At 35.8% G+C, this 121,896-nt stretch overlaps 1 long non-coding RNA gene across 1 annotated transcript; it reads right to left on the reverse strand.

Annotated features, from left to right (window-relative positions):
- Positions 1 to 65,740: 65,740 nt before the first annotated feature.
- On the reverse strand, positions 65,741 to 111,798 carry LOC116229436 (uncharacterized). The gene is made up of 3 exons (XR_004167022.2): positions 111,502 to 111,798; positions 74,157 to 74,242; positions 65,741 to 66,688 (listed from the first exon to the last, which is right to left on the reverse strand). It is a non-coding gene; the product is annotated as an uncharacterized LOC116229436 (long non-coding RNA).
- Between the last annotated feature and the right edge of the window lie 10,098 nt (positions 111,799 to 121,896).

The following is a 121,896-nucleotide window of genomic DNA, read 5'->3' on the forward strand; positions in this document are numbered from 1 at the left end:
AACATACTGAAATTCAAAGAAGCTAAAAAAATGTATTTCAATTGACAATATTTTTAAAGTAAGAATACTGGAACACAAACAGGACCACAAGATGATTCAAACTGGATGAGACCTCAGGAGTCATCTACACCAGGAATCATCTACTCCTACTCCATGCAATATTGACTCAAGGTCAGCTTAAGTTGCTCAGGGCTTTATATAGTCTGGTCTCAAGCCCTACAACAAAGACTGCATGAGTCTCTGGGCTACCTATTCCAGTGTCTGCCCTCATCATAATGTTTTTTTTTTCCTTAAGATCAATAAAGACTTATCAATGGACAAAATACAGAAACTTTTCCATTTACTTTTCAAATCATTTATAAACTTAATGGAAATATCACTGATCCTGTTTCTTTTTAATAGTAATCAGATTCAATAAGCACTTCACAAAGGTATTCAGCTGTTCTTTCTTATTTAAAATATGGTAATACAATACAATGCAAAAACATCAGAAGAAATACAAATATCCTTGCATCAAGTAAATTCAAAACTAACATCTTAATTCTATATAATGCTGAAGCAAACGTGGAGTTAACTTTGTAGTAAAAATTCTTTATGGAAAATATAAATCTCATGCACTGAAATAGAAGTGTGAGTTTTACAACTAAGCTGTATAAAATTAACTACAGTAGATGACAAAGGATATTAATAGTTCTAATGAACCACTAGCTGGACTTATGTTTGATGCATTAATGAAGAGATGAAAGTTACCCCAAACAATGATGAAAACAGTAGATAAGACACAAATGCCTAAGAGTAGTGATATGAGCTTATTTTGCAAAAGAAAAGCTGCACTGCACTACATACCATCATAGTCTTGGCACAAAATCAGTTATTTCTGTAGGTCCCCAATCTGAAAAACATAAATTCCTGAAAGCAGTGCAGGAATTGATATTTTTGCAATTCAAAAGTCAGATTGCTTTTTCTTGCTCCCATCTCATATAGAACTGTCTGTATGGTGATTTGTCTTTCCCATACACTTTTCCGACAACCACCCCATTTTATTTTTCCTTTTATCCTCTCTGTTCATTGAATGAACCATTTAAAATTGCTTTCTGGGAGCAAACTCTCCAGTTCCATTCCAGACTGGCTTCAGCTCTGCCTCTGCTCCCTGTACTGCACTGACACTTCTTTCAACAAAGTCTCTAATTACATTGCACTGGTTACAGCTCTGAATCAATACTTGTTTCATCCTAACTGACCTGTCAACCACTTCTGACATCCATCAGCCACTTTCTTTTTCATGATATCTTATCGCTATTAACTTTTTTGTTCCTACCCTCCACAGATATTCTTGAAGCATTCGTAAACCAGTTTCCTGAGGGTAATGAATACAAATCCATGCGACATCCCTACTTTTTCCTTGTACCCTGGCTCAAAGTAATCTCTCAAAAAAATTCTCTGCTTTACAAGACTCAAACACTCAAAATTCTCACTCCCATGTAGTAATGTCAGCTCAAATCATCTTTGATTTGCTTTACATTTTGTTGCATGCATTAGTCTGTTTATCTACTTAGAAAAATCTCAAGCTGCCTCTCTGATATAACTCTCTGGATGTCCACACAAAAGAACAACTTCTGATCTTCTTAAAGCAGAGTTATCATGCTTCCCAAAGCTTTAAATGCTTACTATTGGTCTGCAATTGTTATTACACTATTTCTGTTAAACTTCTGGTTAATAATGTTCTGTACCTCAGACCCATATCACAAACATATTATTTTTATAAAATCTGCTCTCTCCTGTTACAGGATTATACTGACTGTCTTTGATAACATTACAGAGAAACCAATCTTCACTAGAAGTCGTCCTGGGTAGGAATCACTCTCTATCAGTAGGCATGTCATTCTTCTATTAAAATGGGAAATATTGAGAAGGACAAAAGCATGCCTACACTCACTGCTCCACAGAGAGGCTACATTAAAGTCGAAATAAAACATCTAGCATACAGGGATCCATTGACTTTTCAAAAGGCACACGTTCCTTCATTTTTTCTTCCTCCCAATTAAATGGTAAGAAGATAAGGTGATATTTTTTTTGTTTTTTTTTTCTTTTTTTTCTTTTCTTTTTTTTTTCTTTTTTTTCTTTTTTTTTAATATGAACAAACACCATGCTAATGAACAAAAAAGGTTTTAAAAACACAGTACAAAGAGATGGCTTCCACTGTGATGCAGTTGTAATTAAAATAAAATAAAATGCCCACCACAAACTATATCAGATGATTGAATTCCCCCAGCAAATGTTTTTCCAAGCACTGTAGAAAGTTTTTTAACCAAACAAAGAAACAAACAATAAAGGACGGGAATTCAAATCTTCACCCTTATTTAGTATGATTTTGTGTTCCTCAAACCATGAACTTTCTTATGTGTGTTCACAGATGCATATGCAAAGAAATTATCTAGCTAATACTATAAATGACGTAATTGAAATAATCAAAAGTAATTATGAAACTCTTGCATTATTACTCCCATTTTCTTACAGCCTCCCTTTTTTTCCCCCTTTTATTTTAACCCGATTACACTGAAAACAAGTCAGTAAAATGTGATCAAAGAATGAAAATCTTCACGGTGATTAGACATTTTCCCTTAAAAAGGTAGTTTTGCTCAGTGATCAGTTTCCTTTAAAAAACTTCAGTGACAAATTTCAGACAAGTTACAATCTATATCAACAGAAATGAAACATCTTCACTAAAGTCTGATAAGTTGTTTTGGCTAAAACTTCCTAAAAAATACCATGTTGGTTCTTTCTGCATTAACACTAATGAGAAATTAGTTGTTCTATAAAAACAAAAAAGCAGTTCCAGTAAAATATTTTAATGAAGTAGTAATTACAGGCATTAACATTCCTTCACTGATGATCTTCTCATCTTGCATAGGTATCAAGCTAGTCACAATGGGTAGTATCATACCAGCAGCTAGAGATGTTTCACCTCAGATCATGAATCAAAGTGCTGGCACCCTATAATGAAAGATCAGTGTTGTTTTTGGAGAAAGACCCTATACAATTTTATAAATAATGAGAGTTTAGTGGAACATGCAGGCAACAAGAAGACAAATTACTTTTTTTCTCCAGAGGGGCTTTTACAACCACACCTCAAATGTGATAAATGTGGTGTAATGGGAAAAGCCTCTGATGTTAATCTGATGTGCAGCATAAAGTATTTAAAAATTAGAAGGCAGTGCATTTATTCTCTGTTGTATAATGGTTAAGCAATCATTTTATCAAGATATTTTCCCTTGTTACAGTAGCAGCAGGTCACATCTAGCATTTCTCTGAATTTTACAGACTACATGAAACCATGATCTTTTTTTTTATTAGTATAAGTGTTGATCAGAATATTTTAACATATCTGTAGCTCACAGAAGCACAATGAACCTATAATGTAAATATTATCACGAATTCATCATAATTTACTCTTAAGTAATGAGGCGATTTAGTCTTCAACAAGAGCACTACAATCAGGATGTCACAGAAACAAATCTTATTTCTGAACCTTACTTTCTGATCTCAGGTAGGAGGGTAGTCACAGGACGAGGTGCCTCGTGTCCATGCCCCAGCTGCAGGGGATCATGAACTGCTCCTAAAGGCCAAGGACATGGGGTGCAAAGATTGCCTTACTCCATAGCTCACTGTCATGGGAAGTGGGAAAGAAGCTGGGGAATGATGATGAAGACAGTGGGCCAGAAGCTCTTCCCTGCCTCTCTTGTACCTCACGTCCTTCCTCCCTCCCTCTTCCCTTGGTAGAAAACTCTAGTATTCTTGCACAGGAGAAGGGTACCGGAGAAAATAGAAAAGCAGAAACAGGGAGAGAAGCAACAGCTTAATTTCTTCTTTGTAAGTGGAGAGCTGAAGAAGTAGTTACTCTCTGACATTCTTGAAATGATCCCTTGTGCTAATAACACAGTCAGAAAACCTTGGCAATAAGATATTATGCAATCCAGGCTTACAAAACAAAGTCTGAACTTTAGCCTGGGCAACAACATCTGCCTTAATGGCATTCTGAAGGAGGTAGCTGCTCCCTTTGAGCACAATGTTACTGGGGAATGCCTTAGCAGGTCATGTGAAGCATGTCATCTTCCTAGTGAGCTTCCTTTCAGTGGCATGCTGCCAACACAGCCTGGAGTGCCTTGCTGCTTTAAAAACTGTCAAGGAAGTTCAGAGTAAATAATGGGTGCCTTTCTGTGTCGTCATAAATCAAAAGATGTAATGAATAAAAATAATTTTCCACTTCATGAAATTCTTTACACTCCTCTAATAAATTGTAAGTCAGAAAAATATGAGTGTGAAAACTAACTCCATGTCTACTGCATCCAAAATACTTATGTGTGGAAAAACAGTGGTAACAAGAATTACCTATTGCTGCATGACAGTGTTATTTAATGCACACCTGTGTTCACAAGCTTAGAAACAATAGAGAACACTGAATTCTTTTCTTGGCACTGTCAAGGTCGTGACAGCCTTTATGGTGTAGACAACAGTAGCCTAAAGTCATGCAGTTAGTTTCAAATTATTGCAAAACTCTGATGTTCAGAGTTCATCTAAAAGAATACCCATTCATTTTGATGCCTTTCTGGAATGGACCTAGCCTACTTGGAGGCTGCAATTAGTCAATAAATTTAATCAGTGTTTATAATCTCTTGGCAGAGACTGAAAGGAAAAGATGAACTGACAAAATAGAATCAGTAAAGTGAAAATGCTAAGCCAGCCTTACAAATGGATACACCTACCTGCCTCAGATAAAAAGAAGACACAGTGCTCACTTTAGCAGTTACAAATGGTGGTGTATCTATTTTGTTAGTCAGAGTAACTCATGAAACTTCCAGCTCATTCTAAATACCATAAAACATGGCAAGCCAGACATAAAATTCAGTAAGATAATGAATTTTAAAATCAACTGTCTTGACAATGAATGTTTTATAGCTGTATGTTTATCTCTCCCAAAGAGACATAGGTAGATGTGAGAATAAACACCCAGCACCTATATGAAGTCCCAAGGTTTCTTACTATTTTGGCCAAATGCAACATTTTTCTTTTCCCCTTTTCAGCTTCCTGCTCATAAGAATAGCTGTCTACCAGTCTCAAAAACCTCCAATCTGTGGAAACAGAGTCTCTTAATATGAGTGACAAACATCTCAACAACTTACAAGTGATAAAAGTTTATGAAGCTGGCAAAAGTGCTCAGTACTATTCTGTGACACCCAAGATTCTAAAACATCTATGATATTTTTCCGTTAAAGAGTAAATTGGCAGATATCTTCATTAGATAAATAAGAAACAAATGAACTAATGGTAGTAAGAATTGTAAAGAAGCTCAGTTTCAAATGAAATACAGACTAAAGGTCTCAAGAACTGGGATAACAGACAAGAACGATGCACCAACTTCTGCCATTCTTCCATTGCCTGAGCAAATTACACATATTTAAGCAACACCACATGCCAAATTGTAATGGAGAAATCCATATAAGATACTCGTTAGACAAAGATACCACTAGTGACTTCTAATTGCTACAGTATTATAATGTTAATCCATGCTCTGTGACAGAAAATTAACTTTATTGTCCATTAAGTACTGACATCTATTAATGCTTTTGATACTTAAAATACTAATCCTTAAATGGGCACAACATGGATATGTTAGAAAGCCTAGTGGAAATCAGGGGAAGCCTTTAAGAGATTGCCTGTATACTTTTGCTTTACAAATGCTATTCTTTAGAACTGTCATCTGCAGCTTAACAAAAAACGAGTACTGAAGGCACTAAGAAAGCAGTACAGGAGCATCTTTTTAATTCTGCTATTACTAGAACAGTACTAAAAGAATTTGGGGAATTTAATTATGTCCTGAATAATTCACTTGGAAGAACAGGCTCATCACAGACTCACACATGAAAAACATTTCATATTTTTAAACAAAAGTAACATGAACAAAACGATGCACAGGAAATTCTTCTCATTGTTATTGCATTGTTTTTGATTTATGTTATTTTATTATTCTGAAAAGCCCGCAGGATGAAACAAGGTAAGAAAGAGTAGAACGGAAATTAAACAGTTATCATGCTGGGCAATATAATTCCATGTGGGAGACTAAAATTCCATTATTTCACAGAACAAGAATGTTGTTTAACCTAAAAAGCAATAGCCCCTGCATATCTTCTCTCTTCACTCTCTTCCAGGCTAAAATACTTTTACATTATGTTATCCTTTGCAGACGTAGAGCACTTCAATAACAGTCATAATACCTTCATATTTCTGAACAACAGACAAACTGAAAAATCCTACTGACACAATTAACTACATCTACTGTTCCAAGTTACTATGGTTGAAAGCAATACCTGAAAATGGCAGTCTTGTTTGTTTGTTTTCCTTAAGATTAGAAGCTGTTGTACTTTGTAAACGTAAGCAAGTGCTGGAATCATCACTCTATACAGTGTTTTACCAGTGGAAAATACGTTTGGTAAATAAAAGACTGTATTAACAGTCCTTCTCTACTGACTCTCCCTTTCTTTCTTGTTGAAAGCAGCCCACTAACAAATGCATCATGGGAAAAGAAAAACTAGAAATTCATCTAAATTTTGTGGTAATGTGGTAATGTTCGGGCTCCATTCACTGAAAAAGTAGTCGTTCTGTTATTTCCAGAGAAAGTGTTCCATTGAAGAAGTGACAGTATTTTAGAAAGCTTTGCATGTAGACAGGGAAAGCCTTCCATTCCCAAACAAAAATATGGCTCACATTTCAATGCTGTATCTCTCCTTGAAGTGTTGAGTGCATCCATCACTCCTAAGAGAACAGTAAAATTCAACAAAATCTATGTGGTTTCATATTAATAATGGAAAAACAATAGATAATCTCTGATTAATTTACATGTTATAAATATGGTCCTATAGGAGATAGTTGTCACTTCAAGGTATGAGAAAAAAAAAAAAAGACATTTTAATATATGGGAGGAATGGACTTACAACATGTATGCGGCATGTAGAAGAGTTAATATATAGTAACTGTAATAGTCAGACACCAAAAATTATCTGCTTAGGACAGGTAACTAACTGAGTAATTATGCATACATACTTAGGTTGGACATTTAGCTTTCAAGTTAATTACCAGCAAAAAAATTAACCTGGAGTGTCAACAGGAAATTAAAAAAAACCTCTTGTTAGAAACATAAAGCAGAGCAGTCTGCTTCAAGGCTCAGATCAATTTAATTTTTTAATCACTCTCTCACACATTTATTCTATTATTCATACTCATAATTTATTCATCTCAAGATGCACCTGTGAAACTGCTAGATAGTAAAATTTTGGTATATTAGCCTTCGAAAATTTGGAATACATTTATCTCCAAAAGTATGTAGAAAATAACTAACAAGTGTACCTGCTCTGCTTTGAGCCCTACATGGCTCTCCATGACTACATAGTTTGGTTTTAGCTAGCTACAGTGATACTAGATGCTACACATTCCATTAAAAGAATTACGGAAGCTGTTTCTGAATACACACATACTCAAATTCACCAAGGTCCAGATTCACCTGGGTTTCCATCAGTTCCTGCTCTCCGTATCATCAACGTTTTATGCTAGTCTCTCTTTCTCCCTTTTAAATCTACACAGGCATTCTGTAGCTCAATCCTACTTACAACTGCTCAAGTTGAAACAGCTTAACATGATACAGCTACTTTTCACTTTCCAATGGGACAGATGATAAAATACATAGATTCTGAGAGCATGTACATGCAGATCTGCAGGTCTGCTCTAAATCCTTTGCTTTTGCTATCTATGTATTCTTCCAAATAGATGAGATATATTACATAGCTGTTATATAATGCATGTTCTAAATGCATTATAATCTAAGAACTATGACTTCAGATATGTCAATAAAGTCTAGACAGACTAATTGGGACTTTAAACCAAATCAATCTACTTCAAGTGACATTTATTTTTAATCCCAGGATATTCATTCAAGGTGTTTATGCAGTAATTCCCTTCTTTTCCCCTCCCTCTGCATTTCAAATCCTAGGCCACTGCAGTCTGAATTTGGGACTTCCAGAGGTGTTCCCAGAGCAGGCTTACACAAATAAAGCTAAGGAGCAGATGAATGCTGGGGAAGGAGAAGAATTTATTTTTTTGCAGATCATGTCTATGATTTTTTACTTGTTCCCCAGAATTGGCTTCTCCTTCATACACACAACTAGTTACACTGTCTACTAAATAATAATTAAAGAAAGAAAAAAATTCTTCATGGAATTCTTTCTCTAACTACAAAATTCTGAAGCAAAAATAGGGAATGCTTCTAGTTGACATGTAGTAACTTTCATACAGTTTGTAAATAAAAATTTTCAAATGACCCAATTTCACAGCAAAACTGTGCTCTGTTCAGCAAATGGAGATCCATCTGAGATTTGAATTAGGAATTCTTAAGTTTATGATCTTCTCATAAAATATTCTGCTCTTCAAAAGGGGAAATAAGTAAAAGCTTAGAGCAATTTGAAAATGAAGAGAGATTAAATGCAGCTAATGAAGTCTGGAAATAATTTCACTTAATTATAACTTATTTTGTCATTTATTAATCTTGTCAATTTATCCAAGTTGAATCAAATTATCATTTGCTCATTTTATATTTGATACTTAAGCATTTTGTTATGCACGTCAGTCTGCTGAAGCAGCTAGGTGGTATTTTAGCTTCAAAGTTATTTAAGCAACCAAATTTATTGAAAGTTTATTAAGCAACCCAGATGAAGACCACCTGGTAATATTAACAGCTTTATTATTTTGCCATTGCTTTGCAAAAAGCAGAAGAAGGTAATGTTTTTATCACACAGAATTGAGGAAGTAATGGAAGTAGAAAAGATGAACACAATTGCATTAATAGAAATAGGCAATGGAATGCCAACTTACCCAAGTGATGAATTGGGTGACTGCAGCCCTCACATATCAACTGCAACGGAGGAAGCGCTGTAGCAGTTCTTACTTAGGCCACAGGTCCTTTCACACTAGAACCCTGCACCGTCCCTCAAAATAGATTATCATCTCTATTGTAATTTGAACAGGTATCTGTTCACTTTCACCAGCACTGTACCACTAAATGTGTAGTCAGATTGCCTTTTCTTCTACACTTTCAAATTTTATGTAAGCAAAGATAGCTCTGACTATTCTGGTGGCCAGATCTTTAAATTCCTCTCCAGGAGTAAAAGAGAATAGGGGACTATAAACAGAAATACTATTTCACTAATATCATGGTAGGTTCTCTGGAGGAGAGCAAAGCACAGAATGTGAAAAACTGGCCAACAATATGCTTCCCTTTGTACAAGTTAGCATCTGTTCTTGTGACCAACTTGCAAAAATTTTTCTATCTCACTATTGAAGCAGAACACAGAAGTTATTATTTCCACTTTCAAGAAGTTCTTTATTTCAGTCACAATGTCAGTGACAGATCTGGATTTTGCATCTGTCCCTTCTTTTATTTGTTTTTTAAGAAGTGGTACATTGTATTTAAGATTACAATTCAGTGTTATTAGAATACTTTACCTAGAAACTGGGATTAGCACCCATGATGAAAAAGTACAAGTTCTGCTTCACAGTCACAACTAAAATGTTACACATGAACTGATAATTGCTAAGTATATATGGAAAATGGATTATTAAATATTCAAAATGAAATCTGTACTTCAAGTGCACTGAAAAAGGATGGAATACATTTTTCTCAAATAGTGATGTCTTTGTAAAGAAACTTCATATTATTTGGAAAAATAAAGTTAATTCAGTATAGCAAAGGTATAACTGTCTTTCACTTTGTTTACAAATATTATCCATCTTAATTGTAAAATTTATAAATGTGAGATGTGCTTTATAAAACTAATCCATTACTGCATTAATCCAACAGTCTATAATAATACAGTTAAAAACACAGTCACTGAGTTACTATTATCCAGAAATGCATATTAAAGGCTAAGTATATACATGATTTTAACAGATGTTTAACATACAGGTTCATCAATCACTGTACTGGGTTCAGGAGCAGTTCAGAAGATAAGTGCTTCTTCCACTTTCTTCACTGATTTGATTTTTGATGGCTTTTTAAAATCTCATCTTTGTTATTCTCTGGATTCTTTTTATTTCATAACAGTAAGGCTCTTTAGGAATCAAAGGTCTGAGTCATTTGCCATACAACACAGTCTGACATACAGCAAATTTTCTACCCATATAGCTCTGGATAGAAATAGGTCATACTGAGGTGAAAGCTCAATATTCCATTATAATAAAATAATGCCAATATATAATACGGCTTTCCATCACAGAGAATTTTCTTACTTTGCTATGAACCTGCACAGACTAAGTGAATAATTTCCATATTTCTTCCCTTTTGCATTCTCATGTCTTAAATTTAAAAATTGTATCCCTCTGTTGGAGAAGCAGACTGTGGACATTATATTTGGAGGTATTTGGTATTTGCAACACCACTGTAAGGCCAGAGAAATGAGAAGGTAGAAAGGCTGTCCTGTTCACCTGATTGTTATACAATCTTTACATTAAATGCTGAATTTTATGAAAATTAATAACTGAATAATGCCAGAACACAACATACTTTCATAACCCCATAAAAAAGTAAAAGTCCTACAAAATCACATTCTTACTGGCAAGTTTTAAAACAGATACCTTCTATTATTCAAGAACAAGGAGATTGTTAGGAATATCTTACAATAACAAAGTAACCAGAGCTGTATCTATGAGATTCCGAAGAAACTTTCCACATTTCAAAAATAATTAACTGAATTTTCTCCAAATGACAGAACAAGCAGCAATAGTTTAATTTCCCTGAACTGCAACAGGCACACACCCAGCACCTATAATATTTCAAAGAATTTTAATTAAATCTCTGTAACAAAAAAAAAGGAATGTTTCACATCTTAATTGAAAAATCGCCAGCTAGAAAACTGAGAGTCTGAAAAAGCACTGAGATATAATTGAAGAACAGGATAGATGAGAGTATTTCAAATGGTCTCACCAGTCAGCAACTAGTGTAAATACTGCAATTCAAGTAACAGCATTTTAGTGATTAAGAGAAGAACTAACTTCTATTCTATTGCTCCTTTGCTTTGAGAATTTTACCTCATCCTTTGATGAAGAATCCTTGGCTGAACAAAAAAAATCATCATTTACTCTAACAAATCCAAAGGCCTACTCTTGATACAAGCACTTCATATTAGACACCTGCCTATAAGCAATACAAGAGAAGTGGGTATTTATCATCTTTTCTACAGCTTTTGTGTGTGTCACAGAAATCTCCTTTTTGAACTTCCTTCTGAATGTATGTGGAAAGATAGGTATTAGTGGGCTTAGTAGCATGCCATACGATCTGTGCACTTAAATCATTTGAATGCTGTAGAGAATAAGGTAACAGTTGAGCTCTACTGTGTGATGAAGTGGTTAAGTTGTAAGATTTTGACATGGGAAACCTGCCAAGGCCAGATGGAAATCTCAGCTGTCATGAGCAAAGGTCATCCTGTCCTTCTCAGTACAAGGTGTTGCTAAAATCCTGACTGCTATTCACACAAGTTCATAATATCTATAACCTTTAATGAGGAGCTAAAATAACTTGTTTATATTGTTTATGGTTTTCTTGTTATACATATCTTGTCCGTATTTGGTTCTACTTTTTAATAATACAAGTTTGCCAGAGATGCCCTTGAGGTAGTGCTGATCATGTAGCTTAGTATTTCTAAATAATTCGTTTAAGGGAAGCTTGGATATGTCTTACAGGGAATCTTCGATAAGCCTTTGTTCTTTGAAATTATTTTATCATAATGCAGCATTTTCAGAAAGAGCTGAATAAATGAAATGTCTATTGATAACACTTGTATAGCAAAATTCTAATGAAACCACTTCTAAAATATTTTTAGAAGCCTTGCTTAGCCCTCTGAGACTATCTATAAACAGCTCTAATTACTAAACATGCTTAATGTTGATAATGCTGTCCATCAGAGAAACAAACAGAAATAGCTCGCAGAAAACAAATCATTAGAGAGTGATTTTACACCTTTACAACAACAAAAACCATAAAATCCAGTAGGAACAGTAGGAGAAATAGTCAATTTGAAGGTCAGTATATAATGCTAACTAAAACATCAGAAATTCTCTCTATCTTTACTAGAAACAACTACTGAATCTTCCTAAGGACTCATGAAAAGATTAAGCACATTCCTGAAGCACCTTAAAGTCCTGCTGTGTATAGCCATGTTCCTTCATCTTTCAATGGAGTCCTTCAGCAAAGGCTGTCAAGACAATTATGCAGATACAGAAGAAAGGTCCCTGCCTTTATTTATTTATTATGCCTAAAATGTTCTTTGAAGAATTCTTATCCAGATTATTCAGTTCTGCCAAAAATCTGATATTAAGTAAAGTTGATCTCCAGTGTCATTTAACTAAACCTGAAAAGTTCTAATACCTCATTGTAGAAGGCAGGAAAAAAAAAAAAAAAAGAAAAAAAAAATCCTGTGAATACATTAATTATCCTCTGGTCATTGATGGTGATATGTTTATATGATTTCTATATTGAAATCAGAGTGTAAAGTGCCAAAGGTTCAAGGGGTAAAGAACCACAAAAGCGAAGGCAAAGATTGTCATTAGGCCAAAGAAAATAAGGCAATTTAATTAGATTGACCTATCCTGTCTCTTCTATCACAAATTTTTCAGCTTAGAGACAATTTTAATGTGTGTGATGGCACATAAGATGGACAATGATTAAGAAAAAATAAGAAATTATGCCAATGAACATAATTATATATCACATAGTCATCGGGATCATGCCAGAATCAGAATAGGCTATTTTTAGTATAAGCTTAAAATATAGAGAAAACCGTGAAACTAATAATAGCTTTCTCTTTCTTATATAAGCTTTAAAAGAATGTATTGAGATGCTATTTTATAGTATTTGTATGCGCAAAAAGAAGTCAACTGTTCTTGCAAACTAACACAACATACCATTCTGCAGATGGGACATACCACCTTTTTCCACTGCATTTCAACTTCTTAATAACTTTAACTACATATCTCATTTAAATTGTAAATATATAAATAGAAAAATAGAAAGACTTTCTCTGATGGTAGTAGCATTATATTGTATCATGTAGTCCTGTGAAAGATACCTAAACAAAGTACAGCCACTTTTCTTTTCAAACACCAATGCTTTTAAGCTTAATGAATTATCTGCTGCCAAGAACTACATACTAATATTAGAGACGGTGTCTATCTGCTATTAGTATTTTTATTTCATTTTCTTCTGTATGATTCCTTTGAAGGCTTCAATCTGTTCAAAGACGCAAAAAGAAACTTCTCTCCTAAACTTCTGTCCTAAATGACAGAGGACTTCAAGCAAACATGGTTATATCAGCACATATCCTATATGACATAACATCAAGATTTTTAAAAATATTTTAATGAGTTCTCACAATTGTAAAAGCTCATTTAAAATGTTATCTATAAGTACATTCTCTTTGCACCATCTTACTGCTCAAACCATTCATATTCAATGCACTGTTTTTCCTGCTGACACACCTGCTTCTTTTCCAACACTACTGCTCATATAACCTTTCTTTTCTCCCCCCTTCAGAACCATAATTTCTGGGCAGTTTCACAGGAATTTTTATTGCTGTTTTAAAGTTTATATCATTGCCAACTGACAGCTGTTTGCTGGCCTTTGTGAAATGAGTTGATGGTCTCCGTTCATTTCCTAATAGGCAGGTGTTCACAACTTAAAAAAGAGAACAAAACCATCACCTCTGCTGGTACAAAGACTTCTGTCCAAGAAAAAATGTAAACATATGCTCATCAATGGGTTAAATACATGCTTAGAGTAGAAGACATTTTTAAGAGCCCTTTTGTGAGGGATGCTGGACTTGAAATACAGGCTAAAACACTAACAGTTCTCTCTGATAGATAACTCAATTGCACAACTCAATTGGTATGGGTGCATGACTCCTGTTAAATATTTCAGTCAAAGTTTGTGAGGTGACAGAACTGTGTTGTATCTACAGACAGCTGTATCTACAGACATGCAATAAGACTGCTTGTGAACTGGGAGAAAAACATACATAGAAGAAACCAAACTTAAAAACTCATCAATGCTAGAAACATATACTAACTTCTCTAAACTGGAACCCTCACTGTCAATTAAGAGATGTCCTACAACAAAGTAATCCATAAGGCTGTTATGTTTTCCCTATATGCATTTTCTTTACTAATTTGAAGGTTAGCCTCCCAGAGAAAATGGGAAAAAAAAATTGTTAGATTCCCTAAATTCATGGTGATAAAAAAAAATTCTTCATAGGCAGTTTACTGATGGGTGCAATATATTTTCATTTGTCACTGAGAAACTTGCTAGCCAATGAAAACCCTGTAGTAAGTATTAATTAATATATTTATGAAGAACGCTGTGACCTGAATCTTTGATCTCAGTTAAAACTTGACTTTAATTCAATAAATCATGAGTGGCAGAATATATTATCCCTCAAAAACTTGTAGGATATGTGAAGTCACGACTCACACACTTTCCTCACGAGATGCAACCAGTTAGTACAGTTATCTTTGTGATCTTAACATAAAACAAAAGACCAGAAGTACATTTTAAATGACCACTTCGAAAATAAGGATCAAAATATTTTTAAGCTTGTGTGGGTGTTTTGTCATCCAAAGATGGAGAAAACTTTTCAAAAGCAGACTCAGTATTTTATACTTCCTCATGGTAAAAATATTATCTTATTGCTGTAATTGGGAGCTTGCTTCTTCATGTATCTACTCACTTGCTCTTATCTTTAGGCTTTTTGACATCTCCCACAAGCAAACATATCTCATGTAGGACACTTTGCTTTAGCAGGTATTCATTTTACTGAGCTCCACTATAATTTGTTAGTCTTACATGATGCCTAAAGATGCTTCACAGATTCAGCAACTGGGAGCTAAAAGGAAATAATTTGCATATATTACTTAAGTTGTACATGCTGTAAATATTGATCTACTGATAGAGGAGCAAGGGAAAAAGTTGTTCAAAAGTTAGCACTTGTATGTATAGTTTCTAAGAATCACTTCCCAGGACTAATTTTTAAACTTGGTGTAGAGATTACAGCTTTGCTTATCAGCTAAGCTAAAGCCTGTTCAACAGTCCATGTCTAGTCTGTGACATTTAATTTATACTGAATATTATATATCTGCAGATCATGAAAGTTCTTACTTTTATTCTTTTACCATAAATGGTTAAAGTCTCAAATACTACTCATTGTTATGCAGACAGTGAAGATGCATTTCTCAGTTTTGACCTGCTATTTTAGCCAGCTCCCACTGACTCTCAAATATGATGCACAGATATTCTCATGCAATGTTTTAAATAACTTGAAGCCTTTTCTTGCTGCAGAAGTGAGAAGCTGTAATTTACCTAACACCTGAGAACAAAAAGAAACAATAGAAAAGCCTTTATCCCACCTTCGCGCCAACCTCCACAATAGCTATCCTTTTTGGAAATGCTCTGGCAAAGAATAATAAATCTCAGAATATATGAATAAACATAAACTCAAATTAGCTAGATAAAATGATTGCAGTATATATTAGCTCAAACTAAAATGTCTTTTCTTTAAAAAGTATTGCCAAGGCCAATGTACTGTTCTGATTAACAACAGACGTAATAGAAAGCATGCTAGATTAAAAGGGTACAAAATATTCCATAGACTGATCACACTACATCAGTCTCTTGGAGGGAGGTGAGAAAGTATCTTCAGGATACATAGCTCACACATGATAAATAATTCCTGAATAATTAGCCTCCGATCCAATCCCCTTCCACCACCCAACATCAGCACCACACACAATTTCTTTCTGGCCATTTCTTCCTCTTCCCCCCCCCCCCCCGTAAGTTTTCTACCTGTTAACTCACTTCCATATACAAGGTTTCTCACTTCCTTAAATGACTGCCTACACTGAGATTCCCTACTATCTTCCTAATTCTTCACAATGGCTAATCTTTTTTCCTCAGCATTTGGTAGGCTCTCTTTCCCAATTTTCTGTCTCCTGAAACATGCAACAGAAATGCCACCAGGAGAATGTGATTTAATTTTGAAATTAAGTTCAAAAATTAAAGTCCCACATATTATAACTTGACTCAACCTCTGGCAGGATAATGTCAAAAAGTACAAAAGAAAAAAATAATAAAGAACCTACAGACTACTGAGTGCTATTAAAATACATCAAAGAAAGTAAAAATGTTGGGAATCCAAGGGATTCAACTCAACCAATACCACAAATTTCACTCAGGTTCCCACAGAGAATCTCAGTCAACAGCCAGCTCTTCACCACATAGAAGGACTGAAATGAAGTGTGACATGTTATCACTCTTATCAAAGTGGACAGAGAACCTCTCTTGGAAAGCCCTAATACATTACCTCTCAAGAATCACCTGTATGCTGACAGTTACTAGACAGAAATCATACTACTTTCCTCTAAAAATAGTTGTTTGTCCAATTTTTGATGAAAATTTCAGCATTATAAGCAATAATGAAACAACCCTAAAAATAACAAAAAGCTATGAATTATTCATCTACAGGGTTGGATATCAGTTGCATACAACCATACTTTTGGTTTTCTAAGTTACATACAACCATACTTTTGGTTTTCTAAATCTAAAATGCAGTGTCTCTTTACTGAAGTTACTGATGTACTATTTCATGCTACAACAAAATATTTTTCATTGTTTGGATTTTTATTTTTAAGTATTTTCCGCCCAAGCACATTCTTTTGCACTAACAACATTTAATAACAAATTTGACCTTGGAGTGTCTAAGTTGAAATGGTTTCACAGAGTGCACTACAGCATGAAATCAGGGGCCAGAGATTCTCTTCCCTATTTGGCTTTATTTCAGGAGAAGGAGGAATTCCTTGTTTCACAGAAGAAATTACTTTTGAGCAAAAGTGCAAAGACTTTTTGCATGAGTGCATAAAGAGTCACATTTTTTCCTTACTGCAGTTGATATACAACTGTCACCTGCCCAAAGTAACCACATTACCTCTTCCTGGGAAAGCCCCTCCAAATATAAATCGAAAAGATGAAAAGAACTGGTTTGTACTTAGAACATGTTGAAGAAGGAATATTATCTGAACAGCTGGGTCAGCTTGAGCATTGCCCCTTCCTGATAATCCTGTGTTGATACAGCTTAAAGAAGCCACATTTATTGAGACTGCAACTCAACCCTTTATGGCTTTATGTTCAACATGACCTCTGTATCATCGCACAACTTGTCCTCACTATTAAACACCGTTCCTGAGAAATTAACAGACTGCAAACGGCTAGTTTGCTCTAACGTATATATAGAACAAGTATTATTCTCTATATGTGATGAGCCATACATGCAAGTAACTAATTTAGATGAGTAAATTTTCAGAACTGACCCTATTCACATACTCAGACTTTTTTCTATATTCCCATATATATACACAAAGTCAGTATATATATATATATATATATATATATATACACACACATATACATATATATATACAAAATCTTTGACACATACTAATGACATAGACACATACACAGAGTATTTTAATGCTCAGTGAAAATGAAAATTAACTTTTGTTGCTGAATATAAGTAAAGCTATTGTGGTGCAAAAGTATTTGCTATGTTTGGCTTAGTAATTACATAATTAAAAGAGGTATATTAAACTTTTTTTGTTTGAAATAATACCATCCCAAGTACAACAAAGTAAATACAACAGTGGGATATGCACCCTGACAGTCTAATGACTGGTTCATCTAATCACATACTCAGGGAGTCAAACTGCTGTTAAATCACTGCCCTTCCCTATTATAAAAAGCCATCAGGTGAGGTGTTCCAGTGATAACAACAGTGGAAAACAGTACAAAAGAACTTATTGTCAACAGCTCTGCAGAGAAAAACACTACTGCAGACAGAATATTGATTGCTGTAAGAAAAAAAAATATATATATTCTGCATTAGATGCATACAAATCCTTTTATGTAACATAGAATAGCAGTATATTCCATGGATACTCTTTTTTCATGAGAAAGTACCTCTAAGTACAGTGGTCATTTATGTTCTATACTGATCTAATGGAATCTGAATGCATTTAACATGTTCTCTATGGTAACTGTTATACTACAAAAAACATGTAGGCACCAATCTCTCTCCAAGATTCTCTTTTTTCACAAGTAGTCAAAAAATGCCCATAAAAATTCTGCAAAAATAAATAAATAAATAAATAAAAATAAAAAAAAAAATCTTGATGTATTACACAAATCAACAAATAGCACAATAAATAAAAAGTCAAAAAAAAAAAAAATCATAGGCAATTCAAGTAATCCAACCTTTGTGTTCTCTGTCCTAGACAGTAAAGATGCTGAAACAAATTACACTTCTTTACTTGTTCATAAATTATCTTCTATTTGAAAATGAAATTTCCCTTTCAAACCTCTCCATCTTTACTCCCCTCAGAGCCTTCTCTTTTTAATGCTATTCTATCCCAGCTGTCCCAGTATCTCCTCACCAGCTACATCTCATCAGTTCTGAAGGCCAAAGAGCCACCTACCTTAACCCAAAGGCAATGCCCCTCCTCACATAGCCAAGAATACTGGAGCTGCTTCAGGTTCAGGGGCAGACAGCTGGCCCATGGTCAACCAGAGCACCCCAGGTATCTCTCTGCAAAGCTGACTGACAGCCAAGCTTGGCTGGTGCATGGTGTTCTACTTCCCAAGCTACAGGATCATACATTCCCCTTTGCTGAACTTTGTAAGGGTCTTTAGCCTGTCCAGGTCACTCAGAATAGCACCTGGTATATCTTAATTTCAAGTACAACAGACCAGTCTACAACAGTAATAAATCTCAACTTTGTGAAAAAGCTTTTTATATAAATACTACTTTCTGCAGAAGAGATCATTTACTCTTTCTGTAGAATTGACTTATGTCTGTACTAAGGAATGTCTTTTCAAATCCATATTATAGCTAATACTGCCACACAGCAAAAAGCAAACTTTTAAGTTAAAGTTAATTATTTTCCATTATTCAACATTAGTAGACAAGGCAAGAACTTTAGCTTAGTGCCAGAACATACAAGAAGTTATTCTGAACTTATAATACATGGTTTTAACAGCTTAATGTCAAGAAGTGACACTGAAAATTAAAAACTAAGTAAAAGGATTATCGTATTTAGAATTTTGCATTACTACAGATGAAATATGTAGTGTAAGTGAAATGTTTTGTCATTTTCCTGAAAATCACAATTGTAAATAAAGTGTTTCCACTGCAGTAGCACAGTATTCTATAGTAACACTAGCCATACCATCGCTATAGCTTTTGAGATTCTTACTATAATACACTTCTGCCTTTTTCAAGGTTTTGCAGAAGGTATTTCTAATTCTTTCTTCCTTTTAACATTACATAAAAGCCCACTTCACCTGGCACCTCATAATCACAACTGGAATAGGTAAGTCACAGGTAGGGCAGAGAAAAGGAACCTCAATTCACTGAAGAGATGTGAAGGGGCTATATTTGAAGCCTCTTAAGAGACTGTTTCAGAAATAGAAATCATGCCTGCACCACAAGATCTTTTAGTGCTACTTTGAATTTGAAAAATAATCTTCATATGACATTTGAGTTAATGAGTGATGACTGTCCACAAATAACAAGTTTTCAAAATGAACATAACACCTGGAAACAATCAAAACAATCACCATCAAATTTTGAATGCATTTATCCTCCTAAGAAATATCATTCTGATTTGCCTAGAAAACAGTAACACTAAACATCAATGCTTAAGATAAACAACTGTGATCCTTTATGGAGGGTATGGAATAAATACAAACGATACTAACAACTTAGTTGTACGTATAGAAGACACTGCTCTTGAACTATTCCAGAGAGTAATAATAGGGAAGAGTTTGCAAGCTTGCAGAGGAGGGGTTTAGAACTGCGCATGAAACTGCTTACAGTCAAGTACACAGCAAGAGGCAAAGGCAGTAGAAAATCCTAGCAAAAGAGCTTGTGCTCTTTTGCCAATTTTTAATAACTCAATTTCAGGACAAAATTATTCGATTTGTTCTATTTAATTGGTGTTTGTAAGGACTGAGCACTTTAAGAAAAAAATACAAAAAATCACTGAGGCCACATCTGAGAAGCAGCCTAACTTATAAAGTTGGTTGTTTCACCACATGGATCTAGTGCATCAAGGCCACCTGCTGATTTATGTATTCCTGGAGCAGATTCCATTCTTGACCATTTCAATATTTAATATCTGTTGGGTAATTCTGCTAACAAAGAAATGTTTGCACTAGGGAAAAGTGGTAAATTAAAATGAGAACCTTTCAACTAAGATCAGCAAAGTATTAAAACTAAGTTAAAATTGTAGATCCCTAATGTTCTTGATTATCATTACATTTTTTCCACCTAAAAATCTAACTTCCCACACTGCTCTGTAACTCAAACCATGATGACACTAAAAAAAATGGATGCAGAATGTTTCAGATTAATATAAGAAATTTAAGTTTAGCTTGTAACAATTATTTCCAGCACAGTTTACACACAGTGTGAAGCTCTTTTTACAGTGTGAACTTTTTGACTACAGTGCTGCAAGCATTTATAGAGTAAATTTATATAATTTTTAAGAGTAAATTTATATTTTCATGGAATCAAACCAACACTTTTTCTCAATGTGTTTCTCATTTCTTTACATCAGCTGGGGAGAAGGAGCCTTTTATACTGTGTTTCTTTAGTCAGAAGTGAAGCAATATGAACACAGATGGCAGATACACTTTAAAAAGTGAAGCCTAAATATGTTTGAATATATCTGTAAAAAGTAAAGCTTTGTGGTATATAAAACCAGAGGGTTTTTTTTTTTAAATAAAAATTCACAACTATCACAATTTAAATCACATCTAAGGAAATTTAATATACTAAAATTATAAACAAATCTGTGTTCCTAAAATCCCAGAAACAACCCTTAAAAACAGTTCCTCCCTTCTGCATTACATTTTTTTTTGTCCTTGAATTAAATTTGGTAAGAGTCCTTTACACATTTATGTCTTCCTTCTCTCTATGCAAATTCACCTTGGAGAGCAGAAAGGAAAATAAACTTCATAATCAACTAGCTAACAGTCTCTTTCAGCTTTCAATTACAGGAGATGAGGGAGCAACAGGATTCCTAAGTTGCTTGAAAGCCAGCCTTTAATAGATTCAACATGAGATTTATTGGGGAATGATCTATTGTTGCATAACTAATCTCTCTTAATTCAAACAGTCTAAGAAAACATTCATTCATAAACTTACAAAACAGACTACACAGAGTACTATAACCTAAGCAAGGACACTTCAAAAAAACTCTATGTTTAAGTTATTCAGGAAATAAAGGAACAGACTTATTCCCAGACAAAATAGAAACCACATTTTCAGATTGAAAAAGCTACTCTTTGACAGTTTCCATCAGCGTAGATTGGATTTGCACTTACCCAGTTTCCCTTACAAGATTGGAAAGTATTGGTTGTTGCGACTAGTCTTTTCTGTGAAGTCTTTGGAATAGTCCAGAGGGCTTCAGCATTCCTCCAAAACTTGTTCTGTTCTCTCCTTGAACAGATCATTATCCAGACATTCTCTTAATGAAAAAAATAAAAATAAAAATAGGAAAACTGACTTACATATGTCCTTGCTAGAGTAAGATCTGTGTACAGCAATTAACCAGTCCCTTGTTGGCCTGTTTCACTGTGGAGCATCACTGGACTCTAAAGTCATTCTGAATAATGCAGACACACTTGACATGTGCCATTACATTTACCTCAGTGCTGGCTCAGGACCGAAGCAAGGCATGATGGCAGCGGCCTTCTTTGGCCTGAGTGACTCTGCAAGTCTCCCAGCTTTAAGTGACATTTAACGAAACCCACTCAAATTTACTTCTGCCAAACTGAAAGACCATAAGTCTACAAACTCCCTGACGTGAATGAATTATTACATTCATAGCATCAGGTTCCTTTTTGACAGAATATGTTCAGACCAATTCAGTCATGCAAAAAACTCTCCCTTTGCAGCATAGGGATGGTAATCATTTGATATCTGCACATTCTACAAACTGTTTGTTGAAACAATCAACTTCAAAAAACTTTCACCTTAAGAACATCAACAACAACTATTGTCGCATGCCTATGGAAATCACAACATCCCTGCACACATGCAACCAAGTCCCTTCTGCAGGCACAGGAAGCTTTCAGAATAATCTACCCTTTAGTCATTACAAGATTACTTCTATTTTAATGGATGCTGGTGTGTGAAGGAGAATATAGAACCAAATTTTATTTCTGAAACGTCTGCATCAATAAAGGTGCCTAATTAAGGTATTCATTAAAGTATACAAAGTTAACAGGAAAAATCCAGAGAGTACTATTACATTTCCCCATTAAACTAATTTAATTTGGTTATAACACAAATTCTAATAAGATGATATTATTAACTAGTTCAATTTCAAAATGTCTTATCTTGTTTATTTTTATTATGTTACTATCAATTGACTTAATTTATTTTATTAAAAAATATTTCTCAATCCATTTTAGAAGAGACAATGGCCTATTTTGATCCTTCAGCAGCTATTGTGCTGTCATTTCAAACAATACAACAGACTTAAGTTTTTCACCACTTTCAGAAAATACTATTCAAAGCTGTCCATTCTTTTTGCTCAGATCTGGCTTTTGGAATGTGGCTACATCATTTATGAGTGTTAATATTATTTCTGCTCATGAATAGGGAAAAGATCTCTGTTTCACTTAGTTACCTGTTCATTATTTCTTCCTTTCATCTTTTACAAATAGACAATAGAAAGTAATTTCCATTATCATTTAAAGGAATTATTAATGAAAACCAACAAAGCAATGCTTTATCGCTCTTCTAAATGGAAACAAAATAAATTTCTTCGGTAACATAAGTTACTTTCTGACTTTCTTCAGCGATGTCATATTCAACATATAGAACATAGAAAATGTCATGTGTAACGTTCCAGTGTCAAATTCAAAAGTTCCCTGTCTAAAGTCCAGACATAGCTGGCTAGCAACAAACCATTAAAATAAGGTTTGCACAGTTTGCTAATCCGAGGGCTTCAGGGCTGTTGCATTTCTCCTCAGGGGTTCTTAGCATGCACTGAGTACCAGCAACTGTGTACAAATCAGCATTCAGAACCATGACCCATGAAGACCCAGCAACTGGAAGGAGCTAGACATCACCACAAGCATTGCCATTTGCCTTATCTAGTAGAGGAGTCTTTAACCTTGGCTGAACGCCCTGAAGCAGGAACCTGGCAATACTGATATCACAAGAAACAAGAGGAAGAAAGCTGTAATGCCCACAAGCTGAACAAAACAAATTCTGCACACACCTCTGTACTTTGGCAGTGTTAATCATCACTTCCAATTTCTCCTTTCCTTCCCTCTATTGTTACTAGGCCATTCTATTCACTATCACCTCGCCTGCAGTTTACTCCTTCCCTATTGAATCTTTCAGACAGCCAGCTCCATATGTCGAAGTCTGATCATATTCTCCACATTTGTCCTCATCTGATCTGCTAAACTATTGATATTATTTAACATGGAATATGCATTAGAAAAAAATCAATAAAAACAAAGTTTTGAAGTCCAATATATTGATATGGTTAAAAACCCAGAAAATTAGAAAGAAGGTTATTTCGCTGTTAAACTAGAATGAACCCTCAGTGGAAAAAAAAAAAAAAAAAAAAAAAACAAGCCCCTCTGTCAGTAATGGATTAGTCATCTTCCCCTAAAGACTTTCATCAAACAAACACTTTTCTAATAAAGTTGAAAGGGTATAAAATAATTATAAAAATATAAGTATATAAAAAGAAACATTTGCAAAAGCCAGAGTTGTCCAGTATTTCTACATTTATTTATATCTCAGTACAGAATATTCCAAAACTAAACATTTTGGTCACAGAGGTCAGATCAGTTTAAAAGCTTTCATCTGCTCTGCCCCATTGATTTTCTAATGCACATAACATGTTAAAATGAATATAGTCAATAGTTCAGCAGAGCAGACAAATCAGAGTCCAGAAATGCACCAAAGCCCATCCTGATACTTTCCCAGTCATAAGCATGGCCTAATGACATGAGAATAAAGAGAGTTAATTTAACCCCAAGGGATTAAGTTTGATACTTTATTACACTTAAAGTTTAACATTTCATAGGTAATTGTAAGCACTATAACATATCAGAAAATACATTTTAAAAATGATTTTTTAAGCAAAATGATATTTTAAGTCAGTAAGTGTGAATCAACAATGAAAATCCTGAGAAATGTCACCAGCAACTCTCTCAAGTGTCAGACAATATGAGGAAAGGGTAACAACTTGAATGGTAAAACAGAGAACAGAGATCTCATCATGCTTGTAAAAAGCTTCTCAGAATTCTGTTCAACCAGTCAGCTATTGTATTTAGTGCTTGAAAATCATGCATGTCTGTTGCAACATGCCTTCTGTTTATTGTAGAACTGTAATTTCTACCAAAAAGTGTAAAAAAAAAAAAAAAAAGACAGTTTTGTTTTAGCATAAAATCTTAAGAAACATTTTTTTTATCTATTAAAAATTATTTGTAAATTTTAAATCTTATCACAAATGCTACTCTAATCAGATGTTAATTGCTGGTTTTGTTTATTTAAAAAACGGAAAAACGGCCTCTGAGCCAGTGTACATGGAAACTACAGCACAATGCTGCACACACATTCAGATACGAAACTTCACTGTATACCTGATTTCAGCAATCTCTACCAGCCTGACTTCACAAACAATTGTCATGGCATACTTGGACATGAATGTCAGAACAGGAAATTTCATGGTGGCTTGTGGTATCAATTTAGTCCTGTAGCTATGGGAAACATCCAAGATCTTTACATCCGATGCAAGTTATGCTAAAAAAAACTGTCCCCCTGAGGCTACAGAGCTAAGAAAAACATCATAATGTAAAACATAGTTTTCCCTAATAGTGGTTATCTGATTACACAAACTTCCTCTAATAATCTCCTTTAAGTAAATATTCCTAATTAGCAATGAAATTCCTTACCCAATAAAACAAATACTGAATTAAGGTTTTTGGAGACCACAAAATTATGCACTTCCGGAGTCTTTGCCCATTCATAACTGAACTCCTTTGAGCAAATGGTTCTAAGACCAAAGTTTGGAAGGAGTAATCTGGACTCCTTTTAGCTGAAAGATGCTTTAAAACATCAGTTAATGTGAATCTGTTTTTCCCTTTCATTAACTCTTATTGTATGAAGACTTTACCATTACATTTCTGTGTTTCTTGTCACGTATCAATGTATTACAGAGTAATGAGAGAAACTAGCTTGTAAAACCACTTATTGAGTAGTTCATTATCATCATCAGGGTCAAAATATTAATGACATTCATGTATTAAGAAAAGAACACTAGTAACACAAAGGAAGTGCTTGTAACTACTGAAACAAAGATGAAGTACATGGATATCCAGTGCAATGGCCCCTTGCTCCGCTGACATGCATATATATCATGAACTAGTACCCAGATACTGAATATAGAATACAGAAAAAAACTTCAGTTATATTAAGTTCAAAAGAAGAATGAAACTCGCTGACAGTGGTTATATATTGGATGGCTGCATTTTATCTGCAATGCAAGCACTTGTTTTACTCCTTCAACACTGCATTTCTTTAAGGCTGGTTCAGAGTTGAAAGACCGATGATAATTAATGATATGTAAAAGTAAAAACATAATTCTGAAATATTTAAATATATATAAAAATATTTATATATTTGCAATTTTGTAATAGTTTACCTATTTATTCAAAATTACTTCAATTTTATAGATAAAAAAAAAAACAAAGTAGTTGCAGTTAACTGAAAATAAGTAATTGTCAATATAATAAATACTGTCAGTCTAATCATAAAGAGAAATCTTTCATAGTCAGAATCATAGAATTACTCAGGTTGGAAGGCACCTCAAGGATCATCAAGTCCAACCACAGCCTAACCATAATACCCTAACTCGAACAACCCTCTGCTATATCATATCTCTGTGCACCACATCCAAACGACTCTTAAACACATCCAGGGATGGTGACTCAACCACCTTCCTGGGGAGCCTATTCCAACGTCTAACCACCCTTTCTGTAAAGAAGTGTTTCCTAATGTCCAACCTAAACTTACCTTGGTGCAACTTGAGGCCATTTCCTCTCGTCTTGTCACCTGTCACCAGTGAGAAGAGACCTACCCCTCTCTCTGTAAGCACCTTTCAGGTACTGGAATAGAGTAATAAGGTCTTCCCTCAGCCGCCTCTGAGTTCAAAATGTTTATGCCTCATCTTTTTCTTCCCCTTCTTCCATAAATAGAACTAATAATATTATTATTTGTTGGAGAGAAGAGTAGTTATCAAATAAATGTGGACAGAATTTCCAGAAATATTTGCTGCATCATTCCTAGCACAACTGAAAAAGCATTTATGTAGGACATTAATCACATGAGATTACCACACACTGAGGGAAGTATAACCCCAGCTTTGAGAAGAAAATGAATCTAAAAGCCTTGCCATCAGTCATGTCTGTAGTAGATTCTGAATGAGTTTCTAACTACGCACTGAACACCCAAAACTTTGAAAATTCAAAGCAAATTTGAGTCAATTCCTGTAACAGTTACATATGTGTAACACAGCTTTTTAACATCCACAATCCAACAAATATATGTGTTTGTACACCTACAAGACAATTATTTTGCCACATGCTATGACTATTAAGGCCTACTATTTATCATATGCTAATAACACTGTCACCATAAACAAAAAAAAGGTGGTTTTCCTGAAGATGATGGCACATAATCGCTACTGCAACTCAGAATGGATATCACAGAAACTGCAAACGTAATTTCTAAGAAACACATTTAGAGACAGACAGATGTACCCCAAATCTTTGCAAAAAATATCCCTACACAAATTACTCCTTATCACTACTGCCAACAGAATTAAAATATAACTACTTTGTAAAGCTCATGCAAGACATTTCAGATATAGGCTGAAGGTCTTAATGGATTGGTAGCCTACACTCTTAACTTAGGCTGAACATTATGGGTTGGCTGTTTTCTTTTTCTCTCCAATTTGGGACTCAGTATTTAGATCATCATCATGAGACTTTCATAACTCCAATGTCTTTTAATCAAAATGCAAATTGAGCATATTTTAATTCAGTATAATCTTAGTCTTAACAGAATCAGCCTTTCTCATGAGTACCAATGATTGTTTTGAGCCGTATCAGCCCATTTCTGCATAGCACAGCAGTAGATTTTCTTGGGCTAGTTCATCCTAGATGTTTGACCTGATTAATTCTCACAATCAAAGAAGAAACACTCCCTTTCAAATGCTTTAAAGGCGAATTTAACCTTCCTAGTATCTAAAACCTTCTGTGACTTCAACTGTTGCTGTGGGGGCTGGAGGATTGCTGTTTCTTTTACATCAGGATTAAGGACGATATCCTTTATTATCTTTTTTATTTTTTCCTTGCAGAATGACTTTACATTTATAGCTGACATGATCTCCCATGGTTTGTCATAAATACTCACCGTGCGTTCTCTGCAGATCCCATTTGTTTTGTTTTAGTTTGTTTCCTGAAGACAGGTGGATTAAGAATTTGAATTCACTTTAGAATCTTGTATTATGTATTAGAATACATGAAGTGAATGATTTGCTGGTTTACTCTGTTGTCATTGTGAAGCAAACACAAGAACCACTGTTCCCAGCTCCTCACAGCATGAGGAGGACTTGCTTTTAGCAATGTCTGGTGAGAAAAGATATTTTGCTATCATCTGTGATCAAGACTCCAACTACTTTTCACTGATTCAATCTACATGCTCATTTTCAAGATTGTTGCAGTGAAAAAAACTGTTTACAAAAATTAATTTGTGAGACCTAGTGAAGGACAACGTACATCCATCACAGCACTAGGTACTTAAATCCTTATAAACAAATGGTAGAGTACATAATGTAACAACAAAGTACTGATAAACTGTAATTCTAGAATGCTGCAAAGACTCTATTTCCAAAGAAGGCAGATTCAGTACAGAATATAATTTACAATATACAGCCTGGTGTATCTCACTCACAAGGTTAAAGAAGTGTCAGTTCTACATGGATCCCTGCTGACAGTAACACACTGGGCAGAGAACCCATGACCCGGGCCCATAGGCTTCCAAATACCTGGATCTGAGAAAGCCACTCCCACAACCCAGGCAAGAACAGGGCCAACAGATTGCCTGGAGGATAGGGATGAAAGACTGGCTAGTACATAATGAAATTATAGTAATAACAACAACAATAACAGCACTTGATCACTAAACTTCCTTAGAAATTTTGCTTAACTGAATACTGTAAATAATTTCTGATTCTAGAGATACTGTATTAATGCACACACAATTTAACTACAGAGACTGGCATAATACAAAGGCAGTTTTCATAAGAACAAGATTCAGCACATTTTCACAAGTTAACTGTTCCGCTACATAGGTGAGCTCCATTCTTCAAGGCCTGTAAGTGTCTTAGTGACTCAAGCTGATGGATCTTGCTTTAGAAAACCCAGTTTCTTCCTGAAGTACTTTGATTCATCAGATAAAGTGCATTCTACCATGCAGTTGTTGGGAATTTTTGCCCATTAAATGTCTACCATCTGAAGAGTTGGTTTTTATTTTTTTCTGTAAGCACATAATCCTGAAGAGAAAAACCCAAAGAAATGGCTCTGCTTGGAATTGAAAAGAAATGATCAAAACATCCAATCATCTTCTCAGCAGCTGCCCTACAATTTTGCTTAACCTTCACAAGTACTGGGAAAAAGAAGCATCTGAAACTAGTAAGAGCACAAAGATTTTTTTTCTCATTGACATAACTGTCAACATTTCTCAATATAAAAAATAAAAAATAATTTTATCAAAACAAGAAGTGCCTTTAATGAAGTCTATCTGCATTGGAAACTCACTATTCACCCTTTAGTGAACAATTTGTTACAGAGACTTCAGTGTTCCTGCCTTCTAATTGACACATTTTCATACCCAGAGTGTTTTTCTTCTCTTTGACTACACGCTGTCAGGCAGGACTTAGATACTAAAGAAAATTAATTTTGTTGAATATCTAATTTGAGTCTGTTGATAAAAAAATAAAAATCTGTCAAATGATTCAAACCATTCTGTCAACAAAACAACTCTGACTACATTCAGATCTTTTCTGCAGATGCAATTTGCAAAACAGTATTTTTTCTTGAAAATTTATTCATGGTTTTAAAATGTATAGTTCAAGAGCTGGGTGCCTTGGTTAACATCTTCAACTTTTCAAATATGAAAGAAGTTTTCTACTTCACAAATTCATATCCTAAGCCATCACATGTATTACAATTTACTGTTATAAACTATTTTTCAGTCTGTCTCTAGCATTTTCATTGCTATATATCCTACCAAAAAAAAAAAAAAAAAAAAAAGTTCATTAGACTAAATAGACTGTAGTTGTTTATTGAGGGCTTTAAATCCAGAAGCCACATTTCCAACTGTGATAAAATAAAATTCTCTTCCTGATTATTTGGGGCTTTTGGCAAAGCCGAAATAATTTGGTATATTACTATGATGAAAATAAATAATAATAATAATAATAATAATAATAATAATAATAATAATAATAATAATAATAATAATAATAATAATAATAATAAAAATAAAGAAGCGTCTGCAATTTATTTGAGGAAAAAAAACAATTTAGATGACTTCTTCCTTTGGCTTTCATTTTATTTCTACATATCTAGAAAATGATAGCTGAGCTCAGCATTACAGTCATTTTACAAAGCCAGAATGTACTGTTGGAAGTAGTAATTTTGCATCCAGCAGAGGAAGAATCTGGAGAATGGAGTCAACTGTGCTTATACACTTCTGTGATGTCTACTGTGATAGTCTAATTCAGTGACAGTTCTCAATTTTTACTTCCTTCCATGTTAAAGAGAATATATTCAAGGAAATTGAAACAGTGCACTGAAAACTATTCAACACAATATATATATATATATATTATATATATCATATATATATATATGAGCTATTTACTATGTTTGTGTCAAAATATATATATATATATATATATATATTTTTTTTTTTTTTTTTTGACACAAACATAGTAAATAGCTCATACATGTGTCTTATTTTTCAAAGCTATTGCTAGAGCTACATCTGAGTGCCCTGGTGGTTTCTCAGTGCTCCTTCTTTAGCTTAAAGAACAGCAGTTACACCTTAATTCTAGCACTGACAGGACAGTACAGTATCCTATAGCAGCATTAAATTCTTAAAGATGTGTAGTCACATGTTTTTCCTGTTTACGAATAAAAGCCTCTACACAGTAGAATGAAATCACAGTGCTGAATACACATCAGCACAGAGCCTAGATTGTCAAATTATTCTTAAACCCAAAAGCTATTCACATGGAATGAGAGATTGGCTTCAAAGGCATCGTAGATTCAAAACTTGTTTACAATATCGACTCTATACATCATATTACTGACCTCTTCCCTCCCTTATCCCCCTTCCCCATCTAATAAATAAATACATACATACATTTATATAGCTCGTTTTCCTGATTTTGAAAGAATTTGGGTTTGTTCTGGTTATTTTTTTATTGTGGTTCATAAAATATTAGGTACACAAGTGCCAGTGATTTCAAAGAGACGTGCATTCATAAGTCAACTAACTGCCTGTGCAAACTAGATACACTGGAAATTTCAAATTCCTATAAAACTGCTTTCTGTCAGCACAGTGAATACTTCAATGAAAAAAACTGCAAACAAGTCAAGAGAAAAAAAAAAAAAAGAGCTATTGAGATAACAGCTCTATGTAAATCAAAGAAGTTCTAATGAATTCAGTGGAGCAAAGCCAATTCAGGGAAGCTAAAGATCTGTCCAAATATATTGAACAATCACTCAAAATTGAGCATAGTTGTTTTCATAAACATAGTGGTATGATTTTAAAATCAGTTCACCTATTCAGTTAATTAAATTAGATTTATCTATGCATTGCACAAAACATGTTCTCACTAGAGTAAAAAGGATAACTCTATGGATCATGAGATGCTGAGATATTGCCAGTCTGACACTTCAGATAGAATTCAGAAGGGCAGCCTATATTCGCCTAGTTTCAAGAAATGAGAATAGGTTTCCCAGCAGCTTCCACATACCACCAGCAGAAGATACTGAGGCTTAGAAAAGACACAAATCCCACAGAAAGAACCCATTCACTTAAATCTTTTGTCTGTGAAACAAAATAGAGGAAAATACTTACTTTTTGGGAGACAGTTATGCTATATTCTTTACCACCATCATGACTCAGAAAGGAAAGAAAATGCAAGATCTGCAGGAATTATTTAAGGTAGGATTGTGGCAAAACAAAGTCTTACACAACTTAGCCATTCTCTGTTTCTTTTTTTTTTTTTTTTTTTTTTTTTTTTAATGCAGTGACTCCAGGTCACTGCAGGTTCAATGTAACAATATTGGAAACTCACTTTTTTAAATGCAACAAATCTGAAACTATTTGGTTGACAGCAACCGTTGCAGTTTTAACCTCTAGCCAGTTTTGCAAACTGTTCTCCAAGGCCTTATTGAAAATATTTATTATTTTAAGCAGGCTTAGAATTCTTTGCTTTGTCTTTTTTTTTTTTTTTTTTTTTCTATTTTAACTGTCACTATTGTTCACTACATTAATAATGTCTCATGTATGACACAATTTGCAATATTCAGTAAATTCAGTGCCATGCTGTAGCTATAGCTCTATCTTTAGTGCTATGCTGTAAGTCATTTCTTGCACAACAGTCACATTTCTAACTGTGGCACTTCATTCATAGAGCAAGAACTACACTCATGAGAATTTACACTCTCATACCTCCAAATGGCTTCAATTTAAAGATAAGAGATCAAAAGCAGAAAGAATTTCAATAAAAATCCACACAGTTCCAGACAGGATTCACCATATTTCTTGAATTTATTGCTTGAAGCTTATTTTTCTCACAATTCTGGGATCCAAAGAAGGGCAAGAAAAACTAACCTCTCTATTCTCTTCATGACCAGAGCACATTAACCTGATATACAGTAGATTACCTCACAGGTAAAGGAAGGAACCCATTTAGAAGGAGAAAAAGAAAAGAGAGAGGTATAATAAGAAAAAGATACACAGCTAATTGCTACGTAATGAGTTGGGTGAAAAAGCTATTTAAGTACACTGGTGAAGTCCGGCACAAGAGATTTGATGTTCCAAAATATCCAAACTGTGGGCATCACTTATTTTCGTTCAAACTAGTTGTGAAGCACCCATCATAAACTTCAACAGACCGCAGTACATGCAGGAAAAAAACTAAGGTTTCCCATGTATTTACAATAGAACAAATTGCATTGAGGTATCAAGTCTGTTTATTAGAAAAGCACACGCCAACAGAAAAGGAAAAACGAATGAGAAAGCAAAGAAACAAACAGAAAAAAAATCCACCCATCAATTTTACTTTACAATATACCAATTCTTTACTATAAAGATTAGCAGGATCTGTCACTGTTTAATCCAGAGTACCAGAATGGTACAATTTAATACAATTATAATCATACAGTGATTTTTGCATCACATAAAGAAAGACATTTCATGCTCTGTGGAGTAAAAAATGTAGGTCAGGACCCACAGGCTATAGTCTAGCTAAGCTGCTGTGAGTTTAAAGTATTATTCTTTGGGGAAAATAATAAAGCATTTTAATTTCACACAAGCCAATGATCTTCAAACATTCCTATTTTTTTTTACTCTTAAAAGGAGACTGACACCTAATGCCTGATTGGTGTGAAAGTCATCTCACCAGACACAAGAAGCTTTCAGTAGAAAAGCAAGTGGAAGATGTTAGTTTGCCTTGCTTATAAAGGAAAGACATTATGATGGATCAAGGCAACTGTAACCGATGTAGAAAACTGACAGTCAGTTAGTGTACATACGCATTTTAACATACACACATTTCCCCTCTGCTCCAACAGGTTTGCAATCAATTGGTTTAACTGATGCCTCTTAAAGAGTAACAAAGCTTATCACTGCTTCTTACTAAAACTAAATAATGTACAGTGTAAATCTGGAGTAAGGTACATACATTACAAACCTGAAAATGTGCCTATGATGACAGCAGCCTTTACAGAGCAGATTCTTGACACTGTTACTAAAAAATTACGTGTATGTGCCTTGGAGACAGAAAATACAACTCTACACAAATGGGTAAGATGAATATAAAGTGTACTGCTCAAACTTGCAGCCACAATATTTACAAGGTAAGTTTCCCCTTGGCCTAAAAAATAATATTTGTCAACCTCCTCTATCTTCTTTCATCCTAACACCCAAGAATTCTTCAAAATGAGTTATGGATTATGACAGCATTATGCATTTTTTGTGTAGGTCAGAAAAGCTGAGCCATACAACAGCAATCAGCTCAGGAAGAAGGAGCTTAAAGAAAATTTATGTTATAGAAGATCCATTTAGATCCTGATCTCTGTTCTTCACCCGAAACTAGCAGCTTGTACCACAGCATAGATGACACTTCTGTTGGTGAAGGCTAGCTTTAAAAATCAGGCTACATACTAGTGGGAAAGCCTTCCTCAAAAGATCAAATACTAACTTTGATTTCTAAAGGAAAAAATCAGGGAAGAAATTAAGTTCAGTGTGAACCTTACAAAAAAAAGTCAATCTGAACATATGGTTTATAAATTAGGTAGCTCTTTAGAGTTACTAAGTATTACAGAATTTAATAGGATGAAGAAACCAGCCTAAGTAACAAAACATTTGAGTCCAATATTCTTCCATTAATATCAAGAAAATATTTTGTAGATTTTTTGAATGATGATGTATGTAACAACATCTAGCTAACAAAGAACAATTTTCAATTTGAAAAATTATGACCTTACAGATGAAATAGGCCTTTATATATATATGTATATACTCTTCAATAAATCTACACGTGCCTATTCATAAACTCTTGTGACAGATCCTCTTTAAAACTCAGAATTTTGGGCCTCCTTTTCATCTTAGAACAGTAGTGCAGACTGTGACCAAAAACGTAAGCAAGAGTAAGAGCAAGAAAAGAGGCATTTAATAAGTTAGAAGAGAAAAATGAAACTTCGACATTAGGACTCACAATCCAACTAATTCCCTGTGTTTCTCACAGATCCAATAGGACAGAGAGAAGAAGAAAAAAGGATTATCTGAAAAACAGATGGGTTATGCCTGTCTCCTCTCCATTTTAGCTATTCGGATTACTTGTTTGTGATTGAAATCTTTCAGTCACATACATGCTAGGACCACCAGACAATATGGGCTGCCTACTTAGGAGACTGTCACACTACTGTAGAAGATTTTCCTTCACATCATTTAGTCAAATATTGAGGTATATTTTGAATGATGAAATTAAGCATACTGCTATTTGGCCATGAACAAGCTTCCCAATCTATCCACTCAGTAATTTAAAGCCACTCCATTATAGTGGTGCCTTTTATAAAGTAATAATATTATGAATGCTTCTAGTTAAATTATTAGGTTAGTCTTCCCGTTTTTTTAATTAAATTTAGTTACTCACTCATAAAAAAGGGACGAGCACATCTAAAACTGAAATCGTCCTCCTTCTAAGATTTTTTTTTTTTTTTCCCCAGAGAATATAGTGAATATATATGAACATGTGTAAGGTCACTCACTGTTCTGTACAATCCAATCTGAACGCAGCACCTTCCCTTTTTAACATGTACATCGCTGAGCTTGTAGTGACTGGATTCTTAACACTTCCAGGCACTACCAAATTTGATTTCCTGCTTTCCTGCTCAAGGAAACAAAATGCAGTTGCATCACTACCATTTATTCTTACATATTCCAGTTACATATCTTTTAGTCCACAAAATACACCAAATGTTTTTGGTCTTATTCTTGAAGTGCAAATTTTAAGAGTTTAGTGCTTCAAAACAAAGACTGAAAAAGAAAAGAAGGAATGCCTGAGGTGCTGCTTTAATTCTGAAAACAAACAGAAGAATGAAGCTTTCACAATGACAGGCTATGTAACTATGCTTTTACAAGTAACAGGTTGTACAGGTATCAAATACCCTTTAAATCTCCAATTCTTTTCCTCTTTTCTGTAGTAACAGATGCACCTTAAGAAATGCAGTAAATATAGCCAAGAAAAAGCTTTGCTTCTTGTAAGTCTGGCCTTCAGTCTTATTAAATTATGGTTGCCCTTACTGAACTGCTTTTTTACATCTAAGAATGCAACTTTCTCATGGTTCTTTTCCTAACATAGGTGTGCTTTTCACCGTATATATTGCATTCTACACATGAATATGAAGACATCTGCTGAAAATAGCATCAATTATGTATATGAATATATTTAATATGCCTAACAGAGCTAAAATAAATTCACAGAATAATTTACTAGAAAAAAGATAATGAGAGCTCCAAAAAATGAATGTGATGGTACAACAGCATAAGCAGCAAGAACTGCTTTCTGAACATACGTAGTTTTTAATGACAAGTTAGACTATGTGCTTTCTGTATAGGACAGAACTTCAAGGATTTTTCAAAGGATTATTTTCACCATGCAACAAAGGACTCATAAGTAAAGAAGGTTACATGACTCAGAAAATGTCACGTCGCTGCTCAGTAGCAAAGACAGAAGTAAAATCCAGCTCTTCAGAACTTCAAGCTCCCTGTCAAAATAATCATTTATCCCCCACTAAGTGGAAAAGAATAAGAATAGAAAAAAAAAAAAAAAAGAAGAAAAATAAACAAACAAAAAACCCAAGCATTAAAAATCTAGGCAATAACAAAAGGCTTGACTGAAGACGTGATTTCATTCAGCATTTTTGATTTACAATTTTTTTCCTATATCTGTAAATAAAACAATGGATTTGCAGCAATGTACAAAATTACAATTTGTCAAACATAATATATAATGCAGTCCCTTGCCTTTGGTCTTGAGCAATATACAAAACATGACCCTCATTTTTAGGGTTCTATATTCTGACATGTAGTACATAGTGTCATAAGGAATTAACAGCAAATTGGTTGCTGATGAATATTACATGTTGAAGTATTGGGGAAAATGGGAAATGAGTTATCTACAGAAAGTTTTACAATGGTACGTCCTGAAAGCTTACAACCAAGTTACCTGTTGATATAAATAGGAAATATCTGCTGACTTTAGCACGGTTGAGTATTCATAAATATTAAATTATATAAAGAGCTGTTTTTATAAGCAGAAACTGGGTTTTTTAGTCTCACAGCTCCTTCAATCTCTTGTTCATAGGATTTACTTACTTCAGATTGAAAAAGGACAAGCATTCAGACAACCTGTTTATTCTAAGCTGTTCCAATTATGCAGTCACTTGATTTCAAGCATGAATAGTCTGAATATGATATAAGAAAAGTGCTGGAATGAAAATACTTGCTGACAGGTTCACACCTATGGGAAACAGGAAACATTTCTACTGTTTGGGAGCATTGTCATGAAACAGCCACTCAGGTCTCCAGAGTCTCTTTCAGGATTCCAAGAAAATATTAGAAAGCTCGAAGTTTCTGTTCTCCAAGGTGCTTATCAGAAGAAATTCATTCAAACTCAAACACTGTGGTAAACAAGCAGGCAAGCAGAAACTCTTACATCTAAGAGATACAAGTCCTCAAGGTACTACAAACTGGGTGAGTGTGTTGTGTATCTCAAAACTATTAAATTTGGCATAGATGTATTCTCCATTGTGATAGAATGCTCAATTACAACCTTTTTACAATGCTATGAATATGTTCAAAGAACACATATCATGCATATTTATTGTACATAATAATCAATATCAAATATCTGTCATTTAAAAACCTGCTGCAGCTAACCAACCATAGAACTTAACTGCATTACTGTAAATTACTACTGCAGGTACTTATGACTAACAGTAATTCAGGCAGCTGTGTACTGAACAATATGTGCAATACATTCCCTTCAACTAAACCCTGGTAAACATAAGGTATATTTTGAAATCAGAACATCCATTTGGCTTCTAAGCACATATATTTTAAAAATATGTCCAACCAGCAAGTTCCTCCATGTTGGTATATTTGGCTGCATTGAAACACCAATGTTGTTACCTTTGACAATGACATTAATTCTTTTATTTCTCATAATTATTCCACATTACTAAGTGGAAAAAAAAATAGTGAATGAATTATTTGACTAGCACTTCAATTTCACTTTCACATTAGATGTGCAAACCTTATTAATAATAACTATTCATTTCCATATTATAAGTGTAGAGAAACATGGCATTTCAGTTTCCTTAAAACCAAAGACAACAGGGATAGCTAAAAGCACTCTGATTAGTGGTTAAAAATGTATTTTAGAAATGCCTTTTATGTACCTTCAGCATTTCTTAATAATAGACTACATCTGTGGATTGCTACAGAGCCACAAAATGCCTTGCAATAGAAACTTTAAAAGACAATAATCCTCCAGCCCATTGGACAACGAAACTTCTGCTGGAAGGTAACTGAGGAGCAATTACTGTGCTACTTATTTTTTAGATTCTTAAATCTCAATGATCTTAGCAACCAAGTAGCCAAGAAAAAGTATCTTAGCTAAACATTATGGTGCTTTTACTCACTGTAGTTTTAGTATCTTTAAAGAAGAGTGCTGGGCAGACAATGAGAGGTCTGCTTACAGGACTCTACGTGTTTCCATTCTGTCTACATCTTGTCGTTAAAGATTACTTCTTAATAGAGTTCAGTCCTTGAAAGTAAAAACACTTTGGTTTCTTTATGGAGTTGAATAAGAAAAGATGCATAGCAGACCACATACCCAAGCCTCTGAGTAACTCTTGGTCTAGAAACAATTTCTAACACACAACTGCTATGGCACTGGGAAAACTGCTACATCCTGTGAGTGTGAACATGCTTTTATTCTCTCATTTAAAATTACTCTAAAGGACAGAAGTTCACCTACAGCCACCACTTCTAACCCCAACAGGAGTGAAACAAAACAAAACTCTTGCAAGCAGAGCAACAAATGTGTCAAGAAAACATCCACAGATACTAAAAAGAGGAGCCACAAAACAAAAATGTGACCACCAACACTGCAGTCAGGTGTTTATAAAATCTTGCTGCTGCCACCAACACGTCTCACACATTTGAATTCCCGTGTTGTTCTATGGCCTTCTGAGGAAAGCAGGACAGCACCAGTATTCTCTGTATTTTAAAATTTTTAGATCCTCTCAATTCTGCAGTATAAGGCCAATACACTGGCCTTAAGCCTAGCCACACACTACATTCAGATCTCCAAAGGCCGCACAATAACAGTTTCTGTGTTTATAGACTGAGCAAAATATAAATATAGCAATTCTGGGAACACGCAGTTGTGTATTAACTCATGCATGGAAGAAAGGTCCAAGTGGAAGCTGGTGTACAACATGCTAAATAACCAATTAAATCACTTATCAGTGTAACATAGTAAGGGAGCAGCAGAATGAAGAAGTAATTTGTTCACACAGAAATGCTATTTAAGGTATCTTATTTTCTGCTGGTGGTTGCTTAAATGGTCTCATATTTAAAAAAAAAAAAAACAAAACAAAAACAAAACAACAACAACAACAAAAAAAACACCCTCTATTATCCTGCTCTTCTCCACTCCAGAGGCCCTCAGCCTGCCAGCCAAGTGACCTCAGCTCGAGCAGGAGCAGTCATTCCCCCTGTGGAGTTGCAGAAGCCAGCCCAGCAGTAACACACTGATGCTGGGGGCTGGCACTGTGACACAGCACAGTGGCTCTTCAACAGGGTCTTGGGAAAGGCCCTGCCAGCCAGAGCATCGAAGCTGAGATTTCACCCAGCTGCAGTAAAGACAGGGAAATGTTTTCAAGAAAAGGGAGCGTGAATTAATATGCAGAGACATAAAGCACTGAAACAGACATTAAGAAAGCTACTTCATAATCAGTAGGATATGTTCCTAATAAATAAATATGTTTACTATCCTACTGATTACAAAGCATCTCTGTGGTTGTTGCTTCTCAGTTGCATGCTTTTTATTCTACAATAGCACAACGTCTGGCACGATGGGATTCTGAACTCAGCTGGGGCCTCCTAGCACTGTCATCATAGCAATCTAAAAAAAAGGTGATAGAAACACTCTTAATATGAGTGGATATATATATTGTATTGTGATGAATCTTAGTCAGCCTCCCACCTTGACTTTCTGGAAGAAAAAAAAAACAACATTTTAAATGTGCATGTTTATGAACCAACAGACAGGGACTATTTACAGGCTTGTAATTAAGATTCCCAAGGTATCCATATAGCAAATGTTACTATCAGCCCCCAACAAAGCATCTCAGGGGCAATGATCTGACACGGAAGATCAGTTGATGGTACTTGGTTTTAAGACAAATCACAGCTAAAATTAGCAGTGTATTAGAGACAGATGAAATGACAGGACAGTCCCAAAACAATACTCATATATAGTGGCACAGAAATGTGCATTAACTCAGTGGTCACATCTGAATGAGGCTCATGATACACAGCAGTACCCAGTTTCTCACTCCTCATCTGATTCTTTCACTTGTTGCTTTCTGAAGCCTTAATTCTGTGATTTGGCTGGTCATCAAAGTCTTTATCTTGTTAAAATTTGATAACTTTCAGGCAGAGCCCAAAGCTAACTGAAGTCATTTGTTATCCACAAAGACTTTCTCAGGTCTTGAATAATCCCCTTTGTGGCCAGTTATTCATTTTGCATGATACTGTTCCGAAGCAGCACCAAATGAATGATATTACATCCTAATATATGCTGGACTGAAGAACACTGGCTGCTAGAATTAGAGAAGATAATGACATAAAGCAGAAACCTATGCGGGTGGAATAGAAGTCAGAAGCTCAGGAAAACTCCATCTGAATTCCAACACTAGAGTTAAGAAACTGAAACACAGAATATCAAACATACAGGGGATTTCTTCTGCCATTCCACATAAGTGCTTCTTATATTGCATACATTCATATCTCTTTTGTTCTGCCTTAAGTGAGGGATGAATGGTATAGCAGACTGCCTCACAAATTTAGTTTTTACACAGCCTGGAAAATAACAGATTCCTAAAGGACCACTTTCAAGTGAACTCACCCACTTTAGATTGCTTCTGTCCTAGCTGAGCCACAAAACGAGCACAGGCCATGGCTAACAGGACAGGCTGCTACTGTTAAACACGCAAGGTTTGACAGGTCATAACCCTCAGATGCATTAGTGCCCTCTGCTACTGGAAACTGCAAAAAGGAAATTCAATCTTCTATGAATGTTCTGTAAGTGATTAACTTTTTTTCATGCAATTAGATATTCTGCCCTGATATTTTAAGGTTAAGTAGGTGTAGCAGGCTATAGATCTGACCAAAAGTAGCCTTAACTGTGTTGGCATCAAATTGTGTTTTGCTTCAAAGTGAACTGCATTGGATAAAAATATATTAACTTTAGAATTCAACATGAAATTGAAAAAAGACATGCTAAAGTTGTGAAACATTCCACCAGTGACTCCACATGGAAATAATGCAAGCACTTTTTTTTCCTACTTACAGTAGGAACAAAAAATATAAGCCTTTTTTTCCTTCAAACTTCTTCCCCCATGGCTACAGAGATGTTCAGACTGCAAGTAACTGTATGACATCCTTCTCTTTGATTGTTCCTTGTTAGGCACTCCTGTAACTCTAATTCTCCCCCTGTTACAAGTAATCTTTACAGCCCTTTCTTTGGTTATACGGCACTTGTGTGTTTCAGAAGACAGTTGAGGTACATGAGGAGCCTCCTGGAACTGAGCAGAACTCACCAGAGCTTGTATAAATGCAAATATTGAATTGGAACATCTCAAAGATATGAATCGAAGCCCTTACAGTAAAACTAACTGAAAAATATCATTATATTTTCATATTTCATTAGGAATAGCTTATAAAATGATGTAACAAGAGAAATGATGATTCCCTAATCAGAATTGCTGTGTTCATCTATACATATCAGTTCCAATCACACATTGCAAAACTGCTGTCCACAACTGGCAGGTGGTACCTAGCAGGGTAAAGCGACAAACATAACTGTTATTTGGGTGGATTTCAACATATTGAAGAAGAGGCCACTGGGAAAAACTCACAAAATGTAACAGAGCTAAGTACAAAGTTTTGCATCTCAGATGGAACAACCCCATGCAGCAGTGCAGGCTGGGCAATGCTAGGCAAAGGTACAGCCATCATGGGGCACAATGACTTATTCGTTCAATCTTAATCAGTCTGCAGTGCCATGTAACATCTGAATTTTCTCTGCAGGATACTTTTTGCGATCGTTTGTTGCCTCTAAAACTGATATACTTTGGTTGTTAAATGAAGCAACTTGGAAAGCAGACATTGGCTTATAAACGTGAGTCACTTACAGCCCCAGGGCACCTGGTACCATCCTGTGCTCAGTAATGGTCAGCCCAGAGAGTTCTCTACTAAATGTCAAAGTATATGTGGCATCCATGTCCTTAGACAACCATAGAGCAGAAATAAACTTACCAACCTACAATTTCAAGTGCTTTCACCAATTTGAAATTACATGTACATCTCTTATCTCTGTCAAACTTCCAACAGTTTTGGTGAGTCTCTCCAATTAATAGGGAATTACAAACTTTCTCCTTGTGAATAAAAATGCTTTACTATTTTTTCTAGTAGATCTCTAACCTAATCATTTTAAATAAACAATTAAACTTACCAGCAAATTTCTTTCGACTTATCATTTTTCCATATTTCTCCCACAGCAACTCCAACAGTAAAGATGGAAATGCACCAGGCTCCTACTGCAAAACCTTGCAGCTTTCACTGCAGAATACTGCTTTTTGATGCTTGAATTAAAAATAGGCTTTTTTTCTTGACTGACAGCTTTCTCATTTTGTATTATGTTTGGACTGGCATATATAAGCTTCTTAAACTCGATCACAGAAGTATATATTCAGCAAGTGATCCCCTTCTGTGTTTTCTATATAAGGTGTACAAAAGAAAGAGGTGGTTGTTTTTTGTTTTTTTAAATACTTTTTTTTTTTTTGTGAAACCTCTTTACAATATCAAATCCATAGATTCCTATGAAATTTATAGCTAAAATTTATTAGCTAAAAAACATGACTGCAGTCTTCCTCTCATATTATTCCCTGCTCTTGTAAATATCAGCCTTAGAATGAGGAGGAAGAAGCCAAGGGATAGTCAGTTCTATCATTTCCAATATTGCCATAGCATATTTATATGAATGACTTTCAATCCATCCTCTCAGCTCAGCTTCCAGGAAAGGCTGGAAGCAATTTTTGGAGCATCTCCGAATTCAGGCTTGAGCAATGGAAGTACAGTCAGCCACTAACAAAAGTTTCTCAGCCCAGAAAAATCACATAATTTATCATATATGTGAGGTGAAACTATGATCATTCTTTTCCCCATATAATACGTGCCTGATTACAAAGGTCTGATTACAAGGATGAGGGAGAATTGAGGGTATTCCCCATATTCATGGGCCACAGCCAAAGAAGATCTCTTCTAAATATAAGTCTATCAAGGTGAATGATGTACAAAGAATGGGTGAAGCTGGCTCATGTATGTTAGATTGTGAGGATGCAGTTTGCCTTATTTTATTAAAAATATTTACAAGAACAAAAAGGAGTGAAATGCTTGTAAAAGTAATGAAATGTAGAAATGTTGCAAAAACAGTATCAAAATTAAATCACTGCTGTTAAAATTTTTGTTTTGTTTTGACTTTGTTTTCTCCAGTTTTATCCAGAACTGAGAATCCGAAGTGTACAAACTACTCCTACAGAAAACCTTCATCATAAATACAATATTTCATTGCAGGTGATGCTATCTGTAAGACTTTCCTCCAGCCAGACTTGGGTTTAAAATTTATATGAAAAAGAGATTTATGTACTGATCTGGGATCTTAATTCACTACAGTGTTTTTTGAAGCACTGCAAGTCTAAAGGAAAGGGTCAGGCTCTCCACGTGCTTGGATGAATTTCATACTGGCTTTATAATCTCTAGATTATAAGGTCTTTCTGTAATATAAGACAAGGTTTTTTTCAGTCTTCCTCTAACAAAATGTTGCTGGCATCACCAGTGTTATGTCTAGGGAAACGTGTGTACTGGCATATATGTGCACATGTATGTGAAGTACAGGTAAAGGCCTGATTGTCACAGTTCCAGAGTCATCAACAGTCATTGACTACAGAAGTTAACTGATGATTGTCTTGACTGAAGGGGGGAAATGCCAGCTCTGACCTCAAGCTTCTTTTGCAAGAGCTGTTTGCAATGAACAGTCATATAAACCATTAAACATTTGATCTTTTAAGCCTTATTATAAACAAGAACTTTATTTCACCAAATAACAACTAAATTCTTATATCTGAAACTCTAGAATAGAGTATTATGCTAAATAATCTGCTTTTTAGAAGTTTTTAGAAACACATAAAAACATTCTTTTTTGTCTACCAATACACAGTGACAAGACAGTTGGACACTCCACATTTATAGAGGGAAAAGTAGAGAAATCATTTTCACTGTCTAAATTACTGTTCCTTTTTAAAAGGACAAAGGATGTGTGTCTGTTTCAAAAACACACAGAATCCAGAATCCACAGAGTGAAGCCAAATGTAAGGCTTCTGTCAATGCCTACTGAACAGTTCTTTAATGCCTCATCAGTGCTAGGCATCTTCCCTACCCCAACAGCTTGTTAAACCCCCTTATACTGTACTGCATTATCATACAGAGCGCTACTTTTATAGCACGGTTAGCAGATAATAACTGCAGTTTGAGCAAGTTAAAATTCATTTCTCCCTTCATATGTCTATGAAGACTGGACGAACACTGGATGAAATTCCATAGCAAGAAACTATGCCATAAATAGCCTCCAAATCTCACCGTTTTTGTTCTTCAGCACACAGAGTTTCTCCCATAAATTCAGAACTTTCTCACAATTTGTGTCAAATGCAATATTTCAAAGACGCCCTTCTTTAGAGCAAAGCTCAAAATGGAAAGCACACTTCCCTGTGCAGAGGGAAAACCAGGCTGCCTTGCATAGATAGATCTTTACTTTGATGTCACTTTATGCACTCCTTTCCATTTCATTTATCTGAAGCTAACTAACTGATAAACAGAAAAACGTATCTTAGAAACCAAAGATTATTCACTGGGGAGAACAAATTACAAAACTGTTCTTCATGACCGGTAATCACTTAAATCGCAAACCATTAGGAGCAATCGCACTGACTGTATAAAACAACCAGCTAACTGTAATCCTTCAGAATACAGACTATTTTTGCAACCATATGATTTAGTATTGCTAATAGATAATGATTCAAAAAGGCTATTAAAGGACTATAAAACCTCTTCACTATGAAACTTTGACCTTTGAATACAGTAGTGTTTTAACCAAATCATTCCAGTGAAGTTTTTTTTCTTACATAACCACTGTTAAGAATTTAGTACAAAGATATAGTATGGAGTTTGGAAAAAAATATTGAGCAATGAAAACACTCAAATAACAATTTGTAAATGAAAAATTTCTACCAAACATTGTAAGATATTAGTGATCAAATCACTAATTAACTTACAAACTACATGAACTTATTATACACATGAAATTTCAAATTACTTTCAGAATCCCAGAAAGCCATGGGACTTATGCATTGCTATTCATTTCTGCTATAAAGAATTTTCTTGGGATTTTGAAGAGTATCCAATGAGAACATCCCTAAATATAATTGCAAAATTCAGTTTTATTGCATAACTGACATATCTTTCACATCCTTCAAGCTGCTTCAACACAGAATATATAAAAGATCCAAAAAGATATTAGAATTCTTAACATAAAAGCAAAGAGTACTTGTCTATTCCCTATTTCATTCCCTTATTCTGGGTGTTGATAGCATCCATCCCTGCAGTAGGTATCTGTTCAAGCACTCTAACTTAAAAGCAACACACTTGATCAAAAAGGATGGGAAGAAAACAGGCTCAGGATGAGCCACCATAAATAAATGTGACTAAAATTGAAAAATTGGGAAAAAAAATCCAAAAGAGAAAATAGCAATGACAAATACGCAACACAGAAACTGAAACCAGCTGGTACAACTGCATGAAATGTGGCAATTGCCATTATGCATCTTTGAATACTTTCAAGTATTTTAAATTAAGATCTAGCTTTCCTGCAACATGCCAGATAAAATAGACATCAATGATTTTATCATAAAATCATTTATTAATATGGTATTTCAGTACTACAGTCAGACTTATCTGGATGTGAAAAAAATCAAGATGATAACACACAAAGACAGAAAACCATAAATAATATGTGACTGCAAAACAAGTGCAAACGAGGTAGGTGTAGGAAATTCTACAAGTTCATATATAATAATCATAAGAGTTCAAGTTTAACTTAATATCTTTGATGTTTCTATTATCTGATCCCTGTCCTAGAGTGTTCTACACAAAATAATATTTAATATTAACAATAAAACTAATAGCCTCCTATTACCTAACTATATCAAGTCAAACTAAATTGATATTTATGTACTGCCTGGTATGAGGCCATTTGTAACCGTAAGCAATTATAAACTCACATGGCTGAACACAGTGCATCACTGGCCTTTGTAATGCATGGAGAACAAACTTACAACTGGCAGTACAGTCAGCCATTACAGATGAACTACTGTATATTTAGTTTATTAACTACCCTTATGATTCTGTAATCCTCAAATTTTCCACGTCTCAGTCCTTTACTCTCCTAACTGTCAGCCTTTTTAGCTTGTCCGTGTAAAGTAGCATTCTCCATCCTCTCGGTTATTTTATCTGTGGTCTTCTATATTCTACCTCTACTGGGTATTTTCAAGAATATTCAAAACACAGTGATTATTTTTAAAATAACATTAATCTTCTTAGTACTTTACCTGATAATGCCAAAGACATTCTTATCTTCCTTGAGAATAAGTATCACTGAATCAGTGGTTTCAAAATCTGTTAGAAATAACTCCAAGTTTTATTATCTGAAATCTGTCAGGTCTAGTTCACTTTTCTCTTGATTCTTCACTGTAGAAATTATCTACATTGAAATTCATACGGTACTTTTCTTCATTTATTACAGTTTGGGTAGTACATCTGGTACAGAGTGAAGGCTACCCAAAAGAGCTTGTTCATTTGCAACCTTGGAGAATTCAATGCATACAAAATCAAAACTCATCACAAATCACAGTCCATTTCTCTGCTAATTTTTATGAAAGGAACCCACTGAACAGTTGGCAACATTTTCAATAATTATGAGACTGGAAATGGCATTTGAGCCACTTACACATTTTATAGACTAGTAAAACTAGCTATAACTTGCTATTAGCTAACACCAAGCGCACTACAGATAACTAGGATATTTTAGAAGAAATCTCCCAGTTCCTAATTAAAACCTCAAACAAGGAAGAGTAATAAAGTGATGACACAAACCAATTCCCTGTGGCATTTTGTAGCTGAACTCCAGTGACAGTGAGGCCTCAGAAGTCTCTGAGGTTTGGTGAAGGCAGAATCTTATTATGGGAGTACACATACATGAGCACACAGGGAATGATAGAACAGACACTGAGCTTTCCAATAATTAATTACACAAATATTCAGATGATCAAAGTTTGATGACAATGTTAGGTGACTATTAACTTATTTATATTAATTCTTAATGAATAGATGCACAACAGGATGCATCTCTTAAAAGAGAACATGCATATTCTCTATCTTCTGTTGGCAAATTCACAACAAAGCTTGTTGTAAATCACAGGAAGACAGCAAGAAGACTTGTACACTAGGAACAATTCTCTTGATGAAATACAAAGTAGCAAAAAGTTCTTTACATTACAGCAAATCACATCTTCCCAGAAAGTATTTTTCATCTTTTAGATGCTGTAAGCTCTCCTGTGTAGAGCAATATGCCCTAAAGCCCCCAAACTCTAGCAGTGATTCATTCATGTGGTACAGCTTTGTTGTCTGTGACTGTAGAATCAACCAGTGATCACCACTGCAGACAGGAGTTCTTATTGTTATTTATTTCTTTTTACAGGAAAAGAGGCTTATCTGCTGTTAGAAAATGCTCATCTCTCAAGCTCCCTCAGTAAGAGATTACATTTTATGTTTGCACTCTGTTTTTCTAATAGAATGTAATCATCTCTCATTTCAGTAATTTAGCTGGGTTGCTACTGATGAAGCAAAATAAATACAAATATGTATGCATACATTAAAATAAAAACAATTTCTTAACAATGTAATGCACTATTATATATATCTGTATTTTGGCACATTTTTGTTTAACATTGCTGATCATCAAGTTCCTATAGGAGCAATTAGCAGACAATAGAAATTTATCACTCATATCTCTTCATAGTTGCATAGATTTGTACAACTTTACATTTCTTCTCTAGACAAGAAATACTGTTTCATGTGATGACACCATTCAGCAAGCCATCCCTCTCATTCAGTAGTGACCAAAGAGTAGGAGTGGGTCCCTTCCAAGCCTTGCTAAAGATTGGTGCAACAAGCAATAAAAAGTCTTACCAAATTAATTGGGCCATTTCTGCCCAGGTGCCAGACAGAAATGCTGCCTAAATCCTCAAAATCAGGATTAGCTTTCAAGATGTCATAGCAAACTACCACGTTCTGGTAAAATGGTTTTATCCACCTTCCCCAAACCTTTAAACAGTCTAACATTAGATTTAAATTTATAACAAGATAAAGTTAATATTTACCAAAAAAATAAAATCTGTCTATTAACCACATAAGCAAGGCGAGAATAATTACTCTTATATGAAAAATACATCAGAGAAGGCTGAGAGGAAATTAATTCCCCCAGAATCTAATGCACTAAATCACTGAATTGCATTTTAGCTCAGGGATAAATTGTAGTGTAGGTGGACACTGCAACACTAATTCTGTCTTGATTTTTTTTTTTTTTTTTCCTATTTAAAGACAACATAAAAACGTTAAGCAGAAGTTTTAGAAATCTGAGGAAAAATTAAGTAAATCTCACCTAACTTCAAACAAAGCTCAGAGACTCTCTACTGAAGGGAAAAACATGGTCTGTTGGAAGACTTCAGCGTATGTTCACCAGAACATTTCTAACTATAGTTGAGACAAATGGTAGAGAACGTTAGTTGAGATAAATGCCAGCAACTCAGAAGTCAGACTCATATTTATGGACATCCCTCAAGGACTGCTCATGGCATAACATCTTAACACACCATAAAAAGATGTCAGTGCTAGAAAGAATCACTTAAAGCTATGCAAGCAGTCAGCTCTAACTTCTGCTTCCTTTTGTATGTTCCACTTCTCAGTGAAGCCCTTCCTTACACAAAACAGAGCTAGTTGCAAAGGACACAGCTCAAGAGTTCCTCTGCTTCTGCACCACTGCTGCAGCCACAACTTAAAAGCAAAAAGCAGAGCACATGGAAAAAAAATAGCTATCAGTCAATATTTAACTCTGATCAACTACTTATATTACAAAAGTATCTTTCAGAACTGTTTTTGGACTACTGAAAGCTGGCAGTACCATTTCCTAGTGTCTCTCTAGATTACACATCCCGTACCACAAAAGCGTTAAGACTTAATCCAATTAGAGTTCAAACCTAAACAGGCTTCCATACACTTCAATGTGAAATGACTAAGACAATATATTTCAAATTGCTCCTATGCATACTTTCATTTCATTTTCAAAGATGAAATTCCAGACAGACATTTATAAAGAGCACTTTGGTGCAGAACCAGGGGAAAAAAAAAGCTTTAGAGAAAAGACCCTTCAGGCTTCGAAAAACTTGAGCTTAATGTCAAGCTGTTACTTTGGATGAATTGCAATGAATTTTTTCATTGGGCAAACCTTAAGTGATAAGAGAAACAGAACTTGCAGTACTAAGCCTTCAAACTGCAGACAACTGCTTTTCCACCTTCCCTTTCAGCTTCCCCCACCACTCCCCCCCAAAAAGAAGCTTTACAATCTTCTTTATGTTTTTTTTTAACTTGTGTAATTACTTCACATTCATGACAAGAAAATATCATTTATAAAGCTACAAGGGTCCATATAAGCCTACGGAAGGCAATTTTTCATCTTTAGGAAGTGTTAAAAGTATTGAACATTAATTGTTTCATAGATAGGATTTCACTGTCTGCTTCATAAGAAATGTAACTGAGCATCAGCGATGAGCTAACTGACATCATAAAAGAAAAAAAAAAAAAATCCCTGAAATCTCTGCAAGGGAAATAATTCACAAAAAAAAAGGTAATAGTTACGCATTTGGTGGTCTATAAAAACAAAGGAAAATAATAGTATTTTCTGTGTAATAAAATCGATATTTTCAAAACCATTCTATGATTCTAAGAACAGCAGCTAGCAGCATAGACAAGGAAAAATCATCCTTGGGCAGACAGACAGCCTAGTAGCCAACATGATGCAATGCAGCTGAAGAATTAGCACCTGGTCACGTGAAGGCAGTCCTTGATGCTCTCTCCTTTGCCTCCATGTTTGCATTTAACCTCCTCTATTGGAATTCTGCAGCACATTGCCCTGTACTGTACTGTAGCAGAAGTGGACTGATTTAGACTTCAAGATGCTAAAAAGGAGATGCAAAAAATGACTTTTGGAAAAATTCAAAATTTGAGTCATGCTTTACACGTGATGAATTATCAAATTCATGTCTCTTCAGAAGGTTTATATGTACCATACAAGCATGCAACATAGTTTTCAGGTTTTTATCAGTTTCGTTAGTGTTGGTAGAGTGAGGTTTATGGGCCTTGGATCACAAATGCCACGAGCAAATTCCATGTCCTACAGTCAAAGCTGGTTTAGAACCACCGTATCATTGAGTAGAAGTCAAAGAGTACCAACAGCAGCACAGACTAGATAGCCATGAGATAATTAACAAGGTCTAGGTAACTCTCCTGACCTTGGAAAGAGCTACTTGAAGACAGAAGCAAGATTAACATCCATCTTTGTTATTGCAAATCTTGCATCCTTTTAAATCTCATCATTAAAATTAGGCAAGGAACATGAAAAGGACTACTGCATAAAACCCAATCAGAGAAAGAAAAAAAAACACACTGCCTTTGTAAAGCACTCTGCTCTCCAGCTGTCTTCCCTTCTGTGGTGCTATAGTGTGACAGCACAAGACTCCCCAGGATGGGAAATTAAAAAAAGAAACGTGAAAGGCTCACTTCAGAAGATTGTAATGGTATTTTGGAGAAAGATATGCAAGGAGGAAGGTAAGGAGAAGACTTGATAATATTATTCAGAGGCTAATTTAATCCTCTCAGAATCAGTGCGTGGAAAAATCTCTTCACCATGAAGAAAGGAAAGCAGCTACTATGAAGATAGAGGGACATTTGATGAAAATTCTCTTTCCTCAAGACAAAAAACACAATCTCACCTTAAATTAAGAATTAGACCACTAACAAAAATCATGAACCAATCTACACACGTGTAAAAAGCATCACAAAGAGTAACACCATGTGTTACAAAGCAGAGACTGAACAAAGACTCTTGTAACCTTGACTTGAATGTTAATAGTAGCATAATGCTGAAGCTCTTCTTAAAAAAAAAAAAACAAACAAAAACAAAAAACAAAACAAAACAAAAAACAAAAACAAAAAAAAAAAAAAAAAAAAAAAAACAAGGCCCTACATAGATCATTTGTGTCACTCTTGCCTCCCATGCTGGGACCAAATGCTATACAGAATTAGTTTCACAACAATGCAATTCGTAAGGCAGACAGTCCAACTGTGATCCATCTCCTGCACAGTGATTATTTGAAAGTCAAAGCAGCTCTGCTGTGACGTAATGCAAGAACCAGACCTCCACCAAAATCATTCTAAAATTGGAAGTGAAGGATAAACAAACACTGAATTGTGGTCTGGGAAATATTATTATTTTTTAATTTGTGAGGTATGGAATAGTACAGGTTTGTACTGACTCCCATAAGTCACTCATAAAGACCAAACAATGAAAATAAAGCTAAACAGCCTCAGTGGGCTTTATGAATGCACACTCCTCTTCCCCTCTCCGAGCCCTGTTTAATGTGCAACTAGACTATAATGTTTCTTGTTAGGCAGACAACTTAAAATTAGAACTGTGGGAGAAGTGATTGATGACCTGTGCTCCCACAGCCCTTTCAATGATACATATTCCATTTCCAAATATGTTTATTATAAATTATTGGTTTGTCACTGGACTTGATGAAAGTAAATTTGCATGACTAACTCAGACCTCTGCAAGAGGAAGCACTTTAATCAGGTAACCTTCCCTCAGCCTTTTTCATGTATAGAAGCAGACACACTAGCTAGAATTTTATTCTTTGCATCCATAACCTGTTTATTGATTGAGCAATGTTCGTTAGTTTGGAAGGCACTTAATCAAAGTCAAAAAATGTTTTGACCTTTATTCCCAGAATAAATCATTAACATCACTGTCTCAGGCAAAGCTTCATACTGTTTGTGCAAAGCAATGAAAAAACATCTTAACAATGGATTAGAGAACAAACATCTTCTCTAAATGACTATATAATAACAAAACTGTCAAGAGGAACAGTCTTTGTAGTACAAGTTGAAGGAATTTGTTTTATTTTTGTTTATTTAGATGCCTCTACTAACTACACAATCATACTATAGGTTGCCTCTGCTTAAACAAGTAGCATTCCCTGGAATTTGAGGATTCTCATCACTCAAATTACAGTTGTTAAATTGGCTGTGTTAAGGAAATTGAAACCTAGTTGAATATGGATATTGGAATCACCTCTCAGTCACAAGAAGTAACATTTTGTCCACAAAAAGTGCTATGGGAATGCTTCTTCCCATCTTACACAGGAGTGATTATGAAGGTAGGACTTACCTTAATGAAGGAGCAATAGTTCTCACTGTCTTCCTGCAAAAGAAACCAATTCTCTGAGGACATTCAATGATGAAGCAGTAACACGTTCAGTACACAACAGCAACCATAGGCACTGCCTTCAAACTCCTCAAATTCCCTGGCATCAGCTGTTAAGTCAGCAGTCCAGCTGACCACAACTCTCATTTAAAGCAGATACCATTCATTTCCAGAGGCTGATGAAAAGTTTGCAAGGCCTGTAGCAAAGGATGAATTAGACTGCAATTATAAGCATATAGGAATCAGTAAAATGTACCCTATGGAGAAATTAAAGGAGTTTTAAAGTTTAAGGTCACTGCATAGTGTTTAATGTTGGTTGAAGATCCATGTCAGCACAAATGACATCCTCAATTTTCCTTTATTTTAACATACGTTTCTAGAACCTCCCAATTGACTTTTCACACTTATCAGAAGGAAGAATAAATTCCCAGGTTTGCAGTAGTTTTTCGGTGTTTTAGGTTTTGTTTGGTTTTTAAATAAAGCACTACATTATAATGCTCATCATGCTAAGCATTTCCTATAGTACCTCAACTGCAATGAAAACCACTTGCATTTGGAAGTTTAATTGTTGTGTCACTGACGCTTCCCACTCATAAGAAAAAAAGAACAGAAAAGCAAAAAAAAAAAAAAAAAAAAAAACAGAATTGGGATAAATTCCTCAGTATCTTTTACATCCAGGGAATATAATTTACATCTCTTTAACAGTATGTCAATATTTTCCTTGTAGGTTAGATTTCAAAGCCCAGTGGCAGAGCAGAAGGCAGCAGGACTGAGTTAGATCTGTTACAGATTAAAAAAAAACCTCAGTGCTGCAATTAATATATCTCATTGATAAATGCAAAGTTTTTCAATCTAGTCCACATACATTCAACTACATCTTCAAACACAGCAACAGCTTCAAACTTCCTCAAATTGGTCAATAAAAATATACTCCCTTCCACCCTAACAGTGAGTTCAATCTAACGTAAGTTGGATGTCTGCGTATTTTATTATTTTTAGTTATGCTGTACTGTTAAATTATAAGGTGATTTATAAAACTATGAATTACATATCTCAGCCTGGGTATTTCAACATGCTGAACTCCAGAGCAGTAAAAGTGATCTTAGACAAGCTGACTGTTTCTTTAATGTAAAACTGATAATGTAACAGATGTAACAATACTAGGGAAAAAAAAGGCATCAAACACCAGATATAAAACTCACCACTCTACTTTGTTGTTGTTGTTATGATTGCAATATCCAAATGTCCTACCTCATTTCCTGGTTTGTTTCTCTGAGCAAAAAGACAGTAACTATGGTGTACTTCACTGACATAGATCAGGTGTATACCAAAGCAATTTATTAACTGATTCCGAAAGCAATTTATTAACTCATTCCGAAAGGTGTTGCGCATGTGATATATAATCACACGCATTCTAACAAACGATGGATTAGCCTATGACTATTCAGAATTCCAGGAGAGGGGGAGGTAAATTAGGATAAGTAAGGGTAAATTAGTTTGGAGAAGATTACACAAATTCTAGGAAAGGCAAATTAGGGTAGGAAAGGTGAGATGACCTGTCTTGTCAGTGCATCCATTGTGTGCTGGGGTCTGAAGGGGAAGGGGGGATCATGCGTGCTGAGGAGGTCTCAGGCCAGCTGAGGGGGGCTCCAAAAGCTGTCTCCAGCATCCTGAGCTTATATCCCTTTTACATATCATTTGCCATGATAAGCAAGATGGGGCAAACTGTTACAAGCTATGCAAACTGAGATATAAACAGATATATGATATAAAGAGAGAGATGAAGAACACTGACTTTGCAAAAAAAAAAAAAAAAAAAAGAGAAACTTCCGTTCTTCAGCAGGCTATGTTTGGGCCATCTGCCACACCAAGGCAATTTAAAAACATGAACCAACATTTCTTGAACTGGAATTCTAGTTCTGAGTTCCATCCCTGTCTGCATTTGTTTTAATTTACACATAACCAGGACACCTTCCTGTTCAAAACCAACTCTATTTCTTTCATTTTATGTACTCTTAGTTAATCCCTAGATAAGAGCGTGTCTACAGAAATATATTGTTAAATATAATAAATTAAGTACAATTAGAGTAGGACAATACCAAGTGATCGTTTTCATCGATAAGAAATGCTCCAGAATAACGCTGCAGGAAAGAATACATCTATGATACAGAAATAGCAGCAATATCTGACTTCCTAACAATAGAGATTTTTCTAAGGAGTTAATTTGGATTTTGGTTTCATTAGGACTGCATATTACAGTTCCCGCTTACAGCTGATTTGCTTAAGCATACACCAGAGGATAGCCAAACCAAAGAATGTTATTGAGAGATGTGCTAAGCAGTTCAGCAACAGTCTGAATACTAGCAAAGTGGATGTGATGGATAGCAAATAGGAAAACACTTATTCCACAAACAGCATGACTTCAACTTTAAAAATTATAATCTAATATGAAAAGAATAAGCATCTTTATTCACTGGTGAACAGCTGCTCTCAATTAGCTCAACAAGTACATAGTATGCATGAGCTGTCCTCTCCTTCAATGAAGTATAAACATATAATCAGAATGATATTTCATGTAAATCTGCACCTTTCCTAAAAATACTGCATGTGGCTTCCCTTTTCCCACTTTATTGAAAGCAAACTTCATGGTGCTGAATTTTGTCCAGATGAAGCCACATTCAATCTGGGGTAGTGAGAAGAAAAAGAAATGGGAAACACTGGAAGGTTGCTCCAAAAGTAATGCCTTCTATTTATTTCCATGGAAACTATAGCAGATACAAAAAGCTCAATAATACTATTTGCCAAAGAAAATTCCCAGCTACAAAACACTGTTTTTCATCATAGTCACCACCACAAGCTATGCATTTTCACCAGCAATAAACAAGAACCTGCACGCTGTGCTTATAAAAGCCTGTATCAGTGGAGGTGAACCAGATTGCCATTGCCACTGCTGAAACACACCACCCATTACCTCACTGTGCTCACATCCACTGTTTGGTTTCCATGAATGTTCAGCAAGCATTGATGAATGTCACTGAATGTCATTTTTTTCTGCATGGAGGAATTCAATTCCACTCCTTTGCTCCATTCCTCCATGTTAGACACCATTCTGTCAGACTGCCCCTCTGCTGCCATCTGTCACAGGAACAACTGGTTCCTGAGAATACTGGTGGAAGATTCAACTTTTGTTGCCATACTACCAACATCCACCTATGATGCCATGGACCAGAATAATAAAATAGGAGGCATCACTTGCAGAGCAGCTCTTGTATAATAAGAGAGCTAGCCATATTTTGTTTCTGTAATTATTCATTTGCTTAAAAACTATATATATGTGGGTCATTTTGAGTAAGTATTCTTTCTATACTACAGGCAAAGTATAGAATTTAAGATTCCCTCTGGTTCTGAACTGCTATTTACCAGTAACATGTCTGATTTCAGTCTTACTCGCTCTCTTGGGTTTCCAGCCAGACAAAGCTTGTAATCTGATTCACTCCAGAAGGCAGTTTGTCGACAGCTAATTTTATTTTTTCATCTAAAAATTGCAGTTTGTAATTTTATCTTCTATATTGTATGCCAGTGGACGTACAACTGACATGATATTCCATACCTGTACGTAAGATCTGAAATTTTTTAATATATTACATGCACAAATAAATACTTGTTCATTAGAGTTCAAATGACCTTAGTTTTAAGGACAATCTTCTCATAATTTAACCATTAGAGAACCATGAACATTAAACTCAAATCATTAAATCTAAACCCAGTTCATTTTTTTTATATCTGTAAGCACATATTTAGGTGACTTCCAACATAAAATTCCAAAAGATTGGTTTGACTTTAGTTTCATTATTTGTTTCTAGCAAACATGTTTTTCTCCAGATACTTAGAAGACCAGGTGAGCTACAGTGCAGAATACAAGGGAGCTTTGACATTCATGAGAGCAGTACCAATAGAATAAGGAAGACACATTCTGCCTCCCTGTTTTTTCCCCTCTTCAGCACAGCAGTATGGCTATTAAACAGATTTATTGATGGTATGTGTGATTATTTCAGCAGAAATGGGAGGGAGCAATGGATCAGCATTCACACCTCATTTCCCATCTCATCCCACCAGAACTGATGACCTCTCGCAGTACACCCAGCTGATGGATAGTACCAGAGAATGTGAGAGAATAGATGTCCAAAACAGAGGTACTATTTGTCTGGCTTTGTCACAGGTAAGATCATAAATTATATCCCCTATGTGGAGATGTGTTTGTTTGCTTTGAATGTACAAAGCAGTGTTGCAACCTAATTGCCATCTGCCACTTCATCAAGGGAGAGAAACAGCTTTTAGTTTTTTTCCACTTTCTTCAGGTTTGCAGCCTTTTTTAATGGTTTTAACATAACCAAGACTTACACACTATGAACTAATACTGAGAGGTTTTGTAAGTAACACTGAGCAATACTTGTAAAGGTTGTTTGATACTAGCATTTATGCTCCAAATTCTGCAGAGCTAATCAGAAGAGTTGAAAAATACACAGTTGAAAAATGTCATTTCTGTTCAGCCAGGACGCATCACCAGTTGTTGCTGGGATCTAACAAGTTAAAGCATGCCAACAGCATGTTTTTAATACTTCATATCAATGTAGTCTCATCCTATATATTTTATACTTCCCTTGTAGCATGACAATTCTGCAAGTAAAGGTTTTTTTCACTTTGTTCATTCCTTCCTCCCTTCCCTCCAAAGCAGTGTTCTTCTGAGATGCTGCAGGGGGATGTGAGGCAGCACCACACCTTTAGCAGCTATTAGATGTTTCTAGACAAGACACACGCATTAACATATAGGAACTGTGCTTCCTGGTGCTTCAAGAATGTTACTTTTCTTCAGGCTTTTATTTCAAGCATTGTTAAATTCTTTGCAGTTATCACTAGCCTCAGTCCTGCACTATTTTTTCAGTCAATGGAGGAAGGGATGTTTATCCCCCTCTATGCTCTATGAGCAACATTTGGAACATCATGTTCTGTATCAGCATAGTCTGTTCAAGATGGGATTTTAATTATATGGATTTCTCTCCTTACCATTTTTATTTCAGGAACTGCAAATGTATGTATGTCACAGTCCTAAAAGTAAACTAAGATGCAGTGAACCCAATTCTTCCTTCCAACCTCCAGACTTCTCACCATTAGGGAAAATTAAAACTCAAGATCTTTGAATATGTCTTCCCACCAGGAACTGTAACAATGGAGGTGACTGATGTAAACCATATGTTTGTAGAAAGATCAAAGTAACTGCATCACTGGGCACCAGCCTACGCATTCAAAACATAAGAAATCAAAGAGCCTGTAATTCTTGTTTCTTTCATACATAACTAGCATCAGTGCATTGAATTATTTCATTTAGATAAGCTTTCAGGAAGAACTATCTCCGATCAGAATAACATCTGTCTGCTAAGAGCCCCCAGAGAAACAAAAGAACTCTTTTAGGAAAAGATGTAATATTTCTCTGCAAGTTGTACCAGCCACAGCTCTATATTTAATAAATATAGGAACCCACAAGAACTTTGATACTTCAGAATACATTTTGCATCATCCCAGCCTTCTGCAAGAGACTGAAGAAAAAAATCTTCACTTTGCCTGAACATAACTAATGTCATTCTTACATCCACCCTAATCACAAGGGTGAGAGCAAAGTAATTTCATTTTTCGAATGGTTGCTACTCATGATAGATTTTTTCTGACAAACTTTTCCATGTAGAAGAATGCAGAATTTCTCTGAAGGGAAAAAGATCAGACATTCACTACAATGCCAGGTTCATCTACACACTCTTCATCTACACACTTAGGTAACCCAACACACGCATTTCTTTCATATATAAACACTTCTGTAGTATATTGCTCTCATTAATGAAATCTCAAACCAATTAGTTATATATTAGTTAGACTTAGTTATAAGAATAACCTGATACAGGCTATTTTTCAGTAAGGATACAACCAGTAAAATAAAAACAGCTTAAAGTCAGCATTTGGAAGTGGCTATCAAATCCAGCTTGTTACACAGTGTTACCATCATTTGTAGAAGTGCACTCTAATTAAGGTAAATGAGACAGCAAGAACACAGTGACATTGTTAGCTTAATGACCCACAGCCAAATTATTTAAAACTTCTTTGAAGTTCAACTTAATTGTAATGGATATAATATTGAAGAATTTAAAGAAGTGCTAGATGACTTAATGAATAACCTTAATGATCTTTCTCTTCTCTCCCTTTAATTTTGGTGCCTGTATTTATGTTTCAGAACACTGCTTATAAACCATGTATTTAGTATGGTTGTGAATTCCAGTGTATATTTGGTGCCATTCTCAAAAGTAATTGACATCCCTGCTCCCCAAAACATATTTTAAATTAGTAAGGTACAAGAGCTTGGCAGTTACAATGACAGTTTTGATCAGATTGTTCTGTCAAGTGAGATACTGTCAACATCACAAAGAATACTTTTACAGATTCTAATGGCACTTCAACATTCCAAATACAAAGGATGCAAAAACCACTTTAAATTAATTATCATTATAACTGTATTTTGCCTTGTTCTAGAATGCAGCCTCAGATGCACTGGAGAGCATTGCAGGTTTCCAACCAAAACAAAAACTATTAAAAAAATATAGCTTTACTGCAAATGGCAAGTTTAAGTTACTCTAGAGACTCGTAGTGAAATCCAGTGTACTTATTTTTCTTACCTAAATTATGAGTGCATTGTTTTCATCTGCACAGCAAGAATGGATATTTTAAATGAATTTGTTGTAAAGCAGAAATAGGAAGAACATTTTATTCATTTCTTTTAAATTATTTGATTATGAGCTCCAGAGGGAGAATTATTTTAGACCTCCCACGTAAGGCAGAACAATCGGATCTGTTTAAGCTCATTGGTACAACTCATGGAAAAGATCTGGAGCATTCAGGCATGTGCGTTTCCATACCAGTTGTTATGGAGTAAGGAAACAGACAAGAGTGCATTTATAGAGGGGAAACAAAAACACCACAGCTTTGGCTACAGTCTTTTGGTGCTGAACTGCATACAGCCTGTCTGTCCACTAATGAAGGGTACTGTTAATTAGCTCGTATTACTGCTAGGGAGAGTTTTTGGATGCCCTTAATACCTTTTTAGCAATCTCATTTCACACAGAACAATAAAAAGACCCAGTAATATTCACAGAATCCCTCTGTTAACATCTTGAACTATAAACACAAAAGATATTAGTCTAACCTCTTTGTAAGTCACCCCCTCACCACAGGATTGTGGGTGGTGGTTTCTCAGGGTGTACAGCTGCACTACCTGAGCCCTCCATGCTTTATATCTCAGCATGCAAAGCACAACTGGGAGCTTCAGCTTATATTCTGTAAGCCTGCCCATGCAAGGCAGAGTGCTGATCAAGCTGCATTTTAGAACTCTTTAGATCTCTTTGCCTCTTACATTTATGTTAACTCTTATTCCAGAACTGTCTTTAATTAAGATTATCTTCTCACATGATAGAGTTTGTTTTTTATTTCATCCTAGCCTACAGCCACAATTTAAGTACAAGCAACGCATGCACAGAGGAAACAGCAGTGAAGATTTCAGTGTAGCCTGTACAACACATCAAGACACTGGATTTGCACCTCGGTCACTGGAGTTCCCATTGCTCTCATCACATATTTACTAATGCTACTCACAGTGACATTAGTATGAATTTGCTTGCTTATGCTTTTTTATTAGAACAGATATAAAACTAAAACTTCTCAAACGTATGTTTTACTATAAATACATAACCAAAGAACACAGACTGTTCAACCAATGTTACTGACCATAATGCCCACAGTAAAGCAACTTACTCTCTAGATTTGATTATGGCTGACCACAAGCTTCATTTTAAGCTACTCCAATATTTTCCTAGTTGTAAACCCCTTCTCATATTAACTGTCAGCTAGCCAACCAACTTTAAGTTCCAGCTTAGGCTTCACCCTCATTTTTCTGAGTTTCTTCTACCAAAAAAACTATTTTAATGAGATCTGAAGGAATCTCAAACTCCAGAGATCTCTATTCCTCTGCCTACAAATCAATTCACAGCTTCAAGTTACTCGAAGTTCTTCTTTCACTCCCACGCACAAGTTAAACAAGCATTCTCATCTTAGAGAACTAATCTGAAAACAGAATGTTGGAAATATCATGTTTAGGAATAACACAGATAATTCCAGTATAAAAGACTAGCAGTCAAAGGAAGAGAACTAATTCTAAGAGTTCATATACTCCAATTAGCTATCTTTTAAAAATAACTTCCCCAAAATCAGATGTAACAAATGGATACTTCCCACTGTTATGAATTTTCTCACTTTATTGCTTTATAAAATCTGACTCTAAATCTGAAATAGACAGTGCCATTTGAAGAATAACACAAATAGTAACAAAGATTTATGTTGCAGTTAAATAAATAAATAAATAATAAACATTGGTTTTGTGTTAAGAATTTTTGGTTTTTAAAACGCATCACTTTCAATCTTTCAGCAGTCAATTCAGCAGCACAACAGATACCAGCAGTCTCAGAAATGTTTTTTTTTTTTTTTCTCTCCAGTCAGACCAGGTGAATTATCTAAAATTTCTCCTTTGTAAGAAATATACTTTTACAAAGCAGCTTCAGAAATTTCATGGTGACACAGTACTTTCTCTACAGATAAATTCACTTGAGGTGAAAAACATGACAGCCTAATAATACACTGAGGCTGCAAAGACACAAAAAAAAAAAAAAAAAAAAAGCTCAAAAACAAGTACTGGAAATTGGATTATTTCACTTCTACATTTTCGACACAGGTGGAAAGATGTTGTCCTGCTAGGTGGCCCCATTCTCTTTTCAGTCATTTCAATGTTATTTGAGAAATAAGTATTTGCCTTTTTAAAGCATCCCCAGCACAGTGCTGTCAGCTCCCTTTTTACTGCCTTTTACACACTATTTGCACTTCAGCATTAAAAAGTGTTCTCTCTTTTAATACCAAGTTTTCTGTTATCAGGAGTATGAACTCTAAAGATTGGTTTTATTTACAGAAGAAACTGCTTGTGAGTAAACAGACTGGAGCTCCAACTTCTCTCAAAGGGATAGCAACTTTAGCTAAAGAATCAAGAACCAGTATTTGAAAGTACTTCTCTCCAGGTTAGAGCCATTGAAATCTTCCATACTAGAACTAGGTATCTCCAAAGAAGTAGAGAAAGCACATGCAGATATAATCTGCATTATTGAAAGCCTCCCTATCCCTAAGGCTAAATCCTGTCCATTTACGTACAGGTGTGGATGTGGACGTAATACAGCAACAGCACAACAGGATGTTAGAAGATCAAATTAAAAAAAAAAAAAAAGTCAAGTGGTTAAGAAGGAAAGATGAGTTTCCACTAAAACTGCTCCTGGCCATTCTTTCCTACAAAGCAGCAGCACACAGAGACCTGAGGAAAGATTTGAATAGTTCACTATAATAACATTTCAGTCACCACAACCACTACTAAATCTTTATTTAGAGTCAGAATTTTCCCAAACCATTAGGTTGACATTCAGTTTCAAGAATCATAACAAAGAATTGAGATAATTCTTAAACAGTCTTATCTGCTTTTGTCACTAACAATAGAAAAATAAAACTTAATTGAAGACTGTCATTGATAGCCCACATGCCTTTTGCACAATAGTACTGATGTTTCAGTAAATTCTACTCCCAGATTTTCTTCAGATAAGTATTTCAAAATTCATCAATATTAATTTCTAGCAAGCCTTGGAAAATCTGAGAAATTCTAGAAGGCAGGAATATTATGACAAAAAAGTATTAACATTCAACACAGAAACCCAATGAAGTTGAAGATTTGGAGCATTAAACTTCTGTGCATATAATATTGTCAGTAACCACAAGTCATAACTTTATGCAGTTACTATAAGGGAAAAATTATTGCACTTCATCTTTTCCTCTTCCATACACAGAGAACATTACAGTGTGTCAAATATACATCATGGCAAGTGATTCCATCATGATAACTGTCAACCTTTCCACATTCGTTTAAACAAAACTGGTATGAATCAGAGCTATTTGTTAGTTCTAAAATGCTTGCTGTTGCAATGCCTCTTCGAAAATGAAATAAATTTTGCTATTCAGTATGAAATTCGATGATCTAACTACTTATTCTGCCTCATGATTCATTTTCTTAAGCAAGCCAGTTCCCACTCCCATTGCTTTATTATTTTAAAACTCTAAAACTCTTTGAAACAAATTGTAGAAATCTGAGAGTTATCAGGACACAATCTCTTGCACTGCACAGCTAGTGTCAGCCTGTACTGGATTTAGACGGGACAAAGTTAATCTTCTTTAGAGAAATCAGTATGGTGCCATGTTTTGGATTTGTGACCAAAGTAGCTTAGGACTTCACCCATTTGTCTTCCCAAGTTACATTTACATATAGTGAAGCCCTGCTTTTCTAGTGTTTTCTTACTTCTGCCCTTTTCATTCCATATGGGGCTGAGATGCCTGTTGCAGATAACTCACAACAAAACCTTACAGGCTTTTTTTGAAATATTTATTTTGACTAAATGAATCTGTATCAGATAATGCACATGAAAATTGATGACAAAAAACATTTTGAAAAAATGAAAAGTACAAGATTCTGAAAAATATTTGCTTCACAGATGCTTCTTCAATCTATTGATTTTGTCTTAAAATCCCATACTGACCTAACAGAATAAAATCAAGCAGAACTGTTATGAGTGTATGTACTGACTTTTCTATCCATTAATTTTCCACTGCATCTTCCACTTCAATATCCCAGAGCAGAAGGTTCCTGGTGAATGAATAAAACTTACGGAGCATTCATGGTAACACATATGCATTTGCACTCTGATTTGTAACATCACAGTCTATTCCCGCTTGAAAACTCTCACCTTGAGTACTCCATGGATTTGTTCTCCTTTTTCACTGAGCTGGTATAAATCAGTTATTTGTTCATTCTGAAACACTCTGTTTTAATACATGTCAGTGTTTCATACTGCATAGCAAAATCTGCCAACTTATTCTGTCTCATGATTAATTTTGATCAGCAAGCCAGTTCCTGCACCTACTGCTGGATCATACTAATATTTTTTCTTTTTAAATTGTAATATTCCTTTTCACAACACATCTCTGAGCCCAACACATTCTCTTCATTTAGACAGAAGATACATTTGGGGTGACTCTCCTCATTAATGGAAGGCCTAAACAAACTTTGTTCTGTTTCCACAGTAGGATAGCAGCAGAAAAACAGAACAGAAATTGGAGTTTAGAGACAGGAATGCATATGGATAACTAAAATAGAAAGAAAGGGTAAAATGTAATCAATGCTTACTAGCTTTCATATAGGATCTAGAGACTTTTACTTTAAATTTGTTTTACACTGACATTATAATTGGCTTCATTAGTCTTGAAAATTGTCGCTGCAAGTCAGACAGGCTGACTGCCTGGCTCCTGCAGTTAGAAAATAACATTAGAAAATGCTAATTGCTAAATGAAATTTCAGGCTAAAATATCCTACATGGAAACACATTGCACTTTGAGCACACAGATACAGTGCTTTTAAGCAAACAAGCAGAAGAGAAATTTTGAAATACTAATTGAAATCATCACCAAACTGGGAAATGGGATGCATTACATGTTTTAAGATTCAGCTAATTTGGGAAAGCACACATAAAATACCCAGGAAACACCGAGGCCTCCCATAAATTCACAGAGTAACAAACCCTGCATGCTATATTGAACTGCTCATTTTTCACTTTTCATCTTTTATAAATTTCTATGGAAAAAAATATCTATGTCAAGGAAAAATATTGTTAAACAATAAAAATATGAAAAAAAAGCTTTTTTATATTCCTTGCTGAACATACACTTACATTCTTGGAGTACTTATTAATAAGTTGCACCAATACTTTTATGCAAGGCCAGTAATTTAATTGGAAGAATGAGAGAGAAGCAATTGCAAGACCTAACTTACATAAAATGGTTCATTTTGCTTGTTTCTTTGTTTTGTTGTTACTGTTTTTAAGTCTCAGTAGATATTCAGAACTCTGTCTCAAGTTGCAGATGTAAAAACCATGATATATAAAACTGTGTACAGAGCAGGATTTTCTTTAGGGTTGAAATGTAGAAAGTTTCAGGAGAAATTAGTGAAAGTAATATTGTTATTGTTAAATAAAGCACTATAGAAGCATTTTAAGAAATCACAATTAAAAAGGAAGAATTCCAATAAATTCCACTCTTCCACATCCAACCAAACCTATTTATGGGGCCCTGTTCTTCTTGTCAGCAAACCCAGTAACAGAGCTACTGTCACTAAACACATAATATTTAGAAAAGCAGATGTTGACATTAAAAGTTTTCTTGAAGTCACTTTATCTGGACATTATATCGTTAGCTAAAAGTAATGGTACACATAGATGTTGTAAGCTATTAGTTACTGCTTGGGCTTGAATATAATCACAATGCATTTGTTTGCCAACAAAAGCTATCACTAAGCAGCACCTCTGACACTTCAGAAACATTCCGTGTTTAAAAGATCATAAAGAAATTCACATTTATACATTATGTAAGAAAATAATCCCGCAAGATGCATTTTCTGTTTCCCCATGTGCTTTGTAAGAGATAACAATTACAAATGTTATTTTCTCTTGTAAAGCTAATGTAGTTTTTAAAGTAATGTTTATGTATTACTACAAAAATATGTTTTCCTGCAATTGCTGAGATAGCTGGTGGAGACAAAAAGTAAGTTTTACTTATTCCAAGATTCCTGTTTTAAAAATAAATATATAAATAGGTTAGCAGTGGATCATTATGATATGTAAAGGAAACATCTTTTTTCTGCCTGGCACTATGAAAATAATAACACAGCTCTCTGTTATTTCACCAAATCCAAGTTCATTTGAGCACTGTAGTCTGTAGTGCTGTAGTCACTTTTTTCTTCCACAGTAACAAAAATTTGATGCCTACATCTTAGGACAAAGCAAGAAATACAGTACTTATCCTTCTCAGCCCCTGTACTCGCAGATACCAAGCCAGAAATGGCCCACTTAACTGCCCTCATTTCATTAACCTGCCCAGTCTCTCACTGAACCCACACATCCTGCAGCATCTACAACATCCTACAGCAAGGAGTTCCAAAGTCTGCAGATTCTCAGAGCACCCATGGATTCAAATCATGAGTGACTATCATTAAGTGAATAACACTTCACTTACGGATCATTATTAGTCCTTCTGCAGAATTTTTTGACTTTATGCTTTGAAACTGTTAACAATATGGGCTGTAGGCCTTGACAGAAGTAACTGATATTCAAGGAAGACTGCTGAAGATACAAATACAATGATTAAACATTTCCATGGCATAAGGACTTCAGCAGCTGGTACCATTATTCCTAAACAGGGCTCACCAAATTTAGTAAGTTGAGAAAGGAGAATACCGCATAAAAAGATGATTTAAAAAAATAAAAGGATGACAAATCTTCATTTACCTCTCATAACTGTTAACAGCCTAATGTGTTTGCAAAGCCACGTGTTCCCTAAATGGGCTTTCTTTCATCTTCCACGTATCAATAGGAGATTCATAACCCTGAGCCCAGCAACAGTTCAACTTGACAAAATGTGAAATTCTACTATTCGTATTCACATCAAATAATACACTTCTTTGAAGAGATCAAAGTTGCATCATACAGAGAGCTCTGAATCTGATTAAGAGCACTTGGTTCTAGAATGACAATAAACAAACAGGAGTTTATTTTGCACTTAGAATAAAAATATCAACCAGTGATAGGCAGAGACAAAAGCATTCAACTTCAACTTAAAAAAAAAAAATCATTTTAGAAAATAAGCAAGCAGCTGGAACCATACAGTTCACATTACATTTTTCAACTTTTCTCCATGACATAGATGTTTCAATGGAACAAAACAAGTAAAGCAACAGGGAATACATTAAGAACAAAATTGGGCCAGTAGATACAGTCAGCACATTTCAGTCGGTAGTTACAAACTCAGTATGCTTTCAGGGGTTATTATTCTTACTTTAGCATTCTGTTTATTGTTTTAGCCCATTTGCAAAGCATGAACACTTGGAAGTATACTATTCTTTTCTATCACAGATTTTGTTTGCACTTAAACATTGCCACAATTCAACAGATACACTCTGTATCTGTACTCCATATCTACTGTAGATCGTGAAATTTCTCTTACAAATGGCTAATCCCTGTGAAAGAAACACAGTAATTCTAATTTGTATTTTCTGTCCTTCACTCTGAGTCTGCTAGACCAATAGCTTGGATTTTCAATTCACGCCAATCCAAATATAGGAATTGCCTATTTCTATAGTGATCAGAAGAATGATTTGCACTCCATTTTTAGTTTTAAAAGGCAAAGTAGAAGTTACCGTAATACTTAATGAGGATCTAGGGGAATAAATTTCTCAGTGCTGCAAGCACACTGCAGTTCTCTGGTTGAAAGAAACCACTGGCACTCAGTCCGCAGGGTTCCCAGATGCTCTATCGCTCACATGACGCCTGGTCTTACAGCGTGGTACTCAGAAATTTCAACCGGTGCTGCTGGTAGTCACATCACTTACAAACACATCTGATGCTTGCAGATATAGAGCAATGATCTGTGTTGACGAACAAACAATATTTGATACAAAATCACTTGATCGTGAAAACCCCTGAGATTTAAAAGTTTAATTGCACCAACCTTGTAGTTCTGCCACAACCTTTCCATTTAATAAGAATGCTATATGATAATAGGAGAATGCCAAAGAGAATTATGTTTTCTTTTAGTGCAGAAGATCAAACACCATTAAATTTTCAGACCTGCTCACTTTCAGGTTCAAAAGAACAACACTGTAACAAAAAATCCTACCATTGTTCAGCTTCTCCTCAGGCCTTCAACAGCTTCGTGGATATCAGCATCACTCTCAAGCGTGTGTTACTATGACTTGTCCCAAAGACAAGATTAAATTCAAATGGTATCTACTGGACCAAAAAGGTTGTTGAGAAGCAAACAGGCAGAGCTGCTCTGCCCCACCTCTCACCTTAAGCCAACTTATCAACGCTAACTGTCAGCTACAACTGTTGAGGCACCACAGGAGGTTCTTTGTTGTTTGCTTTTTAGTTTGTCTTCTGAACTCTCACCTCCTGCCTCTAACTTTAAATCTACTGCTCAGTACATGACAAAGAAGTCTGATAGCAGGTGGTTTTGAGACTTGCTATTAAAAGAAAAAAAGGCAGTTTGATTGTTAATTATTATGTATATATAAGAACACAGAACTTCTCCAGAAGTCTTTCAGCAACTGAATCTTTTATTTTAGGCACCATTTGTAGGTAAAAATCAAGGTAAGAACTAAAGCTACAATCTGAACTGCAGCTGAAAATCTCTGTAGTGCTGGACTACATAATTACTTCAGAATTCCTGTCACTGAAGCTGAAGATAATGCACAGTGCAAGTCCTCCTGCTCTAGCAACTGGAACAATAGTACCTTTGTTAATGGCAGAAATCGCAATCTGCTACTCCAGCAACAACTGTGATGACACAGATCAAAGATAAACAGTAACTGACAAGGAACTGGAAATTTTAAAAAAAAAAAAAGTCTACTTTAAATGTAACACTGGATTCCATAGTGAGCACTAAGCAGAGCTCAGTAGAGAAGGAAAAAATCTGTATAAAAAGGCAGAAAGGCAAATCAAATCTGCTTTCTAAAGATTCTTCAAATATGAATCCTGAAGCTGTAAGGGTAAATCACAACCTGCTGTTTTGAATTAACTGCTCAAAATACATATTTAATTTTACTCTTTACTTTTTCCTCACTAGCAAAGAACTGCACTGCACTCTTGGCTCATATAAGGAAAGAATTAGTCGACATGATCTGAATCCTCAGCTCCTTTAAGAAGATTGAATCCCTATTTTATATACAGAGTAGTCATACTCTGTAGTCTTGTCACTCACTAGCGATGCAAAACAAGCAATAGAACTGTCTGGGGCAGTTACAGAATAACTCAACAGAGATCTTAAACTGTGCCAGCATCCCATGACCCCTCAGCTGTCCAGCATGTGGTGGCTACCACGCAGGAACTATGTTTCAGGGTAAAAGCAAACACAGCCCTGCTGGCTGCACATGCTTGCAGACACTTCAGTCTATTCTTCCATTGCTACAGCAGGCGCACATGACATTAACATTCTCCCTAGACAGCTTCTACCAGAGGCAAAAATGCACCTGCACAAGATAGGCCAAAGAAAAATTAAACCTATATTACTCAGAAGTGTAAAAATATGAAATAGCAAATGGTGCAGACACTAATGACTTTAGATTGAGCAACAGTCAATTTTGGTCCAGAAAAATCAAGATGCTCTACATAAGCAATTAACAAATCCTAATCTATGCAGCTTTCCAATGGCTATAGCGTTTGTCAGCCACTAGAATGGATGTAAGAACCTGAATACACTTATTTCTCATTTTGGGACATAATCACAGAGATGATGCTTACTTTTAGTCTCATTATCTACAACCAACATTTAAAGTATGTATATATAAAGAAGAAATCTTCCATATTCCAGAAGGCTAATAGCACTGCAATGAATGTAACTGAGGTATCTATTAGATCAATATATTTGCAGTGGAAGACGAGATCACAAAGCATCAGAATTTGTGTGTAAACAGTACCTTCACTTTGAGCAAAAAAAAAAAAAAAACCCTACAGGTAAAGACTGGACTCTTCAAGCTGTGTAAACTATTGGAAATTCAAGTGAAGAAGCTATCAGATGCAACTACAGCAAAATATCAGTCCAATACCTGCAGTAAAATAATTCCTCTATTTCAGCCTTGGAATTGCAATTGTGTAACTGTGCTTGCATTGTCAGTCTGCTTTTATGGGGGTATTTTGCTTTACATATTTATTTCTACTTAAATAGTTATGTTATTATGTCTCCACACTTCATTATGCAGAATTCAAAACAAGGAAAGTAAAAACCTTGCAGGATATAAACAATGTTACATTAATTTGAGCTGAGGACCTAATCCCAGATGTTAGCATCACTGCAACTAAACCTGAACAGAATTACCTCCCAAGAATACCGAAAATAAACTGCAAGCCCTAATCCTTTCACCTTCAAAGTCAGTTAAATGAATTTTGCGAATAGATCCTATTCGGTATATTTTTACAGGAGTAAAAATTAAAGAATAAATGCAATTAAATTAAATTAAGCATTTCAGTTACCACTTTGTCTCTCTAATTAAAAAGTTTGCGCCTCAAGTTAGTTTGGACCTTGGGATTTTCTTAGAGCGACAACAAAGGGGGTGCTGGGAGGGACAGTTCTTCCATATTTATAGATAGCACTTTAAAGTACTTTCTAATAAAGGGACAGGACTTGATACTGCATGTCATAACTGTCCCACTCACTGCAACTACCTTCTTTGTTTTAGAAATAATGAATTAACCACCAGGTGTTTCTTCCACCCACAGTAAGTATATGAAAGGAATAAACCTCCATATAACAAAGAAAATACTTTCATGTTCTTTGGGATTCATTTGAAAGGATAAAAGATGCTTCTGAAAAATAAATCATATTTCTCTTTTCCAATGAAATCTAAAATTGATTCTAAACTGATTTACCCAAAGAATTACAAAGATTTTTATTTGGCTCAAATCTCAGCTTGAGGCCTCTGGACAGAGTAATGCCTTGCACAAAAATCAGACCTTGGAAGAACTGGAGCCATCATGCTTCAGGAAACCAAAATCATACTTCAATGGTTTTGGTTGTTTTTTTTGTCCTTGCTTTTCCCAGAGTGAACATATTTTGTGTTGATATTCTTATGTAAAACAGTAAATGGTTTACTGTTTTCATTCCATTACTAAGGGCTTCTGCAAAGCTCTTATGAGAAAACAGTAACAAAAATACTGCTCTCTGTAATGTGGGGCTGGCTTTTCAGTCATTTTTTAGTTTATTACACTGGCATATCAACTGAACAGTAAATTGTCAAATTATTAGGTGGATAAATCTACAGGAGATCAAATGAGAAAAATCTAAGCATGCACTACAAAATAATATATAGCAATGTATGTAACACAGCTTGTAGAAATTACATAAAATTTCTCCATGAAAAACTAATGTTTTTTTTTATTATTATTATTTTTTATTTACTCATTCCTTTCTAATGCCACTTAAATAGTTGCATGTAGGACCCAGCTACATTCTGCTTCTGCTTAAGATTTGAGAATGCTGTTCCTGCACGTTTCAATTCTCAGGACTTCCAAGGACACGTTCATTTCCCAGAGCTGCTCTGACCCAAGCCAGCTCATTATGAGACCCACAAACCATTTGTTTGCACACAGGTAACACTGCAGCATGGCCGCACAAGTCTTGCTCTGCTTCCCTTCCTCATCACATGGAAAATTCACAGCATGGTCTGTGTGTCCTGCTGGGTCTCATGAGACAACAATTATCACTGAACACGAAGACTGGTAGCATCTTGTGCCACCAGAGCTTTGTAATGGAGCTGTGCTGGAAAACTTGTTGTCTACCCTTTAACACACACACAGTAAGGCACTCAGTGGTCACCTAAAGTACATTCCATGCACGGTTTTGTGCATGTTTACTCCAAAACAAAGAAGACTTGCTCCATATCATAGGAGCAAGACTGCTTTTTAGAGATGAAAGACAGGACTAGTACAGGTACTGTATACAATATGCATCAGAATACTAACTTCAATGAAAACAAAAACCAGGAGTTTAATGTGTTCAGCCTGGCAGTGATTTTGCAGTTGTTTCTGAGCTCTGCAGGGAAGGATCTGGGTGTTCCAGTGGACAACAGGTTGGCAATGAGCCAGAAGTGTGCCACTGAAGCCAAGAAAGCCAATGGTATATTGGGGTGCATTAAAAAGAGTATGGCCAGCACGTCAAGGGAGGTGATCCTCCCCTGTTACTCGGCCCTGGTGAGCCCACATTTAAACTACTATGTTCTGGGCTCTTCAGTTCAAACAAACAAACAAACAAGTCACCCAGGTTTCTCCTAAGAAAAGTCCAGTGGAGGGCCATAGAGATTATAAGAGCCTGGAGCATCTCCCATATGTGGAAAGGCTGAGTAACCTGAGCTTGTTCAGTCTAGGGAAAAGAAACCGAGAAGGGTTGATAAGATTATTGTTTATAAATACCTAAAGGGAAGTAGGAAGCAAATTGATGAAGCCAGGCACTTCTTGGTGGTGTGCAGGGATAGGACAAGGAGCAATGGCCTAAAATTTGAACGTAGGAAGTTACTTTAAAAAATGCAGAGCTTCTTTACTGTAAGGGAGACAGAGCACTGAAACAGGTTGCCCAGAGAGGATGTGGAGTCTCCTTCTATAGAGTTATTCAAAACCTATCTGGACACCTACCTGTGTGAACTACTGTAGGAAACCTGCTTTAGTAGAGGAGCTGGACCCAGTGACCTCTTGTGGTTCCTTTCAGCCTTTCAGACCCCTCTGATTCTGTGATTCCTCCATCTCTGCGCATACTGCAGAAGTCTGCATGGCAGTGGGGCATGAGGGAAGCGGAAGCCCCTAACAGGCTACACTGCATCTGAATGGGGCTGCCCAGAACCACTGATGGTGCTTCTGCTGAGCAGAGCTCCCACCCAGAAAAACCAGCATAACCACAGGGGAATTCAGAACATGGAAGAAAAACTGGAGAAGGGAAGGGAAGGGAAAGGGAAGACTAAAACATTTCTACGAGGTAAAGCCTTTCATCAATACCTTGAGAGGACAATACTAAAGACAGGACATTAAATTCTACAAAGTGTAGCTTAGTTGTTTGTCTAAAAACACTCAGATTAAAATAGAAAAAAAAATCATTACTTTAACATGACAGTAATTTCTGCAGGACACCTTTTGTCAGAGAATGCTGGTTGATCCTGGTTGATGTACAAATCCACTTCTGGGATCCCTTATACATAGATAAGTAGACGGCAAGGATGCTCAAAGTATCGCCAAGGCAGCAATTCATATGGCTGATAAGGGTTACTGGCTGTCTCCCACTGTTCTCCTTTCTGCTTTTCTATTACTCAAGTCTCTTAACAAATTTTATTTCTCTCTAATGAAGAGAATGCTTCTCATTGCATACGAAATTGTAACAGCAATACTGTTTTCCTTCTTTTGGCAATGTAAATTAACTGACACCTGCATTTGGCAAACACCATGAAAGGCTCTTAATCATCCTGTTAATGGCCACCTTACTGCTCTGATCCCTTCAAGCTGGTAGTCAACTGCTACTTCCATGGACTCTCAAGACTTCTTACTCAGCATTAGAGATGAAAGGAAACAGATTGTATTTCTTTTGTTACTTGCCTCCTAGACGCATGCTTATATTGGAGATCTTTCTCTGAATATCACGTTACATAGCTAACTGTTAGTCAGAAAGAAGAACGTAATCTTGAATCTTTTCCCTATCCCTGGAAGGAATTATCAAACACTGTCAAACGGTACAAAACACATGGCTGAGTTTCAAAGCAAACAGCAGAGTTGTTACAAACATAAATACTCTGGGCTAGATTTCCTACTGATAGAACCACAATCTTTGTAAGAACAGTGCATGCATAAAGCACTATAGAAGAGCAACACACGCACTGCCCAGAAATTTGGAATATACAACTTGGTGCTTCATTCTGCCCTAAAGAATGATCCAGCAGCTAGCACAGCTGATGAATGGCACACTGGGTAGCCTGAACATAGGCATTACTGCAGTTAATCAGTAGAAGTGTCTGATCAACACTTCATAGACAACAGTCGGAATTTTATTTGAATACTTAAAAAAAAAAAAAAAACCTATGAAGTTTCCCTTTAAACCTGAAAACTACATTCAATTGTCATCAAAGTTTTTACCACCAACCATGATAGCATATGCAGTTCCTACCCTCTGGGCCATTCTTTGCTTATCATCTTTTCCTTCTAGTTGATAACAAACAGTGTATAATTGGACTCTGATTTCATGCAAACTCGTTAAGATATAGCCAATGGGTGAGTAAGTCACAATGCTTTTAATTCTTTGTAATGTTCTGAACATTCTACCTTCTATTCGATGAGAAAAACAGGTCAATAAGAGGGGAATATAAACAAAACTCTTAACGTGCTTAAAAGAAATGCTTGTAACAAACTAGAATTTAAGGATGACTAAGAAAACAATCTAACAGTCATGAAGAAAGAATCCTTCTATACTGTACCTTTACCTCTAGTAGTAGCAATGTAAGAGTAGAATTAATTGCTTGCTTGCTCCACGAGAAGAGGTTAAGACATTGCAGCTACCGAAACAGTCAAATCACATGATACAACAAGAAAATCAAAGTCCTTGGTGATTTTCAAGTCTCATTCTCAACCTGCCCCAACCAGCCCATTTGACAAAACGTGACAGAGGCTTCATGAAAACTTTAACTAAAAAAAAATTATATCTTTTGCAGGGTGGAGTTATTTGGAAACTTAAAAGCTATAGAGCAGATTTACCTAAAGTCTTCCAAAGTGCCATTAAAAACAAGGCAAAAATAAAAAGAAACCAAGAATAAGAATTTCCTACCTAAGAAGGGAAAAACAATGTAATTATGTTTGTTAAAGACTGATCTGAATTCCTAAAATGCCTTGAGAAAATTACAGTGGGGAGCCCATCTACAGTTTTTGTTTGCTTATCTATAGTATGTACTTCTAGCCTGAAGAAAAATGAGAGGAATGCAGAAATCCATGTGTGTCTGTTGGTCTAACATGCTCACAAAAGAAGGAAACTAGGCTCCCTCTTTGGATATAGCATAGGAAGAAAAAAATATTAAAGAACACTTTAGGAAAAAAAAAATATTAAAAGACTTTGTACTGATGTAGGAACTCTGCAATCATACTGTGAGCTCTCAAGAGGCAACAAAGAGGCTTACCCTGCAAGTCTACCTAGAAACCAAAACCACAGGAACAGTAACTCTGGACTGATTCTGAGGGACTGAATTAGCTCGATGAATATCATCTGAAAACAGTTTATCGAGGAAAGACATTTTCAGCACTGGATTACATTTTGCTTCAGTTTCCTCTGTTTATCTTAATTGTTCTGAAAAGTGAAGAGCTATGAATGCAATTTACCTTGTGCAGTTGCTGTGTTCATGAGAAGAACATAGCAGATTTTGTCTCTTTAGTGAAGAATTCCACACTAGCACCAAGGAAACTTCCTGGAAAGCAAAATTTGTGTAGGTAAAAGGTCTGTTAAGCATGAAAATTGTGGTATGAATGCAGTGATTGAACTATGGACAGGGATGTGGAAGACACAAATAAAAATCAGAAACTCATCAAAGTAAGGAACTGAAGTAAAAAGAATATACAGTTTATTTCATCACAGGAATCCACCAGTAGGTCCTGGGCTAAATAACAAGACTAGAAGATAAGACTGCTAGCACCTGCAAGAACCAGGTTGACTTGCAAATAGCTGTTACTGTTAGCTGCTGCCACCTGGCAGTTGTAAACCGCATCCTACAGATTTGTGTTCTTAAAATGGCAGCTAGCACACCAGCTTTTTACACTGATGTTGCAAAAATTTGAGTTGATTTATAGTTGTGTCACCCATCTACAGTGTTGCTTCAATTTTGACAGGGTTAAGGGTGTGGTTTGTTGCATGCTTTGTTGTGCTTTTCTTTTTTGTTTGGGTTACTTGGTTGGGTTTTGTTTGTTTGTTTTTGTCTGTTGGTTTGTTTTTTAAAGAGAAGTTGAAACTTTTGTTCTTATTTTGAGATGTGATTCAGCAGCACGCTATGCAGATCTTTTCAACAAGTCAGTCAGAATTCTTCCATCCATTTTTAGCAAAAGAAAGAGGCTGTGTGGGAAGGTATGTTGAAATTGAGGGAGTTCAGAGAACATTCATTATGCAACTCAGCAGGGAAGAGGAATTCAAGAAGCAGAGGAGAAGCCAGCAGAGCGAGCAGTCAAGTCAGCAGTATGTAAGAGCAAGCTACTGCACCTTCAGAGCCTTTAAGACAGGTGTCCTCCCTTTTCTTAACAAAGCTGTCACTTCTTCAGATTCAAAGCCAAAAAGGATCCTTAAAAATCTTTAAGCCACCACTGCAAAGTTCATAGTGGCCAAACATCAGAAGTATAAAATAACTTTGAATATCTAGAAGCTTTTAAAGTAATCTACACTTCTCTGTGCTGCCTGTTCATCTTGAACTCATTTTAGTTGGATATGCAATTATTCTAAATCTGGCATATCCAAAAATCTGAAGACAGTTTCAATACAGATACAATCTTGATAATCTGAATTGTTTTAACTACAGCAAAGTACAGTAAAGTTAGAATATACATGGAACCTTCCCCAGCTGGGAAGCTGTGTCAAATAAAAAAACAACTGTTACCTAACCTCACATGTAGTGAAAGAAAAATCTATTTCTGCTCTGTAACATTTACAGTGAACCCAGCAACGTTCCTGGATTAACACACTGAAAAGCATCAAGGATTGATCTGGATGAACTCAGTACCCTATGGCTGCTCAGACATCAAGTATTCTACACTTGGGCACATGAAAGCTTCAATGTGATAAAAAGAATGAACCAAACAAAACCTAACTTTCTCTAGAACCACAATATTCAGTGTAAACATGGTGTATTTTATAGCAGCAGTTAAATACTTTCTCAATCATACATCCCTGATCACCCACAGAAATGCACTTCCAGCAAACAAATAAGAAAAACAACAACAACAACAACAAAAAAAAAACAAAGAATAGATCATAAAAGTTCCTCAATAATTCCTTCTTGTAATCCTGGAGGTTCTCTGCTCCATAAAACATTTCAGTAATCTCATCAAGAGCATGTGTATGTGTTACTTCTATGACTCGAACAGAAAAAAAAGTTTATGTTTTGACAATGGAAGTGACAGTTTACACAGAAGCAGGCTAAAATGTAAAAATCAAAACACAGCGCCTCTTTTCTGGGGCATCTTGTGCTAGAAAGGCTCCTGACAAAATTTTTTTCTCCTTGTTGGTGCCTAGAGCACACCTATGAAATCCCCACAGAAATATTACAAAGATATCTACACCTTTTTAACTGTTTTCTGTTAACTTCAGTACATTCCTGTAGAAAAGCACCAGCACCTTGTGTATGTGAAAATTCCTGATCCAGCTCTGTCTTTTGTATGATAGAATAAGACAGGCAAAACTATAAGGATCTCCTAATATATGATCAAAATTACCTAAACGGAGATGTAAAAAATTATTGGCACAAGCTTGTGCATGAGATTCCACATTTAGTGGGCATATTAAAAGTAACATTTAGGTTGATGATGGGACTGCCTTGTTTATGCATTGAGATTTAAAAGAGTAAAAATGTCCTTTAGTGAATTAATACCTAGTTTCTTCCCTGATCATACATCTTTGCTTCTTGGATTAGTTTTGGCCTGTTGTCTGTTCATTCTCTTTCCTGCCCTTGCACGCTGACAGCTGTCTCCTTCCATTCTTCCTAACCTCTTCCTATGCGTGAATGTTTAAAAGGGAAGAGAGCCCTCAATTTCCTACTAATCTTTCCTCCACTGTCACAGAAGTTTGCACACAACAAAGAGGAAGCTTCATAACAATCAATTGGTTGTTGTCTTCTCCTATTGCTAAGGAGATTAATACACTGCATCAGTCATGTTTCTCTGACAGCTTCCAAAGACTCACAGAACACATTACAGGAACAATCATCATTTTGTGTTTCAGCCACACGGGCTTCATGGTCACTACTGCTCTCCCAGCTCCTAACAGAAACACATTAGCACCAGGACAGTTTATTTGCCCTCTGGCAAACTGTAAAGCTTCAGCTGGTGCAGAGCACAATTGATGTTGGTGCTCTACAACTGATTGCAGTGCTCTACAGTTAAAGACACTCAAGTGTCAGCTAAGTTCTTCCCAACAGGGTTTCTGCCTTCTGTAGATCTTTATATAGAAACCATTCCATTAGTGGTACATGTGTGATCTCAATGGACAACAATAACAGAAAACAACACTGTACAAGAAACAATCCAAACATAACTGAGAAGGAAATCACACACGGTAGTCTCCTTTACTGTATAAGGAATTCTTGGTGAAAACTATGGGCTTTGGCTGTGGGTTTTTGTTGTTTTAATTTCTCTCTTTTTGCTTCTGACTTGTTTTTTCTTTTAATCACCATGCAGTCATATTTCTGCTCAGTCTGGGTTGTAAGCGAATGGCCCAATTACCCAATCACTCCAATCACTGTTTTTCTGCTTTATCACGAGAGGAACAGCAGGATGACAGGAAAGCTATTCTGCCTTTCGTGACAGGCTGCTGTTTGTACAACTGTTCCACAAAACAAATAAACTGCTGCTTCCTTTTAAGCAGTTACGCCACTCATTAAAGAGAGGCTTATTTCTAAGAAACTGAAGGTTGTACCCTGACTCATCCTAGCGGTTGGAGAGTTCTAAGAATTCAGACAAGTTTAATTCCATCACTGTGAGTCTGGTGTCTGACAATGATAACGAAGTTTCTAAGTACATGGCAAGAACAGCTCGTAGATTCAAATTGCTATTTTCAGCAATTCACACATCCAATATATTTATTAAATACTTTAGAAGGAACATTGTGCTTTTCTGGTAAAAGGAAGCAAAATGAATCATTATCTTACGAATGACTGAACAAAGATACTTACCTTGGTGGTGGAACTCCTACAGTTTCGCTCAATATGAGTAAAGCATACTGAAAATAAGCAATCCATTTACGTTTTAAAATGTAAAAGGCAAAATCCTGTAATATTTATTCTGTAATTTCATTTTAACTTTTTTTTTTTTTTTTTTTTTTTCCCCTGGCAGTATGGGCAGTAAAGGAAAGCTGCAATTTAAGAACATCACTGCTGCCTACACCGTGTTACACAGACTGGATGAACTCTACAGAAGCAGATGAACTCTTGGTCAAGTGCAATTATTTCCATTCTGTGTAATGAACATTATTTTATTTAAGACTGTAGGGGAAGTTTCCTTGCTATAGAGATGCACACATGATGAGGTGTTTTTTTTTTTGTTTGGGTTTTGGTTTAGTGTGTCTGATATTTTTGTTGTTTCTTATTATTCCATTTTATTTTGTTTTAATTTATATAAAATGGTTAAAGCAGGAACTGTCTTGTGGCTGTCATCAGCAGTTATGTGCTCCTCAGCCATCTGATTCCTTTTGATCACAATACTGTTGTGATTAGAATTTTTTTTTTCCTTAGCTGATTCAGACATGAGTACGAATTACCTCAATCTGAAGACTGAATCTGAGTCTTCAATATTCTGGCTAAGATACATAGAAAAGGACACTTCTCCCTTTCTGCAGGAGCAGTTAACTGTTGTAGCTGCCAAGGCTGTCACAGTAGGCGAGTGTTTCACAAAGCAAGTAGAATTATTTTCTTTATTGACCCAAAGAGGAAGAACATACTAGCAGCATTACAAACACCAATAACTGCTTACTTCTGAGTATGTGAAAATGATAAAAATAGCTAAATCAGAAAGTAATGAAAGTCATCTCCAGCCAGCACACTTAGCTGGCATAAAATTAAATGTTGCGACTTACTCCATTTATGGTCTCAAGACTACATAGAAACTCTTCTCAACTATTATTTTCTGTGCCTGTGCATTGCTCTGACTCTAAATTAAAGTATTTTGAGTATTTAAATTATTTCCCTATAAGACAGTAGTGAAAGATAACTGTTTATATGAATTATAGTAACGATCTCAGGCACCAAGAAACTATGATATCAAATTTTATGGAAGTATTATTCTGTTATGTGCAAAGATGAGTCAACCTGAGCTTTTTACTAGTCTTTGTTAAGCATTTCTTGCATTATCTTTAGCTATTTGCATATACAAAAGTATATTCATTCATTAGAAGCACACTGTTCACCCTTTCATTTAGAATAAAACTGAAATCACAATTTCAGTTAAAAAAAATCTGAAGTTTGCAGAGTTGAACCCTGCCTTTGGACAAGCCTAAACCTGCTTCAATGGAAATGTTTTCATGTATGTTAGTACAACCAGATCTGGATCACAGTCTTTCACCATACAGATATTTTTTTTGTTGAATTTCATAATAGAATATGCCTGAATGCATCCGAATGAGATTGAACCAGCAATCTAGAAGGCATAATGGGAAGAACACTATGAAGTACAAATAGTTGCAAGGCAGAAGCAGAGATACTTGGCTGTGAATCCATTTCTGGACAATAATTTACTGTACACTGATTTGGAAGTTCAACTTAGATTACAGCCATTCACTGGCAAGCCACAAAATGTGTCTACAAAACAAAATACTTAAGAACAAATCCTTATAAATTAATAACAGAAAAAGGCAATTATCTGTAAAATACTTTTGGGGAACTGAAGGTTCAGTTAACTGAAGAGAAATTTAATATGGAGGTGCAGAATAACTGGCTGTTTTCTGAAGAACAGAATTTTATCCAAGCACTACAAAAAGAACAAATTGTACATTACATTGCACTCTGTGCCCATACTTGTTCAAGACCAATATATTCTTTCTGGTATTTGAGAGCTGTGTTTTTCTGTCATGGCTAAAGTGCCCTAGCATTTAGGCAGCTATCTCAATTGGCTTAAGAAGCAGTTACCTACGTAGTCCCTCTTCTCATCTTCAGGAAGCCTTCTTAGTTCATCTTAGAGATAAACTCAAATTTGAGCTCACAGTCTTTCCTGTTCCTTACACTTTTGTGACTGCCATACTACATGGCATTCTCCATCTTACTCCTTCCTGTTAATTCTTTTATACTTGGCATAAACAAATGCTTACCAATGAACACTGTTTACCAGTGAGCATCTGAGTTATCAGAAAAAAATCATACACCTTTCATTATTATTATTATTCCATGAATATATGCATATTTTAATACAAAGTGGAGCAGTGGTTTTCCATTAGCAGACAGGAGTCTCCCATCAGCATGCTCCAGAGCCTGCCACGATGAGGTCATTTCAGCATATTTCAGCACCTGATTGCCTATTTCAGAAATGTTGATTGAAATCTTTGCAATTAAGAAGGCAAAGTAAGAAAAGACAGATTTAGCTCACAGTTGTTGGACGTGTCCTAACTACAGTTTCATCTCCTGGAAGGAAATGGAATTACTCCACCCATTAATTGTTCCAGTATTTATCTCTACTTCTGCATTTTCTTTGCTTTTTAAATGCTGAAAGAGAATTGTTCCAGTTCAAACACAGCATTTTGCCTCTACTAATTATTGTTCATTTTCGCAAAACAAGAAACATTAATCTGGGTCATTAAGTGTTATGACTTCTATACACTGCTTGCAACTCAAACAGGCAATTTGTTACTAGATGTCATTTGCTATCAACAAAAAAAGGAATACACACAGGTTCTGACATCACGTGGTGCCAAAAGAAGGAGAACAAAAAAATACCAGGTACATGGTGACTGGAGGATTTTGCTTGTTCATGCTGTTAGCATTGGTAATACCGTTACAGAAGCATAGGGTTCTGGGGAGTGTCGATTGTTTGTTTGTTTGAAAGGCTGACTTCCATATAGGACACAGTAAAATCATATTACACACTGCAGTTAACAGATTGGAATTCTTCTACTCATCTTTAGAAGTTAGTGAAGGACATAAAGAACAAGGCAAGGCAATATACAGCTGAATTTAGTTTAACTGAGGTGCTCTGCTGCCATGCACTTGCTGCTTTACTTCTTGCGCTGTCTTTACCTTAAACCATGAATTTTCTCACTTCCACCCTTCTAGCTCTCTTTCCCATCCCATCAGAGAGGCACGAGGAGGTGGATAAATGGGCCTTAGCTGCATACCGGGATTTAACTACAACAGTGCAAAATACCCTTATTCAATTTATCTACTGAAAAATGGCAGTGTTAACAGCTCTTCTCAAAGACAATAATTAGATATGCAGAATAAGGAGCAGGAAAAGTGAACAGAAAAAATGCATATTATAATGAGAATGACGTCTCAGGCCACAATTTTTCATCAATATCTATTTTTCATGCAGTAATTATAATGTTAATCTGTTCTTTTGTGACAAAAAGGCACCTCCAAGTTATTAATGACAACTAATATCTGTAATATTAATTTTAAAATAAATAATTAATGCAATAATTTATATACTAATAATGTAATTAAACCAAGGTTATGATCTCTGAGCAGTAGATCAGTACTCAGTTCATGTTGGTGTCTACTTTATTCCAGAACAATGTTTCTTGAGGCTTAATTAAGGCCTGCAGCATGTTTCAGCATTTATTCCGTATATAAATATTCTCTAGTCTATTCCTCTACCTGCCTAAAATGACTGCATTTAACTTCAGGGCTGCACAATTTGTGAGAAGGTAAAAAAAAGCAGGTACAAGCCAGAGTTACACAGAACAAAATCTCTGTTGTATGTTAGCAAGTTTTTTCCCCAACAATTCTTCACTTTGTGTACAATGCTACAGACTTTCCTCTAACTAAATATTAAGCCTACTGTGAAGTTATCTGAGAAACTGATAACCTCTCTAAAACCAGACAAGTACCGACAGTTATTCTAGAAGGAAACAACTTGTGTGTCCTACATCTAATATCTTTCACCAGTGCCCTTTACTAGTACCAGTATGATGTGATCAGGTTGAGGGAGGTGATCCTGCCCCTCTGCTCTGCACTGGTGAGACCTCACATGGAATACTGCATCCAGATGTGGAGTCCTCAGTACAGGACAGATGTGGACCTGTTAGAGCAAGTCCAGAGGAGGGCCACAAAAATGATTTAAGGGCTAAAATAACTTCCTGTGAGGACAGAAGGAGAGAGCTGGAGTTCAGCCTGGAGAAAGAAGGCTCCAGGGAGACCTGATAGTTTCCTGTCAGTATCTAAACAGGGCTATAAGAAAGAAGGAGACAGACTCTTTAACAGTATGTTGTGATAGGAAAAGGGGAAACAGTTTTCAAAATAAAGAGGGGAGATTTAGACTGGATAGAAGGAAAAAAGGTTTCTTCTTTCTTTTTTCTTTTTTTTTTTTTTTTTTTTCTTTTTTGGTTTTGTTTGTTGTGGGTTTTTTTTTGTTTGTTTGTTTTTGTTTTTACAATAAGGGCAGTGAGACACTGGAACAGGTTGACCAGATAGGTGGCGAGTACCCTGTACTTGGAAACATTCAAGCACAGGCTGGTCTAGGCTCTGAGCAACCTGATCTAGCTGTAGATGTCCCCATTCATTGCAGGCAAGTTGGATTAGGTGACCTTTATAGGTTTCCTACAATTCAAATGATTCTATGATTCTACTGCTAGAGTACCGGTACCAAGAAGACATTTTAGTACCTGTGCTTTGGATGGACCATAAAAGCAACTGAGAACACTTACAGCAAAGCTATCGCAAGTAAGGTAATGGGATAGATAACAGAGCTACTCCTCACCATCACCCTAATAGAAAAGCTGAAGCTAATGGCAGAACTGAAAGGAAAACACATGATTACAGATGGGTTTGGTTAACACATCGGAAGTTATAGGTAGACAGTTTCACCTTAAAAGGAACACCGTGCAGTAACTGTTAGCTAAGGATGGACATTTTTAAGCCTACAAACACAATTAGTTTTTCATCCTCATCTGAGCTGTTACATAGAGCACACAACTTACTGTCCTGAATCCAGAACATGTTTTCTTTTTGGCCCTAATTCATTGAATGTGCAGTTAGCCTGCCACGTGGCAGATTTCCCAAATTCAATCTATCCTGTAAGGTTCCACAAAACCATAAAAATGTTACGTATTCAAAATGTACTTAGCAGGATTTGAAGAGCATCTTGTGAGCTCTGTATATTTTTCTTTTGTCTGCTATTAAATGCCATCTTACACAAGAACAAGTTTAAATAAACCTAATCATGCAGACTAAAGAAAAGTTCAAAAACTATGAATGGGAAAAGTATATACCAGAGACAATTATGAAGTCCAACAAATTAATTCCACTGTTCAAGTTCCCTGTTTACCTCTTTTCTGCTTAGCAGGGGTCTGTAAATAAACAAATTGCTAAACCAGAATCACTTCAACCTTATGATGGTTCCCAGAGGCCACATGTGTCTGTGTAAAAATCTGCGCAGCTCTTCATTGACCAAATGACCACTTCCACTTTCTAAAGCGAGTGGGAAGAGAAAGCAATAAGTTCCTGCTTTTTCTGCTTTTGAAATACCACCTCATTTCCAAAACACAAGAAGGAGATGGGCACAGGTTAAAAGCTACAACTGGGCACCTAAATTACCTTTTCTTAGAAAAGCACTTGTAATCTTTCTCTGCTCAATGCCAGTATCTATACTTACCTACATTCGTCCTATGGGCAAACCACACATCTACTTAATTAATTCAGATTATGTTTAGACACTGACAGCATTGTAATGAAATGTTTTCTCATTGGGCCATAATGACTGCTGTTCAATTCCCAGACTGGTTTGTGTATCATACACTCTATTTATCAGGACCCACCTATGCAACTCAGACTGCAATAAGCATAAATGAGATGGAAAAATACTGTTCTGTTTTCCATCTTTATCTGTGTATTGTTCACATGCTTTCTGGATAGCTCTTGGCTGATTATTCTTGTCCTGGTTCCCATCAACAGGAACCAGATAATGCATCTGCTTTTCACCCTATGGACTGACTGGGGAAAAAGGTATTCTTGATTGGCTGAGAGTATCCCATCTCAGTCTAATAATACAGTCATTTAGATTAATCTGAAAACATGCTTTCTATTTCAGAGCTCCAATTTCCTAGAAGAAATCTCTTAAATATATTAGCAATATGCTGTTCAAGTCTGCTTGGCACAGATTTTGTCTTCTTTCTACAGCTATTATATGAATTTATGAGGGACATTTGGAAGATATTTCATCTTTATAAAACAGTGAAACCTAAATAGTAAAACCAGAAATATTTCCAGAGTTGCCACTTACATCTAGTACCGAAGGACAATTTCACCGTAGTGGCTGAACCACACTGTATAGAAAATTGTTTCAGTCAGGACCCCCTGCAGGAAGGTAACTTCTGAATCACTTCAAGTCACTGTTCTTAGAAATTTTCAATATATGCTATGTCTTCTTTCAAATAAAACTTCTCTAGACTATTAGCCTCTGGTGACCATTTCTGGCAAACAGATGGATGTTTCAAGAGCACAGTTCATTACAAAATACTGCACATGGATAAAGTTCTGATGTTAGTAGTGATTTAAAAAAAAAATGATGTCAGTGTTTCTGAAAGCTGCATGACAGTCTATGACTGGGAATTAAATTGTTCATTTTTCCTCAGGATGGAGAGTAAGCAAACAGAGCAAGCAAGCACTGAAGGACGGTTCTGACACACCAAGGGACAGTGATGGAACTGGTCACTCCATCAATGACAATTACTGATGCCATGTTGTGCCAGGTCACTACAAGATATTAGCCCCCTGCTTGCAACCTGAGATCTGCTCTTTCCTACTGAGCTATAGAAAGCAGATCAGAGAGAAAAAAAAAAAACAAACAGCAAGCTGGAATAGAAAGATAATCACTGTGTACTAGAGAACTTACTGAGTCACCGAATGAATACTGAGTGTACAGTAAAAACCCAGACCTCTGAAATCCTGCCTGTCTGAGTAGGCTGTGATGGAAGGCAGCTGACAAGAGAAGTGTTGAGCAGAATGCTCTGTCTCATCAGATGTGTGTCAAATCTGAAGCTTCTTACAACACTGCTCTGATGGCTGTGCGATCCACTGTGATCTACACTGATAAGGAAGTTGCTCATAATAACATGATATTCCTCAGACCAGCAAGTGAAAATGAAGCAACATTACTGCCAAGCACAGTTACACTAACATTGCTGCTTAAAATTAATAAACTAATTTTATAAGCTCAAATGCACTACTTCTGGTGATTAGGAAACTGCCTAAATCAAAAACAAACAACGACGACTTGATGCAACTTTGGGGTAAAGCTTACACTAAGATTTGGGAGCCCAAAGATATGCTGCTTTGGATGATTCCAGACCAGAATGAGATTATGGAGTTTAAAGACCCTTCTTGTAACACAAACTGACATCACGGGAACGACAAAGTGAACGAGAAAGCAGTGCAAGATACCTTGTGCATGACTCATCCAAGCTAAACGTTGATGCCACTAATGTCCACATCTCTTTCATGAGCAGGTAGTTGAAGTGTCCTGAAGTCCCACTAGCATTCATTTAATCCATTTAATTAGCAGAGCTTCCACAAATAGACCTGAACTTGTACTTATTTCAAAGTTCTCAATCTCAACCAGATGGTACTGCTGTTTATTCCACAGTACTTGTTGCTCAGGCTCTTTGCTAACTCAGACCACTTTCAGATAATCCAACACATCTGTACTTTACAAAACTGCCCTTCAAACTATTTAGTTTGTTGTGTTCTCAGCTTAGTCTGATACTGTACTATATGCCAGGCACTGGCTATGAAAATCCACAACTAAATGCTTAATTCCTCCAGTATTTATCGTTTATATTCTTTCATTTATATTAACAAACAGAAAAATTTCACAAGCCAAACATGTTGCCTGTATGGCAGTCTCCTTCCTGACATGCACAGTACACAGAAAAACATTCTCCTAGAAATTGTGCCATTATTCAAATAGGGTACTATAATCCCAAGAAGAACATTTTGGTAGCTTAGTAAGAGATCCACAGTGCTAACCTACAAAAATTAGGTGACTAGTATTAATCACTTTTTCCTCTGTTAGCTGAAGTATTTAAAAAGGCAGTGAACAAAGACAGATTCAGGACAGTGCAGTCTTCCACAACATATAAATGCACTCCTGTAAAGGTACCTTGTGAGTAAAACACTGCTTTTCTCATCGTCTTAGAATTAGTGTCTACTAAAACCAAAATCATAGTAAGATTTGGAAAAAATAGCCAAACATTAAGCTACTCACTGGAGAAAAGTCAGACTTCTAAGAAGCATTTTTTTTATCATAGCCAGTTCTCATCATCTAAGTAATAATGTTCTTTTGCATTAAGATTCAATCTCTTAATACTTTAAATTCTATTTTTGTTTGCTTATACTGTATGAAAAGTCCTCTCTACAGTTGTGGCCTTAGGTTTCTGTTTCAGATACATCGAAAACACCATGCATGCAGACCCAGCCCTCTTTTCAGAGGGAACTCATCAAGGAAAGGAAGGGACCTGCCACATATCCATCCCCCTGCAGCTTCCCTAATTGTTTACAACAGAGGGCACACTGGAGAATGCATCTACCCAGCAGCACACAGAAAGCTCTGACCCTGGAGGGATCAAATCTTACACAGCTTGATTGTAGATCTCAGTCAAAACTGCTGGTTGCACTTACCATCCATCAACTCATGTCATTAGATAAATGCTGTTCCATTTTTCTTAGTTTGAGCCAATGAGCAGATCCACTGCAGAGTAAGCAGATTCCATCCAGCAGCTACTTTTCTTCCCTTTCAGTAGCATTTAATTTTTAATGTCAGAATGTATTTGTCTTTCTCTGTTCAAGCAATATGTAACCCTTTATCTCCCTTCAGAATCCTACCTCCGTTTTTCTCAAGTCAAATAAAAATAGCTTCCATCTGACAATATTGGTTTTAGGTAACTTTTATTCCTGTTTTCCATTGCTATTAAACACATTGAACCAGTTCCATCAGTAAAGAGTTATGTTCCATCAACAAATATGTCAAATTGTTTAAATTCAAAAGGGCTGGTAGAAGAGTGAATGTGTATATATATACACACACGTGTGTGATTAAGGCATAGGCACAGTTTGAAATCTAAATACTAGTATGAATTCTTAATATTCTAATAATAAGTTATCCTCAGCAAACAGCCAAGGAACAAACTGAAATGTCCTAAGGTAAATGATTCAGACATTTGTAAAAAACGTGCACGGTCTTAGCAACAGTCTGTTCCTGTCCTGCTGTGCAAGGCACGACAGAGGCTGCAAGCAGTTCATGGGCTGTGGCACATCCCTATTCTGCAGCTATAGTGGATATCTGAATGTCTGATAGTCACCCCACCAACGAAATTTTTCATACACTCATAAAAGGAGCTCAGCATGATGTAATAAACAGATAGAGGAAAATATTCTGATAAAGTAATAACCCAATTCCTCCTGTCTTCTGCTCCAAAAAGAATATAAACAAGATTTTTATATATATGCATTGTAACAGGTAGGTATTTCTTCCACAAAAACACACAATTGGCAAGACGAATGCTTTCCCAGACTTATATATAGCTAAAACAACCAAATGTATTCTCTAATTGATCCTTTCTTACCATGAAATTATTCAGTAGGTTCTCACATGTGAAAGCTGAGTTTTCATAATTACAGAATACTGTTATAATGGGGATAGTCACAGAGTCGCCTTTTAAGACCAACTCTAAGTATAATTTACCTCTATTTTTACTACACAGTCCAAAGATGCATTTCCTTTCTATTCTACAGGATATTTAAAATTATTTTTTATTGGATATTTTACTCTTCCAATATTCTACAATCTGACAAAGTTAAAAGCAGATGATTCTCAAACACAATAGCAATATAAGAGTTACTAGATAACTGAGATGGTAAGATGCAAGCAGTTCCCAGATATTTGTAATAATGAGGTGGTAGTCCCCTGTTTGATTTTCATACCACAGGTATGAATTCGCTGTCACAATTTCTTTATTACTATTACTAAAATATTTCTCCCCTTACCCAGGTGCACTGACAGGAAATGTATTCCTGGCTGCTGTTGTTATAAAGAAAAAGTTTACCTTGGATTAATTGAATGGAAGGAGGTAATAACACTCAACTGTTTCCACTACATCAGGAAACTATGCTCTTGTCCACTGTTTTTTTTTTCCTCATCATTATTTTCTTATGCATTTTATGTAAACAGATTCCAAGGAGCCAACAAATTGCTGATTCCTGATTTAGTTTTCATTTATGCACTTAGCAGAAAGCTTGAATTCAGTGTCCTTTATGAAAGCTGCATATTCAATCCTTAAATCTCTCTTTAATAGAAAACAGTGAAAAAAATATCACATCAAACAACAAAGATCATACATGGCAGGATGAGAAAATCCCAGTTACAAGACTGGTCAAATGATTATTAGATCAAGATATTGTGTTAGGATTACTTGATTTTTGAGAGTATGGAACTTAAAGATTTAGAATAGTGAATTATGTTGCCTGATTAATTGTAGTTTAAACATGGTTTCAGAAAGGATACAGAAGTCATTCCTGCACAGGTTTATATATATATATAGCTACATATTTCTTTCCCATATAAGAAAACTTTCACATCCAATTTCACTTAAGAAAATACCAAGAAGAAAACAGGCCAGTTGGGCAACATGACATTTAGCAACAAACACAGTAAGGGCAAAATGTTACATTTTTAAGAAAAGCGAGTAATCACTGTACACTTCTGTTTAACCTACACTTGAGAACAAGGTGAATAAGAGATCTCCTCTAGCTAAAACATCCATTAGCCTAATTTACAAATACCAAAACAATAGAAACAAAACTGCTCAAGAAAAAAAAAGACTGGTGATGGTTTACATGAGACCAATATTCACATTACAGTACAGATTACAGTGGTAAAACCTATAGTCTACTCAAAGAAAAACAGCTGCAATAATGAAAATCAGTCTTCTAGTAATTGCTAGTTTTTACCAGATACTTTAAACAGATAATAAAAGGTCAAAAGAATGACACACAAAGCCATCTTATTCTGCTTTTAAAGGGGGGGCTGAGAAAATGTAAGCGTTCTCTGATTTCTAGTAGTTAAGTAAACATATGGGATATATTTATAGCATAGTTTTGCACAAGGAACTACTTATAGAAATGTTTTTAAATGTTCCCTATGTTTTTAAAAGTTCCCTATGAGATGTTCTGAGGGGAAAAAAAAAATTGGCTTAAACTTCAAGTTCTCGTGCATTTTTGTCTTCATAGAAAAGTCTAAATCAACCTAAATGAGACTCTATTTAGGCGAAGGTAAGCTAATGACATTTTCCTACTCCCTACTTTTCATGATTTGCTTATTGTGGTTCAAACTGATAAATGTGTTTCCTACTTGAAAGCAGTGATGCTTTCTAATCACCTATGGCGAGATAAAGTGACCACGTATATCATGCTAATGCAAATGAACATTATTAGGTATGCTCATACTTCACATCAGTTCCTCAATAGAAGAAAAGAAAAAATTACAACTTATTTCTGCTCCTATCAGGATTGCAGTGGCATCAAGGGTCTCCTTGCAAAACTTTGGCTATAGCAACAACCACATCAGGCAGTCAGTTCTCCATGACCACATAGAGAAGATAGGTGCGTAGTTCCTAGAGTTCATTCTATACATAAACTACAGATAATTTTTAACAGTGAAGAATAGTTTAAAATTCATTTGTAATATTTACTGAAAGCTTTTTTTCTTCTTTTTAATGGAAAGGGAAGTAAACTCTAACTTTTTTCCTTACTCTTCATATTCTCCATACCTTATTTGGCTTCTTTTCCTCAGCTCAGTAGAATATTTTTTTTTCCTAATTGTTCTTAAGGCAGATAAATTGTTAAATAAATCTTCTGATCTTTGCTAACAATAAATAAATTCTCAGCCCTGCAGCTATCTTCCACTCTCAGGACCATAACCCTCAACAGATTCACTGATCCTTAAAAATATTCCATTCTGGGAGTCATTAGCACAAAGAGATACTTATAAACACCTGCTACCTACTACGCAATTAACATCTAATTGTTGACTCAACATTGTAGGAAGCAAGAACATCTCAGCTGAAATCACTACAGTTAGTCAACCCAGTTAAGATACATATCAGTTAATTTATAATAGTATTCAGAATTAAAGCACTACTGACCATCCTAACACACACAAGTAACACTCAGGATTTCTGTGATACTACCTCTTTTGGACTTAGACTGTAATATGGAATACTTAAACTGCAGGAATAAATTCTAATCTTATTTTGCTTCACGTTTCGTACAGAAGTTACTCTAACTTCCAACCCCCCATGTATTTCTACTGAAGACTTTTTTCCCTGTAAATTTCAGACAAACTATGCTACCTAAATGAATTTCAGATAAAAACAGGTTTTGTTTTAAAACATAACAGAATTGCCATTGGATTATAAAGAATGTTATGTTCATTGAATAGTCCTGCTGAAAAGTGATCATTCATAGGTTTACTCTGTGATGTTCAACAGCAATCACACTACTTTATCTTCCCTACACTTTTGACAGTGATCCTGATCAAGTAAATACAATAACCACAGAGTTGTTCTCTTCAAAGAGATTTTGCATGAGCTCTAAAAATTGAATAAATGAAAACAGATGTATTGTTTTTCTCATCCAATTCAACTTGAACATTATTTCACTTCTATACATTCCAGGCATTAATTCCTTGAGGTTTGGGAAAAAGAATCAACATAAAAGGAAATCCTTTCCATCTCTTGAAGGCATACCAAATTCCATTTAAACAGCTTAGTTCAAAATGTTATCACTGAATATCAAGACATCAAGAAATGATGACACAGATAAATTTAGATTGATATATTTTCATAGCCAGGCATCTGGTAATTGTCTGACAGAACAAAGTAGCTGAAAGGAATACATAGCTTTCTCAGTGGAAAAAAAAAGCCAAAAAAAAAAAACACCTTGATTCCTTCTGAAAACATCAATAAAATCTAAAAGGATTTTAATGTACCATAACAGTCATCAGTATATTAAACACAGTGAGACGTTTATAATCAAGATATTATCATTCCTGGGGTCCAGAACAGTAGTGGAAGTTTGCACATGTGCAATGTTCCAGGACACTTAATGTAAATTTACAGCTCTGTTAGCTTCAACTATTTGTCTCCAATGAATTGCACCTGCACAAAGCTGTGCTGCTGGTTGAATATAAAATTCTTAGTACACACCTGCCATGAGAATTACTGAAAATACATAACTTATAAGAGCTTATCACATCAGATGGCTAAAACCTATGGAGAAATACCAAAGAGGAATGCAATTCAAGAATTCAAGTTTTTGCTAAAAGAAAGAGAAATTGAGGCCAATGTTAGACACACTACTATAGAAACAATGATTTTTGTAAAAACGATTAAGACACACACATGGAAAGGCAGGAGCAAGGTCAGACTCATGCTTTGTTATTTTAGTCACTTTGTGCTCCACAATTAAGCTGTAATAGCCAAGCCATATTTTTAGCAGTTCTGAATGGGCTGCTGTTGCTATTTTCACATGTGCCATCATTAGCCTGCTAAAAGTATTGGTATGTAAAATGCATTTTTACTTCCACTACTTGGGGCTTCCTCTTCAAATTAGTCAAGGAAAACAAAGCAATTGGTATTAGAGACCAACTTCTGGTATTTGCAATTTCTTTTCATTACATTTGTTCATTTAAGGACATAAAGCTGAAAACAAACAAAAGGAACCACTTTCAAAATCATTCTGGGAGAGGCAACACAAGCAATTATTAGATCTGGAAAAAACTTGTTCTTTGCCTAAAAGCAGAAATTTCAAGGTGTGATATATTCAAGGAAGCTATGACTCCAACAGAAATTATCTGCTAACTAACATTAATGCAAAACAAAACTTTACCATCTAAGAAGCAACATTTGGTGTTTTTATTATAACTGTTGTTTTAGAATATTTACCATGATCCTCCTTCCTTGTACTGAACAGCTTTTTCCACCCTACAGTCTTTTCAACTACTTGAGTCTGTTGGCCAGCACTTTTTCCTCTCCATCCTTCTGCTGAATTTCCAGGTGCTGCTATATATTTTGTGAAAGCAGCATTCCATCCTGTATCTGTTTGTCCCACTGCATTTGTTTTTTTCTTGTGAGCTCTCTCTCACCCAAACTTAGATTCCTGGACTTTCAGATGAAGCAAAGCGTTAGGCTGATGTTAGATGGAAAACCAAAGGATCTTGCTTGATCTCTAAGCACTAACAAATAAAAACGAAAAAAACATCAGCACATTCGATAGTGGAAGAACAGGACTTTCTCAATACATGATGTTCTAACACAGATTTTAACTTATTATGGTGGCCCTCATTAGATAACGATGGCTGTATTTCCCTCGGGTCACTGAAGTTTTACTTCAATGCTAAGGTGAGGTATTAGTCACTTCTCTCTTTGCAAACCACAATATAATATTATTAGATGAAAATATTTTTATTCCCTAAGACCCTGTCTGCATCTTGAACTTCCTTCTACTTACTATGGTTACTAGAAATGAAAATTTCTATCTACAGTATATAAAACCATCCATCATAGGACAGGGTTATGCCCTTAATTTGTTGCTTCATCTAGCCACTCTACTTAAGGATGTTATTCACAGCCTGCAATAATTATTTTCATATGCTCTGACAGTGTTTATAACATTTCATGAGCTGTTCCAAATTCAAAATCACACCAGGAATCCTTGCTTGTATTTCCAGAGGTAGAACTTGAAGACACACAAGGTTTTTACTGTCAAAATGTGTAATGTAATAGTTACTGGATTCTGGAAATTAAATAAGGCAAGACTTCATCATTCACTTGATGCATGGTAAGTATTTTCATGAATGGAGCACAGCTAAAGAATCATGCTTTGTTTTGGTTGACTCACACAACACTTCAGGTGTTCATCTTTGTACAGCTTAGATTATTTTCAAAAGAATGATCAATAACAGTCACAGAAGCTATGCCAAAATGCCCAGTTGATCACACCCAAGGAAACTCTATTAGAAACACTATTTGTCACAGGCACAAGTCAGTGAAGGTTTCATAACTAAAATACAGAAAAGTGTAAGATTAAATAAACTTAGGAAAAATGTTTAAGTACTTCATACTTGAATGGCATGAGGCCAATATTAACTGTTCTGAAATACAGCCTGTGCTTCGCTACATTAACAGAATATTTTGGCTCAGCCCTCATTTCCAAAGAGCACCTAGCACTTTCACAAAGTGACAAAACAAAACTACAGCTGAGTCTTCTAAGATCACTGCTTTTGCATAAAGATGAGTTTCTAAGTTTGGGTGGTGCATCCACCAGATGTACATTGGTCTTAAAAATAAATTAAAATAAAAAATCCTGTTAGAGAAACTATTAGCAATGAAAACCAAGCCTTTATTTTTTGCTTTCTTTTTAAGACATGTTCCATTATTGGATTTTCCCACATTACAGACAGAAAATCCCTTCAGTGTTATGCAAGGGAAACTATTCTGACAAAGAAAAAAAGTTAGTCAACAATATAATTGGCAATGAAGTTTGACAGACTGAATGCCTTTCTTGAAGTTATATTACTCATGCAAATTATATCACAGAATCAGATTTTTCAGCACTACATACACTATGTTAACTTTCCAGCAACTTAGGTTATCAGCAAGAACATTCAATGGAGTCTTGCATTACTAGTAAATGTTGCTGAAAAGAGAATCTAGAATGTGCATCTGCACCAAAGTCCTGGTGGGAAGAATTATGTTCGAGGGAGGGAGGGAGGAATTGGCAGTCTGACACTAAAGTCTCTAATTATAAAAAAAAAAAAAGCCACTGTTAACTGGTGACAAGAGTCACAAATTATCACCTCTAAAGGTATAAAAAAAAGATTTCAACACATAAGAATGTTTAAAATGTTTTCATAAGTAGTTTACAACAATCCAAAAGTTACCTAACTCAAACTAGATTACTACATCTTGTTTCAAATATTTATTATTATAATCAAGTTTAAGACTTATTAACAGCTATAGATTCAATGTTTTAAGACAAAACAGTATTTTCTGCAGTGCCCCCAGTTTTATCACATGCACTTAGTGGTTTTATTGAACCACCTCTTTTGGGAAGCACATGCAGACTTCTCACTTCACCTACAGCTTGTAAAGTAATAAGATATTATTCCTAACAAAGACACCAAGAACTCAGATGGACTTCTGGAATCTGTAACAAAGTTAGGATGAGTTTCTACTACTACAGCCTTAACTTTCATTTTATGTAGTAAAAATTACACACATTGTTCACATTTACTGAGCCTGATAAGTTTTCTCTTGGCTTTTTCTCACTGACAGTCGATACCAAGGTTGCTCTTTAACAAAGTTTCCTTAGGTTCAAATTCCTGAAGTTTGCTTTATCTCAGCATACAGTCATTCCCATCTGTTCCTCATATACCATGAACAGCTTCTTGCTTTATACTCATTAGGGCAGCAAACAGAAGGGTTTATCTGTTGTCAAGATAAATTATCTTTCCTTTTATCAGCAAAGGTCTGTCAAAAGGAAACAAATGCCAGTGATTCAACTTTCTATTTCCACAAGCAAAAAGCTTAATGTATGCTAGTGACCCAAACACAGTCATTCAGCAGATTCCTGGCTGCTACTCGAGCTAGAATCCTTAATCATGTAGTTCAAATATAGCTTAGATATGTTAACGTGAGCTACAGACCCTTCCATTCTAAGAGCTTTTTGCATATAAAAATGTTCGATTAACAGTTTCCTAGACTCTCCTATCTCTCTGAATGACTTTAAAACAAGATACACTGTACCTCATTTTAAACTGGACATGAAAGTTACAGACAAACTTATCTTAATGTACTCTCCAGAAACTGTTACAATTCTCTCCACCTAATCCAAAATGATGTATTACAGCTGTACAAGTAAGGTAACTTGTCCAGGACTGAAAAAGATCCAAAGATAATCAGCAGATGACAGAAAAGACAGACTGTTCATCATTTGATTCTCATGGACATCTCTCTTCAAAAAGAAAAGATATAAACTCATTTATTTCTGCACAACTACAAAAGGATCAGATCAGCTGCACCTGTCAAAAGAAACATGTTTTCTCCCAGATTTTCCAGAGTTTATTAACTCTAGAAAGTTTTTTTTGCACGCTGCAGATAGATGATACTGTAATTAGTTATGACAGTTAGGGCAGAAAGGTCAGGCAGACCACTCACAAGAAGGCAGACTTCTGACAAAAGAGAGAGAGATTAAGGACCAGGGAGAAATAAAAGCCTCCACAAGGATCTTCTAAAGTACCAAACTGATCCCAGAATGCAAACCCATTTTATTTCCCGCTAATATTCTGGGAAACAACCTATTTCTTCATAGTATGACCAAACATTCTACTGCTGCTTCACCCTAAGCTATCACTTGCTGCTCTATTCCTTCCCATTAGAGAATATACAGGTTTTCAGGTGGTAAAAAATACTATTATGCTCTCATGGAATAACTGCAAAATAATGCCAGAGAGTACAACAGAAAATTAAAAAATAAATGTAATTGCAATGCAATTTAAAGTTTGATAATTAAAGTAATGAACACTTAACAGTGTTTTATAATTATCTTTCTTACTATAATGTTTGCCATAGGAGCCACTTAATGTAATCAATATATTTAAGCCATTAAAATTAATTTTAGCAGCATAGATAAAATAGGCAATTATTAAATACATGTATACTATTTGCACATTCCACTAAACATAAAAGGCTAAGTGAGACATAAAGAAAACTTGTTTGTTTTCATTTGAATTCATCTATCTACAGGTTAAAGGCATTTCATAGTCCCCATAAGGACAGCTGTCTGCAACAGCAGTGGAGTGAGGAATACTGATCTGCTTCTACAGCAGTCCCTATAAATAAAGGAATACTGGAGGACAAACAGGAACTCAGGGTGATTGAGTTGTCAGTGCAACATGTACTATTTCTTCTTTAGTGACCACACATCTCCACACTGGAACAATACCAAGCAGGTTGTGGAATGTCTCTTTAAGAGCATCACAAGCCAAGAGACTTGATTATACTGCCCTGAGAGACTTTTAGAGGAATTCTGTAAATACCACACTGCTGGACCAGGGTTGTGACATCAAAATGATTTATTTTGATTCCATCTCTTCTTTTTTGATATGTGCTTGGGAACTACTTTATTTCCGAGTTAAATGGTTCTGTTTCTAGAGATACATTTATCATTGAATAATCATGCAATATGTATAGGTATGGTCATAACAAAGTAATATCATTATGTAGACTGTCTATATTTAGAAAATATACAGAGAGTATGTCTGCAACTGGCTTACAGATTCTAAGTCTTGGTAACAATCAGGATGTTTAATATACAAAACCCATTTCTACTATGCATGGAAGTCAAGGTTAACAAAATGTATGCTGAAAAGTATTTGTCACAACATCACTATTATGGCTAGTAGATCTAAAACACATTCAAACACATCATTTCATTTCCAATGAGAATATGCATCTAGGCCAAAGTTTTTAAAATTCTAGTGTTCAAAGTCAAGAGAAAACCTATCCATTCTCTTCATCAGTAATGGATCATCCTCCCAAATCTCTGCAACTATACTTACTCAATACTTCATTCCACTATTCACTTACATTCATTATACATTTCTAGTCATTCTCTTCAAATCCAAAATTCACCCTTCTTAGTACTGCCATGAATTAAATATTTGGGGCTGGGGGGTCCTTAGGTAACACTAAAGACTATAATAAAATGCAGGAGAGAAAAACTTCAGTCAACAGGAGATGCACAGACACACATATACAGTAAAATAATATTGTGACATATGCAGAATTGTAATTTTGTTCACCTGCAGAAAGAGTTATCAACATAATAAGCAATCATCCCCTTTGATTAAATTTTGTATTGCATGCCTCCTTTAATCTCTATTAGGTAATTAACTGATCAGTTGCACAGCAGCACCCAAAGAAATACCAACATTTTACATTAAAATGCTGCAAAGCTAATTTGAGCCTCTAATGGGCAAATATCTGAGGCAAAACAACATTGAAAGGGAGAGTCAGTGTTGGAGAGACAATAATTAGTTCTGATAAATGGCAATGTCATGTTCAAAATATATATTTAATCAAATTTCACTGAGTCGATACAACTTTTATCATGAAGTCTGCATAGAGTCACAGCTGTAAAGTATAGGATCTGTAAGTCTATTGAAAACAAATTAATACGTAAGTCAAATTTAATTGAAGTCTTATGGTCTTAAGATCCCTCTTAGGTATGTATGAGGCACCTATGAAATATTTCAAGAAGAAAAAAAGAAAGGCAGAAGGAAAGCATCTTCCTAGTTGCCAGGAAGTAAGAATACAAAGGAAAAAAAGGAAAACTTACTTCAGATTGAAGTCTAATGAAAGTATCAGAAACAGCAATTAGAAACCTAAGTCTGCTTAGTTTACGTGGATAGCTGCCATAGATATTATTCTATGGACTGTTCACCATAGTCTTACAGAGCCATTTCTTATGTGGCTATAAAATATACAAAACTAATATTAAAACTTTAAATATTAATCCACCTTCTGCTCTCAAAATCCTCATTCTAAGCTGGCTTCTCTCCAGATAGATAAGCGAATTCACTTCAGACCAACAACAAAAAAAACCTCTAGAACAAATGCAGATTTATTTGGGAAACTGTAGTCAGGTCACCCAAGATGGAAGCTTCCATTTTCTTCACAGTCTTAACTCCACTAAGAATAGCTTAGTATTCCTTTATGGAGCCTTATAAGGAATAATAATAAAAACTTCTAAACCCTGATCCATTTGTTGAAATAGCTTCATACAGCTCCCTTGGGATCACGAGGAGACAATACAGCTTGAACATCAGCACAGCTGACCCACCTACTCCCCATCCTCTTTGCACCAAAAAGGCCTGCAGATCTGATAGTCATTAGATGCAACAATCTGTACCACTATTTCCAGCCTTTTTTCCCCCTCTGTCCTTGTTTCTCAGACTTTTACCTTCTATGAATTTTAATTTTTTTAAAAATCTTTTCATATACTTCTGTTGCTATTAGTATAGCATGAAAATGTCACCATAGCCATACTTTAATATACAACTGATGTTTGTCACTTTATAGCTGTGCCCTACCACTTGTGTTTTCTAAGAACATCCTTTTAAGATTTTTAATTTTTGTCTCCGTTGCTATAGCACATTTTTTAGGCGGAATAACCTGTACCTCTAGATTAGTGCACTGGTATAACAATTATCTCAACTTTTAATATGAATAGTAAACTCCTTGTCAGTACTCAAAGGAGTAGATGTGAGTCCTTATCAGACCAACCCCTACAAAAAGAAGTATTCCACTTTATAGAAAAGGTCAAGTGAGAGAAAAATTAAAGGTGACCTGAGCTAGCTTTCCACTTTACTTGCTAAAAAATACCGTACTTAGCGCCAACACGAAAGATTTTATAAAAGCAAACTTCAAAATTACCTACAAAAATGGTACCAAAGATGAGTAGAGAAGTCACTAACATTAACAACATTCACCACTGTTGTAGCTAGAATCAGGAAATCCACAGGCAGAAAGTTTTGTGCATGATAGCTGACAAATTATTAGAAGCATACTTGGTAATTCTGACTCCCTTGCTCATCGACCTTGATACTTTAATTCTGACAGCTTGAAGAACATTTCTATGCATACAAAAATACCTTAGACAAGAAACATTTGAGAATTTTACATTAGAAATAAGAGTACCTATTAACTAGAACAGTTGTAAAATTTAAGGTTTAAAGCAATATTTTATTTAATATTGTCTAGAACCCTATCCTGTTGTCAGATAATTCTTCTGTTGTGCACTTTCATTACTTGGGGCACACCAGGATTTGCAGTGTGGTGGGCAGTAAGCAGATGTGGTCTTCTAATGGCTCTGCTTGTCTTTTTTTTTTTTTTTTTTTTTTTTTTTTTTACCTTGCCTCAGAAACATAGCTGCAACTGTGTGGTATTATCAAAAAATTAAATCAAGAATTAAAACTTTGGGGAGCCTGAATGTCTGGTTCTAGTGACATAACATCTAGTCAATACCTATCTTTCAAATTTACTAGCAAGCTTGCCTTTACCTTAGCATTTAATAGCTTCCATGTTGAATTATACTGAAGTACCTGAGGGCCAGTACAATAGGGCTGCTTTGCATCTCTACAGCCCTTTCTCTGTGCTGATCAATTTGACAATCAGTAATCTAAATTAATAATGTATTAACTTATCTTTCTTCATTAAAATACTTCAGGGAAGGATTTGCATTTCCATTTATTCCATGTTTTCAGTAATACTTCCAGAAAACTATACCATATTGACTTTTGGGAACTACCAATTACTATACAGGCTAGGATAAATAAAAGTTTTTGTTGTTCTTCAGTCTGTCACATATGATATGCAGTGAAACAATGCATATCAGACTGACACATTAATATCCAGTGATGAAAATTTCACAGAAGACTAAGGTCTTCCTATGTGTCTAACTAACTACTTTAAGGCAATGATGATGAATTGTTATGGAAACAAAAAGGTGAGTAAAAGCAGAAGGGAGAAGGGTGTCATCCAGTTTAGCCTGACTTACAGATGACAAATCATACTGAATAATCCCAATCTAAGAAGAAAAACAATCAAATCAAAACATAGAAACGTCAGTCCATGTGATAAGAAAAAAAATCATTGGCTGAATTTTGAATGTGTTGCTTTTGTTGATTGTTTAAGCCCAGAAGGTTTTTCTTTCATTAATTATCTTTTTTTTTTTTTTTTTAGTAGATATGATGACATTACTTAAAAAGGAGGTCTGTAAATATCAAATACTAACCCACGCACATTTAACTGTACTTCTTCCATTACAGAATGAAGGTACTCAAACACCAGCTATAACTCATAGAAGAGAAGTATTTCCCACAGTTCTGTGCAATTACAACTATTGCCTGATGTTAACAGAGGACCAGACCTTCTCAATAGACTTAGGTTGGTTTGGGTGAATTTTTGTTTAATTTTGGCAAAGCAGTTTCTTGGTTTGGGTTTGTTTTTAAAACAAGAAATGGCTGTGACCTTCAGCAAGAAGGCTCTTTCTGAGACGATTTGCTCAATGGCTTTATCATTTATAATAATGTTAGAATTGTAAGTCCACTGTAGATTTGCCACTTTTCTAAGATTCACTTTAAAAAAAAAAAGTTCAAAATTTCTTCAGAACTTCTTACTCAAGTATCCACACACACCTGCTTAATAGAAAGTTACTCAAGAACATGAGAGTGAGAACTATGAATCACTTCTTTTGAAAAACTAAAAGCTACAATGAGATTCAAAGGCTGTGTGCTGATACACAAATTGTTATTAAATCAGCACATTATCAGTAAAAAGAAAAACCAAAGACTATAAGAAAACAGGTATTAAAGAAAGATTATTCTCCTTTATATTACTATGGGCAAAAATAATCTTGGCAAACTTTATTAATTTTTATTTTTATTTATTTACTTTTTTTTTTTTTTTAATTCATGGCATATTTTGCCTAGCCATGGCTAAGGCTAAAAGCATTTAACTTAAAAAAAAAATTAGATTAGATCAATTAGGCTTTCAATTTTTTAAACAGAATAATTCCAATGCTATTAAATAGTAATAATAAAATACATTTTTTGGTCTTCCTGCCTGTTAGGGTCTACTTAGCCCTTAGGCTCATTTCTTTTCAATCTGAATTTGTTATTTACAGTAATATGAAAAAAAAAAAAGCTTCTCTATTTCTCCGTTGCTTTTTACACATGGGCTGCAACTTTTCAGTTTTATAGAACACTATCTTCTGCAGCTACATATGTTTCAAGCACTTCGCACATTTTAAGTCAGACCACTTCTTCTGTTCAGCTGCTGCTTCTTTGTGGAAAAAGATCATTAAGCAACTTCACTCTTTGCTGCTTACTCTTCATTTCTAAGAACACAGCACAATTTTTCATGCTGTCTGAGAAAGGAAGAAAATCCTTTCACTATGCTTTCTCAAACTGCACCCAGTATACTCTTAGTAAAACCTTATGACAACTTGGGTTGCCTAAAGAATCCTTGAAAAACAAGCTGAGTTTCCAGAAAAACAACAACAACCACCACCACCATGATTAACTGCTTAAAAAAAAAAAACAGAGAAGCCAATCATACATCCCAGATTAGAACAAATAGTGTTCAGATGATTAAGGTTTATTTTGCAGGCAAACTCACCTGGCACCCACTGACTTGCTAGTTTAAGGCATTTTATGAATATTACAAAACATGCATGAGGACAACAAGATACGTGAGGCTTTTCTTTTTTTCCCTTTTTTTCTTGTTTCTAAAGTAAGGGAAATGGACCAACCCACCAGTATCTATATACTATGCCATTATTTATTTGAACAAACTGCTACTTCCACCACCATACTTTAAATGCTTTTATGTTTTTGGGTTTGTTTTTTTTTTTTTTTTTTTTTCATTCCTACTTGTCATGGATTTTAAATGTACATTCAGAGAAGTGAAATTTTTCACACACAACCAAACAGTAATTCTCCTGAGCTATACTAAGGTTTCAATTGTTTCAAGGGCTATTATACTTGATACAAAGTACTTTTTAAACGGCAATATAAATTAAACAAATGTTCAGTCTACTGTGCAAGGTGGCCTTTTCAGTTTTTCTCTGCAAAGCAAAACAAATCAAAGGTATATGAAGAAGATTTGGTTGTATTTAGTTTAATCAATTTTTTTGTCCTGGTTATGTAACTAACTTTCAATAGTTAGTTAAATCATCAGAGCATTTCAGAGTCCCAGCGTCTGCAACGTCTCCCCTGGAAAAATTAAGAGTTTTGCATATAGGTAACAGGTTTCATTAAAGCCATGCTTAAAATCTTGAGATCAAAAATTCTAAAGCGTAACAAATTAGAAAGTGTACAGAGTGCCCAACTGAATAGTCTTGTTACATTACCTGGTATTTTCTCCATGAAAAACAGTACTTCTGATTAATCCCATAGGACTGAAATTGAATATTGATTTGAGTATCACAAAATGTTGAGATTAATAAACCTAAGAACTTCTGTTATTCCACCTCATTTATTTCCTTTTTCTTCCAAAATGGTATATCAACACTTCTGGAGTAACCACAAAAACATAAACAAATAATTTTATTTGTATATTTTGAGTTAATCATACTTACTAAAAGAGAAAAAATATATATATATTAGAAAGGAAGGCCAAAACATTAATCCATAAATAATTTGATTTTCTCTTCAAATGTGAATAACAATTATTTTTTAATGCTTCTGCACAATATTTCAGTCCTTAGAAAACATAAGGAAAGTGCTGCAATTCAGTACTACTTCATTCCCTTCATCTGGATGGTCAGCTGGGGATAAAAAAGTGGAGAGGTATACCTAACAAAACTCCTGCAATGTTAAAGACAACCCCTGGAACTAACATTGTAGCAGCTTTTAACCAGCCAGGATCAGATGACTCATGAATGGGGAAATCTTGCCACTTCCTCTTACTGATCCTACTGATCCTGAATAAAATTTACTCTTAATATTAATCTGTCCATGTGATTGTCCAAAATAAAACACTACTATGATGAAAATTCATCTGAACAGTTAAATGCACATTTAATGCACACGTGTATCTGTAGTGAACAGGTTTCAAATGTGTTGTGTTTGTGGAAGTTGCCTTAGATAATAAAAAAGGACACCACTAAGTACTGATTAATAAGCAGGTTATCACTTAAGAGGCCCATTTTCAGAGAGTCAGCAATTGAAACTGATTGAAATTGGTTCAGTAATGCTAGGTTCTAGCTGGAGTTCCTAAATTTCCTCTTTACTACAGGGGTATCATGGCAAAGTGATTAAGAGCATGCCACAGGAGACAGCAATTTATTTACTCTTTCTCTAATCGTGAGACTATTTCACTGTTATCTTTTTTTAATACCTTACTCAGCAAGAACTGTCACCATAATCAGCACAGAGGTCAGCAGAATGGGCCTAACAGCACCAGATTCTTGTTGCAAGTGAGCACTGACAAGGAGTCATGGAATTCAAGACTGAGCCATGTTTAGTTCTCCTCATTCCTCACCCCATGAGCATGCCTGCCTCTCATTATAGTCTCAAGGAATTATGAGCACCCACACTGAAAATGGAATGTGCCCCAAAGTCTACAAATTCTCTGAGTAATGAACTGTAATGTGAAATGGGGACAACAAAAGGAAAAGGTAGAAGCTGTCAGCAATTGGGCAGAAGTTTCCCATAACAACCCCTGGTTTGTAAAGTCTCTGCCAAGCAATTTCCATCCTCAAGAGGTACATTCCATTCCCTTAGCCTCCAGTGTCTTTTAAAGTTAAAACTTCTTTCTTGCTGCAGTTTATAGTACATTTTTACTATGTGTACTTAGGAAGCAAGCAAGGCTGACTAAACAGATTTCCTTCATGACCTTTACTACTGTCGGCTGAAAACAATTTAGTCCATTTTAAGTCATTTGAGAGCACTGTAAACATTATCCAAGGGGCTTAGAAATGACTGCCTAATCCATGACCTTTTGAGCTGACAGATGACAAAAAATTCTCCACTTTAAACCATTTTTAAAATATATGATAAAGGTTTCTTATCCTGCTGAAACAGTACGGAATCTTCCTTTTACCACTACAGAGGAAAGATGCTTTTTGTTCCACTTAAATCTTCTTTGAGAGAAGCATGGAAAAATGAGGGAAATAACCTCAAGTACTCAGCTCCTTTTTCTCTCGATTAAAACCTCAATCCATGCAATTAATATAAACTTAGAACTGAAAAGAGGTAAGCAAGCAAGGAACTTAGGCCCCGCATAAAAGAAAAACCTTACAGTCAAAGTACTTCATCTGGAAAATGAAAAGAGAGAGCAGCTATCCAAGCCAATTTTATTGAAGTTTTGCATTCCCATTGCATATTCCCATTTTTCAAGTGACTCATATGCAAAGATAAACATAATTTTATTTCTTGTCATTCTTGCTTACACTGCAAGTCAAGACATTAGTCATCAATAAATCCAGGGTCACAATACAAGATCTGCTATACTGTGCTGTGTCTTAAGAATAAAAGTCAGAAAATTTCACAATTTTGGCTCTCAGTCTTTTAGGCTCCTAATAGCACCCCTGGCTCCAGTAACTCTTTTGTTCTAAGAGGACTGCAGCTCTCACTGATAAACAAAGCACTCACTTGGCACGCTTTTTGGGCAATGACTACATTTTACACTCCTGTGAAAGTGTGATCAGTACGCAAGATCCCAGATGTAGTGCTTTGTGGGCTTCATGGCTGCTTAAACACATTCTGTCCTAGAATTTCAGTTACACAGATGGTTCGAGTCTACAGTTTCTTTCTTTGTTCTTCACCTTGGCTAGTCCTAAAGTTCCAGGTAAGGCCATTAAAACATACAAATTCACACACACTTAAACCCAGCAGAATGCTACAATGGTTTTTAGTAGGAAATTAAATACTGTTATAGAAACAAAGCTAGTATGGCATTAAGGCAAATTCCACAGAATTTTTCAACTGCTGCTACTTATTGCTTGAATTCCTTCATTCTTCTATACAAGGTTAGTTCAGTTATCTTTACCAGATACTAAGTAGAAACAGATCACTTCAGTAAGGTATAAACTAAACTGTCATACTCATTATTATAACAGATATCTTATTAAGGTATTATTGAGATAGAAAACTTAGATGCTGACAAAAGCCAGAAATTTAGCTTTATGAATGTTTCACTGGTATAACAAATACAGTCATAAATGAGGACTGCCTTTTTCTAATTAGCACAGTTTGTCACAGCTGTGGAATATGATGCTGATACTTTGGAACATAAAACATGTAGAATACAGATTCTACACTTCAGGGCAAAGTGGGAGAACGAAACTCAAGACATCTGAGTTAATCATAATATAACTCCAAGTACTACTAGGTGCTGATGGTTCCAAGTTCTCAGTTTTGAATTCACTAAACTATCTTCACAATGTTTATCAAAACAAACCACACAACAGATTATTTAGAGCTGCAGAAATCGTGTTTTTCAGTAATCTCTCATGCATTTCACCAGGAAACTGTTTCCATGCAATCACTGGCAGGTACTGATTTCAGGTAGCATGGAACTATCCTTTAGAAAACAATAGGACTTTGTCGTCCTAATTTGACTGTTATTGTGATAGCTTGAATATGTCTTTGGTTTTTCACCTTTCAGTTCCCGCCTAGTTCAAATTGCCATTCTCTACTTTGGATCCAGGCTTTTGGATAGCATCCTGCATTTTATATTAATTTTTCTTTTTCTCTTTTCTTCACAAGCGTAGACTGCTTTCTTCAAAATGGACATATTTAATACATAAGCTAAGTAAAAACTAAGTACATTTACCCCCATCACTTCATTATATACACAACAATAGTTGGGTACAATAATTTTAATCTTGATTGGGAGAAACATCTGTATTACTTGCCTCTGGTTTGCATCAAACCACTACTAAGTGGACAATTACCCCGAGACCAATCTCACTCTCATTAAAAATAGAAGTATTACAAGAACAAATGAGTTATTGAATTCCACGGCACAGCTATTCGATCTACCAGGAATTAGTCTGTCAAAGTTTGACTTTCTTTTGACTTCTGACATGTAATAAATAAGCTAGTTTATCACTCAGGCCACAGTTTTCTGTGACTGAATCCAGGAAAAATCAGAATTGTACTGTGGACCTAATTATTGAAGAGATGTTTTTCAAGTCAAAGGAGAAAAAATTCAGAAGCTCTTCAGTCCAGAAGGGACATGTAGCCAGATTTTCAATAAGCCCTCTAAGAACTGAAACCAGTTTAGAAAAATCACAGTGAGAGATATCCAACCCGTATTCCCAAAAAGCTACATACACAACGTGTCTGATTCTGACATCAAACTGACAGATAACAAGACACAAGATTTGTTAATAAGAGATCTGATTTGTAAGAAAATGCAAGTGGTCAGCAGGATCAAAAATACCACTGGTGTTACTACAAAGCTAGTGGTTCCACATATAGTAAGTTTCATAATGGTTCCCAAAAAACCTTCAGAAATCCCAAAAAAAGGACTTTGAAAGAAAGTTCTCTTTTAGCAAGTCCTAAACTAAACTATTTTGGTATGGCCTTCAGTGATCGAATAGAAAGAATTGCTATAATTATGGCCCCCAAAATGCAGCTCCATGTTTGCATACAACAATATTCTATTCTTTTGTTTTGTACTGTTTCATGGAGCAAACTTGCTAGCACAAATGAAGAGAAAAGGAACTCAGGCTTCCAAACACAGTGGAAAGTCTTTAGCATTTGTTTGGACTTCATACCTCACAGGGATAATACTGAAAAATTCTTATGTGGGATACATTCTAGCATAAATTCAAAACTGCATAAACTCCAAGACAATCAGTTTATAGTCACCCTGCCTTCTATTAAAACAAATAAATAAATTGCAGCCAGTGACAACCCTCAATTGTAATCACTGACTTTTTTTTTATATAAAGTAGAGAAATTCTGCTATGTAGATTTACTTGGTACTCTGTGCTACCACATAGCTGAACATTATTAAAAACCCCTAAGGGAAAGCAGAAAAAAAAAAAATCCCTATTTAAATCATCTTGTTCCTTTTAATGTCACTTAGCTTGATACTGCAACGGTCTTTGTAGTAGCACCCTGTTGTGTGTGCTGTCTAAAATATTCTGCTGTAGCCTAATCAGCTAAACATTCTTTGTTTAACTCCTAATCTTTTCCAACTTTTTCCTAACTGCAGAACACCTGCCGAGAGCTCCCATAGTTATCTTTGTAATACAGATGAAACATGGTGCGTGCAAGAGAAAACTATGCACACATGACAAAAAAACTCAAAGTATTGCCAGACTGTCCATTTACTATGGGATTCTTCTTGTAGCTCCTCTTTTGTGCAAGTAAACTCACAAAATAGCAGTGAGTTGTTGTTTTATTAAACAATGAGTGAATAAAATCCGTCTCCATTGCTGAAATACTGAATGTCACTTACTTAGTAGTTTAAATGAAGGTAAGTAGGAATATAAATCTACACCACCTACCTGACCTTCACTCCTTCCTTTATTTAATTTATATTACATCACTTATTTTATCAGGTCTTAATTTCATTACCTGTCTCATAGCGGACACTGTTTCTTCCTCTGATGAGACACAGCTTTTTGAGTAAAAGCATAATAAAAACATACACTTATGCAGAAGAGCTCTATCTTGCACATTTTCCACATCGCATGAGATTTTAACAATCCGCCTTGTTACAAAACATTCAGTTGCTTCAGGACTTCCAAAAGCATGTTCTTTGCTGCCTTCATACCATTTGGAATCATTCCCTTTTCCCCTCCTTAGATGTATTAACACAACCAGATTCTGCTTTTCCCACCCCCAGGATGAGTGTGCTGCCCTGAACTGCTCTTCACACTAGTGCAGAAAGCAAGAGAAAACCACAGGCATGCACTGAAACCAATCTTAAGAGTACCAACAAAAAAAAAAAAAAAAAAAAAAAAAAAAACCACACACACTGTAAAAAATTGAAGACACCAAACAGTTCTGTGTCCTATTCTAAAAAATAGTGCCGTTTTCTAAGACTGGCTTATCTCCACATAAGGGAATTGGAAACAGTTTAAAGAATTAGGGTTCCTTCACTAAGAACATATTCAGATATTACAATTGAATGTGCATTTATTTTTATTTAAGAAAATATTCCCTTTCCTTGGCCTAATTTCTTCAAAAAGAATCAAAGACTGGAGATAAGCCATTCACAACACAGGTGTAAGGTCTGTCCAGGAAATCCAAACAGTAAATCAAGAGAGCAGGGCACACAGCTGGATACAGGTACACCTATGACACAGCTCAAGCAAGACCAGAGTGTCCTGGATCAGCATGCAGACTACACAGTGTACTGCAGTGGGAAACCACAGCCATCAGAGCAATCAAAAAGCCCTGACACAAACCAGCCTGCAGCCTCTAGGAGAAGCTGTTGTATACTTCACTGGCTCACATACCAACATCTGTTTCAGTTTAAGTCTGTATCAGTTTCCATTTTAAGGATTTTAACTTGAAACTTTTTGGTAGAGCTCAGCAGTCATAAATACATAAGAAAATTCTCAGCATTGTTTTAGGAATAGATAATCAGAAAAATAAAAGTACGGGACTTGGAAAAAAAAATACGTGCTATTTTCAAGTGATGAAGTATCAGCTGCAGTTGAATAGTTATGATATTGCTTGCCAAAAAGTATGGTACTAGGTTTTCTACAGTATTTTCCATTAAATAAATATCTGCATCCATCACATACATCTATCTGCAACAAGAAATAAAGATTAAATGCAGTAACATACAGGTTTGCATCCTGTTACAATAGCCATGAGATACTCAAATCATGGAACTTCCCTCTCATCTCAGGAGAAAGAGGTACATGTATCAGTGACAACCACTTGGAAGTGTATTTACTACATTGAAACAAGAAAAAAAGCAACTATGTCATGAATGTATCTGGGTACAAATAACCAGCATTGGATAAATAAAGAAAAACACACAACATTCATTAGCAGCTGGCTTCTGCGTCTTCTCAGCAGAGTAGGTTGGTGACTAACTGGGCTCCTCATCACAGCACAGCTGTGAAAACACACAACATGAAAACAGCCAAAGTCTGAGGTTCCCAGTCAGGTTCCTTCATCTCAGATCCTCGCTGTTCAATTAACAGCATAAAACAATCTCTGAGTTTACTGAAGCAGGAGAAGCTTCTAAGCTGAAGCCCAACTCCTTTAGCAAAGCCTTTCCCAGAACATGTTTTGTTTCTGTACCTTTACAGCATACTGTAGGATGCAAGAATACAATAGCCTTTCCTCACAAAATTGTACAACTTATTCAGTCATTAATAAAGGAAAATTATAAAGATGTTTTGGGCACTTAAAAACATTTTACAAAAAAGATGCAAGAGTGTATAGTCTGTACGCATTTTCTCAAAGCTTTAGAGAAAACCTAGTATAAAGATCAAATCTACAAAGTTACTTTACAGTATATGAATTACTGGAGTAGATTAATAAAAGCAGATTTCAAATCAAAGGAGACTTGCAAGTGGGAATAGTTTTGAAAGAGTGCAGCAAGTATAGGACTGTCACAAGAATCAATATTATGATGAATACTGTTCTTTTCACAATCTCTTAAGATTTATACAATGCCACACAGACTGTAGTGACAATATTCATTTAAACTACAAAGCAGGGGCAGTCAGCATTAAGCACAAAGGTTAGAAAATTCACATGCATAAAGGGTTCATACTACTATGAAGAGGACAGTGATGGAAAACAAAAAGAGACATAACATTTTAATGAGTTATATCCTACAGAGATTTGCAGGAATGGCCTATTCTCAGAAACAATTGTGTTTTCTTTGCTCTCACCTTAGATATTTGGTACAATTACCACCAAAGGAACAGAATGATACATTTGTGAAGTTGCAGTTATACAACCAATTTCTTTTTTTATATATTAAAAAAAAAAAAAAAAAAACAATGAAATCAGAATACCTTAGTACGAGAACAATGGGAAATATTTTGTACAAGTACCAAAGCTCTCCTATTAAGAATACTCCTTGTCTTCAGAATGTCATTTATTTATTAACTCAGCTGAGAAAAATAAAACGTATGGACAGAATCCCATGTCCAGCCAAACGTTACACCTTGGGTTTAATAAAGCTTGACTAATATGATCATTCCAGTCAAAATTCCGCTTCATTTTCTGATTATCTATTCCTAAAACAATGCTGAGAATTTTCTTAGACATTTTGATTATGGCAAACATAAAAAAAAAAAAAAAAAAACAGTACTACCTAAGCAATCTTTCAGAAGAGAAAAATAAAAATTCTAATTAAAAATTGCCAACTCCCATTTCAACAAATCTAATCCCTTAATTTGTCAACCTTTCAAACACTCCTATCAGCCACAAATGACACCTAAGCTCAGGAGAAAGCTGTAATTACTGCAGTGATTTTGTCAGAATGTTACAAAATGCAAGTATTTCAGTTCTCAATTACAACTGAAGGAAAATGGCAATAGTTGTACAACAAGCTGTTGATCACAACACGAATTTTTAGGTGGCTTTTTTTCTTTTCTCTGACACATTTTCAACTGGTACGGTACAGGTGACGAGTGAAACAGAGCACGCACCTTCCCTCTCTAAATTAGCAATGTAACTGTGGCACAGAAGCGATCCCACTAAACAAAAGACAAGCATACCGCCATTGTGCGCTTTGCAAACCCAAGTAGGCGAGAGCCACCTCACTATCTTCTGCAACGAAGATAAAGGCTGATTCTCAGAACCCCATGTAAGAGATTATTATTTTGCATCATTGTCTCAAAGCTTGCTGAGGAGGCAGATGAACAAATTCAGGCAAGTCCTGGGAAAGGGTTGGGAAATCCTTTGTCTGAGGGGCACAGATGGACAAGATCAGGGGCAAGAAGAGAGATAAGCTGCAGCTTAATGGCCGTGAAACGGTCTTTTGTGTGGGCTTATCTCGAGGAAGATGGCCATCTCAGGGGGGTATTCACATGACTCTTGCTCAAGCACCCAGGGATGTCACGTAGGCAGAAAGAGAAGAAGGAGAAAATGGGGATCTGCAATCGTGAACAACGTGAGGTTTTCTGGCAACAGATTCCTCATGAAGAAGAAGAGGTTTCTGCCATGAAGAAGCCTCACGACCTGCCTCTCTCCCTCCCGGACTTCCTCTGCACTCTCTCCCTCCCAGACTTGCTCTGCACTCTACCACGATGCTGAAGAAGAACACAGGTGTCTGCCATCAGATTCCTCACTACGGAATGCTTGCATACTAACGGACTCTCCTGGGCTTGCTACCTGAGTCCTGCTGCTTCCCCATGCATTGGCTCTGCGACTGCCTCCTGCTGCCTGCTTGCTGCCCAAGGCCGGCCAAGCCGCTGCTCGCCCCCCCGCTGCTTCTGCCTCGGAACTTCGGAACGTCGTGCAACGGGACCGCTCCTGGATCCTGGTGGTGACTATCCCCGCTTTACGGCATTCTTGCTTCTTTCTTATCTTTTCTATTGCCTTCCTTCCCTTCCCCGTCTCCCTAATTAGGATTTATAATAAACTGGTTGGACTAAGATATGAACCGTTGTTTCTTAATCTCACACCGGATATACAGATATTAGAAGAACCTCATCTCCCTCCTATAAATTGGAGCGAGATACCTCATGCTGAAAAATCTTTACTGTTCTATTCCTCTCTAACCCAACCCATTCTACGGCTTCATGTGTCTGCAAGGCAGACAGAAGCACACACACCTGCAGCTGTGTGGGGACCAGCCCTGCTCCACCTGGTTCTGCCTCATACAACTTCAACGGAGACATCAGCTTCAGGTTAGCAACGTGCATAACTGGATTACTGGAAATACCCAAATATAAGCAACCGTATTAGGAATCTCCTGAAATTAGGTCGTGACACCCAAAAGACACAGCATCCTTTTTCCTTGCACAATCCCACCGCCCGAGGAAACAAAGTCAGGAGACTGCTTCGTGCAACCACAGAATAACGGCTTCCTCTTAGACTGCTAAACACGGATGGTTCAAAGACACACGTTCAAACTGGTCTATGTTAGCCATCTTAAAACAGTTAGAGCGGAGGTAGGCATGAAAACCTCCAACACCGCATGCCACGACCACAGCCAGACCGGACGAGCCGCCCCTCGCAGCACCACACTGCCCCGCCACCGCGTCCTCACCTCTACCTGAAGCCCGGGGCCGCTGCCAGCCAGAAATTCTGCTTCCTCCTTCGACTGAAGGGTCAGCCTCGAAGGGAAGGGCAGCCCGTCCCACTGCTCGCTTCAGCTTGCTAATCACCGCGCGCAGCGCAGCTCAGTAGCCAATGGCCGTGCGGTGCTCGCATTGCACCTGCAAGCTTCGCACAGCTGGGCGCGGATGGAGTGCTGCTACCTGGTGGCTTCCACACGTGCCTTCAGCCGCCTTAGTGAGGAGGGGCATAAACGGGCCCGAGGCCAGCGGCACGCAGTGCTTGAGCAAACCTTTAGGCGTCACAGCGCCGAGCCACCAGCTGACTGCTGCGTTCTCTCTTCTGAGCCTCCTGTGATCACACAGAAGACCTCCACTTCTCCTGATCTTTTACTTGGCAAGACAGGATGACAGAGAATAATTAAATGTGTGTGTTTAGGATCAGTAAGCTTCCTGTCAATTACATGCAACCACTGAGAGCTTTTCTAGTGGTAGGTCTCATGTTTTTTCATTATTTATTAAATAGAGACGAGCAAAGTAACCCAGATATTAATGAGGCTCAGGGTTTGTGAACTGTGATACCTGCCGTGCTGTGGGCATCCCACATACCTCATCGCCTCCACACAGCAGTGAATGTTTCTCACACATTTGCTCTTGTGCTCATTGACAACTGGCCTCACAGGGCAGCAGACATCATGTGCTGGCTTCTCCACGGACCGACTACATTAGGGTCTTCACTGGACAGCCTCTGATGTGGTCACTGCTCTGCTCACCTTACCCCAGCCCTCAGGGACTGCAGCTCGAGGTGAGGGCTGCTGGCAGTGTGGGGCAGCGCCCCGCAGTGACCCCAACCTTCAGCCAGCTTAACACCACCACCTCACGTTCCACCATCCACCTACAGAGATGCCATGCGCTGTTTGTCCTGTAAGTACTGCCTGCATTTGGGGAGCTAGATATGTGGGGTTTTATACCTTTACATTAATACACAGTGGTTTTTTGAATTCATCTCAGCAATCTGGATCAGTGGCCAGGCTTCTGTGGTATTTGTCTTAATGTAATCCATGGTAATTGTCATAGATGATCTCATGTTTTCTTCTAGCTCATTGATAAAAGCTGTGAAGGACAAAGAACATTAAGGATCCTATCAGACAGATGTCAGCTGGATGATAGTTTCCTTCTGACTTCTCAGTTATTAATCCCTTAAATGTAAAATTCTAATCTCTTAGAACATCATTCCTTGTTAGATCTGGGGTTTTCTTGTGTTTATCTGTTTTTATTATATTACTGTTTATTCACCTAATAGTTTTGCATTACTGACACAAAGGCATGATCTTAAGTAAAGCCAAGCAATAAGGTGGGCCACAGCTCTTTCCTTATCAAAGTATTTGGCCTAAAGTTGTACGTAAATAAAAATACCCCCAAATTCATTGCTTAAGGGTTATTTCAAAGTTAGCAGTTCTGCTACCCTGAAATAGTCTGCTGGTGTTTTTATAGAAGAGACAATGATTAAATTCAAGATCTTTTATAGAGACAGAAATGTAGACGTGAGCACGTAGGAAATCCCAAACACTCAGGGAGAAGGGATGACTATAAACACACCAAGTAGCTTCACATTAGAGTAATGGAGAATCTTCAGCGTAACAAAACTTTAGCATGATAATTATTTATTTATGTATTTATTTGTACTTCACTTCTTAAGGAATGCGTTCTTGGCTATTAGACTTGGGTTTTTTGTGTGTGTATTTTTGTTTGTTTGTTTGTTTGTTTTTAACTAGTTTATTCTATGGTACTTTCCTGAATATATGCTCTATATCACCTCTTAAATATCTTTATTACTTTTTATTTATTTATTTATTTATTGCATTAATAGTAAACTGGGAGAAGTTGTGGGGTATTTTTTGTTTGGTTGTTTTGGGGGGAGGGGTTTTTTTTTGTTTTTTGTTTTTTTTAATTGAGCCATACCAGTTAAATGCTTCAAAATATATTTTACATTGTTAATGATGTATATAATTTAAACAGATTTGAATAGCTTGCTATCTCAAAAAAAAAAAAATAAAAAAATAAAAAAATCTAGACAAAATGCATGAAACTGATTTCTTTTCTGTAAAGTGGGCAATTCAAACTAATAGCAACAACAAAAAAGTAAAGGACTGTGTGTCTGTTCATAGCAGGAGGCAGGACTCCTCTGATGGACTGATGCTGTTGCTCATCACCTTGCACAGTGATGATATGTGGAATTCTATGTAATTGTTCAAACAGCAAGAGCAGTTTCCGAAGTAATCATCTTTATTTCAGATATTCATAACTTGAATCCACACCTTCATAATCCTTTGTTATATCCCAGTTCCTACAATAAGATAGGCAATGCACAGGTGGGTGAAAAGATGTTAATAATGAGCCATCAAGTAAGTGCAAAAACATAACTACTTTTCTATTGATGTTTCATTTTATTTCTTTGTCACTCAAAAATTAAAAGGAAAACAAAAGAGAAACACTGAAATTAATAACAACAACAACAATGAAAAGTATGCTAAATATTGCAACTTTCATGTTTTAGCCAGCTGTTAATTTCACTTTAGCTTGTGTACAAATGTTAGGCATAAAAACAGTATGCCCCATCAGCTGTTTTCTTATCTGCTTCCCCATGGAAACCACTCTGCAGATTTTCAGTGGTGTGAGTAGGTATTTCTGTAGGTCCAAAAAGCTTGAAGGATCAGACCTGTTGTATGCTCAAACCTGTTGGTTTTTCATTACAGGAACAAACTGTCCTGCAAATAGTTAGAGACAGAAACACACCTCTGTGCAGTCCCTTCAATTGTTCACTGCAGGCACTAAAGACAGAACAAAGGTTGGGCAACTCATGTCTTTTCCATGTTTCTCAGGCACAGAGCAAAGAGAAATGTGAATTTGTTTCCTACCAAAATGTCTCACCCAACAGAGAAGGGAATTAATACAAATTTAATATGCTCCTGCTCAAAGTTCAGCACAGAATCTTGTTCTTTTCTGCTGACTATTACACACTGATCTCAGGTAACCCAGCTGTGTAAAAGAGAGAAAGAAAAAATTAAAAGTACAAAGTGTTATGGCTTTGTTCTTTGTCCAGGTACCTGCAATAATTTCTGAATTAATTTCAGTGTCTTTTTCACAGTAGCATCATATTTTAGTTTGATTCTGCATTTTCCTTGAAATTAAGTGTTAACCAAATTACTTCTAAATAAACAATGATTTTGATAGAGTATTCCCTTCAAAATCCATTATAATTCACTGTCTTTTCTTCTCTGAAGACTATATATATTAGTATTTACTTTTTTTTTTTTTTTTTTTTCCTCTGCAAACAGGCAGCAATGTTTGTAATAATCAACCTACTTTTCTTCACATTTCAAAGTGAAAAAATACACACAGTACTGTCACAAAGTAACAATCACCTTATTCCAAGAGACTGATGGTAAACCACATTGCATTTATTTCTTGCTGCTACGAGCAATACAAATTGCAGGTGTTTGTACTGACGTTTGTTTAATATGGAAATATATTTCCAAGGAAATACATACTACATGGCATCTCTAGCAGTCATTCTCACCATTCTCTATCAGACTGTAAACATGTGGGTGCAGACAAAGGAAACATAATTGAAGTAATATTAGTAATCATTTTAAAATGTTTGTAAATGTTGATGATGTTCTTTTACCTCTTTTCTAGAATAGGTTCAGTACCAAAAAAAAAAAACCCTCAAACAATGATGTTCACAGCTGGCTTCTCTCTCTGCTTCTGTTTTCTTTATTCTTCTGCTCCCTGCACACCTTTTACACAGCCCCACGGCAGTGCTTCTTCACACCAATACGAAGCACCAACATTCTCTTTGTTTTACAGCACATAACCTGTCGTTTTGCTGCACAGCCTACTATAGCCTCCTCGTTTCCCGCATAGACTGAGATTCAGGTCTCAAATGATAACAAAAAACAAAACATTCCCACGCCAGTTTCATGCAATACACAGCACTTCAGATAGGTGTTTATGTGGAAAGCCAAAGCTTGTAGTTTGCTGCAAGATCTACTGCCTTTGCAAATAGAAAAATGAGTTTTCTACCCATGTCATGATTAAAATTAAACAATACTTTGTGTAATGGCATGTCTAAGTAGTAGCCCATGTATTCTTATACTACAAACAGGTATACCCATATGATCAGAATTGTAAGAAAAATAATTGGTAAACATAGAAAATTTTCCTTTGTCATGCTTTTGTTTATGTTCATTTTTTGAAAGATTACTAAATGAAAGACTGTACAAAAAAAAAAAAAAAAAAAAAGCTACCACCACTGATAATGGAAATCGTATTTTGTTGTGAAGGACTGTCTGTTTCTTATTCTTTAATATTATTAATCATGAACAATTTAAGCAATTCCATATTCACTGAATTTTTTTAGGGTATGTGTCTAAAAAAGGTACACTTTAATACAATTAGTAGTTTATCTTTGGCTGATCAAAGTCAAACTCTGAGAAATCCATACACATGTGTTTAAGTCAGGCATTTCTAGCCTGTCCTGCCTCAACAAACTCTCCACAGTAACAACCAATAAAAACAAACTCCTTGTTGCCATTATCTTTTAAGATCCCTCTCTGTAATGGAATTTCAGTGGATTTTTTTTCACAGAGATAGTGGTGTATTAGCAATAAGCAGACCTTTATTATAGTGGGGGGAGGAGAAGATGTGGCTGGTATATGTGATTTGGAGATCTCAGTGCTCCTTACACAAGAATGGAGGCTGATAAAGATGAAGGGACCTGTGAGGGACTCCAAAACCATGTATACCTCTTATTTTATGTTATTCTAATAAAAGCATAGCAGCTTCTACAATTCAGCTGTCTAGTTCCATTGGCAAGAACTATATTTTTCAATAAATCATTTTCAAGCCTTTTTTGATATCTGTTCCCTTGTGTCAATGATATGTTTCTGAAAACGCAAAACCAAAAAAAAAAAAAAACCAACTCTCCTCGGCTTTTTTTCAGTGTTAAGTACTAGAGGAAATGGATCCCCAATGCTGTCATGCACTTATAAACAGTTGTAACTATATGGTGTGTTTACAGTAACAAAGCTCCCAGTAATGTTTTTTATAGTATTTGAGGTACTAGTTGAAGCCTGAAGGCATGAATTTTGTTATCAGTTGTTGCTCTCTTTCTCTCCTGTCTGACTCAAACATGTCACTCTGGGCCTTTTTCCCAACCTATTCCTGGTCTGCTTCCCTTGCAAATTCTTACAAGAAGACAAGATCTCTCTTTCATGAGAATCCTACCAAAGTGAGGTATTAGTATTATTTGAGAACTGTGTACTACAATGTTATTAAGTGGATAGTAACAGGTAATTAGTTGCTTGTGTGTAACGTATCCTTATTGCTTAGCAAATAGCACAAAATAAAACTGACAGTTGGCCAGCTGCCAACTTTAATGCGTAACTCCATTCCCTCCCAGTTCCCCAACCCCCCCCAAAGTCTGCTCTGTTACAAAGTTTACAGTCTGCCCAAAGGGTGGCAACTCTGATGATACTTCTGACATTTGTCACTGCTGCAAACCTTCTTTATTGTCAGTGATCATAGAGCTCAAGTGTGGTGGACGTGTACCTGAATCATAGAATTGTAGAATTATAGAATGGCTCGGGTTGGAAGGGACCCCGAGGATAATCAAGTTCCAACCCCCTGCCCCAGACAGGGCCACCAACCTCCACACTGCCCAGGGCTCCATCCAACATGGTCTTGAACATCCCCAGGGACAGAGCTTCCACAGCCTCTCTGGGCAGCCTGTTCCAGCACTTCACCTCTCTCTCTGCAGAACTTATCCCTGACATCTAACTAAACCTTCCCTCCTTGAGCTTGAAGTTATTTTGAAGTTAATCTGAAGTTATTTTGAATCTGATGCAATTTTTCTTCCTAACTTTGGAAAGAGAAGGCTATACTGAGAGACTCTTTAATAAATAATAGGATTTGCTTAGCTTGAACACTTTTATCATATGTGATGTCATAGCTGGAAGTATGACCTAAGTGTAAGGATCAGATACGGAGAACCTGATCAGCTTACTTCAAACCCTTTTTATCTACCCATAAGTAAAACATCTATCATATTATATCTCCTTCCACACTGTTGCAAGCCTTAGTAAATCATAAACTTTCAAATTAAAAAAATGCCTGTAATTATCATGATTGATAATTACTTTACCTGGTTTTGTAATGTCATTTATCTGTCCAATTTCTGAAAGTTCTGTTAAATCTAAATGTAATTGACACAGACTCATGGCTTAGTAAGGCTTACTTTACTTTATAACGAGAGAATACAAGTAACTTGATTGTCTAAAGAAGAGAATGTAGGTACAAGTGTATGATATTTTATATTTAGAATAACATAAATATGATGTCATCTCACTAGTCAACTTGGTATTCAGACACATTTCACACATAAACTTTAATGTGTTAGGCATTTTGATGTGTCCCATACTGACCAAGGATTACTTTCTCATGCACTACGTCCCATTTGTTGCAAACCAATGCAGTATACAAAGTTATATCTTTTTTTTTTTTAAAAAAAAAGGAAATATTTACATTTGTTTGAGGGTTTAATAACAGATATCCCAAATGGCTGCATTTTCTAATTTCTGCTTTTTTTGCAGTAATTGCTTCACTCACTATGTAATCTTTGGTGATTTTCCAATTAATTGCCAATCCACATGCCCACCTTTACTCAGTCTTTTATTTCTGCCTTATAAAATTTTTTAGCAGATGTAAAAAACATCACTGTAATGCCTTTGACTGCTTATGATCAGAAAATGCTATGCAGTCACTAATTAACTCACATAATGCTATTTATCACATGCTGTCACTGATGCTAATACGCTATAGAGTGCATGTATATAAGCAATTTAAAGCACAGTCGTGGGGATTTCCAAAGCAGGGTTTCACTGGTAAAGTCCTCTTGTTAATTAGTGGCAAATTTAACCCACAAATTCAACAACTTGACACAGAACTTAAAAAAATTGTTGCAGAAAATAACAGTAGCCTAAAGAATACTAAGCGGAGCTGAAATTGCTCATTTGAGTCCTCATACATTTTGTATTCACACAGGCCTTGCAGTACAGAGACTGTAGAACTACTTTTCTCTCCAGAGAACAGGATAAAGAAGGGTGTCTTGTGCCACAGTACCTTGCTGAAGGAAATAACAAGTACCACAGAAAAGAGAAAATGTTACAAAACATAGCTGTATGGGCTCCTTTGAGCAGTTTCTTTTTAGGCCTTAATCGCAGGAACAAGGTCTGTTCTAAATTGTTTGCATTTGCTTCTGAATGTCTGGAAATTTGCTCGTTAAGTGTTCAGGTGGAGGAAAAAGCTTTCTCAGGTGCAGAAAGAAGTAATGCTGTGCAGTCAGTGGAAAGGAACATTCAAACAATTATACACCCTACTGCTTCAAGTCATATTAAAACAATCTATAAGCTAATTCAATGCTAACACAATGTCTCATAAATGGTAAACGGGCCAGATGAACATCCTGGCTGAGCAGGATGGATGAACACCTTTCCAAGTTAAGAAATATGGTATCATTGCGTTGTTCAACAAGCTTTTAACTGCTAGTTCTGCTTTTAAACCTGGTTTATAAAATCAGTGTTTCTGGCAGAGATCTGTTTCTGGAATGCGTCAGACAGCTCAGAAAGGATTATTCTCCAGTACTTCAAGTAATTTCCACAGTGGTTCTTTAATTTATGTAAAAAGTATATTTGGGGTAGCTGTGCCTCAGAACAGACTTGCAACCCACAAACTGTAAAGCAGTGCAAGGTGTAGGAACTCAATCAGACTGAGATTTAATCTTCAGTTTTTCTAAGAAAGGCATTCTTGATTTACTTTCTCTTTCCCCTCAAAGCACAAGTGGACAGTTATGTGAACATTTGAAGGGCTGTCTTTGAGTAAGAATATCTCTATATTTGGAGGGAAAAGAATGAGAAAGTGAACCTGAGATCTCAAATCAAAATAAATCAAATTGTAGTCTCTTAATTTGGTAACATTCAGGGCTCTAAAATATTAGTTTGATTCTTTGGCTATGCTTCTGTGATGCTGTACAACAACCTGTCACAGGAAAGGCTGGCTAGGAGTTTAGCAAAGGGCTAATACAAAGGTCTATTAAAAGTATCAGTGTGTAAATCAAGTCACTGCAACCTCTACTAATATTTTCTCCTGTTTTTCTGACTGAATAATTTCTTCATCACCAAGTGCCCATTTGCAGCTCACATCTGCCTTTTGTAACGTAACCATGCTACTCTGTGCACAAATTGTTAAGTATCAGAGAGACAGACTGTTTTTGTAACTGGCAGATCTTTAAACTGATCTTGGAATGTGATCTTTTTTTGGTATGTTTAATTTAGTGCTTTGTTATCTCTAATACTAGAATAGCCAACATGTCTCATGAAGTATAATTAGAAATGTGACTATACTTACTATTTCCACATACCTCAAACTAAATATTTTGCTATGAAACTCATTGATTCTTCTGTCAGTACACTGGTTAAGTACAATGTCTTCTCATCACTGTCTTCATTCTTCTGGGTGAGTAGTGGTGAATAGGTATTATCATCTTCCTATTTTTGCTGTTTGTTTCCTTTCTTTCTGTGAAGCAAAAATGTTTGCTCTGAAGTTCAAAAAAAGGTACTTAAAGACAAATCAAGAACATCACAGCAATTAGCTTAGAAAACTGAGAGGACAATAAAATTTGAGGATGATGCTTAATGAATCCTTCAAGGCTCCAGTGGAAAATTCAGTTGACTGTTTAGACCATGAGATATTAAAAAAAAAAAAAAAAAAAGAAAGAAAAAAAGAAAAAAAAAAAACTTGCAAACACTTTTTTCATAAAACTTCATAGTGTTTCCATTTGATGAAAAAAAGTAAAGCAGAACAAGGAAACCTGTACAGATAAACATGAGAGTCATGAATGCTGGAAACTTGGGGAATATCAGTAAGGAATCTTCATGTAGATGGAATGAAAACATCATCTTTCATATCGTGGACTATCACTAGCATTGACTTTAATATTTATTAGCTGGAATATATAAAGAGAAATGCTTATGGTACTAGCATGAAATTTATAGCCTCATGTTTGTAAAAATGAGGTGTTGTTACAGGGTTAAAACCTACAGATCTAATAAATGAAAAACTTAGAGTTAGAAGTATCTTTAAATATTATAGGAAACTTATTGGTTTTTCTGGTTACTGTCTGCAAACCAAAGTAAGTTCATTTATCTTTTTCCCCCAAAATTATTTTAGGTCTGGAATATATCTGAAAAAGTCAAGACAAGAAGAGTCTGCCCCAAAAGACAAGGTGGTACATACCATCCGTCAGGCATGCCCAAATGTTAATGACTTGCGAGTAAGATTTAAGATCAAAATGAACATCATCTTGAAAGAGTAACTGAAGAAACATGGCTGTAATTCAGATGTCTGTATGATTTGATCCTTTTCCCTAACACTTCAGTCAAAGTGTGATTCTTCTTTTTACAGACTATATCTTTCAGCATACTACTCATCTGGTACAACTTTCAATAGCTCTAAGGAGCAATGCCTATATGCAGTGAATATTACAGGAAATCATATTTATACAAGGCTCAGATTGCAATTGGAGATATTTAAACAGGCATTGTTGGTACTATTTAAAAAGAAACAACAGCTAATTTCTTCATATTTCACTGATATTTTTAAACCTATAGAATGCTTGGGATAGAAGATGACAAAACTGTTAATCTAATTTTGAGCCTAGAAAAGTGAAGTGATGGATCCAAAGCAGCCCAGCAATTCTGGATCTAAGTTGCATCCAAAACTGAACAAAATATATTATTTTACTCTAAGATATAGAAGATTTTTTATAATAACTTCTGTTCACTCAAGATTTTGCCCTGGGAGGAACAAAGACTGCACAAAAATATCTAATCTTCGGAGGTTTCTATGCTTTACAACAAAAAATTCCTGCACAGAGAATAATCTCTCAAGAACTTATTTACTCAGCCCTCAGGTAGAGGAGTTTATGCACACACAAAAAATCCAGATAGTGTTTTAAACTGTCTTGTATACCTCACATGCAGCCTCTATTCACCGCTCTAAAAATGAGTAACAGAGCTTCAGAGTAGCTCAGTGCAGGCATCTCTCTGGAAAGAGCTGAAGCTAAGCATATCTATAAAATGCTTCCCAAAAAGCCTAATAACGTTTTATAATAGAAAAAGGACTGTTTCTATGTATCCTCTGCTCGGAAAAGACAAACTGGCTGTTCAAAGCCCCTTGTTTTGCTTAGGAATGTTTTTGTTGTTACTGCCCCACAGTGGCTCATTGGAATATGTATGCAGGGCGGTTGTTTTTTTCTGCTTGAGCAGGCA

The sequence above is a fragment of the Phasianus colchicus genome, chromosome 14, assembly GCF_987193195.1.
Source record: "Phasianus colchicus chromosome 14, bPhaCol1.hap1.1, whole genome shotgun sequence".
Classification (NCBI taxonomy): Eukaryota; Metazoa; Chordata; class Aves; order Galliformes; family Phasianidae; genus Phasianus; species Phasianus colchicus.